A 144,179-nucleotide genomic window follows, 5' to 3' on the forward strand; every position below is an offset into this window, starting at 1 on the left:
CACTCTTCCTCCTGTGCTTTTTTGCCCACAAAAAATGACATTATAAAGTGTCATTGAGAGAGCGATTGGCCCAAATTTATTCATTCATTCATGCCAATGTTGACTTATGCGTCCTGTGAAAATACCATATTATGTTTATTTTTCATACCAGGGTGTTGAAGCACTTTAATTCCGTTCTGGGCTCATCATTTCCTGTAGATCAATTTATGACAGTAAAACATGCTGGGACAGGCAGTCTTTTGAGGAAGTTTGGTTACAGCCCGATCATGGGTATGCTTATTGGGGGGAGGGGGGGGGAGGGAAGAAAAAACCTCCTGCCACTCCCTAATTCAGTTGCACTTCTAACTCAAGTAAGTGCAATTACGCAATAGTAACTATAGAAGTGAAAGCTATTGAAGCAATACTGATCTGTTCCCATAGTATTTCTGGAAATTCCTTTTGCCACATTACCAATCTTCATTGTCATTCATTTACAATGTTCCTGCGTTAGCCATGCGTGAAAGGCACAAATCAGTATGCGGTGACTGCATTACACGAAGGCACAAACATCTTTCCCAACCAAAGGAGAGAAACTGTCGCCAGGAACAGACAACAGTTTCTCAGCAAGCTATCTGTGGCTTCCCATGTCCCAGCAGTTGGACAACAGGCACGAAGAGATCAGATTTGCGCCAGGAGAAGAGTCTGAGCATCTCATGGTGCCAGTGATGAAAGAAGATAAATCTAATAATTGCTTATTCATATCACACATTATCTGAGTCAAAGATGGGAGAAATATCTGTTTTGTGAGCATCCTATCCCAGTCAATTCACTCTGACAACTAGCAGTTTTAGCTCAACACAGTCCAGGTTGTTTTCCTGGACAAACCTCGTGAATTGCTGCTCAAAGCATGTTGGCCTTTACCTTCCTTCTACAGGCCGACCTTGACTTACAACATTTCATTTAGTGACATTCAAAGAGGTCACGTGATCCTCTTTTGCAACCTTTTGGCAAGCATAGTCAATGGGGAATCCAGATTCACTTAAAAATCAGTTACTAACTTACCAACTGCAGCAATTCACTTAAGAACTGTGGCAAGAAAGGCCGTAAAATGGGGCAAAACTCATTTAACAAACGTCTCACTTAGCAACAGAAACATTGGCCTCAATTGTGATAGTAAGTCGAGGACTACCTGTATTTTCCATTGCAGCTAAAGATAGGGGGATTGAAAGGGATAGTGGATGGGCAAGAAAATGCTGGGCCTCATGGTAGTTTCATTTAACCAGCTTAAGCCAGTGCCCCCCAAATATGGAAAATTCTCTTGTTCTCCTTTTTTCCCCCCTTTCTCTTCATCAATAGTATAAAGGACATTGTGCTCAAGGATTGGGTTCTGGCCATCATCTTCAAAAGATGCATCACATCTGTCCTTCTCCCGCAAGACAAAGCAAGCTTCATCTGTGTAAAGTGTAAGTTTGGGAAAATACAGCCAGCAACATTTAGGGAATTGGAAGCCAGAGCATTAACCTTACAGCTTACATGTCAACATGAATCCATTGTGAATAATAATGGTCAATACCATCCCCTGCCACAAGCAGGAGAAATGGTAAGCTTAAGTTTCATCACAGGACGAAAATGAAGGGTGTTGGCAACATGTTGCTGTCAAAAGCAAAACAATCACAAAGTAAACCATTCTCATCGCTGACCACCGGTTCCATCCTCTGAAGAAGATACATGAATGATCCACAAAATCAAACCAACTATCATTGAAGTTCTGCCACTTGATGCTAATGGAAATGATCCATCACCAATCATCAAACAGAAAATGAAGATTTGTGGTCAAACAGATCTTTAATCTCCACGTGTCTGCTGTCTTTTGGGTACCTAAAATCAAGACAGATTAAACATTGGATTTACTAATCACAGACCTTTCCTTCTCATTTACATAGGCAAAAATGGTACTGCAGGGCAAGATCTGCAGTGAATCAGGAGAGACTTCACGACTTTGGAAAGAGGATGAAGATTCTTGGGACCCCAGGTGATGTTCTCATCAATATTTACAAAGATCTGGCAAAAGAATGGAAACTTTTTCAAGTGAACTAGCTGTCAAGTGCATGCAACAGAGGCTTGGGTTTTCAAATAGCAATCTTCAAGGAAGAAGCTTTGAGGAACGCAATTCATCTAACTAAGGAGGGAAAGTAAGTCATTGGATAGGAGCGGACTAGCTTTGTCAGGAGGACTTTGAACTGAAACACAAAGGAGCAGGAGTGTTAAGGCTATTGATGAGTAACAAATTGGGAAATTTTGGATTAAATACAGCAGCACTAGTTTATCAAAGTAACAATGGAGGTACAGAGATAAAGAAAAAAGGGAAACTGGACATAGGGAGTCTAGTCTATGATCTTAAATGTCTATTCTTACAAATGTATGAGAAACAAGCAAAATGAGATGGATGTCATGAGACACAAAGGCAAGTATAATATAATAGGATTTACAGAAACATGGTGGGATCAATTTCAACAGTGCTGCACTGGACTTTAAAGGTACACATTATCTCAGAGGAGAGGGAGCACAAGAGAAGGATTGGTATAATAATGTTTTATATATAGAATGAGCTTACCTGTATAAATTCCAGCTGATCTGATGGTAGCATGAGTACTGTAAACTTCTGGGTTAGGATAAAAGGGCAAACTAAGGGATATTTTGCTATGAGGCTACTGTGTTTCATTCAATCAATTTATTAAACTAATAATAATCCTAAAAATAATGAACTGGCTGTGATAGGATATTCCAACTACCCAGACATTTGTTGAAAGACTAATTCTGCTACATATTAGATGACATATAGATTCTTGATTTGGGTTAGTGATAATTTTCAAAAAGTTAAGCAGGAAACTAGGAGATCTAATCCTCAAATCTTCGTTTTCACAGAAATTTGGTAAAGAACAATCAAACATAATCCATGGATTTTAGAAATGTTGATTTTAATAACCGAAGAGAAATTATAAGGGAAAGGTCATGGGAGGAACAGCAAAAGTGGTGTAGTCAGCTGGGGTTTCTTGAAAAGAAAACTAAAGATAGCTCAGCCTCAAACAACAGTGAAAGATCTGGGAGAGCAGCCATTATATCTCTGTCAATTATTTTTGAGGAGTTAGAGAACTGGAGATGTCCGAGAAGCCTGGAGCAAATGTTCTTTTCTTTAAGAAAATGGGGGGAGGGAGAGGATCCCAATAATTAACTATTACTGAGCCTAACTTCAACATGTGGTATGTTAGAACAAATAATAAAAGAGGCCACGTGTAAGCATCTTGGAGGCAATGATGCATTTGCTAAGATGCAACATGGCTTTCTCCAAAAAGGGTCATGGGAGATAAACCTTGTCTTTCATTCACAAGGTATCTATAGATGTAGAAAATGTTTGACTATAGTCTGCCTGAGTTTCACCAAAGCTTTTCATAGGGTTCATCTGACATCGTCACTGATAAGCTGTTACAGTGTGATTTGGATGGCAATACAGTCAGGTGTATCCACAACTGGCTATTTAATCGCATTCGAGTCAGCACCAATGGCTCTATGTTGAGGTGGAACACTAAATCAGTAGGATTCCTAAGTGCGATGTTATTCAACATTTTTATTAGTGGCATGGATGATAGGATTGATGAGCTGATTGTCAGATTTTCAGATGATAAAAAGTTTGGAGTTCTGGCCAACATCCAAAATGACAGAATGATATTGCAATCTAATCTGGAAAGGTTAGAAGAAAAGACAGGAACAAGATGTCTTTTTCCAGAGGGGGAAAATGTGAGATATTACATTTGGGGGGAGAGAGAGAAGAAAAGGTATGGAAAAAGATACAAAAGAGCAGATTCATGGTTTGGAAGTACTGCATTGGAGAAGGGCTTGGTTATGGTCATTGACCACTTACTCCAGTCAAATGTGACAGCTGCTAGAAGGGTTACAGCAGGAAAAGTGAAAATTCTTATTCTCCCTACTCTACAATGGTCAGGGCACCCCACAGACTCCCATCTCATTCTTCCCCAACTTCCAGAAGGCTAAAAAGGCCTTGGGGAGGAGTGGTTTTCTGCTGAATTGCCTAGGAGAGGGTTTTTTCACCAGGTAGGCGCAGCCATGGAATGTGTCTAGTCCATCCCACTTTTAGAGGGATTGGATGCCAGTGTTCACGTTTAAGGGCTCCATCCTGACCTATTTTCTTCTTTGCCAGCACTTTACCTATTTGTAAAACATGCAATAATATTTCCATTTAAATGCATATTTTATTAAAACCCCTCTTCCTTTACACACACGCACACACACACACACACACACACCACTTTAGTTTCTTGAGGCAAGAACTACATGAGATTATTTAATAAGCAGTGAGGTTTGTGAATATCAGGACATTCATTTAGAAGATGTGAATTCTGAGATTCACAAAGATCAAATTCCTCAAAGGTGCTTATTTTTCTTTCCCATTTCCAGTGCTCCAATTTTAAGACTTTCTTCTTACTTTCTAAAAAGACAGTTTGCCCCCATTATTTTAAACAATATATTGAGAAAGTGTTCTGCTGCAACAAATTTAAAAACTGAAAAGTAGCCACAGCAAAAAAGCAAATGTTCAAAATAATATTATGCAAAAAATTACTATCAAACAATTCTGATGAATTGTATTTTACTATTGCATTATTATCTTGACCGAGAAGTTAGAGTGGTCTCTATTGTTTCTCTCATAGCTTCACTTGATTTTCACAACATCCTTGTGAGTTGGGCAGGACTGAGAATTAGTACTGCCCTGTGTTTATGCAAGAAATGTAGGGAGAGATTTAAGACTGGGACTTTCCAGATCCTAGTTTGGCACTCTGATCACTTTACAACACTGGATGAACAGCAAAAGCGCAATAAGTAACTTTCTTCAGAATAATGAATTTTTCATTCACCATCATTTATATAATTACAGGTAGTTCTCAACTTTAACAATTGTGACCAGAATTTCCATTGCTAACCAAAGTGATTGTTAAGTGAATTGTGCCTGATTTCATGACCTTTCTGCTACAGTTGTTAAGCAAATTACTGCAGTCCCCCAAGGCAGTGTGCTAGGACCAACTCTTTTCATACTCTACATAAATGACCTCTGTGATCATATTAAGAGCAACTACATTCTCTTCACTGATGATGTAAAGCTATTCAACACCACCAGCAATACTGCTATCCTTCAAAAAGACCTCGTCTATGTATCAGAATGGTCAAACAAATGGCAGCTTCAAATCTTAATAAATAAATGCTTTGTCTTACATATTGGCAAAAAAAAATCAGAAAATAAAATACAAGCTGAATAATCAAGACCTTGTTGATGATCCAAACTCTTCCAAGGACCTTGGAATACTCATCTTTAATGATCTAGGTGCTAGAGCCCACTGTAACTACATAGCCAAAAAGGCATTAAGAATTGTTAACCTAATCTTACGTAGCTTTTTCTCTGGTAATATTACACTACTAACTAGAGCATACAAAACATTTGCTCGACCAATACTCGAATACAGCTCATCAGTCTGGAACCCACATTATGTATCTGATATTGATACAGTTGAGAAAGTCCAGAAATATTTCACAAGAAGAGTTCTCCACTCCTCTATTCATTGCAGAATACCTTATGCCACCAGACTCGAAATTCTAGACCTAGAAAATCTAGAACTACGCTGCCTTCAGTCCGATCTAAGGATAGTATATAAAATTATATATTGCAATGTTCTACCTGTCAATGAATACTTCAGTTTCAACCATAACAATACAAGAGCACACAATAGATACAAACTCAAGGTTAACCGCACCAAACTTGATTGCAGGAAATACAACTTCAGCAACAGAGTGGTCAATGCCTGGAATACTCTACCTGACTCTGTGGTTTCTTCCCCAAACCTCAAAAACTTTAACCTTAGACTGTCTACTGCTGACCTCACCCTTTTCCTAAGAGGTCTGTAGGGGGCGTGCATAAGCGCACCAACGTGCTTACCGTCCCTGTCCTATTGTTTCTTTTATTTTCCTTATATGTATCCATTTCATGTATTTATAACGATGTTTATACTTGTACCTGTTATCTTATAATCGCTTAACAAAATAAATAAAATAAAAAATACATACAAAGTTAAGTGAATCACACAGTCATTAAGTGAATCCAGCTTTCCCTATTGATTTTGTTTGTTGGAAGCCAGCTGGGAAGGTCACCAATGGCGATTATGTGACTCTGGAATGCTTCCAACGATCATAAATGCACGCCGATTGCATTGCTGCCAACTTATGTTTTGTATTTATTTAAATCTTTCACAGGCTATGCCTGCCAATCACACAATAGTGATTCTGGATTGCCTGCAAGAATTAGGACAACAGTTTTAAGCAATGACCCATGACATCCAAGGTAAGCAATAAAAAAGCCGCAACAGAGCTCACCTAACCTCCTGGCCTGAATGAAAACAGCAAGGTTTTTAGAGCTTTGCAAAAGGCTCATAAATTTGGGGTGGGGTGGGGAGTCCGGCCAGGATCCAACAAGATGAGAATGGTTGATAGAGGACCCTGGTGCATGCCTTCCCTGCTAGAACTGATGGGGCAGGCAGACACCAAGAGAGGCAATCAGAGTAACTATTTAAATAGTGTTTCGATTTCGAATTCATATTATTGCCCCTTACTCAAGTTTAAGGCTACCTGGCCTTCTGAGTAAATTCTAATTCACCCTTGTCATTTTAAATTTTATATAGTGTTTTTTTGTTTTGCTATTTTACACGTATATTTTACCTGCCCAGTGTCCCTCTGTGAAGCAGATGACAAATTGATACATAAATAAAAATTGTAGACTAAACTTTGTACATTTGCTGTGTCCTGCCAGGTGTCACAAAGGGAGGACAAGTAGTTTTATTCAGCATGAGGAATCGAAACGTTATATTTTTGTGCCTTCTGATAGAAGGCGGCATCCTGTGACTCCTGAACAACAACTATCTGTGAGCATCACTTCTGGACATCCTAAATTCAGTGCTCAAAGCTTCAACCTCCCTACCAATGTTATTGCTCCATTGTTCTTCTGAACGTTTCCGTATCTCATAGGGAACACAGGCTGTCTACCCGGTGTCACGAACAGGGTCTACTTTGCCATGAGGTGCTGCAATCCGGTTTGCACGATTGTGCTTCCCTATCTTGAAAGCAGGCCAGCAAAGCCGTGACACAAAAGAAGCAGGAATTGTGTGTCACAGCTTTGTAAAAATAGGTGGGCAGAGCAAACAGTGGCAAACAACCTTATCTCCCTTCATGTGGCGAGATTGTATTTGGTTTGTGGAGGTTGGGGGGGGAGCAATTGATTTGCTGCCTTTATATCAGCCAGAAGCAGAAGTGACCCAATTTCCCATGCTGCTGCTTTTGTCTTTTTTCTCCTAGAGTAGCACCTGGCTTGACTATTGCCGCATGTCTTTTAAAACAAGATGAAAAGGCTCAGTAGGTGGGAGGCTTATGAAGGAGAGTTTCAGATCCAGCTTCTAGCCAGGTTCATAGAGAAGCGGGCAGCAGTACTGAAATTGGTAGGAAGACAAACCCCTGCTCTCCTGCACTTTTCCATAAGAGTAAAAGTTGTATTTTTCTCTTTTGAGCACTTGTCATTACTTTTTCTTTCTTTTGCCAATGTATGCATTTTTGTGTTTTGTTCCTCTTTGGGGAGGGGGGGTGTTCCCTCTGTTATTATATTAAAAGCATTTTACAAAAAGACATAAGAGTGGTTGTAAGAATGATTCTTGCAATACAAGACAAAACAGAAAAAAAATAAGAAATATACATTGCTTTTGCTTTCTCTTTCCTCACCCATAAAACCATAATTTGATGTGCTTTACTGCAGTGTGTGAATCATGAAGCATGGACGTTTCGTCTTTTGATGATAGATCTGCATTTAGACCAGTAACTTAGCATTAAAAAAATGCAGTGGACGACATTAAAACTTGTTTTCAATGGATGGTTGAGAGTTACTTAGAGTCATCATATGAGCCAGGTGGCCATATACATCCTGTAAATAAAAATAAATAAATAAATATGTCCCTGCACGGAGGTAGAGCAATGGAAAAGGCTCTCTTGGGGGGCAGGGGGAATGGAATATCCAATTTCAGATTCAGCCTTGCCTTTGAGAGTTTTAGTGGGGAAAAGCTAAGTGGTGGGACAAGCTTTCTGCATCCTCACTTCCTTGCCCCATCAGCCTTCAGTCCAGCTGAAAAATACTTGCTTTGCAACATCTGTTGCTTTGTATGATGGGGATATTTTACACACTTCTCCTGTGGTTGTAGCTATCTCCTTCAACTGATAAGTCTGAATTTATTATCCCTGCTGCTGGCTCCACCTTCTGGCAAAACCTATACATAGAAAGCCTGAATTTGATCCATATTCAATTCTAAACAGTGAACAAATTCTGAAAAATAGGGAGGTTATTTTCTTGACTTGTTTGGCCACTCGCTTTGGCAAGATGGGCAGCAGTACTCTCTCTGCAAAGGTGACAGAACAACTATGGAAACCTGGAGCAGGTGCATTCCTATTTCAAGGCTGGGAAAAGAGTAGCTCAAAAGGAAAGATTTACACCTTGAGGCTCATTGAAAAGACAGACAGGTAGTTCGATTTCTCTGTTCTGCATCTGACTGAACTTAAATGTCTATGTAACATTATCTGCAACTTATCCAGCAGTTAGCTGTTATCTAACTGTAGTTTCTGAAGGTGGGGCTGAGTTTCTGGAAGATTTAAAGACTGCCCTGATAGTTACAATATGATGACATACAATATGATAATGTGTTGCAGAAAATTAGTACCCACCCATCTCCTAGAAGAATAAAAGGTTTTGAGAAATATTAATAGGGCAGAATATGCTATTTCCCTGGATGAGAAATGGAGAAACATGCTCTTGGAAAGCAGCCCCCAACTTTCTTAATATCGCTCGGCAGATGTCAGCACTTAAGAGATAAAGAGGTAGCTAGCTCTATTCATAAGGAAATTCCTCACCCAAGATCCAACAAAGATAGGATTAGCCCTTCCACAATAGGAATTGCCCAAAGCCCCTTCATTGCATACCCGCAGCAAACTTCAACCAAACTTAGCTCAAAGTCATAGGATTTGTATATGCCATGGGAGTCTGACAACAGCCAATAGTATACATGTTCTTGCACAGGAACAGGGAGCTCAAGTGCAAAGCCCAAGAGAAGGTATAAAAATGTCCCACTTTCAAGTCCATTTGGTCAACTACAGTGGTGGGATGCAAACCTTTTTACCGCCGGTTCTGTGGGCGCGTGCTTTGAGATGCACAGCATTAGTCAACAGAGAAATCAGTAGGGACGCACACAAATCATGTCCAATCAAACACCAAGTTACAAACAAAACTTTACTAGGGGTCCTTGGTGTTCTCTGAGCTTGCTTGTTTTCTTGCAGATGTTGCACTAACCAGTGCTAACAAGGAGTTCTGTTTGGTGCCAGTTTATATTCTGGTGTCTTGCCTATCTCTCTGTGTGTGGGAGGTCTTAGGGATTCTCTGGTTGGGCTGTTTACTGATGGCTCTTTGGCAGTTTCTTGATTGGGGTATTGCTTACTTGATTGTTGCTTTGCAGTTAACCTTGGAGTTGATCTGAGTGCTGATTACCGGTGGAGCGGTGCTGGAGTCCTTATCTCTTTTGGGCTGGTTGGTTGTTTCTTTTGCATAGTCTAGGTTAATGTCTGTTTGTCTGTGGATGGCTGATTTGTCAGAGTGCCAGACTTCTAGAAATTCCCTGGCATTTTTTGGACTTGGCCTGGTCTAGGATTGTCACATTTTCTCAAATGAAACTAAGTCTGTCTATATGTTGTGAAATTAAATAATTTTTGTCATATCTTCTGTCTGCCAGTTGGTAGTCATGGATCTGTTCCACCAGTCTTCGGTTTGTTTGTCCTACATAGTGGTTGTTGCAGTTCTTACATTGTATGCTGTTATTGATTCCTGTTTTTTCTTCTGGGGTTGCTGGGTCTTTTGGTTTATTTAAGGTGTTTTGAAGGGTTTTAGTTGACTTGTGTGCTACACTGATTCCATGTGGTTGTAGTAATCTGTTGGTTGGTATTCTTGATGTATGGCAGTGTAATTCTTTTTAGGGTTTGTGTTGGTTGTGCTGTATTGGGTTCAGTGGTCAGGGACTTCACTAATTAAAATATCCATTTACTCTTTCTCACAGGCATAAACCCATGCTCATCCACACTCATCTCCTTTCTTGACTAGGCTGCCAGGCACGAGAACGGGACAATTTGCAGCCAACTCGCCACACCCAACTCATCATATCCAACTCACGGTGGGACAAGGTGCCACAGACTATTAATTGTGGGACAATTTAACAATATATTTAAAAAAAAATTTCAAAATTTTTGTCATTCATATTTTATTCTGTCTTTCCTTTTGCATCCTTTCTTTAATGATTCTATTCCACCATTTCTTGTTAGTGTAACTCTTGTCCTGCAGCGAGTTGTCCTGTAGTGAGTTGGCTATCACAAGTTGGCTGTGGTGAATTGTCATAGACCCTCAAGGCACTAGTTAGAACAGGGGTGTCAAACTCAATTTCAGGGCTGCATCAGGATTGTGTTTGACCTCGGAGGGGCCGTGACCAGGGTGGGTTTGGCCAGCTCAATATCATTTGTGTTGGGGGCACCTGTGGAGGCCCGAGTGCTGTGCCAGCAAAAATGGGCTCCCAAGTTTCATTTTGGGCTATGATGGCATCCTGCAACCTTCCACCAACAAAAACGGAGCTCAGGAGGGTCGTGTGTGGCCCTCCCGAGCTCTGTTTTCGCTGGCAGAGGCATCACGGGCCAGTCTTTGCTGTTTCCAGGGTGGCACCACAGGCCAGATCTAAGCACCCCGTGGGCTAGATCTGGCCCGGGCCTTGAGTTTCACACCCCCTGAGCTAGAAGGATGGAAGCTTACCATGTCTGGATCCAAAGATAAGAAATGAATGGAATTCAGGACCCCCTTTATCCCTCAAAGTCTTTGCTTTGTTGAATTCATAAGATTAGTACTACTCTTGCTTTGTTAATTTATACCTTTGATAGCTGTTGATAAGAATGGAGTAGGGTTTCCATGCACTCAGGTATAACTTTTGTCTGGTCCAGGTGACATTTTTTTGTTTGCCTTCTTCCTTTCCTTATATAACTCCCTGGTAGATAAGTAGGAAACAAGATTTTAGATAAGACTTCTGGCTTTTGGTCCTCTCTGTTTATATCCTTGCTTCATCTTTCACTATGGCATCTTCAGCCTAGTCTCACATTAGAAGAGCTGTGGGCAAAGAGGAGAGGCTCAGCAAAGCGTTGTGGAATTTTCAGGTTTGGGAAAGTCCCAGCTTTCCTGGTTAATGTTGTGATTGTAGTTGCTGCAATCTTTACTTCTTACAAATTTTGATAATTCGGTCTGTAAAAGTTCCAGTTGTATACTGATTTTGAACTGGGATGGTGAACCATAAAGACGCACTGCATTGCCGCTGTGCTTGATCAAAGAAAAGGACAAGAGCCAAGCTCTCCATTTTACATTTTAAAAATACTGCTAAGCTCTGATTTTCTTTCGCCACTTTTAATCACACTGCGCCATTCCACTGCAGTATGGCACCATAAAATACTCTGCTGCTTCTGGAGCAAGTGCAGTGTAAAACATGAACGCTATACATAATGGTCTATGCTTTATGGGGATTTGCAGGCGTAGCAGAGAATTATTGCCTTCTCTAGACTTCAACAGCCTGTTTCATGATTTTTAAATGAACTCTCACCGAGAAGGCTGGTGTTGTTTTTCCCTTGATTCACCATGACTGTATATAGCTACAGTTTTTATCAACTCACCATATTATCCAATGAAACAGTGATGTGTCTTTATTGAACTATATGTCAATGGACTATGCAACATGTAGTAACATTTGCATAATTTATTCCAATTATGTTCTTTGTAATATGCAGAATTGGAACATGAAGCACAAACTGTGGTGAGAGAGAGGAAGAAAGCAAGGGAAACAAAAGAGAACAAAGATTTATAAGCAAAACTAAGAAACCAAATCTGTGGAGAGAGCAGCAAGCCTCCGCTCATTGATTTTCAGTGTTGTCAGATATAGGTTGGTTCATGAACAGTATTAGGATTTTTTAATGATAGTTATGTTGAATAAACCACAATGGTTGGCTTAGCAGAACTCATTAGGACCAAACCAAACAGTTTAAATTTGGGTTTAGCATGCTGAAATAGTTTCCAGTTAAGTATCGCTACAGACTGATGACAGTTGCCATTTCAGGTTAATAGGAGTTAATTCGATTATTTTTTTCTTTCTATAGACATTGTGTGCTCTGATTCTTCCATATCTCCTCTCATGTTCCTTTGCTCTAGTCATGGTAGGGATGCAAGGTTTTGAATTGCATAGGGTATATGAGATAAAGAGGGGGAAATCTATTTCATGAAGAATTCTCTATAACTTAAAAGCTTAACTATTTCTATTTAATTAGCTGCTGGGATACTAAAACACATATTCCTGATTTTTGAAATACTGAAATATTGCCAGTATGTCAGAAATTCCAACATTAAGCAAATATAGCTAAGGTGATTAAATTGCTCTGTAGTCAGTGTCCAATCTATCACTGATTTTAAGTATTTTAAGCCAACTCTGGGCATCTGTTCCTAACTTGGCACGTAAGCAGCAGCAAATGGAAAATTGCTAAATGCTCCCAACATACAATTCTTGGTGCTTTTAAGCAGCCTCTGCTGCTTGCTGAGCATTCACAATAAAGAGAAAGAGAGAGGGAGGGAGGGAGGGAGAGAGAAACAATAATTGATAAATAACTTGAAATGTCTCAAATGTTCGAATCTCCCCCGCCCTTATTTTTCAAATCAGTAAAGAAAAAAATAGATAACAATTCAATACATCCGCCTATCCCAATTTGGCAAATTCTAGATGTAATGGCACTACAAATCTCCTACTTCAGGTAAGTTAAACTCGCGTTGTCACGGCGTCATCATGGCAGCATCACATGACACATCACGACATTTCCCCCCTTCGCTAAACTGGGCATTGGTATGGTGAGCACGTGACTTATTTGACCCGTGGGCCACGAGTTGACAGTCCTGCCCTACTGCATTCCCATAACACAGTGCACCTCCTCATAGTCCATACACCCACCATCATGCAGCACAGCTTATGATTCCATACTGTAGGCCTGTGTTGCTGCCCCTATTATAATAGCCTGACCAACTAACCCTAAGGAGACCATCATTATTTGCTTTGCTTCCATTATATTTCAGTCAAACTCCTGGTCTTGAGCAGAAATAGTTATAGAGATACAATACCTAGAGGGATTCCTTTTTTATTGGACCTCTCTAGGACATGGATAGGTAAATATGAGTTACTTCCATGGTCAAAACCCCAAAGGTGCTTTTCCAAAAGTCAACTGGACTCTCTTTGGTTTTCCTTGAAAACATTTTGCTTCTCATCCAGGAAGATTCTTTAAGTCTTCTTGGATGAGAAGCAAAATGTTTTCAAGAAAAAGAAAAAAAACAAAAACAAAATCCAATTGCCTTTTGGAAGAGTACCTGTGACAACCATGACCTCCTGGATAACTGTGATGACCCAGGGCGTGGCACAAAGACATACAGTCACATAAGTAAGAAAAGTCCCTTTAATACCTCCAACTTTGCCCCCAATGTCCAGTTTCCTTCAGCTGGAGAAAAAACTCTCCCAAGAACAGTCTTTAAATGAAGGAAATTCAGTCCAAAAACAAAATACATATAAACTAAATAAAAATGCACACAAACCACGCTGCAGCAATTAACTGGACAGGGCAGGATAAGGAACTGCAGACTTCAAAGGCCAACAAAACACACACACAGTTGGGAAGATGCCAGGAACCCAGATAAGCCTCGACAATAAAAGATAACTCACAATTTGCTTCCCACGAGTTGCTGTGTGCAAACTCCCTTTTTAAACACATTGTTCCCAGCTGCAGCTAATGAAGTGAATCAGGGCCCTTTCCTCCCCCATAAGCCACGCAACTCAAATTGCTTCCTTGTCTGTTCCTCCTTGCATGCCCTAGGATGAAGAAGGGGTGGGCCTGGCTCTTCCTCTGAATTCCCTCTGCCTTGCTCTACCTCTCTCCTGCTCTGTCCAGCCGGACTTTACCCTTCCCCAATTTCTTCCACAGCCACCGGACTCAGATTCTGACAGGGGCATGACAATAACTGAGAATTTCCCTAGATATCCATGATCAAAAGTTTCATCACATGGCTTGCTGTGAGTAGTATTTAACCCTAAACATCACTGCCCCTGCTTTAAGGTAAATCAAACATTTTTGTTTAATTGACTAGGTTAATTCCTCTTTGAAGTGCTAGTAGCACGATAATCATCCCCCCCTCCCCATGATCCAGTTAATTATTTTGTGGGGACGGAGCTCCAAGGTTGTAATTGCCAACTTAGGACTTATGGACAATAAAATCCCAACACTTGTAAGGAATACTGGTTTAAGAAGATTTCTGAAGAAACACTCTCCCAATAATCTTAAAAGCCCAATGCATGCAGTGCATGTTTAAAACTCAATCTGTTGGCACACTTACACACATATCTAAAGTGTGACCTATGAAGAGTCAGATGAGGCATCTTTAGCAGAGACCACTCTATTTAGTACTTCATAGGGCTACACATTCTCGCCATTTCAATTTCCTACAATGTCTTAAGGCAGCATCACTCTTGGGGCATTTTGGGAGATTCAGAGTCGCCATTTGAATCAACTCATAGTGCCATTGCTCTCCAATGATCTTTTTAAGGGAGGCTTATTGAATGAGATTTCCTCCCAAGGAAAAACAGAGCTTTGTAACCTGAATCCTGTAGAAAGACAGATCTAGCTCAGATATAATGCTAAGAGATATTTTAACATGATTTGGGTTTTGCATAAAGAAAGACACTTAGAATGACAATTGATATTAGAAGAAAGTTAAGCAAGAGTTGAGAATTCTGAAGGTATTAGAAGCAAATCTCTTTTAAGGATGACAAAAATCTTTTCTCATTGCTACTTTGGAGTGGGAATGAGGAGGAACATAATATAAACACTTTGTTTTTTTAAAAAAACAATACTTCATTTTTAGGAAATAATCATATAGAAAGTACTTCTTTTAAAAATTCTACACTGAATACTTTCCTTTGAACATGCTAGTTACTTTGCTGATTATATCTATGCTTTAATATGCATCTATATCCAATGGTTTAACTGGGATGAAGATGTACCATTAAAAGCTAACTAAGCCATATCAATCCAGTATATAAACTGTATCAGTCCAGTGCCTCAAAAATTTCCAAAAAGTTTTCAATTTTTAAAAACCTTTTTAGTACCCAAAGAAGTTAAAGATATATTTCAGATATGTATACCTCTGTTCAAAATCTAATATTTTGGGAAACTTGATTGGCCTGGATAAATCCAGCCTGAACTGGAAATTGAAGAACACAACGTAAAACTGTATAAAGGCCAGAGTAGTTATTGTTTAAATGTTAATATCTTATAATGGTTGATATGAGCATAATTGTAAAACATCATTTTAAGACTGTAGTTATAAACACACTCATTGACAATGAGTCCCATTGAACAAGATAGTATTTAGTAAAAAAAAAAATGTGATAAAATTAGTTGCAAAGCAAGCTGAATGAGATTTCATTTTTACTAAAAGAAATATCTTTAAGTAGGAGCTTAACTTAAGAGTGTTAACAAAAGCATAAGGTACCCAGCATGGGATAAGAGAGAATTAGTCTGTTACCCTGTTAAAGCAAAATATGTGTTAGTATGTCACTGTGTTTCTACTGCCTATCTACCAAAATAGTCCAAGTATAAGCAGCAAAAAACAGAAACAATAAAGTAACACAAATAGAAGAACCTGAGAACATATATTTCTTATCCTTGACAATGTATTTGTGGTAGCAATCAGATTCCGATAAAATCCCTTTCTTATCTAGATTACAAGGGGTGTTACTAGCTAATGGAGGGCAACTACCTTATTTGTCTTGATTTGTCACATATCAGAGTTTAAATACGTAGCATTTTTGTTTAAATGCACACACACTCACACATGCAGTATAGCATTATGAACCATGTAACATAATGTTGGAAACAAAAATAATAAACAAGTCTGAAAAATTGGAGTGCATAAACAAAATAGTTCATAAAATTTGATCAAGTTGCTCAGAAATATTTGTTGCCCTCTTGTTAAAATAAAACAAATGTTGACAATAATCCATTGCTATAGATTTGTTGTATGTTTCTCCTTCTAATGACATATAATCATTTGTTTGGCTCAATCCACACTTTGCAGGCTTGAAAAACTCTATAGCTCTAAATACTGTATATTAATAAATCCCAAGGATTAGGAGACAACCAAGAAGGTCATACATAAATCCAGTTGTTTGCTTCTCCAAAATATGGTACTATCTGTAAATAGGATAAACTCAGACTATAATGTTCTACATAATTCCTGAATAGGATTTCCAACTCAAAGTGATTGCATTATTAAACTTTGAATATTTGTACTAATCTTATTTTAAGATCAAAAGAAACTGATTTTAGAATACCTTTCTATTGATAGAATGCCAATTTCATCAACCCCAGCTTAAACCCCCGTTTAAAATGGGTTACTGGCTAAGGAGCTACCATGGATTTATAACCAAACTTCTAACCTGTTTAGAACTTCTAAAGCAGTTGGAATGTGGGAATGACCTTGAGAGACAGGTGGGAGTGCCATAGACTGGACAACTGGGCATGTAAAAGATATCTCAATCCACAAAAGTAGGGAGGAAGTGGAAACATTTCAGAAAGAACATCTCTAGTTTTCCACTGAGTAAAAGGAAAAGATAGGGGAAAATAATAGCACTAGCACTTAGATTTATATACAGCTTCATGGTGCTTTACACCTTCTTTAAGTGGTCAGCATATTGCCCCAAACAATCTGGGTCCTCATTTTACCAACCTTGGAAGGATGGAAGGCTGAGTCAACCTTGAGCCGGTGCGGATCAAACTGCTGGCAGTCAGCAGAATTAACCTGCAATACTGCATTCTAATTACTGCGTCATCATGGCCACTTTCAGCCTTTTAGTCTTACAAGATTCTGTTAATCTAACCTTAAAGTTAGTGCTAATACTTTTGGTTGTGCTTTATGTCTAGACTATTTTGTAAGCCTAAGGGAAGTAGTGGTAATCCAGATGAAAATGACCATGCTTGGATTGAATGCTCTTTCATTGCTTTAAACTGCGCAAAAGTTTAAAGATCTTCATTTAACTGAGATAAAACCGCCCAGAGCTGTTGGATATGAGATGGGCAAAAAATACATTTTCTAAATAAATAAATAAAAATGAGGGACTAGGAATGCACAACACCTTGAAGAACAAGATGTAATACTGACCAGAATAATTGTTGTTTTAATGTTGATACTTTATAATGGTTGATGTGAACACAATTTTAAGATACTTAAAACAAAATAAAAAATTGAATGATAGTCTCAAAATCAGAGGAATAATTGACTCACTAAAAGTATTAACAAAATTACCAGAGATTAAAAACAAGAGTTGTAAAATTTTAGGCTTCTTAATTGATAGTTCTAGGAAGATATACATGAACAAATAGACATGCAACAAGGTATATTGGAGCAGGCATAGGCATGCTGTAGTGTCTATTTTAACTTAATCACATATTTTTGTGGGATCACACAGCTATTATTGCAAGCTTTGGAAAAAGATACTTTTCTTTAAGGAGATATTTGTAAATGCAGCATGGGCATCCACACCCGTTCTAAAGCATCTTTCAAATTTTGGATCCAAAATACAATACATTCCAAGTAAAATCCTTCCTTTAAAATGTGCATTAGACCAAATGTGGTGACGCCTTTAAAATAGCAAGTAGAAATTAGTTTGAAAAAGTTTCACAATATCCATTCAATAAAATGCAAAATAAAAAAATCACTGTATTTTTGTGCCAATCCACTGGGAAATCAAACATACAAAATGCCTCCCTTCATTTGCTTATTATACAGATTTCTATAAAATGAAATCCATCTTTGTAATTAACATATAATGTAAAATAAAATATAAAATAAAATAAATATATTCCAAATGGTTTCATAGTTTAATTGTAGTAATGATTTCTTGAAGTGAAAGTCATAAGTGGTGGTAAGATTTGGTCCTATAATAAAAACTGTCCGGCAATTTTATATTGTTGAAAATACCCTCTATCTTAGCATTTTTAATTAAAAAATAGAACTCTATAATTTAGAATAAAATTGAAAAAATTGTAGATACTTGCAGAATTTGCATACATCTGTCCTTTTTTGTATCCCACAGATATGTTATAATATTATGCTCTAGCACTGTAGAGGTTTTTTTAAGCTTTGAAAGGAGAACTGTGTAAGCTTGGGGCCTCCAAAATAGATTTTTTATTACATTGTTAAAAATAATGACACAAGGAAAGAAACAAAAGTTTTCTGTGATGCTGACCTTTAGACTCAAATATATTAAACATAATGGAGCTGTGCAACGTTTCCTTCAAAGAGGAAAAGGTGCTTGGAATTTCTGGGAGATACACGGTGAATTGAACATACCTTCAAGAGATTGGAGATAAAAACCTTGGCAATTTTTTTTTAAAAAAAGGTGAGTTGGCTGGTTTTGGGGGGGCCTTTCCAGACAAGGTGTGGACAAGAGATCACCCACATATACTTTGGATGGCTGCTCCTTGTGAAGAGACTCTAGGACAAGAGTCACCCGCAGATAGTGCCAGGAGATGAAAGAATCTGCCATTATGTTTGCAGAAACTTCTATAAAGGACACTAGGTTTGCTAACCTTGCTTTATAATCATTTTTGGCAATTGCTTATTTAACTTAAAGCTACTGGAGATGTTTAAAACAATATGTTTGAAAAGCCAGCTTGTGAGTCAGTCTTCATTCATGAAAAAAACCACAATAATTTTAGGAACTTAAAGAATTGAAAATAAATAGCAGAAAGTTAAATAAGATTTTTATCTAAAAAGTTATACATGAATTAAGGCTCCACACAAATTTGGAATTTACTATATGCTTTTGGAAATAATTGTATAAAATGAACAAGACGATGTTTATGGATTTGTCGATAGATAAGAGATGGGATATGGGATGAAGAGATTATTGGTTAAGAGGGTGTGAAGAGTTACAAAAATATACTTGTGATGAAGGTTCAATGTGACTACTTTTTCCTCTTTTTTCACTACATTCTTACATTTTTCTTTTTTCCTTCTATTTCTCCTTCTCTTTCGCACCTTTTGATTCTTTTTTCTATTTTTCTTTCTTTAGTTGTATTAGATTGTTTTTATATTTTTTTAAAAAAGATTTCAAAACAAAACAGGCTGAGTATTGTGACTCAGCAGCCTAAGATAAAAGTGAAGTCTTCAAGTCTAGTTCAGTTCTTGGTAAGTTCAGACAGTATTGAAATGGTTTTGCCTGCCAAGGAATGGGCATGAGTGCATCATTTGCCCCTTTTGGGATGTTTTACATTTCCCAATCTAGCCTACAGTCTTGGGATTCCCTGGTAGTTTCCTATCCTTATGTTCAGCAGGTTGAATTTGCTTAGTTTCTAAGTCCAGACAAACTCTGTCAGGTGTTGCCTTTTACTGAGTCTAGCAGTATAAACAGAGAGGGAACAAAAAAAACACACACCAAACAACCCCAGATGCCAGCATAGGCTAGTTGGATGTCTCAGTTGACTCAGGACATTACCACAAATCCCAGCTCAAAAATGTCTTCCTAACAATGCTTTAAGGATATCTCCACATGACACAGTTTTCCTCATCCTCACATTTCTGCAGAACAAACTGGTGCCCTACAGAGTGAACAGATGGCTATCACATTCTGATAGCACAAGCCCTGGGTTTAGCCAATCAGGGGGAATATTTTTCTCACCAGCAGGGAAATTTACCAATCACTACATTCTACCTTGCCTTGTGGGAAGTGTCACTTGGCCACCTCATTAACAAGGCTAATTAACGGTCTAACCCTTCCCATTGGCATACTTTGTGCCTCCTCATGGACAAGAGGGAAGCAAACTAAATGGGCAAGGGGTAAGGTCAAAGGACTTAGTAAAAAGACTAGGCAACTACAAATCAGAAAGAAAAGGAAGTCCTTTACCAACTTAAGTTGAAAAATCATAAAGCCATTTTATTATGTAGCTGGGTTTGCACAATGGTTTGTAGTTTTATTATAAAGATCTGTATGCTCTCTGATTTAGCAGACTCTAGGATGGGCACAATATTAAAAACAATAAAACAATAATAACATTTCTAGCACAACTCCCACATGTGCTATTGTACACAATTAAAAACCTTACTACCCAGGAAATGATAGTTTTCACTACTTTTCTGCAGGATAGCAAGGTAAGGGCTAATTAGACCTGAGGAGAGCAAACCCACAGGGAGGGTGTTGCTACAGTAAAGATCAGCCTCCAAGCTGACATGGCCCCTTTTCCATTGAGATCATGTGGGGCAATGTGGTGGAATGCATTCCCTCCCTCCTGGGAATATGTACTACACTTCACCACAGGTGAGATGTCTACCTCAAGAAAATGTTTATTGATTAGACTTGATTTGTATGGCCACCCATCTCAGAGCACAATTCTAGGCAGATGATAACAATATTACTTATCCCCAACAGTAAAGACCATAAAACTAAAAACAAAAACCCAGTAACCTCAGCCAACCAACTGGGATATTTCCCAACAAATCATCCATAGGCAGGTTCCCATCTCACTCCCCCATTGCCTGAGGGAACAGCCAAGTCCAGATGGCTTTTCAGAAGGCTAAAAGGTTGCAGGCCTACCATATTGCCTTGGGAAGGATGCTCCACAGATCAGGGATCCCTACAGAAAAGCCTTCATTTTGAAGGTAGCAGAGACTCAAGCCATGTATGGCTGTATTATTAATGAATGATTCTTGGAACTGGGTCTAGAAGCATATGGCAACTAGTTTAACTCTTACAAAATGGGAGTTCTGTTCTTACTCAGCTGAGCAAGTTACTATGTACTTTATTTTACTGAATGATCTAGGTTTCTATATGCCATAAACTAACCAATCATAACCTTGATCATAATATAATCATAACCTTAAACCCAAATTAACTATGAAGACTGGGGTTCCACAACACACTAAGCTAAAAAGTAGTTAACCAGTTCATTTGCATGAGCACAGCCTCTGCTTCTAAGAAAAAAGCAGTGCAAAACCACACAGACAACTGAAAGCTTCCCTAAATAGCCTCTTTATTCTGATTACTTCCAGCTGTGGATTATACTGTTATCAGACAATCTCAAATTTTCTAGCAGATGATAAGAAAAGATGAATTATAACATTTTACAAGGCTAACACATTTTATTATAAGGCATCAATCTTTTGTGAAGAATGATATTAAGATCAAATTCATCAGTTAAATATTACTTAAATGCTTCCTAGAAGAAAAAAAATTTGGGGACAAAGCTTTACATTTTAGTTAGATTAGTTAATGGTTAATTAAAAGAGCACAAATGAACAAATAGATATAATTTACAGACAAAATACACAGTTTTCCTCAATCTAATTTCCCAGACAGTAAAGCTGACATTTATCTCATGTTATGCCATTTGGCAAATCTAATCCAGTCAAGGATTAGGTTGATGAATTTAGTTATCAGATGCATCATTTGCGGGGCAGCTTCTTGTGCAACAAGGTCACATCGTGTAATAAGATTGGGTCTGGGTTAGGGACTTCTGTCCTCACTGTGAGTTGTGAGGGGTGCACAAAGGGAGGCTCAGCCAATCTCATTGTACACGTGTTGTACTCTGACAATAAAGGTAATAATCTGCTCTTGTCTTTGTTCTTTGGGGTCTTATATTGATTAATTGATTGTGTATGCGTGTGATATTTTAAATTGGGCAATTAGCACAACAATGTATTACATAATACATTTTGTTTGGGGTAAAGAGACAAAGGCTATAGCTCAGTAATGGCACATATGCTTCCCTGCAAAGGTCCTAGGCACCATCTCTGGCATCTTCAGACACCGCCTGAAATTCTAGAGAAGCAGTTGGTATAGACACTAATGAGTGAGAGGGCCCTACTAAAATCAGCAATCATCTAGATGTGAACATAAATATATAATTTCTTCATTCAAAACAGCATGATATAGCAATTGACATTTTCTGAGGGAAGAGTTGGACTAAAGCTCACAAATCTCATTCACTGAGTTGGTCACGTGATAATAAAACACACATTTCAGTGAGGGAGGCTGTTTTCATTGGTGACTCAGTGAAAGATGTAATTGCTTGAGCAAGCTGAACTGGAAATTATGGATTACTCAGTTTACCCAAGTTGTTTGAATTCACATGGGATCCTGAATTATAAACCAACCAATCATCAGGGTTGAGGTTGCATTCATGCTAGGCTAAAGAAAGTTTGCTTAAGGGTCAGTATGTGAATCCAACGTTGAACTTTACAAGTTTTTTTTTAAAAAAACTAGATAAGAAGGAACCACTGCATAAATGGGATGCAAGTGAGCTCTTCTTTCCTCCAAAGTGGGACTCCCCACCCAGGCCAATGGGCAGAGCCAGCTTTTCAGGCCCTTTTGGAAGGCTGGGAGGATGATGGCAGATCTGTCCTCAAAGAGCACAATGTTCCAGGGAGCAGGAACCACAGCCAAAAAGGCTCTTCTCCTGGACCATGCAGGCTGAAATTATTTGGCTGACAGGATCTGCAGCATGCCCCCCCTTTTCCATAGTGAGTGAGGCAAGCCAATCCCATTGGGGTGAGATGGGTTCCTAGTTTGAACCCATGCCATAAAGGGCTTTAAAGGGATAACCAGAACCTTGAATTGGCTTGAGAAGCAAACTGGCAACCAGTGCAGCTTGCACAACAATGGTGTTACATGGACCACCCTAAGGGCCCCTAGAAATGTCTGCATTGCTGCATTCTGTGCCAGCTGCAGCTTCCAAATACTCTTAAAGGCCAGCCCAAGGTAGCAGCCCATATTGCCAGATCAGATGGCAATCCCAAGTAGGCTAACTGTCCCACTGAATCATATTTTCAAGTAAACATTTTCAGCTCAGATAGATTTTACATCTACTGTAAAGGCTGATTTCCAATGCACTGCTCCATATACTTATTTCATGGTACATGTAAAAGATATGGGGGACCCAATGGGGGAGTACTACACTGGAGGTAGCCACTAGAGACTAGACCAATAGCAAACCTCACCTTGCTCCTGTGCTTCTTGCTTTTCTCCTGCCCATTTTGAATCTCATACCTTCATTATTTATTCCATTGTTTGTCATTTCATTACTTTCATACTGTTCTATTTACTCTTCATTTCTCATGTTTACTTTGTAAGCTGTCCGTTGGCAAGATGGGCAGAAAATAAATGTAACCAATAAATAATTTTTGCCACTCTATAAGCATGGGGTCATACTTTATTTCTTTTTCATATTTCCTTGAAGGTAGTGTCATATCTTCAAAGTTTTAACCATATTTCTTTGTACTTTGTTATCTACCCCTGCCTTTGTTTTCAGGGGTCCTTTACACCAGCACAGTCTTCTTGGTTCACCTTCAGAATACCCAAGCCTCAAAGAGAACTGCAGATAATTTACTTCTGCACCAGAATTCCAGAATTTAACATGACCAAAATGCTATTTTAGAACTGACGCTACATCTCACCTTTGCCTAGCTTATAACTTACCAAGATGGGGAACTTTTTCTGGGTGTATATGCATGCATGCATAGGAAGGAGTTCATCAACTATGTATTCTGCATTTTTTAAAAAGTTCAATATTCTGGAGAGGGGAAACAGAGATGTGAAAGATTTAGGGCCGGGGTCTTCAAACTTGACAGCTTTAAGACTTGTGGACTTCAACTCCCAGAATTCCTCCTCCAGTCATGTTAACTCAGGAATTCTGGGAGCTGAAGTTCACAAGTCTTGAACTTGCCAAGTTCGGAGATCCTTGATTTAGGAAATAGTTTCTGAACTATTCCTTTTTTAAAAGACAGCTCCTTTATGCAATCTTAGCTAAACTCATGAATCCTGGCAAGTTTAAGGGCAAATAACAGCATCCTTTACTGTTACAAACAGTAAGATACTGATATTACACTAATGGGATTATTTCAGTGTTAAGAAATTCGTGATAGAAGGATTGAACAATGAAATGCCAGCGACTTCCCAATACGTTGTGACTCACAACGTTATGACTCACTTCAGAGTAGGTCTCCTTTAAACATACAGGGAGGAAACAAACCTTGCAATTTTTGTTACAACTTCTGTTATATTTGGGGAGACCGAAAGAGTTAGCGGGGAGAAAGACTGAGATAGGGTGGGGGGGAGTCAGCGATGTAGATGTCAAATGACACCCCAACTACCATGACTGATCTGCCCGCACATTCTGGATGTCCTTGCCAGAAAATACCTAGGAGAAACGAGAGGTTAGTGCGGCAATTCCGTAACTTGTTCAGAAACGGAGGAAACAACGGCGTTCTGTTCAAAAAGGCTCCTTCCTGTCTTGGCACAGCCGGGGAGCGGGGCCTCTCTCTTCCCGTCTTGCGGCTGGCACGTTTTATTTTTATTTTTTAATGAGACGAACGAAGGTAATTCCAGGCAGGCGCCCGAGAAGCGATGACGGGAAGCATCCGGTGTGAAAACAATCTCTCCCCCAAACTTTTCCTGTGCTTTAAAATGATAAGCTGTCCCTCCAAGCATTTCTCCACCGCCTTCCCAACAGGGCTTTCTCTCTCTCTCAATCGTTTCAAGGTGAACTTGGGATGATAGCTGAAAGAAACGGAGGGAGCAAGGAACTGGGGGCGGGAGAGGAGCGGTGGGGGGGGACGCGAGAAACTAGCGCTGCTGAGCAGGCAGCCTCCTTTCGTGGCTGCCCCCATTGGCTGGAGGACGGAGCCGCCACCGCCAACGTCAAGGCGGCGCCCAGCTCCTTGCAAAGCTACTGCAGTGAGCGGAGATGCTGCCGCCGCCGCCGCCGCTGCTCCTGGGGTTGCCTCTTGCACTTGTAGCAGCGACGCCCGCCGCTCGACCTGAGGAAGTTACTGCGCGGCTGAGCCCGCGCGCGCCTTTTCTCCCCCCGGCTCGGCGGCTGCAGTGCTCCGCGAAGGACTAGCGCGGCTCCCCCTCAGCCTGGTGCTCCTGGCAAAAAGTGGTAGACGGGGGCCGAAATGGCTGCTTCTCTCCCCGGCTGGGGAGCAGTAGGCACCGCCACCCCCCTGGGGACAGCAGCAGTAGCAGCAGCAGGCAAGTCAATGCGGCAGGCTCCTCAGTGAGGGAGCAGCGCCGCGGCGGGAGGAGCGACCGACCGACCTCGCGCGTCCCGCCGCCGACTCCAGCTCGGCGGGCGAAGGTGCGAGCTGGGAAGCCGTCGCATCCCCCACCCTCACCCCCCTCTCTGTCCCTCTCTTCCGCCACCCCGGATGCCCGCTGCCGCCGCCGCGCCTGAAGCATGGGAGCGCTCACCAGCCGGCAGAACGCCGGAGTGGAAGAGGTGGATATCCCGTCCAATTCCCTCTACCGATATCCCCCGAAATCCGGTAAGTGCGCGGAGCGTTGGTGGCGGCGGGTAGGGGGAGAGAAATAAGCGAGGGGTTTGCGGGGAGTCCCGCATGGCAGGGCTGCGCGCGCTCCGACTCCGGCCGAAGGAATGGCGAGCGGCGGCGGCGGCGGCGGCGGCGGCTGCAACCCCGGAGCTCGGCGAGGGCTATAAGGCGAGCGTCGGGACCCTTCCTTTAAATCCCCCCCTCTCCCTCTTGCGCCTTTTCGCCGCCGTCCGGTCGTTCTCCCGCCAGTGGGGCTGCTCCCGTGACGGGGTTTTTTTCTCTGGCTACCGAGGAGTTTCCCGAGACTTTTGAGGGTCAGGAGAACGACCCTCCTTGCAGTGTCGCCTCTGGCTGCTTGGGAGGATGGTTATTTTCTTCTTCTTCTTCTTTTGCTTCCCGCCTCCTCTTTCTCCCCGTGCAAGGATTGCGGCGGCTTGGGTGGAAATAGTGACATTCGTGGCATCGCGCTTGAGGCTTTTTAAAAGCTGCTTTTCGTTCGGGCAACAACTGCTCTTTGGGAATTCTTGCTTGAAAAGGGACTGGACTCTCGCGCGGTCCTGAATCAACCTTCACACACACACCCCAATTAAGAAACCCATGGCAAATTCTTGTCTGTCCTGTGCCACTTGGCATGCCTGCCTCTTTAGTGGTATAGTGCGCTGATTGCATTCTAAAATATCCCATCAATCTTCCGATGTAACAGTTAGCCATCCACGCTGCTAATGAGATGAGCTCTGGTATTGATGGGAGGGGGAATTTAATTTCTAAAACTACAAATGCTGTGTATTGGATGCAGGCAAGACCATCAATATCCTTCTTCCTTTAATCCATCACCGACCGCATATATATATGTGTGTGTGTGTGTGTGTGTGTGTGTGTGTGTGTGTGTGTAAATATATGTATGTATGTATCTATCTATCTATCTATCTATCTATCTATCTATCTATCTATCTATCTATCTAAAAACTATAACTATAACTATATAACCTCTCTTCTCTCTCTCTCTCTTCTCTCTCTCTCTCTCTCTCTCTCTCTCTCTCTCTCTCTCTCTATATATATATATATATATATATATATATATATATATATATATAGGCATATTGTTTTCCAAAGGTGGAGCTTGTCTTCTTTACATAGTAAATATTACATAGTAAATATTACATAATACTAATAGTACTAATAGCAGTTTAAGAAAGCAAACCTGAATAAAGGCAACTGAAACATAATAAAGATCTGGTATACCTATTGTGCAATATCTAATACCTATTGTGCAATATCTAATAACAATTAGCTGGGTTAATTAAGGCAGAAGGATCTTTTCTGACCATTTACTGGTTAACCTTGGAAAAGTACTTTTTGTTAAATTTATTAGGCTACAGGAAAAAAATTATCAGGCTACAGGAAAAAATACTGGGGACCAGATGCAAAGAGATGTTGAGGTATGGATTAACAGCTGATATTATGTGTGCATCCTGCAGTGATGTATGGCATCCCTGTTTTCTTTAGCCTGTGGTCATCCTGGAAATGCATAGCAGAAGCGCCTATGGAAGCAAACAGGGAAAAGTGTCCACAGTATGTTAGCTTTGTAACATTCACATGGCTGACAGGAATAGATCTGTATGCCACAAAACAGAATATGAATTCTGTACTCTGTATTCCAAATTCATGAATTTTATGAATAGGATCAATCTTCTGCTCACTTAGTTAAAACAATTCCCATTGAGTTCATTGAGCCTTATTTTTATTATAGTATTTTAATGCTTTGCTTAATTAGCTGGGGATAATTTCAGTTCAATAAAATATGAAATAAAGTTTTCAACAAACTTGCTGTGAAACTACAGCAACCGGTACTTTAGTGTTGATAAACAGTTTGTAAAGAGATTTTTAGGAGCAATATATTTTCTATCTTTAGAACAGTACCTAAAATCCTATTTCTGTTTATTATACAGTATTTAATTACATGTTTTGAAGACTATTTCCCATCAGGATAGCATAATTCAAAACAAAAGGGAACTGGCAGAACATTCAAACCTTTTGCGACTAATCCCAAGAGGTCATTTTTTAGAATCAGGGTAGTTTCTTCTCTTGAAAATGCTTGTTTAATTGCTTTTTGCTCTTGTCTATAGATAGATATGTAAATCAATGAATGTTGTTTATTTATTTATTTATTAAATTTAGATGCAGCTCATCTTACTATCCAAAGTGAGTGGCTTACAATACAATAACAGCAATATAAAATCATTAAAAATTAACAGGGACTTAATAAAATTGGAAACCTTGCAATGCTATATGTATATGATATACTGTGTATGTATGTATGTATGTATGTATGTATATATGTATGTATATACGTATGTATGTATGTATACACAAACACACACACACACAAGATTGTAAGTCAATTTGAATTCAATATGCAATTGTATCCACCTAATTTCTTTATATTAACATGAAGTAGGGCTATGGGGGGGGGTGTCAAAAAAGTCAAGATGCTGGCTCCACCCTATAATTGAAAACTACTGTCTTTTTTGATCTCCTATTGCAGATATCCCCGTCTTGAAGGCTGTGATGTGTGTTACAAGGGCTGAGCAGACTAATGCTTACTGGAAAATATGGTTACAGTTTTCTTGCTTAGTGCAGTACAGGTAGTCCTTGACTTACAACAGTTCATTTAGCAACCATTCAATATTACAATGGCACTGAAAAAAATGACTTATGACTGTTTTTCACAGTTAGGATCTCTGCAGGACCCCCATGATCATGTGATCAAAATTTTGAGGCTTGGCAACTGATTCATATTTATGGCCGTTGCTGTGTCTGAAGGTCATGTGACCCCCTTTTGCGACCTTCTGACAAGCAAAGTCAACGGGGAAGCAAGATTCACTTAACAACTGGGTTACTGACTTTACAACTGCAGTGATTCACTTAACAACCAAGACAAAAATGGTCATAAAACGGGGCAAAACTCACTTAACAAATGTCTCAGCAACAGAAATCTTGGGCTCAATTGTGATCGTAAGTTGAGGACTATCTGTAGTAACTTTAGTTCAGCCTAGCCTAGAGTCTATTGGCTGACTTGGTTTCAATGAATTTGAAAAATACTAAATAGGAGGATACTGCTCTTATTATTAAAACATTCTAAAGCCCTTTTGGCTAATGTTCATCAGAAGTATATTTATGTCACAGAATAACTCGGAAGTCCCATGTACATGAAAGTAAAATCCTATATTTCCAAACTCTTTATATAAATTTTATTTATTTATAATTTTATTTATTTTATAATTTCAAATTGTATAGTCACCTACTGATGCATAGCTTTGGGTGATTAATGGGTTAAAAGCAAATAACATTTAAAACAAGGCCTTCAGAGCCATGGCAGGGGGAAAAACAAGAACACTTGAATATACTCACTCTTATTGGTGGCTACCCCTAATACAGGAATGTCCAACTTTGGCAACCTGTGCTGGCTGGGAAATTCTGGAAGTTGAGGTCCACTTAAAGTTGCCAAGGTTGGACACCACTGCATTAACATGCTCAGCTGATGCTTTTGGAAATAGCCAGGTCTTCAGCTCTCTCTTGCAGGCAGCCAAGAATGGGCTGTGTGAATTTGAGGGGAGCATGGTGTTTCACAGGGAAGCAGAACAATAGAGAACCTAGGCCCCATAAGATGTTGCTACTTAATAGATGGGATCTGTGGTATATCAGCTTAGTCTGATCTTACTGGATGGGCAGATACAATGGGAGATAGGCAGTCTTGCAAATATCTAGGCCCTGTGTCATTTATAGACGATAACCAGGACCTAGAATTGCACTGATAACTAATATAACTCATGTAGTAGCACAAGGACAGACTTGGCATGCTTTAATTATGCATACTGTTGCATTCTGGACCAGTTCTACCTTTTGAGTGGTCCTCAAGGACAGTTCCATGTAGTGTGCATTGTGGTACTGTAGTTGATATAAGTTATGACTGGTTGTGAATAGGGCCTCTCAATATAGGAAATCTAATTGGGTGAATCTCTGCAAAGACTTTTGGCCACAGTTACCCTCAAGTAGAAGCTGTGAGTACAATCCCCCCTCCCACACACATCACAATTGCACACTGGAACTGTCTAGGGAAATGCAATCTCATTCAAAGCTTATAAGTAGGTCTCCAGAACAAGTTGGTCCATGTACCTATAGCCACTTTGTCTTCTCATAATATATATGCTGGTCACTGAGGATTGGGTGAAGCTTTTATTAAGCAGATTGGAAACTAAAAGAAAAAGGGGGGAAAGCCTGTAGTGATTCCTCTGTTTCCCAAATTACTTACTAATTGCTCCCAAAGAACATTGCAAAGTCAACGCTAACATGAATTCAATTTCTGTACTGAAAATATGTGCCTGCCTTTTCAGCAGGCAGAACAGCTGGAATCAGTTTGTAGTATCTGCCTGGCTGTTAGCATTTAGCAACTTCTCTTCCTCCAACTGGGATAGAAGGTGCTTTCTGAGGGACTATAATCTTGAACAGATGATGCCCGCATTTCTTTTTTTAAAAAATCAGTAACCTACTCAAAGTCTTTCCATGCTGAAGTAACATAGCAAACAAGTGCCCTTGGATGGGGTTAATAATAGGAGTGACCTTTTGAATTTCTCTATTCTTGCATTTTCTGTGATTTTTTTTTATAATAAAAATACTTACCAGGATCCTAAAAGTTGCAAGGCAGTTTCATTCATGCATTGTGTAATTAATTAATTAATTAATTAATGCAAATTTAATTAATGCAACTGTGGGGATGATTGGTGGTTTGAGAATGGCCCCTCCACTTTTTTTTAGCTTTTTACCTTTGTTTTATTTTTTAACTTTGCTTTTAACAATATATCTTTTATATGGATGCATAGCTTCCAGAGTCACTCAAAAATCGCTTATAAGTTTTTAAGAAAAAAATTATTTATATGTACAAATAATGTTTTTAACTTTGTTTATTTTATATTTTTTAGCTTTTAAACTAATTGTATTTTATCCTTCTTATGCTGATCTATGCCCCATAATAAATATTTAATAAATAAATAAACCCTTGTACACAAATGCTTTTATCGCACAAGAGTGTGTTTGTGAATGGGGGTGGTGGTGGAATAAGGAAATACCTGCAGGATGCTGGGTGTGACATTTAAAACATAAATTTGATAATATTCCTGGCCAGAGATGTTACCTCTTTAAATTAAAAACGATGCAGTTTTTCAAAGAGGAGGGAAGTGGTAACAAACGAACGTAAGTAAACATAAACAAAATTTATGTTACTTTCAGTTGTTTTCTGTTGGCCCAAGGGAGGAGGCAATGGCAAATCATTTCTGCCAAGAATGTGTCAATGCAGTCACCGGAGGTCAAGAATGGCTTGAAGGCAAAACAAACAAACAAACCCTCATGTGCATCACAAAATTTAGGTTAATTGAACTATGGATGTGTTGTGTGAACATATTTTATATCTTTCCCTTCCCACTATTTTTGTGTTCTGGACTCTTCCTTTTTTATTTTAAAAGTGCACCCTTGACCTAAGAGATGGACAAGGAGGACAGATGGCTTGGGAGTTGATTGTGCAGAAATGAGCATCATGGCTAATCAGAGAACAAGGGATCTTCTGCTGATCCCTACGTCTAAATGAAGCCTTTCCCCTTTTGTTCAGATATTTCTCCTCACAAATGCTAAGCAGAAGCATAGTATACAGTATTTCTAATTTCAAAAGGCAAAAAGATTGGAAATATAAGTACTGCACAAGATGAAGCCAGGAGGGAGTAGATACACAGCAAAAAGCTTTATTCTTCAGTCTGGAAATAAAAATTGGGATTTTTTTTAACCTTTTAAATGTTTTTTTTAAATTCTAACTTTGCTTTTAACTCTGTGTCTTTGTGTGGTTGTATGGTTTCATTTTGTAAATGGCTTAGAATCACTCAGGCACGATGGGCAGCAAATAAATTTGATGAATAAATAAAACAAATAAAAAGCCCCTTTTTTATATCTTTATAAGCGATAGGGAAATATGTACAGGGTGCTGTGTGTGACATTCAAAACATAAACTTGATAATGTTCCTGCCCAGAGACCATTTTCTTGAATAACAGTTGTATGCCTTTATTTAATTACTCTTTCAAATACTACAACAGCTGCTAGTTATGCAAAACATTTAACACAATGGCAAAGTAAAAAGCCTCAAATCATATCTTGGGAAAAATCCGAAATAAAGACGTCAGTGTGTATGCAAGCAGAAATATCTTTGAAGTATGTGGGCCTGGAAAAAGACATCTGATCCTCCTTTGCTTTGCAAAGAATTGGGTAATGTCAGCTGTATCCTATCATGTGAGCCATGTTACATATTATGCCTAAGCATGAATGAGGAAAATGATGGGGAGCAGAAAAGGGGAGTTGGGGTGCTTGACCTTTTTCTTGATAGCTATGTCCTTGTCCCAAATCAGCTGATGATCTTTGTCAAAAAAAAAAAATCTTCTTTTCAGTCTTGCATCCTCTCTCCTCTTGGAAATGGGGTTTAATCAGTTAAAGGGACAATCTTCTACTATTACAGTCATGTAGATTCTGAATGTGTTGACAATTGTGCTGAAGTCACTGCTATGGGGGTGGGTGGGTTAAGAAATGGAGGAGGCACCATTAATTGGAAATACAGTACTTGGAAGTTAGGGAAATCCAGAAAACATTGGAATTTATCAGGGGTCTGCAGCTTCTTTCTGTCCCTTTCAGAGCTGTGAGCATCTTGGGCCAATCAGTGGTTTGTATGTGGTTCTATGTGGTCTTCATAGATGTCATGCTTTTCAATGTAGAGCCCTAAAGAGTATTTCCTTATGGATTGTTAGCAATGCTATTTCAGCTGTTTTGTTGATCTTGGAGTCCTATTAAAACCACCACCTTTGAGATGCAGGTCGTAGTCTTCCTAAAACAGGCACCTGTTAATTTGCAAAGGCGTGAAATTGTAGTCTTCAAGCAAGTCAGTTCATCAGGCAGGATGTTGCCACAGGACCCACCAATATAGTATCAATAGTTAAATGTAAAATAGAGCTCTCAATGGAGTTCATAAAATACAAATAAATTGTTTATATAGGAAGATTATGCAAAGCACAATTTGGTTCTAAGCTATTTAGATCTTCATAGATGGGAATCTACATTTAGCTTTTACCATATATGATGAGTCAACATTTTATTTGGATGGTTGTATAGTTGATTGCTACGATCCAAAATGCTACCACCTCACAGGGTTTGGGGCTTTAAACATTGCTGCTTTTGGAGTATCTAAAATGTCTGTAAGTGGATTGGACATGGACGTCTAACAGTATTAGCTTAATCCTGAAGTGTTAGAGACTTAACTGACAGGATGTGACAGATTTGCCATGTTAGAGGGCATAAGGGAGTCAGAGGAGGTAGGAGAGCTAAAATAGGATGGATGGCCACCCTAATAAGACAGTCGTGTTATTCTTGGCATTGCTATGGGGGCATTATGACTCATTCCTTTTTACTGCACTGATTTATAGGGCTCTGAGTTAAACTGGAGAAATCTAAATGACTTAGATAAATCTTACTGTTTTTGCTGACCCATGCATTTGCTAACTGCTCTGAGCATCCCGAATGGAGCTAACTATAAATCCAAATCAGTATGATGCTGGAATTATTAAGGCATAAAAGGCATTAATTTGTTCGCTCATTTGATCTTTAGTCCACATTTTTTTTAGTTCCTTGCAAACTCCTGTTGTTGATGACAGAAAAAAGAAAACTGCCTGTTATAACTGTCTTCATGCATAGTACTAAGATATTTGGTTCAGTTTTGGATGGAAACATTCATTGTGTGTAAACTAGCTAGATATTATGAGTGAAGTTCGTAATATTGTCATTATGATTTAGTTTAATTCATGAATCTTACCTATGTGAGCAGAATTATCTGTGCAGTGTTAACTTTTCTCCCCCTACCGCCTCCTCAAAGACCCCCCCAGAACAAAATTGAAAGAGACTTACAGGAGGTTACAGAGGAAGGAAAATTTGTCCTATCTGTTCCTTCAGTGCAAGAAATCCTTTGGATCTATCCCTTTACTTGAAATATGGTTGTCTTACAGTTCATACAATCAATAAATTAAAAAATAAAGCTTATTAATGTTGAACCATCTCCTATTTCTAAAAGCTCAACAATCTGTTCCCAGGGATTCAGGTCTTCTTGGAGTGCAAGTAGTCCTTGATTTAACAATCACTGCTTATCTACCGTTTATATTACAACAGACTTTCCCTCTGAGCTACTCATTTTTGGAAGTTATGACAACTGCCTCTCCTCCACATTCATGTGATTCCATGTTGGGAACCTGGCAGCCAGTTCACTTTTACAGCAATTTGCAGCATCCAGTGGCCCATTTTTGCTTGTTTTTAGTGTTTACTTCTGATTTCTGGCAAAAAAAAAATGTCTATTAGGAAAACCATTGGGCTAAAGGTGATTGAGCAGTGTAAATAAATTATGGTTTTATAGGATGTATGAACCAAAAGAGTGATTACTCACATCAGTTAGAAATCTGGAAAAAGGATCCTTATGGATTTATGATATAAAGAGAATAACTAATGAAACTGATAGGGGGATACATGTCCATTTTAAAAGGTTTATTCAGCATGTTAAGCCATAATAGTGTTTGTAGTTTTGTACATTCATTCATGCAAATTTATATGACTGCCCATCTTGCAGAAAACGACTTTAGGCAGTATAAACAATCTAGTAAAATAGTAAATACTACACCAGATATTTCTTGTTTCTAAACCTAGGTTAAAATGAGAAGTTTGTGATCCTATTCTACTTCTTAAAATAAGGTGGAGAGAAATGGGAAAGTTTCTTTATACTGATATAAAAGAATCTTCTTTGCCATACTCCAGGTTTCCTAAAATGACATATTCCATTTGTAGGAATATAATTCAAAATCACTATGTTACATTGAAATATAATTAAGTTATTTAATTGTAAAATTTCTTCCCCAAAATGTGTTGAGATATGTAGTAATTTTAAATCATACAATGTTACAACATCAGATCTCATAAGTTAAGAATCTTAGTTTTTGTCATACCAACACAAAAGATCGAAAAAATATTAACAGGCCAAAATCCACATATGGATTTTCCAAAATCGGATATTACAATTTTCAGTTTCACAATTTAAGCATATAACACTCTCTGTATAACTATTATTAATTTTCTTTTTAAAATTCCTTATAGAATTGAATTGTTTGTTTCTATTGAATGCTACATCTCTTAAGGAGACTAAAATTGCAAGTGGTTTGGTAGGTGTTGGAGGTATATGTACTGTATATTGTTAACATTGTGGCTAACTAATGTTCAACACACACACTGGGTCAAAATCTTTAAAGCAACATTGAGAATCAACTGATTTAAAGTATTGATCTCTATATAGCCCAAGTATTCAAATAAAAGTTTTTCTCTGCTGTTTTTAAACTTAATTTATTCCACAAAACCAATTTCTTACGTGATTCAAGATCAAAATGTATCTCCTTAGTAATAACCAAATATGTCTGGTAGTTTTAAAGTGAGAAATGGAGATTCTTCTTTAATACATGTGATCCTTAAAACCTGACAAGATTACAGAGACGTTTACACATGTACTTTCCAAATAGGCAATATTCACAACACGTGTCATTCCAAAAGAATATGCTGTATATATTAACATGAAATAACACCCAATGATATAATTGAAAATCTGGTAGGTTGAAACCACATCATTGTAAAGTAACCTTATTTTTGCCAAGGATACCCAAGGGATTTTAGCCTGCTGTCATTTTTTTCTCATTTTCTATGTTGTAAAGTACCTAACATTAGGATTCTTCTTTAAAATATTTATTTATTTAAGATATTTATATGGCGGCCAACTCACACAAATGAAAATTTTGGCAGGATACATATAAAATAAACATTCAAGCACAATGAAATTATAATAGCAAAAATTAATAGACATTTGGGGACTTTCAACCTCTACTACATCTTGTAAAATAGGTTCTACATCTTGTAAAATAGGATCTCATGTCATATGGGCCCCAGTGCCTGTGGAAGAACCAAGTCCTTAATGCTTTTCTAAGGTTACTTTCGTTGGGGCCAACTGTATGTCAAGGCAGGATCATTCCAGAGAACTTAATGGGAGTTACCTGCATTGGGCAGCTAGATTTTTCTCATGAAGGAGAATGGGTAAAGTCTTGTTAGTGAAGCATATGGAATCCTTAGTAATAGTATAGTATTTGTATGAGAAGAATGAAAGCTGTCCCCAGTAATGGGGCCTTTAAAAATCTACTGAAGTAGAATATGAAAGTCAGGGTCAACAAGTCAGTCAAGCACAACTCTGCAGCTCTAGCGTATTTTGCTGATGTAGATTTGCAGATCTAATTAGATTTGCAGATTGTATCATTTTAAATAACGTCATTAAACAAGATAGGATTGCATTTTATTAGAGAAGGAGAGTTGGCTAAAATACATTCTGGAAAGAAGGTTGTTTAGTATCTATGCTAAAAGAAGTAGGTTTGATGCTATGATTAAATACCAGATTAAGACAGATGATAAATTCTCAGTCTGCTCAATGACCATATTGAACTATTTGGCATCCTAAGATACAGAAAAATAGGTCTTCTTTAGCCCATTTTAAAACAGGAGGAGAAGTAGCAACTTCTTTTAAGTCTATATGCTTATTGTATCAAAGCGGTTATAGAAAAATGAATTATAATAAAAGATTGGCCATTATGCAGCTACCTACTACTAAGAAAAAATGTTCATAATCTGCTACCTTTAATTTCAATTTTAATGGAAATGCCCAGTTTCGGAAGTAGTCTAGTTATGCTACCAGCAATTTAATATTCCTACAACGTGTTGGTTATCCCTTGGCAAAATGCAAAGGTATTCCTTTTTCCAGATTGCAAGATTACTAAAAGTAGAAGAAAAAGACTTGTCATGGTGTAACTCAGGAGGCCTCATGTAAAAAATAACAATTTTGAAGAAATACTTTGGAATTTATAGTAGCATACCACCTTTGTATTATTATTGCTGGCAGATTATCAGCTAGAGGTGGCAAAGTTGATGCAAAAGAAAATCCTGCCTTAGAACTCACAGGTTCAAATCCTTCCAAAACAGGTCTCTGCCACTTCATCATGATATGCCTAACTGGCATTCAGCTGCAAATGACTCACAGCAGTTTTCTTCTCCAGATGACTAGAGAGTTTCTCCTATTATCCCTACAAATGTTCTTCTGACTCATCCCTTTGTCATAGGCTCTGGGCCATTTAAAAAGGGCTGCAAGGTAGCATTCTGTGGATGCAGTAAAGAAGAGCAGATAAATATTGATGTTGTCCTGTTTGAATTACCACAATGTAGGCTTGAACATAAGTCCTTATTTGTGTTCAGTTGGATTCATTCTTTGTCTTCCAGCAATGCTCTAGTCTAGGCATCTCCTCTTTCTCTTCATCTCCCACAGCTTCTAAATAAAATAAGGAGCTCTCTGGATTGGTGGGTAGAACCACCCAACAGAGCCTGAGGAAATTCCTCAAGTTCCTATTGAAATTGCATTAGATTCTTTATGGGACCGATCAATAGGTCTATTCTCTCTGCTGAAGATGGTGGTGTGGTGGTGGCACCAGACAACTCAATAGAAGTTAGAGAGTGTTTGTGATAAGGACCAGATTGTTATAGTCCCCCAACCTCAGATCACATTGCCTCTGCCTGAAAGAAAATTACATCTAAATAGCTGTGAAAGACTATAGACCAGGCCTTTGAAGGGAGAAGGAATGATTGAACAATTACATGAGAGATTAGTCAGTCTTGAGCAAGAAGACAGCTTGAACTCAGAATGACCCCAGTTTGATTTTGTTTGCTTCACATTGGGGTCAGTTTCTTGCAATAGTTAAGAAACTGGGAGATGTTGAGTTGTGGTCTCATCTTAGGCAAAAGGCCAGCTGCTAGGAAGGAGGCAATGGCAACCCAAAATTTTGACATGAAAACTGCAGGGATTAGTCCAGGCAGTCACCAGAAGCCAATAAACCTAACTCAAAAGAACAACAACAACAAAAGGTTGGAGTAGGGAGAAACTCTGAGAGACTTTCTAGATCTTGTTATTTTGTCCTTGTGATGGACTGTGATGGAAGTTGTAGCTTCCCAAGGAAGAGGGAGCACATTTCAAGGGGTGGGGTGGGGTAAGATGAGACTAGTAGTAAGATGGTAGAATCCCACACCTGGATAGGAGTCAGAGAAAGAGCTCGGATAGCCACTCCTAGATTCCCCCAATGTATATTTGATGGGATGAGAATTAGTAAAGGTTTAATTTAGCAAGATTCTGTCTATTGGTTGAAATCAAATAATGAATTGAAGTTTGGCTGGATTGTTCGTGGGCTGGGCCTGGAAATCCTACAGCAATAATGAGCATTCCTAGAATCCCTGCTGTGCCTGTTACTTGACTTGTCCTACCTCAAATGGCTAACAGTGGTCTTCATAGATGTCTTGACTGTCTCCAAGCATTCCCACCAGAAAGCAAACTGAAATCTTCTAGCACCATGAGACTGAGGAACTCTTTCATACACAATATAATACCATACTGTATTGTGTGTTGAGTTATAGCTCCTATTATTTTGAGAAATCATAATGATTGGCAGTGTGACCTGGAAATTATGTGAGTTGTAATCTAAATAAAGAGTGCTATATGATATTGAACACCCAACCCCAAATATTATATACTAGCTCTACAATTCAGTATAGTAAGATATAGTCACTACTATTTTAGATTGGCCTTTAAAAGAGATTCAAATTCATGATAAATATTTAATAACCTCCAAAAATAATGTAACTTTGAATACCAGATGATAGATGATGGGCCTTGAGGCCCAGCCAGTATTAAAAATAAAAAACTAAACCAAACTAGCATGACTTGATTCAGCAGGATTGCTCTTAGATTGAGGAAACCACTATATACACATCTCAAAAACAATGAAAATACAAGGTATGCAATTAGATTTTGCCTCATCCTGGATTTCCGAGATTTGCTAAAGAGAGGCAGGTCTGTAGAATGATGAATCTCTTGGAAAATATGATTTCTCACTTCAGTGGATTATCTGAACTACAAGCAACACATGGACCATTTTTTTCCTTGTTGATGAATAAATAGCATTTGGTTAATGCTGAGCACTGCTTGTCCGTTTCTCAACCCTCCACTTTCTTTGTATTTTTGTCCTAATCCTATTTTTAAAGCCAGGTAAACACTGGCAAGTCACTAGGCTGCTTCTCTCTGTGGGGCTCAACCCAGATTCTTCTACAAACTTTGCACCTTGTGGGAATTGGGCAGAATGCTAATACCCACAAAAATATCTCTGTAATTATATCCAGAAGGACTCTGCAAATTTCCCTATCTCCTACTGAGTCTCCCTTTCTCCTACTGACTACTCACACTTTTACTATCATTGTAGGCATACAAGATTTGTCCTTTGACTTCCGGTTTGGGCTTCTTTGGCGACGGACCGAAATCTGTGATCCTGCGCGGTTTTGATCCATGCTCGCCACTGGAGTGCCCCGAACCACCTGGATTCGGGGCTGAAGCCACCCCATAGAAGTGGTGAAGAAGGGGGAGACTGCCAGCAGGGTTGAGGAGAGCCACATCTCTCCACCTCGGCTGGCCATTACTCCCTTTCCCAAAGGCGGTTGCAGTGGTGGTCAGAAATGGCCACCTCAAAGAAGAACCCGACCAGACAAGATTGTGCAGGAGGAAGTTTAAAGGAGAAAGTTTGACTAACTGATTTGAACGGAGAAAACATCTATTTAAGGTACCTGGAACTTGAATTACAAAGACTAATACTATTTAAAGCGGCGAAAAAGAAAGGGAAAGGAAAAAGAATTGGCTTTTCTTTCTCTCACATTGACAGCTTTAATTGACTTTGAATGTTAAGAAGAAGAGATCTAAACAAGAAATTGATGTTAATCTACTTTGACATTAACAGGCTATTTTTAGCTGAAAATAAAGTGTCAAAGGGATAAAGACTCTTGGATAATTTAAAAATTTCAAAAAGAAAGAAAGCAGAGGGGGAAAAAAAGAGGGTGGAGTCTGGAAAAATGGAGGAGACCACCTGGAAGTAAAAAGAATTGATAGTGGAATCACAACAAGATTTGTAAAGGACAAATTGTAGCTGAAACTTTGTTACAAGATAACAAAGTCCCTGGGAAAGAGAAAGTGAGAAAAGAAGCAAGAAACAGCTTTGGATTATTGGGTGATTCCTGGAATTTTGGATGGTGGATCCTAATGAAACGAAATAAAATCAATTGGGGGTTGTTTAAAAATCTTTAAAATGGCATCACTCATTGAAGAGCTAAAAATGAGACTTAAAGAACAAAAAGAAGAAGCACAAGAGGGAACAGGATCTTTTGGCTTCATATTTCAATTTTTAGAAATGGAGATTTTGAACTATGGAAAACAACAAGAAATGCTGGCAGAACAAGAAGGGTGGGACAAAGAAGAAGCCATCTTCAATGACCAAGCAATTTTAAGCAGGGTAAAAAGGGAAAGGGGGGAAAGGGAGTTAAAAACTCAAGACTTGAAGCAACAATGAAAAAAAAAGAGTAATTTGAAAAGTAATTATAACATTAGGAAGAAGCAGAAGGGAGGATCACAGAAGGGAGAATCAGATAGAAAAGGGAACAAAAAGGGGAGGGAGAAGAAGAGGGGGAAGATGGAAAGGAAAATAAGCTATAAAGGACAGAAACAAGACATAGAGAAACAGGAAAAACATACAAGAATTAAAGATATAAGCCTATTTAAAAGACACAGAGACAATGGTTAAAAATTTAACCTAAAGAGAGGACTCTGCAAGGGTACATGAGATAGCATTGTTATACTAGAAATAGAAAAGAGTTAGAAAACATGATAGATGATTAAAGTGACAGATAAAATTGGCATTGATATGTAATGGAATATTTGTTAGTAATTAAATGAAACAAAGAGGGTAAGAGAATAAGGCTCTCAATGATTTTAAAAAAAGTATACAATTGAAAAGAAACATGAAAGATTTTTAATGAAATTAGTATCAGCTGACAGGATGAATTTGAATAAGAATAATAATTTTATTGACTACTGTTAATAACTACCAGCCTGAAGATGGAGAGTGGGACCTCGTCGAAACGTTGCCAAGACACTCTCAATCTTACACGGGAAAAGACCCGAACATACCAAGACCTGCATATATATTTTTATACGCACACACACATACACATACACACATTATTTTCTTTCAGGAACTTAGTGTGTATTTTTAAGGGAATGTACCAAGCAGAATTCGATTGCTAATAGTTATGTGTTATAAAATAGAGGTTAGAAAATGAATGGTATAACTGTAAAGGCATAATTTAAACTTTAAACAAGATTTGAATGGATAATAATTAAAAGATACAAAGGTCTAGTAATTACAGGGGGAAATTTGTTTTATGAGAAAAGAAAATATGAGATTGTAAACAGGACAGACAAAAGTATAAAACTATTGATTAGAAAGACACTGAAAATTAGAAAAAGATATGTAATTGAACTTAGAAAGGAATGAACTGATTAAAAATAAGAAAGGAAGGAAGGGAAGAACTATTGAGAAAACTGCAAAAATAGTTATAAGATATGGATTAGAGTACATAAGATGAATATGTAATTGAGTTTATGTCTGTATGGAGAAGTGATAACCCGGGAGCATGCTGTTCTCAAAAAAAGATGTTATTTGCATTTGTATGTTTTGTGAAAACCCAAATAAATCTCTATTAAAAAAAGATTTGTCCTTTTCATTCTATAATTTTTAATTGTTTCTAGTCATATTTTCCTCCTACCAATCTCTGACCTCAGAACTTGTAAACTTCTTCAGGGATTACATCTAGTGCAATAATTCCACTGTCTTTAATTAGGCTTTGCTCCTCTTGAGGCAGCTCTTTGTCAGACTTTTCCCAGTTCCCCCCACCCCAGCTCTTATGGGAGGTATCTCTTCTACAAGCCTCTCTTTCTAATAATATATGGACAATAATATTATCCAGGACAGAGACTTTTAGAAGTAAAAAAAAAATGCTACTGCTTCTCTCTGGTCAATGTCACTGGTGTGCTAATAGTACCACTAATTAGTAAGTAAAGTCTGTTTCTTTGGGAATCCAGAGCACTTTGCATCCTTTACCTTAGAGATAGTTGCAACTATCTATTACATTATCCAGGGTTGGCCCATTTGCAGAGAAACACAGAGCGGAAGAGGCAATGGTGCTCCAAACCAATTAACTTCAGCTCCCAGAGTCCTCTGCAGTGGCCATGTTGGTTCCATGCATCTGTCTGGAGCATGCTCAGACTTCGAAACACTGGCTTGAAGCTATTTACTGTATGCTATTCACTTTCTGAGACTTAAATCCACTTTTACCTACAGTCATATGCAATTCTGATTTTTTCAAACCATCTGTATTTATCTTCCTGTTTTCTCTCTGGGCCTCAGAGAGGTTACATACAATATTTCTAGGATGTTTTGTTTTGTTTTGGTTGCATTAAAGCAAATACATACTGTATGTTTCGTACAGAAGTAACACTTATATTTTACTTTTTTACAGCCTATAAGTATAGATTTGTCTATCTTTATTCTGAAGGAACAACTGAGGATTTCCTTGTATTTTATTAAATCCAGTCATTATGCAGTTATTAAAGGCAACTTGTCCTCTAACTTTATGTTTGATTTTAAACAAATTAAAAAGGAAGGGAAGCCTCTATTCTAACATCAAGAGATTTAGTTTGGTTCAGATGTTGTGACAATCCAGAGTTTGGATCAAGCAAACATTTGATTGTTCCCATGTGTGTCTTGCTGGCAAAGGGAATGGCTGAACAAACTGGAAAAAATGTTCTATATGTTACTATCTTTATGTTATATACAAACTGGATTCCTGGTTTTTCCCTTTCCTAATAAATTGCAATTTCAAGCTAAATGTTTTTTTCTGCCTCCAGTTCCTGTTGTTGGAGTGACAACCTAGGAATCCTTGGTCTGCAATGGACTGACATTCTAACCAGGAATTGCTTACTTGGGTTCTCTATAACAGCAGACCCAGTTTCTGGTCTCATACACAGACTGGATGGTGAGATGAAACTTGGGTGGGAAGAGCATTTAGAAAGTAAAAAAAATCAGGACAAAGGAACAACTGGAAAAGGGACTGAAAAGAACCACCAGCAATAGATACAATGTTAAGAGCAATAGTTATTTTTTAAAGAATCTCTGAACCACCAGAAATATTCTTATAAAATTTCTTCTGGGGGGAAATTGTTTATATATAGGTAGTCCTTGCTTAGAAATTGCCTTGTTTAGCAACCATTAGCACTTATGAAAGTGATAAAAAATAATTTAATGACCAATCCTTTCATTTATGACCTTCAAAGATCTGTAAAGGAAAGGAAAGGTGAAGTGAGATTATAAGCACAGTTGTGATTTCACATAGTGATCAGTTTGCTTAATGACTATAGTCGCTAAACAAGGATTACCTTACCTTGTAGCATCAGCATACAGACCAATTCATTCACACACACACACACACACAACACACACACACACACACAAACTTCCTGGAGCTAAGAGTGACTAGCCCAGGTCACCAAGTTAGTTTTTTGCCTAAGGTAAGTCTTGGTCTCCCAGTTTCTACCTTGATGTCTGAACCACTTACACCATTTGGTTCTCTTATTCTATAGCCATCATTATTGTCAGCCTTACCAAGTAGACCAGACAAAAAAAACCCACAAGACCAGATAAGCTAATTCTAATTTTAATGTAAAGGTACATTAACAAAATCTTGCAAGTCTGAAAGTACAAATTTGCCACCATCTCCTTTGAAGGCCAAGAAACTGAGGAAGGGCCACTTCTGAGCCTCTTGTTCCGCTCACTATCCAGCTACAGGATACGTCCTCTCTTATCTGATCATTCCCTGGGCAGGATTTCTTCACTCCATCTCTCAAGGTCTTTCACTCGTACCATAGATAGTATATATCTATTCCTTATATATCTATTCTCTATTTTAAAGGCCAGTTTCCATCAGTTTTCAGCTCTTACTGCTAGAGGGAGCTTTAGAGGTTACAAAATGGAGAGTGTCCTGGGCCTTCATTGGCCTCCTCTGCTGCTGCCCTCAGGAGAAGGCTACTCTGTCCCACACTGAAGGATGAAACCCTCCAGTGCAGTATTTCTGTATTTAGATAGAGAACATTAACTTGTCATTTGCCACAGACAGTTAAATGCTTCAAGCTGGCCCTACTCATGTTGTAAAAGCCATCAGAAAATGTGGATTGATTTTGTTGTTATTTGCTTGCTTTTAGTGAAGCAGCACTGGGTTCTGGCTGCTATAAAATTAAATAATGCAAAGTAAATACTGCAATATGCTAGTAATGTTTTGCAAATATTTGAGGAGGATAGGATCAGTGGTAATGCATAAGAGTAATGCTTTGGGAAACTTATTTAAAATGCATGGCTTTAATCTAGAGTTTGACAGATACCGTTTTATGATGTTTAGATTTTTGGAGAGAGACGCTTCCAGCTGTGCCATCATGGCCTTCAAGCTGAGTCAATGGCGGGGAGGTGGGGCAACAATTCCCCTGAGGAGTCTTAATCCTCTTCTTCTTGTCTTTTTCATCTGACACCTGCATGCATAAGATGCATTTCAATTGTGCCCATTCAGTTTGTATTAGATTCCAAGTGTCCAGCTGAATTCTACTCTGCTTCAGTGCATTTAGTCCCTTACAAAATATATTTTGATAGCACCTTCCATCTGTTTAGGTTCTCTTTCCCCTGCCTAATTTTGTCTAAGGTTGTGATGGACAATAAAATTTGCCATAGCAAAGCCAACTTTTCTTAGAAAAACCATTTGATGTTTGTGCTCTTACACCAGACAGTTTGAAACTGGTAGATTGAAAAAGGTCCTGTATTGAGAGTTTTAAATACAATTATGATGCTTATTCTATTTTTATCGCATATGTTTACCCAGATGTGACTAAATATTGCTGATAATAAAAAATGAAGAATTAAGAATTAACTAATTCTGTTGAAAACACCTAGCTATGAGCCTTGTTTTCTTATAAGCAGAAAGAATGGTGCTGAGCACATCTCCCAAGGAAGCATAACCATTCCATAGCTTGGGAACAACGAAGAAAAAGTTTCTCTATTCCTGGCAAATGGGACCTTGAAAAGGGAGAGCAGTCTTAAAGTCTAAACATTCAGGTCAAGATGGCGGTCTTTCAGTTAATCAGATCTCAAGCTGCTTAGCGCTGTAGAGGTAGGAGCCTATATCTTAATTTGTGCTTGGGAAACAATTGGCAACCAGTACTGGTTTTCTACAAGAAATTCTCTCAATACTTTGCACCAATTGGCAACTTGGCTGCCACATTTTGATTGGATGAAGCTTCTGAACATTCTCAAGATGGCGTGTTTAAATAAATTCTGCTGTGATCATGAGAATCCTCTTTAAAAGGTCTTTCTTCCCAACCTCAAGACCTCCCAAACTTTTACATAGACCTAAGCTGGGAAAGACTAATGAAGATCTTATTTATTTATTTTACAGCATGTGCTTGTCTTATCTCTTCCGCACAGCATTGTCTTGGAACAAAGAATTTCACGCTATACTTAAGCCTGATCTATTTTGGGGGGGAATAAGTAATATTTGATCTATTATGCCTTCCAATAAAAGGAATTGGTCTGGAACTAGTATACTGAAGCAAAGTATACTTGGGTGCACTGTGCCTTGGTGAAAGAACACACAACATTCCAATGAGCTTTGATCTCCATGGTTCTATGAAAAAAGACACAGTATAGATAACAATTACCAAGGGTCTATGTATGATCACAGTGGGCATGAGAAAGAGAAATAGAAAGGGAGGGAGAGGGAGGGAGAGTATATCTTGTAATCCAATAGAATGGAATGGATGAAAACACATATCTATTTTACGGTGCATACTTTTTTATTTTAACCTTTAGAGATCTTGTAATCTTTAAAAGGAGGAAAATTTTTTCTGCAAATAAATGATATCCAGGTGTCACATCATGCTGAGTTTATCATGCTGCACCTTTTTTTTTTTTATGGTCCCCTTTTATAATACTGTTTTGGATGCCAACTGGTAATTCCCTAGCCCTGGAAGATTTAATCTGCTAACAATTACATTTTAGGTTTTCTTCCTCTGTCCATAAGTTATAGCCCATCTGTTCCAAGGCTGGCATTTCAGAAGGAAGTCCAGCTTATAAATGGAAATGTTATGCTGTTGAAATGCTAAATGTCTCTCATCAGGCAGATCAAAATCTTATTAAACTGAAGCCCAGTTTTTAAGCAGCACTTAATATATTAACACCTCCAGCAGCCATTTTCCCCCCACTGGTGGTGGTGGGCAGTTTGAATATAACTTGTCCTTTAGTTTTTATGTAATTCTGAAGGGAAATCTCTCTTACAAATCCAAGGAAGTAGAAATCTATCTCTCAAGTCCCTGATACTTAAATGATTCATGCTGTACTGGAAGACAAAGACACCCAGGATGTTTTCTCTTTTAGCAAATATCAATGTTATAGATTCTTGACTGGCTCCAGTGAAGAAAGAATCGGGCTTGTTTTTAACACTGAAGATAGTTCAGGTTGCCCAGTAGTTTTTGCAACAGAACTCTGTTTATTCAAAGCCATTTCATGGCATTAATGTTATTGCTTCATTCATTCATTCACTCATTCCCATTTTCTCTTCTTTTGCTATTGGCCATATTGTCATTAGGGCAACAGCACAATGAATATTTTACACTGAAACACAACTTTTCAGCTTTTTCCCCCTTCCTTTCTGTTTTATGGTATAATATTCCCTTGAAAGTAATACACATTCCTTTTCTATTTTAAAACAACATCTAGTTATATAAATGGATTATAAAACTATAAAAAGATAAAATTATTTTTATAAATAAATATATAGGATAAGGCCAGTTTGGTCTAGTGGTTAAGGCACCAGGCTAGAAACTAGAAGACTGTGAGTTCTAGTTCCACCTTGGTCATGAAAGCCATCTGAGTAATTTTGGACTAATCACTCTCAGCCCAACTTGCCTCAGAGAGTGGGTTTTGGAGAAAATAGGAAGAGGAAGGTTATTGGGTGTGTTCACTACATTGAGTTATTTATAACAATAATAATAGCAGGATATGAATGAAGAAATAAATTGTGTCATGCGTGAACTCATTTGATATTGCTTAAGGAATAGTAAAAATATTTCATAGTTGAATGTCTATGGAGATTCTCAGTCATCCAGGTCTTGGTTGTCCCAAAGATGCTTTTTCAAGAGACAACTGGATTTTCTTGTTTTTCTTTGAAGGGGTGTTGCTTCTCGTCCAAGAAGCTTCAAGAGACAACTGATGTTGTGTTAATGTGCACTTTATTAAGTAAGTCTTTTCATGGAATTTCAGTTATTCAATTCCAGACTAGTTTAGGTTGTATTTATAGCATTATTCACCCCACTTTTTTTCTACAAGGACTGAACTGCTGGAGGTCCAATCCAGTGGCACTGACTCTTGAATATCAAATGACTGTTCACCACATGAGGGCAGTAAGATGTAGAGAGATTGCATCCTGTCTTTATCATTGACCTGTTCCTTGTTTTACAAGATTATCAATTGGAGGTCACTTCCTTCTGCCTTTTTCCCCCAGGCGCAAACAGATAGAGCAGGCATTTCTGGAAAGATGTAACTAGCTAGGTGCTAGGTTTTGCCTATACCTATAATGTATTTTCTAAATAAGTCTAATTTCTATTATGTTATAAAATCAGTTTCACTCATTAATCTTAGGAATGCTCACACACAAAATGTCCCAACCCACAGTAGGAATTATTGCATGTTGAATTCCATAAATTGATTGCATATTAAGAAAATGTACCAATATTTGTTGGTAACGTAAAATAACTCTGTTGCTTGTTGGTAGATATTCTAGACTTTTCAAACATCTGAAGCTTAATTTTTCTAAACTTGTTGGGTTTTGCAGAAAGAGGTCCTTGTGGGTTCAAATTAGTTTATTGACACAATTGTTTTATTAGCATTCTTTTAGCAGTTCATTCTACATGCTGGCATTCTAGATGATGGTGTGCATTATTATTTCAGGGGACCATATAACTTTTTTAGGCCAAGGTGTTCCTGAGGCAGCTTAATAGATATTAGTAGTGAGACAGTCCCTTAACTCAGGCTTACACAGTAAAACATACGCAAAAAAAGGATTATTGAGAAGAGGAAGAAAAAAACAAGTTCTAGTAGCGATTCTAGAGATGAAAAGAGTGGGATGAAAAGAGTACAGATTGCAGAATGACTGTTATCTTCTAGGTAGCACTTGAACAACAATCAGATCCAGGATAAAAACAGTCCCTGAAGGCCTTGGTCTGAACCCAATAAGATTTTTTATTGCAGAACCTTAATTTTGGACGGTGGCCAAAGGAGAAACAAGCTGGGTGAGATCCAAAATATAAAAGCCAATGCTGTGTTGTGAAACAGGTGGCTATTTCCCCTAGTCTGGCATCGTCTCATTTAACTGCCCCATAATGCTTCAAGCATTCAGGCAAATGCCTTTTCCCAAACCATGATTCTCGAAGTGGGGTTTTGTTAAAGGCTAAAACAGAGAGAGTTTTCACTTTGCTGGCCATGACTGAGTGTAGTTCTCCAGCACAGTTTCTGAGAGGATAGCTGCCTCCCAAGATTGGCAAGTGGAAATAAATATTGTGAGCAAAAGCAGGCCATAAATCTTCCTTGTATTTCCATGTAATGTTGCTTTATAATAACAGAAGCCTCGTTTTCCTCTGCTTGCAACTGTACCTTCTTTCCTACCATCACTCCTGCTGCTGCTTGGAAAGTGTAAATTCTGAGGATTACATACTGCCAATAACCACCTGCTGTATATTGGTCCAAAGGAAATCCAAACTCTGGAGAGGCAACAATTAAAGCATTAATTTCTTTTGAAAGGCATAAATGTGAAGCTCAGGCTCACTGCACATTATTTATAAAATATAAGGTTTTGATGTTGGCTCATTAGTTGCTTTTTTTCAAAAGTGTATATTTACCTTCCCAAGTGTGTTTATCTTGGGCATTTAGGAATATAATTAGTAGCTTGTTAAAATGCGAGGTCACCAGTGAACATATTAATTTCTTCTAGGCATTGTTAATATTATTCCACTTAGCTGTTTTGTTTTGTTGCCACAAATTCTTACTCACAGTGCTCCAACCAAGGTAAAACCAAATGGGAGTTGGGAATTAACCACTCTGTTGTTTTTCAACTGATTTTCTCCAAGCAAAATTTATTTCACTATAAAGCCCTTCATAGCAGAAACAAATGCTTAACTTAATGGAATGGTCCCTTTGTACTTTGACCAGTAGATATTACATAGCAGTATCAGAAGATTAATACAACAGAAGTTAGATAAATACAGCAGCTGTATTTATATTGTTCCAAAGTAAAGGAAATGCTGTGGATGACTTCCTGGATTGACATTGGTTCAAAATTGTAATCATGGTACTTTTGCCTAAGATTTAAGAGTTTCAGGTTATCTAGAAAAATAAAATTGCCAGATTTGGGAGATCATGTAAATGATGAGAAAATCACATATCCTGAAACTAAAGTAATTTGATTGCAGAAGAAGAATTTGAATGGTGAAGACTTTGTTAGGGATACTCCCTAGCAGAATCTGCATGGCAGTCAGGCAAAATATGTGAGATAAACGTTTTTGTAGCTTACACTCAGTAAAACAGATACACTGTGCTAGTTAAAGAGTTTATTCCAGTAAGAGTTTTAGCATAGTCAAACAGTCCATATATCATTCACTAGTTCAGTCCGTCCAGGGATTATACAGTTGCAAAGTCCAGTGTCGAAAAAGAGGTCAGTAAACTTATAAATATCAGTCCAGTAATATATCTCCTCGCAGTAGAGATATGAAGAAGTCAAACCTCCTTTCTTCCTTCAGCAGCAGGGAACACGCAGTTAGCAAAACCATCAATCAGGCAAACCAGCAATTGTCAGCAATCACCAGCAATTCAGCAGGTTCTCTTGCTCCCTCTTATGGCGGTTTACAACCGCACCCCAAATTACATGCTTTGCAGTTTAAAGTGACACACACTTAAACTTACTATCATAGTTTATATACATTATTTTACCCAAACTACGTTAGGTAAGCTTGTTATCCCTAACAGACTTAGTATATGACATTATGTTTTGAACTTTCACTACTTTGAGCAAAAAAATTTACACATGGGCTGAAGCTAAAGAACTCTTTTCTTCTCCTTTTCTTCTGTGGTATTAAGACAGTGAGGATGTATAGGTCGGTATGCCTGACTTGAAACTGCTTTTCATCAGAAAAACTACTGTACTGAGTTTGAATAAGGTGCTAGTAAGATTCCTACAAGGTTCCTGGGCTGAGCTTCCAATCTAGCCAGATAACCTAATGGATGCCCTACAGCAGTGGTGGCTAACCTTTTTGGGCTCCTGTGCCAAAAATTGTGCACATGCTTGCATGTACACACTCGTGTGCCAGCAAGCAGAAGGCAGTGCGTGCCCCTCATGCATGCGCGTGTTATCTCTACCCCCCACCCACCCCTGCCACCCCGTTACCTGCACTGTGCCTCACAGCTTATTTTTTTGCTGGTTTGAGGCCTTTTCAGCCTCCCAAAGGCTTGAGGAAGGCTTCTGCAGGCTTTGCAGGCTGAAAACTAGCGCCGTTTTGTCACTTCCGGTATTTTCGGAAAAACAGGAAGTGATGAAACAGGGCTAGATTTCAGACTACAAAGCTTGTAGAAGCCTGCAGAAGCCTTTCTCAAGCCTTTGGGAGGCCGAAAAAGGCTTCCACCCATCCGAAAATCAACTGTAAGGCATATGCATGCCCCGTGAGGTAAGTTTCCTTGCAGCTCGCGTGCCGGCACAAATGGCTCTGTGTGCCACCTGTGGCACACGTGCCATAGATTTGCCATCATGGCCCTACAGCATTGTACATAAACAATGCAGCATGAGCTAACTGAAAAACAATTACAATTCTGGAACTGGCTGCATAGATAGATTAGGCACCAGTGTAGAAAAGTATCCTGTGTGTACTGTTAATCTTGAAAATTTCCATGCAAAATTCTATGGTTAAAATATGTGTACACACACACACACACACACACACACACACACACACAAAATCAAAGGGATGAATGTCTCTTAAGTGAGCAAAATGATTTGTAATTATTTTGAGAAAATATAATTACTGACATCTTTATGATACTATGCTCCCTAAATATTAATAGATGAAATGATGTTGCTATTTAAACACAGTCCTGTTCCTTTCCCCCTCCACCTTCAGTGTTTCAGGTGAAAACAGTGTTCTGAATAATTCTATTTCCTTTCGTATACACTGGTCCAAAATGTTGTACCTATTTTGTCTTTGTTGAGATCTGAAGGAATTCACAATGTATTTCTAGGCAGCAATTTCTCTCTCCATCTTTCTTGTGCATCTGTTTCCCTATAAATTATGCACATGGAAAAAGCAGCAGACATCAATAATTGATTGCAGAATAGTAGAAAACACTAGCAACATTTCTGTGTTTAAGATATCTGGTGTTTTTCTTACTTGGGAAATGTTAAAATAACTCTTCTTTTAAATGTTTATTTTGTTTATGTATCATATTTGTATAGTTGCCTATTTGAAATGAAAGAAATGTTATTCTACTTTCCTGGATTGTCTACAATTTAGGGAATGGAGGAGATGTATTAATATCAATATTTGTATATAATAAATCAGACCTGTGAATTATTTTAAATAAATATAATCCCCTTCTGAAATGTACAGTTATGTGAAACACATTTTTTTTATGGTGAGGAGAGGTTAAAAGGATTTTTATATATTCCAATAGATTGATACAAAGGATCCAGCTGTGAACATTGACTAGATTGGCTCAATACATGTGGAAATCTACACAAAATTGTGAAAATTAAAGAGTTATTTGGGATAGTACAAGAAAGCATGCTTCTAAATTAAGGGCAATGTACTAATGATACACTATAATAAAGATATTAGATGCTGCTATTTTGTCTGTTTGTTTCTTTATTCATTATGATTATTGATAACCTGTTTTTTTCAGGTTAATAGTGCAACCCTTATAATGTGTAAACAGTTTTAGTAAAGTTATAATAAACCACCATCAGTTGGTTTAACTAGAAGTGGGAAAGATGGTACTAAATAGTTGATGAATCTTCCTGCAGGGAAATGGCTGATGGTTGGAGGAAAGGAAGAATCTGCTTGGAATAGATTTCTGGGATGATTCTGGCTTGTCTTCCTCCCTCTCTTTTCCCAAGCAATTCTTTTCTGGAAATAAAAATTATGGGGAAAAAATGGAGCATTATTTATTTATGTAGTCAATTGGTCCCTAGCACAATCACTTGAGTCTTTATACTGCCAATGCAGCAGTCCGATCCCTTTATAGAATCTTATGAAATAACAGGGAGATACCACAATAAAAGCCTCACCTGGAAACATCCTCAAACCTTGTTTTAGGGGAAGTATTTCCATTCTATATGGTGCTAGCAAATTGAAATCATTATTTCTCAGAAACTGGCTCACATCTCTACATCTTGTATAACCATAATCGCGGGGATGCTGGCAAATGTAACAGGCTTTCCTTTAGCAGTTTTACAGTGAAAAGCAGAAGGCAAATTTACTAAATGAAATAAAATGGGGTGCCCTTGTTTCTTGTTTTAATTTTTACAGATTATACTATGCCGTGCAAAGAGAATACTAGAGTAATCATTGTGCACTTCTATAACCTGTGAATCCTTGCCAGGTGAAGGACAGAAACTGAGCCAAGAGAGCACATTGAATTAATGGAGCAGTTTTTAATAATGACCTTCAGTCCGCTCAATTCACTCAGCCAGAAAATAGCTTGTGTGTGTGTGTGTGTGTGTGTTATGTCCATATATTTCTTTTCCAATGAAGTACGGTATATAACTTCAGAATTGCTTGGTTAGTGAAAATGCTACTGTGGCAGAGGTGTAAGGTTGTGCCCTCTATTTTCCTCAGCTGAAATAAAGGATAAAAAATCCTGGTCACTTCCTATCTAAGTAGTAATAAAATCCAATTTTGCTACTGTATGCTTCCGAACTGAGACACACAGGTAATCAAGGCCTACCTCCTACTGAGTTGACATATTCCATCACCACAGGCCTGCCTATCATTAAAATTATATTACTAAAGGTGTGATGTTCTTACTATTAGATCCTTTGATTAGAATATATTTGTGATAGACCAGGTAAGACATTTGAGGAATATACACTGGTAAACATGTACACACACATTTGTTAATTTTTCTTAAAGAATCGTATTCTTTCATATAACAATAAATTGTATGCGTTGCCTTTGTAATTGGAAGGAATTAATATTGTGATTTTTATTTGGCCTGCAAGGACATATACATATTAGTTTACACTTAATATTATTTTAAAACAATATGTTAGCTTAAGTTAATATGGCAAGATTTCTTGCCATATTTAAGATATGTTTTCATTTTAAAATAATATTATTTTGGCTTCTGGTGTGAGATATGGCTGACTGAACACGTCTCAGGAAATGAGCAGAGACAATGACCGCTGTGAAGAATGACAAAGTGAAGATAGACTGGTCTTTTAAATTTCTCCAGAGAAGGAAAAATTGGGAGATCACCCACAAGTGCTCTGAATAGCAGCTCTTAGTGAGGAGACCATAAAACAGCCATCTCCTGTGGGATTGGGTGTCAGCAACCAAGGAAAATTACATCTTTGCTCACTGCAGTAGCAAAGCTTTAATAAGGACTCTAAGCCAGCCAAACACGCTTTCTAATAATGTTCAGGAAACTCAGTTTAATCATTTTATGGATATACAGTGAAGAGACAGTTTGGTCTAGTGGTTAAGGCTAGAAACTAGGAGTTAGTGAGTTTTAAACCTGTGTTAGGCATGAAAACTGGCTGGGTGACTTTGGGCCAGTTAGTCCCTCAGCTAAATCTACCTCACAAATTTTTTGTTGTGGGGAAAATTAAATTATATTTGGAAATGTCTAAAATGGAACTAAAGCCATATTAGGAACTGAAGCTTGCTGAAGGTTCAGATGGATACTAGAGGGAACCAACAGACCAGGCAGAAAAGCTATAACTTTTTCTTATCTTATAGAAGTTTTTGAAAACTGGACTGAGGTATTAATAATATCTCAGAAGGATTAAGATTTCAGAGGATAAACTTTTACAAAATGATGAGGAAAAATTTAAAACATGTTTGCATGACATATAGTTTGAAGACGCAGAAGACAATGAAGTTGAGATTACCAAAATGGGATTTCAAAAAACAAATCAAGAAAAGGTCTTGACAAGGCCTCTTTAAAAAGCTTTGAAAACTACTCTTGAATGCCAAAGATTGGAATGATTTAAAGGTCAAGATTGTGAAGAAAAAAATGGAAGGGATATAAAGTTGGACTATTTGATCAGGATAAACTGTTTGTTTGATATTTCTGGCATCTCCTAATGGACGTTTTGTTGAACTGGGATTGAAAAGATGGTGATTTCTGGATTGCAAATAGATAAAAACTTTAGACTACTGCAAGAGTAGTTCTTTTATTTTTAATTTTTAAAGAGTGTATTAACTTATGCTTGGCATTAGTCATCATGAAAAATCTTACTTTGATAAACGAAATTTCTAAGTAAAGCTTGAAACTTGAACTTTTTTTAAACCAGATATATTAAATCAACCATATTTAATTTTTGGGAAAGATTTTAAAACTACATCACCAAAAGGAATACAGCATATCTCCCTTTCATTGCATTTATTAATTCAGGCATTTCAAACAAAATCTTCACCAGTTTAGAAAAGGCAAAATAAGTGGTTTAGAATGTACTTTATATGAAAAGTTTTAAAGAGCTCATAACAAATTCTTTTTGTACATGTTTAGTGAGTTGTAATGGGTTAGAACAGGGGTGTTAAACTTGATTTCACTGAGGGCTGCATCAGGATTGTGTTTGACTTTGGGGGTGGGGGGACATGGCCAGAGTGGGCATGGCCAGCTTGATGTCAGTTGTTGAGGTCCCATTTTCAGCCATGACGTCCTCCTGCAGCTTTCTGCCAACAGAAACGGAGCTCAGGGGGGGGCCACAAACGCCCCCCCCCGTTCCGTTTTCACTGACAGAAGGCTGCAGGAGGCTGTCATGGCTAAAAAAGCCTGGGAGGGCTGCGTGTGACCCTCCCAAGCTTTGTTTTTGCTGGCAGAGACACCGTGGACTGGTCCTTTGCTGTTTCCAGGGTGGCCCCATGGCTCAGATCTGAGCACCCTACAGACTGAATCTGGCCTGTGGGTCTTGAGTTTGACACCCCTGGCTTAGAACAATGGTCTCCAACCTTTCCAGCTCCATGGACCAGCAGCAGCAGCAGGGAAAGGGAGAGGGGATGGTTTCACATGCATGCTTGCGTAAATGGAGCTTTGCACGTTCATGGACCCGCCTGCTGCTTGTGCTGCCTGGTTTCCCAATGGGCCGCAGCCCAGTACCAGGCTGTGGACTGGAGTTTGGGGATATATGCTGACGGTTCCTAAAATACCCCCAGATAATCCATTGCTGCTACAGGGTGAGAAGGGTAAATTTTAAAAGACTTGCTTCAGTGTAATCTATAAAAGACATAGATAATGATATAGTAGTTCAGATAAAAGAAAAATGGCAATGACTATTCTGTGCAAAATACCTTTCCTGTATGTAACTGATATTTCTCTGTTTTTAAATATGCAAATTAAAAGACATTTTACTATGATACGGTGGCTTTTAAAAATTCATTTTACCTTGGTATTCCTAGAAAGTTGAAACTAAATTCTAAATAAATATCAAATTGCCAAAGTTGAACATGTGTCACGTCCCTGGATGAACTTCAGTCCCCTTGTGTAAAGCCCCTTGCTGCGTTCATCAGGGCCTTAGAAGTGAAGTGAAGCAGCTTGTGATTTCCAGCAGGACTTTTTCTTAATAATCTCCTTGGGACAATGTATGATACAGAAATTTCAATGGTATTTAGGGAGAAAGCAAGTCTAAGAATTAAGCATCTCAGAAGGCAAATATTTGCATAACATTTGCATATTTACCCAAGGCTAGCTTATGTTGTGTATACACACACACAGATGTACACATAAACATGGCTAGTATCTTCTGCAGTTCTTCAAGGTTATCAGAAAGTTTCATGAAAAGAGAACCCATTTTTGTGTGAGAAGACTGATCTAATGGCAGGATTTCCACCCCCCCACCCGCCCTTTTCAAGGCAAACAATTGTCTTCAAATAAATTTAGCACAGTTTTGAAGTGAATCCCAGCCTGGGAGTGGCTATACAATCATTTGCTGAGATGTCCCTTCTGACCATCAACTGTTAACCTGAACAACAAAGCTGAACCCTGGCGCTGAAAGAAGAAGCTCTTATGAATATTGTCTTACAGTCTCTAAGCTCTCTCTCAATTTTTAAGCAAACCTGACTGCAATAGGAGAGAGAGAGAGAGAGAGAGAGAGAGAGAGAGAGACGTACCTGAGGGAGGCTCTGCTGGATTCACATTGTCATGCGAAATTCAAAAGTAGGCAGCACAGCACTGGGGGAGAGATAACCCCTTTTATTGTTGGGTGCCTGTTTTACAAGAAACAGGAACTCTGTATGAAAAGCAAAGGATTTTATAGAAATTTGAAGTGGGAAATCCTAAGGATCTCATTTGTTGGAAGCTTTTGAAGAAATTAAGCAGGTCCTGCTCCTTCAACATGAGGTTATTGCTGTTAGTCAAAACAACCCTTTCAGGAGAGCAGCAGAACTGGAGAAGTCCAGGGTTACGTTGGTGGAATCTTAAGATAGTCAGAGGAGTATCCTTGATTGAGGATGGACCATTGGTTCCATTATGTTGCAATTACTTCGCGAAGGCTTCGGTTAGGTCATACTGTGAGGTAGTGAGGAGGTTTCTATTTTGTTTAGATGGGACTACAGTAGACTGTCTGGGGGGTCAGTTTGGGTTTGATAGAATTAGATAAAGACAGGAGCTGGATTTAACCTGGTCATGTCCAAAAGACAGGGAGGAAAACGGGTGCAGCCTCTGTTTTATACGTTACATTTATTTTCTCCACCAGACACATTTCTGCTGAAAGATCCAAGCACTACAGGAAGAATGTAGCCCCGAAAGTAATAATTATGTGCCAAAAATTCACACCCAGCAGTCCAAGACAAATGTCTAGCAGTCCAAGACACATGTACGTAAGTGGAGGGGAGAGAGTGGCCTGTTTACTAGGCAGTTGGGAGAGGAGGCAGTACCTACCCTTGACATGAAGTACTGCTAACTGTCTATTCAATAACATCCCTTCTGCTGGTTAAGAACAGAAAATACAGCTTTTGACATGAAGCAAGAGGAAGATGGATGCAAAGTGCCCTTTTGCTGGGCTGGAAGTGGAAGGAGGATAATGTCATGTATCTGTGTCCCTGGGAAATGGCTATAGGATGTCTTTAAGCCAGGTCACCTGGGACATGCAGGTAATCTCACTGGTTAAATGGGGGAAAGAAGAAACACGCTACTTCACATATAGATACAACATGGTACTTTACACAGAAGAAAATACCAGGGCCCCTCAAAGGGCACTGTTGAACAGAATTGCAGAAACCATGATCTGTAGGCTTTCTGTACCTTATGGTGGTGGCGCAGTGGTTAGAATGCAGTACTGCAGGCTACTTCTGCTGCCTGCTGGCTGCCTGCAATTTGGCAGTTCAAATTTCACCAGGCTCAAGGTTGACTCAGCCTTCTGTCCTTCTGAAGTGGCTCAAATGAGGGGCCAGATTGTTGGTGGCAATATGCTGATTCTGTAAACCGCTTAGAGAGGGCTGTAAAAGCACTGTGAATAGCATCCAAATACTATTGCTATTTTCATTCGAAAATATGAGTTTTCAAGTTTGGAAACTGGCAGGAAATTTTTATCATTGTAGAGACAGCAAGCCCTCCAAAAAGGTGACCGAAAATTGAAATTTTTCCTTTTGCCTCATTATCCTTTTGGCTTCCGTCTTTGGGCAGGATGTTTCTGAAATATTTGTCCACAATTCTAAAGGCCAGCTGTGTGTGAAATTAAACCCTTTATTTTTATGAGCTATTCTACACTCCACTGATTTGCTTTTGGCCATGCTTGATTCTCTGAAGTGCTTTTTTTTTGTCCTATAAAGCACTACCTTCCCTTTTCTACTTGATTCTGACAGACTTGTGCTCTCTCTTTCAGGAAGCTACTTTGCCAGTCACTTCATCATGGGAGGTGAGAAGTTTGACTCCACACACCCTGAAGGCTACCTCTTTGGGGAGAACAGTGACCTCAACTTTCTTGGGAACAGACCTGTACCGGTAAGAAAAGCTCTGGCTTGTCCGTGTGTGTGTGTGTGTGTGTGTGTGTGTGTGTGTGTGTGTACACATACGCGGTTGGTTTGGAGTTGTGAAACAGCCACTTAAAGTTTGAAACTGATTGTTCCAATCTTACTGGAAATGTTTTGATCTTTTTCTGCATACATCAAAAGGGTTCTGAATTTAAACTGACCCCCTTTCAAGCTTAAAACAAGGTTGTTTCTGTCTCAGAACATATCCGGAATGGCTTTAACATCTTGTTTGAAGCTCTGTTTGTTTCAGATTGGGAAACTTTTTACAATCCTGGAATGCACTATTCCTTTTTGTTAACAGAAAAATGGAAGGATTTAAAGATGTGCAACTGCTGATAGAAAGTTAATGTGTACAGGTAGTCCTCAACATACAACTGTTTCTTTAGTGACTGTTCAAAGTTACAAGAACACTGAAAAAAGTGACTTATGACCGTATTTCACACTTACGACCGTCGCAGCATCCCCGTGGTCACATGATCAAAATTCAGATGCTTGGCAACAGGATCATATTCATGATGGTTGCAGTGTTTTGAGGTCATGTGATCCCATTTTGCAACTTTCTGAAAGCAGAGTCAATGAGGAAAATAGATTCACTTAACAACTGAGTTACTAACAATAGCTGTAATGAGTAACTTAACAACTATGGCAAGAAAAGTCATAAAATGTGGCAAAACTCACTTAAATGTCTCACTTAGCAACATAAATTTGGGGCTCAATTGTGGTCGTAAGTTGAGGCCCGTTGGCCTATTGTGAGGAATGAGTGTTTTGTCAAAAGAAGTTAAAATAGCTGTGTATAAGAGTCTGCTTCTGCTTATTTGTTACATGTAGTTGATAATTAAAGTATGACGGAATCTAAAAGAATGCTGAATGCAGTCAAAATGGATTACTTTGGATATGTATGTGATAAACCAAGAAAAGATAGGCTCAATGAATGGATGCTGAATGATTATAAAGTGAATACACAAGAGAGCAACCAGTATGAAAGAAATATAATGAGATGGTCATATAGAATGTACAAAGAGAATTTGACTACAAAATATGTATGAAAGAAGAATGAAAGGGGATTGCAAAGAGAGGGGAGACTGAGAAAATTGTGAATGGATGAATCAGAGGAGGAAACTCATAACCACAAAACTTTAGAGCCTCCATGATTGTATAGAATCTGAGTGCCTTTACTTATCCAGTTAAGGCTAATTAGAATAGTGGTTAAGGCAGATTGTGAGTTCTAGGCCCACATTAGACATGAAGTTATGTGGGTGACCTTGGACCAAATTCCTTTTCTCAACCTTAGGAAGTAGGCAATGGCAAAACCATTTCCGAAAAGCCTCGCTAATACAAATTCAAGGACCTGTCCAGGCAGTCGCCAGAAGTCAAAAACCAACTTGAAGCCAACACACATCCCTGCGCTCACAAAAGAGGTGCTAAGCAATTCGATACTGCCTGTATCACACAATTATAAACTCCTCAGTTTAAACACAGAGAGTTCTCACTTAGCAATCACAATCTGGACAAACAACTTGGTTGTTAAGGAAAGCAATCACTACGTGAAACCGCAAAGATGCTTATGATCTTACTTCAGTCTTTCTTTGTTTTACAGACTAGCAAAGTTTGTGAATGTAATGATTAGATACAAGTTGATTTTTCTATCACGATCGTAACTGTGAACAATTATTAACAAAGCAGTCTCTAAATGTGGATCACCTGTACATAGATATATCTCCCCTCCTTGCCTTTTAAGAGAAGTCAGATATTTTAATATAGAGCATTCCAGAGAAACTCCCCCACCCCCTTATCCTTGTCTTCCATCATTCCTTTGTAGCTTATCTGCGTCTGGATTTGTTGGTTTAAAGAAGGAAAGTCCCAGACTCCAACCCCAAGTAAAAGTTCACTTGATTGCCTGTTAGCTAAGCAAAGCATTAGACGTCAGGCCCTGCTACAGACCTCTGGGGTGTGTGTGAGATGTTGATTATGGACGGAAGGGCTTTTTCTCCTCCTCCTTCTCTGCTGCATTCAGAACAGTATCCTTGGGGGCTGGAATAAAGAACACAAGTTGAGTTTCTGCAGACTCCTGAAGCGTTTCTGCGTGTGATGGATGTGTATGTAAGGAGCTTTTCTATTCAGTAATAAGAAAAAGGAAAAAATAATAATTCAGTGCCCAAAGAAGCTGAGGGTATATAGAAGGAAGAAAATACAATGGCATCATGCAGTCAAACATAAAGTATGCTGGACCCGCTTTGATGTCTCTGATCATGGTCAACATCGATATCAGAGAAAGAGCAATGACATATTTTCATGGTTGTCCATTACCTTCATCATTCTTCTTAGATGATAAAGCATTTTATGAGGAGTTTATTCAAAGCTCCCTGACATGCTCAAGGCTTTATAACTCCCTGTTTTTAAAGTCCGCTTTGCTTCTGGTGTGAGGAATTGGGGCACCTGCTTTAAAAGCCTATTGTAGCAGTAATTCATAATGCTTTTCTATAGCACTTTCATGTTCAATGTGTTTTATATAATCCAGCTCCCTCAAAACAACCTATCAATATGCCCTGCATTGCAGAAGGAGGAAACTCAAGCTGACAGGGCGTGATTTGTGAGGGTTACCTTGTGAGACCATAAAAGAGGCAGCCAGGATCCATAAGATGGCCAGCTCTCACTCCCCTGCAGGATTGGAGCTGACAATTACAGGCACCTTGCTTGATTTTCCAGTTTCAGACTCTGGTGAATCTTGATGAAGTAGTTCAGTAGGATTGCTAGTGGATCAGGGACAGGATTAGGAGGAAATGAATACAAGCTTAATTGTCATTCCATAGACAGCCCTCATTATAATCTTCTATAGTCTGAAAGATCCAAGAACCAGAACTCATAAGAATTTGAGATTGATTGCAGCCTGATGTGAATTAGATTCTTGGAAAGATCGATTTCACCACATGCATATTAGAGCCTTATGATATTCAGGGATTGGTTGATTGAGTAGAGGGAATATTTGAAACCTCTTTGAGAGGACTGGATGATGTCCACAGCCCTGAAGTGACCTTGAACTTTATGGTAGCTGTGATCTGGTCACAATTACTCTATTTGAAGAGATGCTTCTGATGATGGCCGAGCAACTACAGGAACATTTAGAGAAAGTATCCCAAATAACCCAGTGTTTCTCAATTGATGCCATGCAGAAGCCATCTATCTAGCAAGATGAAGGCATACCTGCCAACTAGAGCAGAATGAGAGGGAAGGTTTCAGCCTACTTGGAAGAGACTGCAATATTTTGGATTCTGAGAAAGAAAAAAGCTGATTCTTAAAATGCTTGTCCTTGTGAGGAATAAGATGAAAATGACTGATTAGTCAGCAGAGAAGACCCAACATACACGAAGCTCCTTGTATTAGCATTAAGCATTGACCATATAAGCATTAGCTAGGCAGATTAGGTATCTCGGGCTTTTTAATAACTTAGTCTGCCTGGATGCTTTTCCTGCCCTTCTTTAGCTAAAACTTCACTTCTACAGCACTTTAAAAGTTTCTTTTCATTTCTGCCCTAGGAACTCTGTTGAATTTTTTTTTGAACAAAAGACAGCTATGACTTTGCTTGTCAGAAGGCCATAAAAGGTGATCAAAGGATCCTGGGGTACTGCAACCACCTTGAATATGAGTCAGTTTCCAAGCATCTGAATTTTGAACACCTGACCATGGTGATACTGCAATGGTCATAAGTGTGAAAAACAGTGATCACTTTTTTCAGTGTCGTTGTAACTTTGAATGGTCACTAAAAAAACTGTTGTAAGTCAAGCACTACCTGTAAATGCATCTGTATTCCATAAAGGAAGACATAGTTCCAGGGTAAAAACAAGAAAATAATATCTTTTCCGGACCCATTCTAAAAGTGATTTTCATGTAAATTAATAAAAATAATCAAGTAGGATTATACTGTAAACATGTATACATTTGTTTTTCAAAATTTCTTACACCTTTAAACCGCATTTCACATTGAGAGCAAATAATAGCAATAGCACTTAGTCTTATATGCCACTTTATCGTGCTTTTACAGCCCTCTCTAAGTGGTTTACAGAGTCAGCATATTGCCTCTAACAATTTTACTCACCTCAGAAGGTTGGAAGGCTGAGTCAACCTTGAGCCTGGTGGGATTTGAACCGCCAAATTGTAGGCAGCCGGCAGTCATAATACTTGGTTTTCATCAGCCAAAGACTAAAATAATCATGCCAGCTTACTTGGTGCAGCTAGACTTTACTTCAGATACTTCTTGATGGCTATCACGTTCTGCTGCTGTCTGCAAAATCTGCTTGCTTCATCTTTTCCTCTTTATTAATCAAGCTCCCTCCAGCGGTCTTATCACATTAGTGTGGAAAAGGTGGCGGGGGGGGGGGAGTCAGAGCTTGGGAGCTATAAAACATTCCCTTCTATTTGGCTGAGGCTGTGGCATTGCCCAAATGAAGTAGGTGAATTAATAATGCCTGGAGCAGATGGCTGAGCCCGTAGGCTGGAAAGCTGATGGTCTCGGAGCACTTCTCCTAGAAGCTCTCTGGATGTCTTCAACCCATATTCAGAAAATAACTGCTTTTAAAACAAAAACTAAGACACTCTTCATTCTGCAGGGGAAATGGAAATTATCCTTAATGCTGCTATCTCTGTATTGGGAAAAATGTTAATAAGCAAGTCTTAAAAAATAAAGCTGGCAAACATCAGAGCATCCCTTGTTCTTTGGCTCACTGGCCATGCTGTGTGCCTTTTATTCACATTTCTTTTTCCCTTTCCCCTTTTAAGATTCTGGCACATTGAATGTCCAGTATCCAGCAGAATACAGAAGATTCATTTTTATATATCAGAACAAGGGCCACAAAAGCACCACACATGTTGGTTCTTAGTCAAGAGAGCAATGACTTCTTCTTTAGTTTTCAAAGAGACAGAGGGAAATTGGATGCTGGTTTCCTGCCTAAACACCATGGCTTGTTTATATTCTGAGGGTCCCCTATTTATTCTGTAATTGGGCATTTCCTTCAAGAAAGGTGTTTGAAGTTCCTTCCCTGGTGAGGAAGCAGCCCCCTCTATGGGGCCTTAGTTCTTCAGCATGGAGTGATTCATTTACAGTAATTATAACTTAGGAAAATCTTTGAAAAGTTTCTCTGTGAGCCTAAATGGCCAACACTAGCTGTGTTAAAATTGTGAATGTGTTCTCATTTTTTTTTAACCTGTGCAAATGTTTCATAGTGTAAAAAAATGGTTGATTTTTGTCAGCTGGACAGAATATTAGGGAATGATGGAGCTGTATGAGTAGAATCCATGTTAGATCATCACCTGAGCAGATCTTTCTAATCTGGAAGCCTTTTTCTCACGGTGAAAATGCCAGCCTAAAAACAGGGTAGGCAGACAACAACTTTCCCTGACTTTTGCTCTGCCCCTCTGGCATTTGAAGGGATCAGTGCTGTGGTTGACCATAGGGGGCCAGGGGGCATGGCTGACTGGGTGGATATAGCCAGCTAGGTGGGCGTGGCCAGCCTGATGCCACTCCCCAAACTACTGGCATGTTTCCTCTTTGCATTGGTAGACCAGGTCAAAGGTACATTGGCCTGATCTTTCCTCTTCGTACCAGATAGATCAGGCCGAAGTTTCACTGGCCTGATCTTTCCTCTTTGCATTGGGTAGACTGGTCTGAAGTGACATGAGTAGACTGGGCCAAACGATGTGGGTAGACCGGGATGGCCCACGGGCCTTGAGTTTGACACCTGTAAGAGTTAAGGTACCAGGTTAGAAAATGAGAGACTGTGAGTTCTAGCCCTGCCTTAAGTATGAAGTCAGTTGAGTGACCTTGGACCAGCCTCCATCAGCCCTAGGAAGGAGACAAATGCAAACCATTTGGAAAATCTTGCCAAGAAACATGCAGGCAGATACTAGGAATCAACAATGACTTGAAGGAATGCAGGCGCATGTGTGCATGCACACACACACACACACACACAGACACCATACTTCCTAACCCTAGCTCTTTACTGGTAATTATTTTGTCATTCATTGAGCACAGCCCACAAAGTAAAGTAAGAGTGTGAATGAGGAGGTGTAATTTATTTCCTTTTGCATGGAGTGAGGGAATTGAGATATAGAGAAATGAGTTTTTTCTTCTTGTCTGTAAGTCAAGATCATCAGATTTTGATGCTGTGGAAAGCAGGAACGGTGGAACCACACAGTAATAGCAACTCAAAGCAAAGAAATGGAAAAAATTTACAATTGTCATTGATGGGAAGAATAGCTACTATAAAAATAAATATTTTGCCAAAATTACTATCTTTATTTCAAACAATACCAATAAAACTGGAAAAATATTTTGAAGACTTAAATAAAATAATATTAAAATATATTTGGCAAGGGAAAAAAGCAAGGATAAGTTTGAAAATGTTGCAAAACTCTAAAAATAGGGGTGGTTTTAGGCTACCAGATTGGGAATTAACAGATTACAGATAATCAGAGTTGGAAAAGACCTTGTAGGTCATCTAGTCCAGGGGTCCCCAACCACCGGTCCCCGGACCGGTACCGGTCCGTGGAACAATTTCTACCGGGCCACCGGTTTGCTGGGCGCCGCCATCTTGTTTTGATGAAAAAGTGCTTCTGGTGAGCTTTTCCGGGTAGAAAGCGGCGTTTGGGTGCTGAAAGAATCCTCATGCCTTAGTTTCATCGGGGCGGCTTCGAACAAAACTAAGGCGCGAGGATTCTTTCAGCACTCATGGCAAGGCGAGCCGAGCGACCATTCCGAAGCCGTCGCGAAGCCCATCGAAACAGGTACAAAGGAGGAGTTGAAGGTGGCGGGGAGAAGCGGGGGACGGCTGGCTGGCTGGCCGGTCGCTCGGCTCGCCTTGCCATGCGTGCTGATGCCGGTACCGGGCCGCGGCACAAAAAAGGTTGGGGACCACTGATCTAGTCGAACCCGCTGCCCAAGCAGGAGACTCTACACCATTTCTGACAGATGGGAGTCCAATATCTTCTTGAAAGTCTCAAGTGATGGCGCTCCCACCACTTCCGAGGGCAAGCTGTTCCATTGGTTGATTGTGCTCACTGTCAGAAAGTTTCTCCTTATTTCCAGGTTAAATCTCTCCTTGTTCAGTTTCCATCCATTATTCCTTCTCTGGCCTACAGGTGCTTTAGAAAATAGCTTGACCCCTTCCTCCCTGTGGCAGCCCCTCAAATATTGAAAGACCTCTATCATGTCTCCCCTGGTCCTTCTCTTTACTAGACTAGACTAGCCAAGCCCAGTTCCTGCAACCGTTTGTTGTATGTTTTAGCCTCCAGTCCCCTAATCATCCTGGTTGCTCTTCTCTGTACTTTTTCTAGAGTCTCAACATCTTTTTTATAATGTGGTGAGCAAAACTGGATGCAGTACTCTAGGTGTGGTTTTACTAAAGCTTTATAGAGTGGTATTAGTACTTCCCTTGATCTTGATTGTATCCCTCTGTTAATACAACTTAGGATTGCATTAGCTTTTTTGGCTGCTGCTGCACCTGCTGGCTCATATTTAGCTGGTTGTCCACTGAGACTCCAAGATCCCTCTCACAGTTACTGCTATTGAGCCTGGCTTCACCCAGTCTGTATGTGTACTTTTGGTTTTTCTTGCCTAAATATAGGACTTTACTTTTCTCTACATTGAATTTCATTTTGTTAGATACGGCCCAGTGTTCTAGTCTGTCAAGATCCATCTGGATCTTGAGCCTATCTTCTTGGGTGTTAGCTATTCCTGCCAGCTTAGTATCATCTGCAAATTTGGTAAGTTCCCCTTCTATTCCCTCGTCTAAGTCGTTAATGAAGATATTGAAGAATACTGGGCCAAAGACGGAACCTCGTGGCACTCCACTGCTTACTTCCCTCCATGTAGATTTAGATCCATTAAGGACTACTTGCTGAGTACGGTTTGCCAGCTAGTTGCGAATTCATCTAGTGGTGGTACTATCTATTCCAGTTTTTTCTAGCTTACTAAGAAGTAGGTTGTGGTCTACTTTGTCGAATGCTTTGCTGAAATCTAAATGTATTATGTCCACAGTATTTTGCTGGTCTACTAATTTAGCCACTGTGTTGAAGAATGAAATAAGATTGGTTTGGCATGATCTGTTCTTAACAAACACGTGTTGATTGCTAGTTATTACTTCACTTGTTTCTAGATGTTGGCAGATCTGTTTTTTTATTATCTTTTCCAGTATCTTCCCAGGTATTGATGTTAGGTTGATTGGTCTATAGTTTCCTGGGTCTGTTTTTTTTCCTTTTTTGATGATGGGAACCACATCAGCTCTTTTCCAGTCCTCTGGTAGTTTCCCGGTGCTCCAGGATTTTTGAAAGATATGGTGCAGTCATTCTGATATGACCTCTGCCAGCTCCTTTAAAACACTGGGATGTAATCCATCAGGCCCCGGTGATTTGTTTTCATCAAGATCGGACAGGTGTTCTCTTACTATTTTTTTTTTTGCTTATTTTAACTTTTGTTTCTGGTCTGTCTTTTACAGTTATGTTTTTGGTGGGTTGAGCTATAGTTTCTTTTTGCGTGAAGACAGATGCAAAGAATGAGTTAAGCAGTTCTGCTTTCTCTCTGTTGCCTGTTACTTCCTTTCCATCTTCTCGCTTTAGTGGGCAACTGTTTCCTTGATTTTTTTTCTTGTTATTTATATGTTGGAAGAAACTTTTTAAATTATCTTTGACTTTTGTTGCAAGTCTTTGTTCATTCTGAGCCTTTGCTATCCTGACTTCGTTTTTGCAGATTCTGGCTATCTGCTGATATTCTGCCTTAGTTGTATGTCCTTCTTTCCATTTTTGTACTTGTCCTTTTTTCCTTTCAATTTGCCAGAGAGATCTTTGTGCAGCCATGCTGGTTTCTTCTTGGATTTCTTATTTTTCTTTCTCAGTGATATTGTGCTGGTCTGGGCTTCTATGGTCATACTTTTTAGAGTTTCCCAAGATTCTTGAGTTGTTTTCCCCTTTAGGATTTTCATCCATGGAATCTTTCCCAAGTTCTGTCTGAGTTTATTGAAATCACCTCTTTTAAAATCCAAGACTCTGGTGTCATTATGTTCTGTTGCTTGTGTTTGTGTTATGTTGAATTCTTGTATGACATGGTCACTCTCACCCAAGGTTCCTGCAGTTTCAACTCCCTCTATCACTTCTCTGTTTGTAAGAATTAAGTCTAGTATGGCTGTCCCTCTAGTTTCACCCTCTACCTTTTGGACAACAAAGTTGTCAGCTAGGTTGGTTAGGAACTTATTTGATTTCTCACTTGGTGCAGAATTAGTTTTCCAATTGATATCAAGATAATTGAAGTCTCCCATTACTATTGTTGTGTGTTTCCTGCATATGTTTGTTAGTTGGCTGGCAAAAAGGACATCTATTTTTTCTGCATGATTGGGTGGCCTATAATATACACCTACGGCCATGTCATTCTTTTTTTCTTTTATATTGACCCATATGCATTCTATGAGGTTTTCATCTTTGATTTCATGCATTTCTGTAGCAATATAGCGGTCCTTTACACACAGTGCAACTCCACCTCCTCTTTTATGGGGTCTGTTTTTTTTGAATAGTTTGTATCCTTCTACCAGTATGTTCCAGTCATGGGTTTAATCCCACCAAGTTTCTGTCATTCCAACTATATCATATTTACCTTCATGTAAATATCATATTCACCCTGTTTGTTCTCCAGACTTTGTGCATTTGTATATAGGCACTTGAGATCTTTATGTCTGACACTGTGTTTACTGTCTCCATAACCTGTGTTGTGCCTGGAATTGTATTGCCAGGCCTTGATACTCACTTGGGTGAAGGAATGGATTTGTTTGAGGAACAAAAGACTATTGGCCTTGGAGGGACATGATCTCGAACTAGGTTGGCATACTTTTTATGGTATGAAAAAAACAAAATAGATAGCTATTTTCAAAAACACTATATTAAAAATGCATTATTATTAGTATGGGAGAAAATCAAAGAACAGCATTACTAGAAGATACCGGTCTGGCTCTCCACAATGGATTTATCCAAATGTTATTGATACAGAAAATTTTATATTTTAAATGAAAAAGGGGAACTGAAAACTAGGCAGGAAATGAGTGATCAAGGGACTGAGATAACACAATGGTCATATGTGCAGATACAATCTAGATATGAGAAAGATGTTAAAATGTATGGTTTATATAAAGAATTAACAGAAATATATCAGATATTAACAGGAACAGATGAAAAACTAATAAAGAAAATATACAGCTACTTGTTAAGCATTAAAATGGAGGATGAACAAGTAAAAGAGTCAATGATAGTATGGGCTAAAAATGTTGGGTATCCGACTGAGTTAGATAAATGGCAGAAACTATGGGATAGAAACTATAAATTAACAATGACTACTGCATATAAAGAAAATCTTTATAAAATGTTTTATAGATGGCACATTTCACCCTCAGGATTAGCAAAGATGTTTAAGGATAAATCTGTAAAATGTTGGAAATGCCAGCAGACACCTAGTACATACTATCATACGTGGTGAACATGCCAAAAAGCAAAAAAATATTGGACTAAAATCCATACATGGCTGGAAAAAATGACAAAACAGCACATTGAGTTGAAACCAGAGACATTTTTGTTGGGCATTTTACTGGGCAAATATAATAAAGGGAATACATATCTGATTTTACATGTATTGGCTGCAGCTAGAATAATATTTGCACGACAGTGGAAAAGTGAAGAGAGCCCAACAGATGAAAAGGTGATTAAAAAAAATACTAGTATGCGCAGAAATGGATAGGCTAACACTCACAATTAAGGAAAAGGAAGAGACTGAATATTTTTTGACTTGGGACTTATTTTATCAATGCATAGCAGACAAAAACAGGAGCTAGAAACAGGGAAATAGATGAAGGGATCAGTGATATAAGGAAGGTATGTCAATTGATATAATAATAACAAGAACAACAATAATAATACAACTGATAGTAATGTAAGGAATATTTTTGTAAACACTTCAATTATTATTTCCTAAAATGATTTGTACCCAGACAACACACTGTTCTATTGAAATTGGAATTTTTGGATGTTATAAAATCTTTTTAAAAATAAACAAATAAATGCAAACTAATGACAATTCAAAAGAGCCTTCCTGTTTAGTTCTGTCCTTTCAAGAGGTGTGGATCTACACTCCTCAAGAGTTCCATGGTGTTTGAGCCAGGTGATAGCTATTCTCACTGGCAACAACCCCTGTTCATAGAAAAGTTTACTTCAGAAATATTGAAGGCCCTTGCCTTGCAGGCATTTCAAAACAGGTCAAAGCAGCATTCCCCCCTCAGGGGTTTGGTGAATAGTGCCTTTGATGTTACCAGGTAGAGTTTTTTATTTATTTTTTATATTATTATTTCCTGCCTAGAGTCCGTTAGGACTGGGGTGGGCTATAAATATAGAACAATGAAATGAATATAATTTCTGAATGTAGCCTGATTTATTTCCTCGCTATTTCATTTAGTCCTGCACAGCTTAATTTACAGGAAACCAGAATAGGCTTACTCTATTCAAAGGCACATGGAAACACATTTAGGCAAAAGGAGGAAAGGAACAGAATAGCTTCTCTGAAATACAGCTTAATTTTATCTTTCTGTGGTACTTGACTGGTCCTACAATACATGGCCTGTATATATTTCTTCTCCATTGAGAGAGATCATATCTTTGTCTGATTTCAGTTCCCATAGGGAGATGGGCTAATTCCTTTTATTTGCTGATCTAGACAAGATACCTGCTAATTTGTCTTTTTTATGAGTACTAGAAAAAGTGCAGCAGTTTCTAAAGGGCATAATGGAGCCTTTGGGACCAATAAGGAATAACCAAGTACTATCTTCCCTTCTCTCAAGCTGGAGCTGTAGATATCCCATTCAGAGTGCCTTTCTTCTGCTTGTATTGGTACTTTAAAAAAATATCCTAGAACCATGAAAACAACATAGCATTGCAAAATATTAACAGTCCTGTTCTATTTTTCAAAAGGATTCTGCAGCTTTTATGAGCCAATGATTTGAAGGATGGTTTGAATTTAAGCTGAAGAAAAAAAATTGGTTCAGAAGTAAATGTTTAAACAATAGTAGAGTATTTAATGGCCACTAACGATTGCTGTATTATGCTAAGCCATGGTTGGCTTAACCATAATTTTTGGAATAAACTAGAGTTAGTTAATTTGGACAAACTCCGGGAGACAATGGAGGACAGGAGAACCCAGTGTGCTATGATCCATGGGGTTGCGAAGAGTCTGACATGACTTAGAGACTGAACAATAAAAACAATTGGTTAGATTCACACATGACATAAAAGAGCTGAATTCAATCATTGCTCTGAGTCAAAATCAAGCAAGTTTAGCGCAGAGCTGAAGAACTTTTTTAAAAAAATTTTTTTATCAAAATAACAGTTAAACATGAAATAATATAAAGTAAGATTAAAGAAAAAAGAATGATGATAAGTAAAAAAAGGAAAAAAGTGTGAAAGGGGGATATAAAGAGAAGAAAGAAAAGAAACTTATCTGGACCAATTCTCCCATACCTATTTTACAAGCTAAATGGTTTCTGATTACTATTCATGAGCTGATGGGATTGGTAGTCAAAACTTCTAGAAAGGTTCAGTTTGGAAAAAGGCTGCTGAAATGTTGGGGCTTTATGTACGTATAATTTATCTTATGTGAATCAGAATTTAACTTATTAGCTTTGTTTCTTGAATTATTTCTGATTTCTTCATGGCCTAAATTGGATCACAACAAGAATGACTTTGGATGCAGCTTAATACAATCTTTGTAAACTTTGACTTTCTTTTTTTACTTAGAGTAAGCCGCTTGAAGATACCTTTTCAAATCTTATCTATCCAACCTGGTATTACAGACTACAGCATCAAAATCTGAGGTCTAGCATTGAAGTATTTTAGTCATAGTTATGTGCCTTTTTATAGAATTGTAATAAATCCACCATTGCCCTTGCTGTCAAAATGCTTTTGAGCAGTACAGTATTTGAAGATCAGTATCATTCTGTAAGTGTTCCTTTGACACAAGAAAATGTAAAGTGGTATCTCATGGTCTCCTTATGATCTACCAAAGTAGGGACAGGTACTAACAGTAGAGTTCCTAGGAAATTGGGATAGAGTTTTGGTCTGCTTTGATTTGGAACAAGATATACAATTTTGTCGATACCAATTTTGTTTGGCATTCCTTATACCATTGAGTCCAACTTCCTGGTCTGTGTGCAAAATAAAATTAAAGTACCTTCAAATGATGACTGACTATTGGAGCACCTGCAAGGAAGAAGAATCCACCTTTTCAGCAAAAGAGTAGCTTAAAGATCTCTTAATTCTATCACTGTCACTTCAATTACATATGACTTGCCCTTATCAAGTACAAACCAAATCAGTAACAATTTGTAAGTCTCTTAGAGGTTTCTCTATTTCTGCTAATCTCCATTGCTACTCATGCTGTTGCTCACGCCTAAGAGTATCTTATTTTTTTATTTGTTAAAAATCACTTGCTACTGTTAGACTGTTTTGCAATAATTAAATTGGACAGTTTATGCATAATGCTATTACTGCATGAGTGGGAATGGTTGGAAACAGAAGCTCTAAGGAAAAGCTTCTAATTAAATTTACAAGGAATTTTTAACCAGGGGCTTATTTCTGAGAAAACATTAAAGAAGATAGTTTAAGCCTTGGAGACACCTGATAATGTGCTTTTATATTAAGTGCTATAAGTAGGCAGAAAAGGGGTGCTTCAACTTTACTACAGAGCTTTACATGGAAGCAACTTTAACATTCTTCTGAGCAGGCAAGTTTAAAGTGTGAAACAGTAATGGTGGTCGGCACCCTAAAATAGTTTTAAAATCATTTAAGTGGCCAGCCTCCCCAGTATTTTATCTTCATGCTTGAACACTGAAATCATCTGAGATTCCAACCTTGCTTAGTTTTAAGATTGAGGGTTTTTTTTTAATGGCATAGGATCTCTTCTTCAGCAGGGGGTTGGACTAGAACAGGGGTTGCCAACCTTTTGGACCTCAGGAACCATCAAACTCATAATTTTAAATCCTGCGGATCAGAGCCCCTGGGAAAATCCCCTAAAAAGTCTGCAGGAAAATTCCCCACCCCATTTTCGATCGATCATTCTTTATTTGGGATCACAGGATACCATCTCCAGCTCCGTTCTCAGGGGGACACAGAGAGAGAGAGAGAGAGACTTTTGACTTCATGAAAGGAAAGCAGCAGAAGCAGCAGAAGTCTTTCTTTTTCTCTCCCAAATTCTACCAGAAATGAGTCTTTGTGAGACTTGTCGTGCAGGTGCAGCCTCTTGGAGCAGGCTGCCTTGCAGGGTCCCAAAGACCCAAGAGTTTGGGTGAAAGAAACAAAGCCTTTTGCTGCTTTCCTTGCATGCAGCCAAAAGCAGAAGAAGAAAGAAGTGAAAAGAAACAGCCCGGTGGCCAGGCTAGGCGCATGAGGCAAGTGGGGCAAGTTCCCCCCTCTGCCCTTTCCCCCGTCCCCTCACTACCTCATGTTGTTCGCAATGGAAGCGATGCAAGCCTTGTGTTCCTGCAGGCCATGTGGGCAGTGCAGCCTTGTGTTCCCGCGCAGCCTGGATTAATTGCTTTGGGGGTGACAATTCTCTGAGGACCATCAAAATTTTCTCATGGACCACCAGTGGTCCCTGGCCCACTGGTTGGCGACCACTAGATTAGAAGACTTCCAAGGTCCCTCCCAATTGTGTTATTCTGTTATTCTTATTTGGGGATGTTGCATAAGCCACTTATGTGGGTTGCAGGGATTGTGTTGTTGATACCTGCCATAAAGTGAGGAGGCAGACAAATAAGAGCACAAATGACTAATGAAAGGTACCAACCAAGAATGAAGGTTCAGAGAAAAGCTCCACAGTGACTCTGTCCCAATGGGCATTTTGTTCTCTATCCCAAAATTCTTGTGGGCTTCCAGAATTACTTTTGCATCACCCCAGTGTATCATCCCATGGCACTGCCCTTTCCCCATCCTCTTTGGAATACAATATAAGTACAAGTGTTACCAAGCATGTGCCTTGTGAAATTGGAACAAATTGAAATGAGTGTGTCAAACTCCAATAAAAGAAGCTTGGAAGAAATCATGCGAACAATTGTTAAATTGCTATTATTTTTGGTATGAGGATTTATAGTATAGATTAGCCAGTAAAGAAAATTGGGAAGATTAAAGGTATTAAATCCTGGGTTTAAAAGCATATTCTTTCTGCAGGGTTTGGTACAAATGTGTCTCCATTAGCTTTGGTGAAGTTATGTACCTCTTGGTTTATTTTAATTGGAGCCAGTTCTCATTGATGCTTTTTTTCTTCAGTCTGGCTCCAATTAACATAAGTTATCCTGCACTATTATTATTGAATTCTAAGATGGGTTCTGCACTTTTACAGTGTCTGTCTGTCTCTTCGATTTGTATTATAACTTCTACTATGGATGTGGCTTCAAAGTTATTTTTTACACCCCTTCCCTTTGTTTTCTCCTTTGATCTGATTGAACAGAAGTAGGGAGCGAGAGTTGCAGTGATCTTTCTGGCATGCTGTAGCTACTTGGTTGTTAATAATCACAGCACTTATTTTTAAAACTACAATTGTACATTTGTCAAACTTGCAGAGGGAAATCAGCAACTTGGGGGAAATGAACCTTGGGGCTTTTAGATTTGGATTAAGTCCAAATGATCTCCATGCAACACAATATAGATTTTGCAACAACTGCACTTAGTGAATTTAAGAAACTTGAATTGAACATGAGTGGATCCCTTGACTTTCTAAAACACTTCTACATTTGTATTGGATCTTATCCTGGTTAGATTGTCTTTTAAAATAGACCTGTAGGGTTTTTAAAATTTTTTTTATTTATTTTTAAAATATTTTTCAGATGCAGAGGTTGGTGGCATATATTAATGAATCTATTGCAGTATCTGTAGTGTGATCCTACATAAGTCATATGACTGAAAGGCAGATTGTAATCACTTTTGACTTCCTACTTTTCCTGCTGCTCTATACTATAAACCCTGATACCAAAAATAATATAACAGATACTGCAATGGATTTGTTGAAATGTACCGTCAGACCCACTATAGTAACTGTTGTATTTGAACAATAATTATACCTCAGAAATGAAAGCAGCTGTTAGATAATCGTGTCCTAGTTTAGTAATTATACCTATTACCTTCTCTGTGTTGGGTTAAAGCCTTTTAGTGTGTTACCACTTGGAGGCACTAAAACACTTGACATGAGGAGTAGCAACTATTTACCCTGGCTATTTTTTTTTCGAAACAATTGTAATTGAAAGTTTTAACAGCAATAAGAATCAATACACACTAAAATAGAACAGAGATAGTGGAGAGAGATAAAAAAGAAAAAGCTAAAAGTGGCGTAAGAAAAAAAAAGAAAAAAAAGGAAGACGTAAAGGATATAAAGATAAAAAGGCCTTTGATATTCTTCACAGCAGTTATAAAAACAATTATATTTTAACCTTTCTTCAAAGTTGTATTATATCTTCTTTCTAAAAATAATATAGTCTTCCTGTCTAATCATCAAAACCATAAATCACAAATCATTTTTTCATTTTTACAGGAAAAGTCTATAAGAGGCTTCCAGTCTTCAATAAATGTGGGTATTGTCCTTTCTCTAATCAAAGAAGTCAGTTTGTCCATATCCTAATCTCTTTAAGAATTGGTAAATGCCAGATTAGTTTCTTGGCAAGCTGACAGTAACATTCAGCTTCTTGCTCGTGTAAGATAAGTGTTAGTCACATAACATAATATAGCTATGGATGGGAATGCCAGTTAGAATTTAATAAGACCTTGTAACTCAAGGAGAAATCCAATTCTGAATTACTAGCCCCATTTTACAATGCTTTTTCTCTGCCTGATGAGTAACTGCAATGCTTGGAAAATACAGTTTTCACTATGTTTAAAAACATCTCACTGTGCTCTATATGTAAAATGTGATTGCAGAAAACATGCTCCTTTATTTCTAGAAAGACTTTCTTAAGGCTACCATATCTGAATTGCAGAAATGCAGAATGACCACTAGAGATGGCTGTGGAGTAAAAAAAAATCCCACTAACTTGTTGCTGCCATCTAGTGATTCTTCTGGATTTCTGTGGCTTTTTTCTTCCAAATCTTGTAGAACCCTAGCTTGTATGACTTTTGATTTTCTAGAAGAATAAATACATTTACTAAATAAAGGCATTTATAAAATACTTCGACCCCTTTGGAGTCTAAGCAATTTATAATGTATATAATAAAATGTAGCAATAATAAAACAATATGTAGAAATTATATGTAACTTATATAATAAGAAGAATAATCCTAATAATAAAATAATAGAAAATAGAACCCCATAGAACAGTACTAAAAGCTAAAAATAAACTTACATTCCAGAAGATGGAATAATACCCCCCCCCTGTGTGTGTGTGTGTGTGTGTTTATATAAAGATAGAGTATGACGGTACTGTGGGGCAAGATGCAGGTAGTCAGGAGGTGGGGGAACACACCTTGCAGCCCACATTAAAATTTCATGAGTAAGTGTTCCTTTCCTTGCTGTAGAAAGAGAACAGAACAAGCCACAAACATGATAAGAAAGGGTGATGGATAAAAGGCAGATATTCTGAATTTTGACTTAGTGTGGGTAAATTCAGTTGAAAAATCAGAAGGTTTTATCCACTCACATGACTAAAGTCACCACATCCCTCTGTCTCCACAATCTTGATTCTGCGTAGTTTGCTTGCTTCCTTTCCTTCCAAGCAAACTATATACCTGGAAAAAAAAAAATCTGCTTTCTTTCTTGTTACAAGATACTGCAGGTGACCTGCTCTAAGCAGAAATCACTTTCTTTTTTGGAGTACAACTCTGGAGTACAGCTAGTTAAATAGGGAGTTCTAAGACAGCCAGCAAAGAATTATCACAGGATACACTGCCAGATACTGATCTAAATTAACATTTGCTGGATCAGCAAGCTAAAAATACTTCCTCTCACTCTGCTGGGCACTTTAAACTATTATAAGAGCAATTGTCGAGGGGCTGGTGGGGGGAATATAAGAACATAAAGGGTTTGCTGGCAGCTTGCCCTTTCTCTTTACAAGGTGCTGATGTAGTTTGTGTTGTTACTTTCAGTTACAGGCTGTAGTCGAAGCATCCTGGACAGACATGCATGTGCCCACAAATGGGGATGGAGATCACCAAGGCTGCTCTAATGTGCCCCAAAATGTATGCCTGCAAAGTCACAGAGAATATGAAGAAAACAATAAGTCTCATCTAAAAATAAGTCTACTACCTGTTTTTTACCACTCCATCTTGAAAGACATGTTTTAGAGGCATGGTCTAGAGCTTTCAAAGAAATAAATGCTTCCTTACTTTCATAGCTCATCTGCTGCTGATAATTACCAGTTGTCCTCGACTTACAACAGTTCATTTACTGACCATTCAAAGTTACAGCAGCACTGAACAAAATGACTTATAACCATTTTTCACAGTTACAACCTTTGCGGCATCCCCATGTGATCAAAATTCAGAGGCTTGGCAAGCGGTCCATATTTATGACGGTCGCGATATCCCAGGGTCATGTGATCACCTTTTGCAACCTTCTGACAAGCAAAGTCAATGGGGGGAGGAGCCAGATTCACTTAACAACTGAGTTACCAACTTAATAACCTCAGTGAGTCACTTAACAATTGTGGCAAGAAATGTTGTAGAATGGGGCAGAACTCACTTAATAAATGTCTCACTTGACAAAAGTAATTTAGGGCTCAGTTGTGGTCGTAAGTCAAGAACTGCCTGTATTCTGATATTAAAGCTAGGTTTGAACCTTTGCTCTTAATTTGTCTCCTGCCTCCATTTTATCTTGACTCCTCCTAAATCTCTACAGAGTGACCACCATCTTGATTTACATGACTCTGTAGCTCTTATTAGGGAAAGGAAATCTCTCCTGCCCCTCTTCCCTTCCGTGCTTTCTTCTTTAAGAGGGACCAGGTATACCCAGCAGTCCCAACTGGAACTACAGTGCAAGTCATTGTGCACACTGTCAGCCCCTGCTCCAGGATCCTTAGCAACAACCAGAGAAAATACTGCACTGAGAGGTGCTTCATGGAAAAGCACAATTTTGTAAAGCTTTGGGTCACTCTCGGCTTTTGGATGCATAAAAAGGTGATGAGGCCAGTATAGGAATTCCGTTCAATTTACATGTACTTGTGACTAGATTTAATTCTCATTTCAATCCAGGCTTAACTTTATAATTATACTGTTCAGAAGTATTTAAAAAAAAATAAAATTCAATAGCAACGTTTGGAAATCTCTTGAAAGTCACATCAAAAGCTTTGGGTGCTGTGAATGATTCAGGGAGAACCCAGTGGTAAATCTGTGCTTTAAGATCTTTGGACTGGGAGATGGCATGCGTATTCATGGATGTAAATGCATACCGACAGATATGTACATGCACACTCAAGCAACTTGGTGTGTGTAAAGGTTTGGCCTTATCTTACACATAGTGCATTTCTATTATGGAACCTTGATCTGAGTTTCAAGTCAGAATGCTTCATATAGTTGCAGAAGAAGGGCTGTTACTGACTTCAGCACCCTTCGCAATATGTTGTCATCTTTGTTTTGTTGATAATAAGTCAAAGGACAGGTTGGAGAAAAGGCATCCCAGAAAGAGTACTTCAAAGAACAGTTCATTTGGAAAGTCTCTTCCAACTGTGTTATGCTGTTATTCTGAGTATAGAGGACTGGAAATATATTTCTGTGGCAACATCACCTTGTAAAGTGGTAAAGGGGTAGAGTTGACCCAGAGCAATGCTTATTGCTGGGGAAGGTGTGTGTGTTGCAATAAAGTATTGTGTACAGATTTGCTATGCTATATTGTGTCAATCAAACAGAATAGATCTAAGGACCTTTAACATCTTCTAGTCCAACCCCCTTCTCAAGCAGGAGATCCTAAACCATTTCAGATAGGTGGCTGTCCAGTCTCTTCTTAAAAACCTCCAGTTATGAAGCATCTATAACTTCTGGAAGCCAGCTGTTCCACTGGTTAATTGTCCTCACTGTTAGGAAGTTTCTCCTTAACTCCAGGTTGCTTCTCTCCTTGATCAGTTTCCATCCATTGTTTCTTGTCCTGCCCTCTGGTGCTTTGGAAAGTAAGTTGACCCATTCCCCCTCTTTGTGGCAGCCTCTCAAATACTAAAATACTGCTAGCATGTCCCTCCTAGTCCTTCTTTTCTCTAGATTGGCCAAATCCAAATCCTGCAACTGTTCTTCATATGTTTTAGTCTCCAGGCCTTTAATCATCTTAGTTGCTCTTCCCTGCACTTTTTCCAAAGTCTCAACATTTGTGTGTGTGTGTGTGTGTGTGTGTGTGTGTGTGTGTGATGTGGTGGCCAAAAGTGGATGCAGTATTCCAGGTGTGGCCTTATTAAGACTTTATAAAGTGGTACTAATACTTCACATGATTTTGATTCTATGCTTCTATTTATACAACCAAGGTTTGTGTTTGTGTCTAGTCCTTGGAAAACAACCCTCACAGGTAAAAGTTACATTGTGATGGTATATTTTTGTCATTTTATCTGATCCTGCATGCTGAATTGCAGAATTCAGGAAAAAAGCCCAAGGCTAATTGAGCTTTGGGCCATAATGCAGTACATATTGAGATCTTTTGGGAGGTCTCATCTGTCATTCACTCTCAAAAGACAGTAACATATGTCTAAGCTACACAAGTAGTCCTCAACCTATGGCCACAATTGAGCCCAAAATTTCTGTTACTAAGTGAGACATTTGTTAAGTGAACTTCACCCCATTTTGTGATCTTCCTTGCCATAGTTGTTAAATTAGTAACACGATTGTTACATGAATCTGGCTTCCCCTTTTATTTTGCTTGTCAGAAGGTTGCAAAAAGTGATCTCATGACCGTGGAATACTGCAACCGTCATAAAAATGAATCTCTTGTCAAGTGTCCAAATTTTGATCACATGACCATAAAGATGCTGCAATGGTCATAAGAGTCAAAAATGGTCATAAGTCACTGTTGTAAGTTGAGGACTACCTGTAATGCTTAGGCATGAAGATTCATTTATTCACTGCAGTTCAAGTCTCATAGTCTGACTTATATTCCAACATCTAAACCTTGCATTTCCTCTTGTGTTCTGTTTAGTTTCCATATGCAGCACCTCCTCCCCAGGAGCCAGTGAAAACTTTAAGGAGCCTGATCAACATCCGTAAAGACACACTGCGTTTAGTCAAGTAAGTCGGTGGTTTCAGAACAGGGATTTGTTCTGCACTTTGAACCTTTAACTCAATCAAAGCAGGGGAAAAAAAATACCCCAACAAAGAGAACTGCCTAGCATTAAGATGACTTAGTGAATGGGACTTCCTGTGGCTTAAGGCTTTTTGAAGGGAACTTGTTTGCTTGAATGGGCTTGCCTAGGAGCCGCGGAAGAGAATACAAAGTTACAGGGGTGTGATGGGATAGCTACAGATTTGCTACTCTCCAGTCCAGCCTTTCTCAGCCTTGTTTTTTTCCAGATGTAAATCCCATAATTCCAAGCCACCTTGCTTGTGCTAGCTGGGAATTCAAAGAATTATCACCTCAGCACTTCTCAAAGGCCCAAGTTGGAAAAGCTAATCCAGGTCAACATTGGCTTTCCAAGGATTTTATCTCCCCAGCTCAGCTTTCTTAAAGCCTGGGTGGAATCACAAGGAAATAACCTGGGACTTTCTCCAGGAAAAGCAGAACATACACTGGCAAAGATTACTTGGCCTAATTAACTTGAAACTTTGATATATGTATAAATTTAAATATATTGCTGGACCAAATTCCCTTGCCTAGTACAATAGCATGGCTGGTGTACAGTATATGGCATGTCCTTTTAGCTATTTCTCTGGAACAATGCTGCTTCTCCTCTATTTAGATGACATGGGGCTGGGGTTGTTGTTTTTTACTTTCCAAATTTGGGTTAAGAAAAAAAACAACATAGAATTATAGGACCAGAAAGGACCTTGGAGGTTTTTTAGTCCAACTGCTGCGTAAGGCTGGGGACTTTATACCATTTCAGACAAATAGTTATCCACTCTTTTTTGAAAATCTCCTGTGATGGATCATCCATACTTCTGTGATACAAGCTATTTCACTGACCAATTGTTCTCACTATCCAGAGGGAGTTTCCGGTTGGATCTCCCTCTGATAAGGTTCCACCCATTGCCCCTTGTCCTGCCCTCAGGTGTTTTGGAGAATAAATCGACTCCTCTTCCCTGTTACAACCCTTCAACTAAATGGCTATCATATCACCTCTAAGCTTTCTCTTTGTTAGGATAAGAATTCCTAGTTTCCCTTACATGTTCATTGTATGATTTAGCCTCCAGACCCTCTTGTCATTTTTGTTGCTCTTCTCTGCATTCTTTCTAGGGCCTCAGCATCTTTTTTGTATTGGGGTGACCAGAACTGGATGAAGTATTCCAAGCAAGGCCTTATTAGTGCAACATAGAGCAGTACTATCACTTCTTGTGATCTTCGTGCTAACCTCTGTTGATGCTATCTAGGATTGCATTGGCTTTTTTGCCAGCTGCAGCACACTGCATACTTAAGTAGTGGTCCACTAGGACACCTAGGACACAGTTACTACCGTTGAGCCAAGTATTGCCTATTTTGTACCTGTGTATTTGGTTTTTCCTGCCTAAGGGCAGTATCTTACTTTTCTCACTACTGAATTGCATCTAGATGGATAGGACCCAATGCTCAAACCTGTCAAGATCCTTCTGATTCTTGAGTCAACTGGTCATTTATGAAAATGTTGAAGAGCCAAATACAGAACTTTGAGGTACCCCATTGCATGCTTCCTTCCATCAGACGTAGTTCCATTGAAGACTTTACGTTGAGTGCAGTTGGTGAACCAACTGTAAATCCATCTGCTGGTAATACTGTCTGTCCCACATTGTTCTATCTAAGGACCAGACTATGGTCTACTTTATCATATGCCTTAGTGAGGCCTAAGTATACTATATCCACAGCATTTCCTTGGTCCACTAATTTAGTCACTTTATCAAAGAAAACAATAAGGTTTGTTTGACATGATCTGCTTTTAACAAACCCATGCTGGCTTCTAGTAATCACCTTATTTATTTCTAGTTCATTCTTATCCTGCTTATCCACTGCTTGATTGTCTTTTCCAATATTTTCTCAGGTGTTGATGTCAAGCAGATTGGTCTATAGTTTCCTGAATCCACTTTCCCTTCCTTTTGAAATATTGTAACCACATCTTTTGCAGCCCTCTGGCAGTTTCCCAGGAGTCTGAATTTGCTCAGTTGCCTATGCCTGCATTATGGTGAATTCTAGTGTGACATGGTCGCTTTCCCCCAAAGTTCCTACAACTCTATTCCCTCAACCACTTCATCCTTACTTATAAGAATTAACTGCAATGTAGCTGACCCTCTAATTCCCTCCTCCACTTTTGGATGACAAAATTATCAGCTAGACATCTGAGGAACCTCCTTGAACTCGCTACTGTAGACAGAGTGGGATTCTACTGCTTTAGACCGATTTGGGGGAACCAGATGTTAAATTTACATCTGGTTCACCAAACCAGTAGTTGAACCAACCAGCTTGCCCCTCCCTCCTCTTCCCACCCAGGAATCCACGAAGCCCATTTTGGATGCATGTAAGTGCAGGGTCCATGTGGAGGCTCTGGGAGGGCAAAAAACGGTTCGAAACGGAAATACGGAAATCTGGAAATGGGCCTGTTTCCAGCTTCCGGAGGCCGGAGGAGGCTGTTTTCGCCCTCCAGAGGCCTGAGAGAAGCCTCCAGATCCTGGGGAAGGTGAAAAACGGCCAAACCAGAAGTTCCAGAAGTTCTGGCTTCTAGAGGCCCTCCAAAGCCCAGGGGAGGCCGTTTTCACCCTCTCAGAGGCCCAAGGAAAGCCTTCGGACCCTGGGAAAGGCAAAAAAATGGCCACGTCCACCCAGAAATCAGGTAGCGAACTGGTTGAAGGGTTTTTTTAATCCCACCCCTGGCTGTAGAGTTTATTTCCCAGTTGATCACAAGATAGTTAAAGTCCCCCATTTCTACAGTGGTATATTTCCTGCACATCTCAACCATACTTAGCCAACTGTAGTATATACCCATAGCAATGTCATTTCTTTTTCCTTCCATATTCCCTTAAATACTTTCAAGAAGGCTTTCATCCATGGTATTGTGTATTTTTGTAGAAATAGAGTAATTCTTTATTATATTTCAACAGACAACAGCATCTTTGCAGCTTAGATGCAATTACATCAATAGCACAGAACACAAATATGTCAGCAGATGCAAGCTTTTCTCTGACATATATTTATGTGAACCAGTTCTTGTCCTCTTCTGATTGCACTTGTGATTTAAACATTGAAGCTTCCTAGTTCTCATAAGACATGAAAATCAATGAGCAGAAATCCCCATTTTTGTGGATTTCTTTAATTGGGAGGTCTAGCTATTCAATCTCATAGGCCAGCTGCTAATTGACAGTGTCATGTGCTTTAAGACTCTTGAAAGCTGGGTGGTATTTTTTGAACGACTTCAAAAAGTAAAGTGAGATTTAGCTCTGAATAACTACATGTACAGATGTTGCCTGTTGGAAGCAGTCCATCCGCTCTTGTGCAGCAGGGCGTATCCGTGTGTAGCTCCTCAAGATTAACACGGAGATTAAATGTGAACAATTCTGGGGAAGAATTTCTGCGAGTGTTGTGTAAAATGATTTGATCAGCTTCTTGTCTCTTTTTGGTCTTTATCTTTCCCGTCTGGCTTTCAGGATAACTACAGGTGACAGTAGGATTTAAATAAAGTGAAATTCATTTTTGTTGCTAGGCTGGGATTAGAGGGGAATCAGTGCTAAGAGTGTAGATCTGTGTGGAGGAGGGGAGAACTTCCTTAGTGGTCAATGGTCCTCACTTCAGTCCTGAGAACTAAGTTGTTGGATTCTGGATGGCATAACAGCAATTATGAGCAGGTCTCAGTATAAGATATTTTTCTACCAAGTTAATATCCCTTGATTTTAATTGCTAACTGCTGTCTAGAACCGCCTGCCCCCCCCCCAATCTAGAACTTGCATATGGTTCTACATGCAAGTGCATTCAGAAATGAAGTGTGTTTGAAGTATGGTTTAAAACAGGCATCCTTGCAATGGAGGCGATTTATATAATGTTTCTCTGTAAATGCACTGCCGCTGTATTCCTTTGGGTTACTCTGTTTTTGCAAAGGTAACAAGTCTGTTTGTCTCCAGAGAATCCAAACAATCGGCAAAGATGTAAAACATGCAAACGAGGCCTTCATTGGTACTTGTTGTTTTCATCCAGCAATTCAGCAGTGTCAGTTTTCATTAAATCGGGTGGATAATCTTCAACTGTCACTTTCTCGGCAACGACCTGGAAGAATTTTATTATGCTAATGGACTAGCTTTCTGATTTCATATTCTTGTCCTTTATCTCTTCTGTTCTCATACTCAGGAGTCAGTGATTCTGGACAAAAGCTGTAATAACGTGGGCCTTGAATGTTTTTGTGGATTTGGTTTAGCACTTACAATGTTATTTTGTTCCCTTATAATCATTGGTGGCAATGTGAAAAGTCTGGCTGCAGGTAGTTCAGTCTTCATGGGAAATGACCAATGTGTTGATGTTCCTCACTCCTACCCACCCCAGTCATAGTGGAGCCCAGCAAGGGAGGAGAACACATAATGTTGCCCTTAAGAGAAGAAAGAAAAAATTGGGAAACTCCTGGCAGATAATAGGTAATCCTAGATAATCCTGGCATTCTCTCATATTGATAAACAGCAGGTTAATGAGTATATAATAAAGATAAAATAAAAATATTTGGATTATTTCTTGAGAAGAACTATTGAAAAAGTGGAAGAGGGATGCATACAGTACTTTGCCAGAAGACAGGGGGGCATGAAAACTGGCTGGTGACTTTGGGCCAATCATTCTCTCTCAGCCCAATCCATCTGACAAAATTGTAGTTGTGGGGGAAAGAGGAAAAGGAAGGAGTGTTAGGAGCAAGGAGTGTTTGCCACCTTGAATTATTTAAAAAATCAATAAAGGTGGGATAATAAATAAAAAATTGTAGCCAATAGGTATAAATATTAGCTGAAGTAAGCAATATAGTGACATATTTTTCTACCGAATCTCAGCATTGTGATTTCAACACATACTTTCAAAAGTATGGAAACACCATATAGGAATATTAAAGGCCTCCTTATATTTGCAACAATCACAGGTTTTTATTATGAAGCTTCTTAGTTCGACTAGGAGATGCTGAAGCTTGAACTCCCTGTACATTCTGCATACAAAATAATAGGCTCTGCAGCTAATCTATGAGCTCACTGTCAGAGAGCAGCTCTTAAACTACCACTAGATATTTCTTCTGAAATAAAAAAAGGACAAATCCTGGAATGTATAGGGGGAAAAATACCTACAAAAGCTTTGGATATAGAAACTCTTGGTGTACAGGTGAAACTCAAAACATTAGAATATCATGCAAAAGTTCATTTATTTCAGTAATGCAACTTAAAAGGTGAAACTAATATATGAGATAGACTCATTACATGCAAAGCAAGATAGTTTCAAGCTGTGATTTGTCATAATTGTGATGATTATGGCTTACAGCTCATGAAAACCCCAAACCACAATCTCAGAAAATTAGAATATTACATGCAATCAATAAAAAAAGGATTGTACATAGAACAATATCGGACCTATGAAAAGTATAAGCATGCATATGTACTCAGTACTTGGTTTGGGCCCCTTTTGCAGCAATTACTGCCTCAATGCAGCATGGCATGGAAGCGATCAGCCTGTGGTACTGCTGAGGTGTTATGGAAGACCAGGATGCTTCAATAGCGGCCTTCAGCTCTTCTAAATTGTTTGGTCTCATGTCTCTCATCCTTCTCTTGGCAATGTCCCATAGATTCTCTGTGGGGTTCAGGTCAGGAGAGTTTGCTGGCCAATCAAGCACAGTAATCCCACGGTCATTGAACCAGATTTTGGTGTTTTTGGCAGTGTGAGCAGGTGCCAAGTCCTGCTGGAAAATGAAGTCAGCATCCCCATAAAGCTTGTCTGTGGAAGGAAGCATGAAGTGCTCCAAAATCTCCTGATAGACAGCTGCGTTGACCCTGGACTTAATGAAGCACAGTGAACCAACACCAGCAGATGATATGGCTCCCCAAATCAACAGAGACTGTGGAAACTTCACACTGGACTTCAACCATCTTGCAGTGTGTGCCTCTCCATTCTTCCTCCAGACTCTGGGTCCTTGATTTCCAAATGAGATGCAAAAGTTGCTCTCATCAGAAAAGAGGACTTTGGACCACTGAGCAACAGACCAGGTCTGTTTTTCTTTAGCCCAGGTAAGACGCTTCTGACATTGTTTGTTGTTCAGGAGCGGCTTGACAAGAGGAATACGACATTTGAAGCCCATGTCCAGGATCTGTCTGTGTGTGATGGCTCTTGATGCACTGACTCCAGCCTCAGTCCACTCTTTGTGAAAGTCCCCAACACTTTTGAATGGCCTTTTCCTGACAATCCTCTCCAGGCTGCGGTCATCCCTGCTGCTTGTGCACCTTTTTCTTCCACACTTTCCCCTTCCACATTACTTTCTATTAATGTGCTTTGATACAGCACTTTGGGAACATCCAACTTCGTTTGCAATTACTTTTTGAGGCCTTCCCTCCTTATGGAGGGTGTCAATTATGATTTTCTGCACAACTGTCAGGTCAGCAGTCTTTCCCATGATTGTGATTCCTACTGAACCAGACTAAGAGACCATTTAAAGGCTCAGGAACCCTTTGCAGGTGTTATGGCTTAATTAGCTGATTAGAGTGGGACACTTTGAGCCTAGAATATTGAACCTTTTCACAATATTCTAATTTTCTGAGATTGTGGATTTGGGGTTTTCATGAGCTGTAAGCCATAATCATCACAATTATGACAAATCACAGCTTGAACTATCTTGCATGTAATGAGTCTATCTCATATATTAGTTCCACCTTTTAAGTTGCATTACTGAAATATATGAACTTTTGCATGATATTCTAATTTTTCAAGTTTTACCTGTAGTCACCCAAAACCTGTGTCAATCCTGCATTCAAGAACCCTTTACTCTAAGTATGTCCCAGTGAAGATAGTGAGATAGTAGTTCAAGAAAAGGCAATACCATTTCTTATGGTTATGGTCTAGAGCAGCACCCCCCCAACCTTTTGAGCTCCAGGGACCAGTTCCATGGAGAGAGGTTGTTCCATGGACCAGAAGGTGCATGGTTTCAAGTGTTGCCTGCATCCTGCAAATGCGACTTTGTTTGTTTGGATGGCCCGGTTTCTGGCATGCTGTGGATCAATGTTGGCTCATGGACCAGAGGTTGGGGATCCCTGGTCTAGAACCAGGGTTAAGATATTTTAATGACATGGAACCTGTAGCTGTAGTTAGGGAAAATTGGCTAGATTTTAATGAACTTCAGTCTCTTACGAGACCTCATCAAGTTCTCATGGAACCTCAGCATATTGCCCCCAACAATTTGGGTTCTCATTTTACCCACCTCGGAAGGATGGAGGGCTGAGTCAACCTTGAGCCAGTCAGGCTCATACTCCTGGCAGTGAGCTGAATTAGCCTGCAATACTGCATTCTAACATGCACAATCATACTGTAGCACAGTCATACCGTTGCAACTTCCAACCTGACACCTTTCAGATTTATTGGGATGACTACTCCCAGAAACCCCCAAATTACTCCTTAAAAAGTTGGATCTCCAGCATTTGTACAAAATGTATGGTTACTTTGTTCTGCTCTTTTAGATGCACAGAGGAAGTGAAGACTCCAGGCGAAGAAGTCAGCAAAGCAAAAGTCCAATACAACGTGGAATTCACATTCGATACAGATGCACGGGTGGCCATAACCATTTATTATCAAGCCACTGAAGAATTTCAGAATGGAGTGGTGAGGTAAATCAAAGGAGATCTGGGAAAAGGGATCATCTCATAATTGCTGTCATTGTTCATTGTTAGGAGGAAAAGTGGACAGGGCTGTCTGTTCAGGGAACTGCAGATTTGTAACCAAGATATACCCATACAAATTGCTCAGATGACCTCTGCTGTTTTATATCCAGTAAGTAGAGGACTAGAACAGGGGTCCCCAACCACCGGTCTCTGGACCGGTACTGGTCCGTGGATCATTTTTTACCGGGCCGCAAAGCTTGGGCGCCGCCATCTTGTTTCGACGGCGCTTCCAGGTTTTCGGTTGCTCCCGGGTTTTCGGTTGGAAAGTGCTTCCGGGTTTTCAGTTGGAAAGCGGCATTTGGGTGCTCACACTTTAGTTTCATCGAGGCGGGGGTGGCCAATGGCGGTGGAGTCTCGCGTTACTCAGGTACCGGTCCGTGGAAGAATAAATAATCGTGAAACCGGTCCCTGGTTCAAAAAAGGTTGGGGGCCACTGGACTAGCATATCTATTGTAGGAATGCAGGTAACTCCACAGCTAATTGCCTCCTAGCATCAAGTTGTAGGAAAGGTGCGGCTATAGAGAGGGCCAGGTTTAAATTTCATTGGATATAAGAAAGCACTTGATAGAGGGCAATTAGCTGCTTCAAGCAGCTTCCTCCTAAGTATGCAGTAGAGTTCGATCACGCCTGTTGAGTCCACTGTCTAGGTAGTTCTCCATCAAATTCAGCTCATGTATGTATGATAAGAAGCCTGCTCCTATTAACTTCCATTTTGGTGTGTGAGATTTGAAAAGAGTATCTTACATGCGATCACAACATCAATTTCCTTTTGGCCATATTTATAGGGAGAGTCTTAAGTTCAGAAATTGTGCTGAATGAATGGAGTTTGAAAAAAATGTAAAAATTGACAGCAGAATGGATAGACACTATCCTCTTAAACCTACGCGCTGCCTAAATGCATGGAAGTCCTTGTCTTTTATCCCTTAGAATAATGTTCCCTTAGAGTTCTGAGAAGTGAGTTCTCTCTATCCTGCTGATCATCATTGGGGGGGAAAAAGAGCCTTGCTTTAATATAACATGAAATTATAGGTGTCGATGGAATCTGCCACTCTATGAAGCTTCCCACTTCCAATCGCAATGATGGCATTCTCTTGTAAAGGAATTGTGTTTTTCTCAGCACTGAAATACTGCAGATTGAGTAAAAGTGAAAATGATATTATTTTCCAAGATCACTCTTTTGAGAAACACATTTTAACTCATGACGAACAGCTGTACATTAGGTAAAATTAATCCATGTGCCCAGAATCAGACTATAGAAGGTTTTAAAATTTCCCAATATGTTTTGGATATATGGTATAAAGTAAAGCAGCTCTATAATATCTTAAATCAACAATTATGTATAAAAAGATTAGAATTAACTTTACCCAATCTGAATGGCAAGTGTGTGTTTGCTTGTTGGTATCTGTGCACATGCATATACATACATGTAATATGCACACCACACATATCATAAAGAAAAATGAAAATAATTTCAGAAGAAAAACAATACTGTTAAGGACAGTCCTCCCCGTGAAAATACTGAATTTTCAGATACTGAAAATTACAATGTAGAAAATAAAGGCAGTGATAGTAAACACAATCCAATGTATAGCAATCAAAATATTCTACCGTTGGTAGTTAATTACCACTTGCACACAGCTGGCTTTGTCTAACAAAGCCTGGGGCATTAACGCTGTGTTCCAGCATTGGGTGAAGAAATGAGATAAGGACCCATTAAAGAAGGAAGCTAGGAAGCCAGCCTCAAAAGGACTTCACGTTTAGTTTTATCCTTTTAAAAAGAAATCCTGCAAAAATTAAATCAATTTATCTCTCACTTTTGTTTCTATTCTGTGTTGTTACTTCTAGTAGAATTAAGGGCTTTAGCCAAGGGACTTGGTGCCACTCTCCCTGGATCTTTGATAGGGAACTGGGCACAAAATTCACACAAGTGACTCCCATGGACAGCTAAGATGAGTACATGGAGAAAGGGGAGACAGGCATCAGGCTCAGAAATAGGGAAGATTATACAGCTGACGGTACTGCTTATTGTCTTATCTCTTTGGAGAGTTGGAATGCTGGAGAAGAAATCAGCTAAGCAGAGGTTAATGGCCTTATTTGAAAAGGTGATCTCCAAGGTGCTTGCAACAAATATGTGCCTGAATTGTACTTTCAAACTTTCCTGCCTTGTGTTGTGGCAGAATTTAGCCTAAAATGGGCTTTTGAGGGCCATATGCACCCTGAATTGGTTTGTGATACATGATCACTGCAGATTCTAAAAACAGTACTATTGTGGAAGTGTTCCTGAGAGTCAGCTTACACTGAAATATGCTGATGTTACAAAAATGCAAAGGGGGGGAGGGGGGGCTCCTAATCAATCAGCATAGTTGGAAAACAAACGAGGCTTGCAGGTTGGATGGCCCTGAAAATAAGACCTCAGATGACTATTTTTCATTTGAGAAATTTATATTTTAATAAACACTATAGCAGCAAATTAAAAGAGGAGTAACACAAAAATGAAAATGTGATATTGATATCATGCCTGAAAGAAGAGCTCTTTTCTGGGTGATATCTGCATTAATTATATTAGTTTATGATAGCCAGTTCGGTGGAGTGGTTAAAAGTGCTGGTTAGAAGTTACGAGACAGAGTTCTAGTCTCGTCTTAGGCCCAGAAGACAGCTGGCCAGCCAGCAAGAAAAATTGGCAAGCTACTCCTGAAAAATGTTGCTAAGAAAATTCCAGAGACTTGTTTTTGTAACCACCAAGAATCAAGATTAACTGAAAGGCCAGTAACAACATTAATTGTTTAGGGATGAATTTTTTACACATCTTTCAAGGTCTTAGGGATTCTTCACAGCAGCATTGCAATTAAAATGATAAAACAACTGTATCAATAAAATATATTACAGGCAAGCAAAAATGATATATAACTTTATTGCTAGAACAAGACAATTTTTGAGTCAATCTAAAGGTGGCTTTAAGTGCCACCAGAAGATAATGTTCGATATCTTGGAAGACTCTCTGTAGATTGGGAAGATAAGAGCATTGTGTGAGGTTGTTCACTCTGGATTATCCACTTTTTTCTTATAGTTATATCCCTAAGGAGAGCAGTTTACACTCCGAGACTGTTCATTATAAGCGAGGTGTATGCCAGCAGTTCTGTTTGCCTTCCCACAGTATTGATCCCTCAGAATGGGCTGAAGAAGAGGTAAGGAAGAAGCATGCTTCAAAGAAATTGATAGTAAGAAATTACCTTTTTGAGCAATTATCCTATTAGATTCATATTTCCTCAGGGCCTGTGCATGCTTCACGAAATAGAGATCTTTATCTGGGAACAGAATCTACTGTATTACACTAATGGAGTAACACATGTATGTTTGTCTTTTTAAAAAGCAGAGTGTTTCCAGGTATTTCTTTCTAAATGAGTATTTCCCAGGGTGCCTGCATTTATAGTATTGCACACCTGTGGTAATCCTTGCTGGGCACATGAGTGGATTACTATAATTCTAGTGATGTTACCTGTATTTTACTTTCTAAGATCACTTGCCTTTTTACCTCAGGCCTCTCATTTTTTGCAGCTGAGCTTTGATCTGGACCGTGAAATTTATCCCATGGTGGTTCTTGCAGTGGTAGATGAGGGAGATGGTAAGGATGCTCTTAAGGATCATATTCATGGTTCATTTATTTGGTATATAGTGTGCTTTTCTGTTCAAAGAAATGGTGAAAAGCAAGAGGTTTTTTTTTTTTAATTAAAATTGAAAATTTAATCCCTGAGCAAAAGCCTGCTAAAGAAGATACAACTTTACACATTGTCTTAATTTTGGGAGATGTTGGACAATGGATGTATTTCCTATGATGTATTTCATTGCCTGGGAGCAGAGTCTTTTATTCCAGAACTTTCTGCGCATTCCTTGTGTTCTGGGGTTGCTCCATCCATTAATCTGCCTGATGCAACATATGAGATCTCTTGTGCAACCCCTGGAATGGAAATCATTTTGGATTTTTAAATTTATCTCAATTTGTGATAGTTGCGTCTGATATTCAGTGGAATTTTTAAAGAACAGGCATGACAGAATTTCTGTATTTTCTCCAGGCTAGCATATTAGCTCTTGCATTTTGCATCAATTGCACTTCTAGGCATTCTCCAAAGAAAGCCCCACGTACAGTAGATTGCAATAATCAAAACAGGAGTCAATCAAAGCATGTAATAGCATTGCTGAATCTCTGGCTTAAGAAAGATTGTGCTAGTACACTAATTTTGACTCTGCAAATGTGCTTCCTGCCATAGACATCACCTACAAATCCAAGTGAAGATCAAGAAGTTCTCGCAAAATGTGAACCTACTCTGTCAGAGGGCTTGCATTCCTATCTGAACTAGGGTGTATCTCAATTTCTTATTCAGTTTCATACTTTACCAATAATACCTCCATTTTGTTTGGATTTAATTTTAGGATGTTCTCCTTCACCAGCCTGTTACTGAACTGAACCAGCTACCAATTGCTTACTTGGAGCTTGCTGGAAGGAGCAAGTGAACTAAGTGTCAAATTATTAAATTTATTAAACTTAAAGGCTGTCCCTCTCACCGATAAAATGCATGCTAGTGACACCCATTTATACAGCTGCAGATGACTTCTTCCAGTGGTTTCATGTAGTTGTTGAATAGGATGTGTTTGAGATTGGATCCTGTAAGATGTTGCCATCCTATCAATCAAAGTACAAGACAATAAAACCTCAGCATCACTTTCTAGACTTAGAAAGGCTGGAACCACTGTAGAGCCCAATCTTCTCTGAAAGTTCAGAAAGAACACCATGGTCAATGTATCAAAAATTGGTTACAGATTCAGGAGAATTAATGGGATTAGTCTTCTCAGCCAGTTTCAAGTACAGCCCTTTCATTAAAAGGTGAACAAAGCAATCTCAGTATCATATCCCCACTGAAAGCTAAATTGGAATGGGTGCAAATAATCAGCATCCTCCAGATGGTGATCGCATCTCAACAGGAAGCTGAATTGACATGTTTTGCAAGTTGCCACTGTACCTTCTAAAAATTGCTGCCGATTAAATTAATTCTGTGTCCTGTTGAATATCATTAATAACTGAAACCCTTAGAAAGCATCTGCAATGAACCATATATGTATATTTAATTACCCTGGTTATAATTGTGGTCAATTAAGTGTACTGCTATTAAGAACAACCACAGGGGAGGAAATGTACAGTCTGCATCAATTTCTGGAAAAATTATGTATCATCCTGAACCTCAATTTTGACCTTGTCTTGCAGAGCATATGGGTCACTGTCATGTATTGCTGGCAACTTTTGAGAAGGTAAACCTTCTGTTCTTGCTGATCCAATGTGCAAAATGCATGAACCTAAATTTCCATGTTGAATGTATGCAGGTTGAACCAATGTAATAAATGAAATAAAATATATAGTACAAGGTTAACAATATATAATGAAGAAGAAGGGGAAGATAGCGAAACTACAGGGGTCTTTTTTGAGCAATGATAGTTTTGTAGAATAATGCTGGGAGAGTAAAAAATGGTCTGAGTTCAAAGGAGAGTGATTGTTAAATTTCAGAGGAAAAAAAGCAGGCATGATATGAATAGGAGACATTTTCTTTGTGGGCTATAATTGTGTTTTAGGGAGTGAGTTCTGTTTCATCACACCTATCCTCTAGAATTTCTTTTGATGGACTGTGATGTTGAAGACCATCTGAACATTTGTATTTCTTCCTCTCAGCATGCGGACGGCGGCTTTTGTGTGAAACCCCTCAAACAAAAGCAAGTGGTGAGTGTGCGGCTGGTGGGATCAGGTTCTCAGCTTTCCCGCACATACTAGTTCCTGCTACTTTTTAGGGAAAGCTTCTTGTGCAATGGCAAGGAATTTGATGGTCATCCAGCCCATTTCCAACAGTATTGGTTGCAAAGAGCTTTTAACCAACCAGTGGATAAAAAGTAAGGTGGTCACCAATTCACTGTAAGCATTTTCCTCCTGTTATTGAAAAGTGCCCATTCAGTTCAAATAATGCAGTTTTTCACTGGGAAAAATAAAACAGAAAGAAGAAAGTTGTTTCTGCAGTCTTTCTTTCTGGAGTTTCATATCCCCTTTTGACCCCTTACTTTCCCACGTAATTTCAGTGTTGGTGCTTTTTCTAGGTGGATGGAGTGAGCTATCTCCTTCAGGAAATTTATGGGATAGAAAACAAATATAACACACAGGATTCAAAGGTGAGAACTAGAGATAAAGGTGGAGAATAATGTACATGTTGTACGCAATCTCAACCAGATTGTCTGGAAATGTGTATGTTAAAAACCTCCCTCCCTCCTTCCTCCCTTCCTCCTTCCCGAATTGAATTCACTGTGGACATCTGTTTGTAAGGACATGCATACCAGCAAGCTTTTCTAATTCAGGTGGCAGAGGATGAGGTGAGTGACAATAGTGCAGAGTGTGTAGTCTGCCTCTCCGACGTCCGAGACACCTTGATCTTACCCTGCCGCCATCTCTGTCTCTGCAACACTTGTGCCGACACCTTGCGCTATCAAGCTAACAATTGTCCCATCTGCAGATTGCGTAAGTCCTGCTCTTTTTAAAAATTTTGAGATTGAGTATTCTCTGGAAGATCCTATGTTTGTTTGACCCTCTCACTTCGAGAAATGAACTATTTGTCTACACCCAGGATAGGCTAAGATTATTTAATTTTTAACAACCATCAGAAGAGAAAGGATAGTGATCATATTTTACTTGTATTTTAGTGGTCAACGTCATCTATTATCTTGGTTGGTTTTTCACAGAAATTTGCAGCAGAATTTGAAATGTGTTTTATTTCTTTCTCCATCCCTCTCCCATGTCTTCCTCACAGCATTTCGAGCCTTGCTACAGATCAGAGCCATGAGAAAAAAAGTAGGACCCCTCTCTCCCACCAACTTCAACCCTATCATTGCATCCCAGACATCAGATTCAGAGGAACATTCAGTGAGTATTGGTGGATTGATTGTTCAGATGCTGAGATGGTACTTCTGGGCTGTTCATTCTTTTTGGGAGAAGAGTTGAGCCCCATGAGGATTTTTTTTTTCACTCCCACCTTTTCTGTAGAAGAGTTATCCAGAAAGAAATGCCATTGACAAATGAAGTTGTAATGAATTTAGAGCTGGAAGTGGCAAGCCCAGATCTTACCTAAAGAGACTGAAAAACTCTGAAGACAAGCAAGAACCAATTCATGCAGTATTTATTGTGAGCTGCTTGTGTTTGAGAAGAAGGACCATATTTGAATGGATTTTTCTGTATTTCCAGTCCATGTCCGTTGCATGTGTAAAAGTGCAAAAAAAAAAAAGAGAGAACAGATGTAGATACCTTCATTGTGCAAAATGAGAACCAGTTGCACAACTATACCATATTACCAAACTAATTATACCAAACTGAGAGAGACATTACAGTCATAGTAAATTTCAGAGGTATAGTATTTTTCATGACCACAGAAGAAAAAAAATGTTTGTTTAAACATTTTAACTTGTACTAGTGCCACAGAAGAAAGAAGCCAAAAAAAATTCCTCCTTGGGATTTTTTTATAAACAGTGAAAAGGCAAAATATATTTTCTAAAAATAAATATGAAAAAAATTACCTCCAGGTTGCTCAGGTTGCGTAACAGTCATTCCCCAAGCAGAATCAAGCAAGTAAACATGATGCGCCAGAAGCGGGAACCCAGGAGCTAGAGAACTTGCTGGCATCTTGGCAGATGAGATGATTACGGCAGTTGCTAGTGCCATATTTTAATGTGCATCCAGACTGAAGCACAGATCTAGTATGAAGTTTAGGAGAGAACCAGAATATCTCAATAACTAAGTCGTGATATTCAAAGCCGGTAAGGTGTTTTGAACTATAATGCTTCAACCTGCACAGGGAAGACCATATTGTTCAGTATTTGTCTTTAAACAAATGTGCACTTAGAAAACTTGATGCCGGGAAAGAGAATTTTAGCCTAATCTTACTTTTTGGAGAATTCATAGAACATTTTTCCTCCCATTTCTACAGAAGTGGCATGTATCATCTGTAGAAATATGAGTTAAGAATTTCTCTGCAGGAGTAAGCTAAGTCTTTATTTTTATGACAAAAGTATAGAAGAGTGGGACCGCGAAGGTCTTTTTTATTTATGTTCAGAAAGACTGTTCTTTGTGTGCCCTTGTTATGCTTCAAGATTGTTTATCATTTTTCAGATCATAAAAGCACCATGATTTTCTTTACCAGCTAAAACATTTCAAGCTGAGAAATCCAAATTACTTGGCTTAGAATAAAGAGTTTAACCTATTGGCAAATATTAATTAATTATTACATACCATGACCAAGGCATAGTCTAAAAACAAGACAGCAAAAAAGATAACAATTGCAAATCAATTCAGTAAAGCTAGCTCAAGCCCCAGTAATCAGTAATAATACCTTAAAACAAACTCTTGGGATAGGGGTGTGTGTGTGTGTGTGTGTGTGTGTGTGTACATATTCCAGATATTGACAAAAACTCTCAGATAAAAAAAAAAGAATAATTAAAACTAAAGCCTGTAGTAACCTAGTAATGCAGAACAAAGATCTTTAACTTCCCTTTAAAAGCAATTTGATTTCCATAGATTTGAAGGGAACTCTGTTCCAGAGTGATCCTGGTCTCTCTTTGTATTTTGTGTACTCTTTGAGAGTTGTTGGAGCTTTCTGTTCTGTCTTGAGCTTCCTGGTAACAGTTCCTGCTGTTTTAAGAATAACCTCTCTCTCTCTCTCATACCCTTCTCCATTCCTCCAGTCTTCAGAAAACATCCCTCCTGGCTATGAGGTGGTCTCCTTGCTGGAAGCCCTTAATGGGCCTCTCACTCCATCCCCAGCCGCTCTTCCTGTCCGTGTGCTCGGGGACAGCCATGTGTCAGCCATGCTACCTACATATGGCAGTGACAGCCACTTGCCTCCCATTAGGTCACTGCCTTCCCTTGAACGCTTATCAGATTGTGGCAATCAAGGACATAAATTAAAGAAGAGCCTGTCCAAGTAAGTGACCTCCCGCCATCTCCCTCTTGCACAACAGTAGATGAGCTGCAGGCAGTAAAACCTTATGGCTGATATCCTATTAAGTCTATTGTCTCTAATACAATCCTTTGGTCAACAATCTTTTCAGATTGACATGATTTTTGCTTGGTGTCACTCATACAATTATTTAATTATTATTGCAATTTTAAAAATGGCCAGGTTCTCATTGGAGAACGTAGATCTCATGAATGTCTAGGTATTTCCATTTCAGTTTTCTTAAAGAAATAATAATTAAAAAAATGGTGAGAACCCATGAACGTCATTGAGTATTGTCATAGGCGCAATTATTATTCACAGGTGCCTGTGAAACCTGTACTGACCACTAGATTTCTTAATGACCTACAAAGTCCCTTCCAACTCTGTAATTCTGTAAATTAATGTATCTAGCTAGCTCTCAATGGCCACTGGAGTCTTCTGTAGCATTTTTGGAGACCCCTCATTTCATCATTCTAATGTTTGTGTTTTCTACAAAGGAGTCAATTTTAGATTGTGTGTTTTCACCAGGTCAATCTCACAGAATTCCTCAGTGTTACACGAAGAAGAAGATAAGGCTTGTAGTGAGTCTGAAGTCAGGATTTCCCAAAGGAAGTCTCCCTGTCCTCATGGAGAGGTGAATGTTTTAAAATTCCTGTTTTTTTTTAAATATTACATGAGCCTGCTGCTTACTTTTTTCTTCCAACAGACATACAGTATAGAATACACATTAGGGAAAGGAACATTTTACCCTTTGCATACTGTATATAGGAGTTAAATCCATCAGCATTTGCAGGCATTTTAGTGAATTTAGACTTGGTAAAGAATCAGAGGTGTTTGCAAATATCTACCTTGAAAGAGAACTGAACTTTACAAGCTCTGGAATTCCTCTCACCTTAGTTAAAATTGCTTTGCCAGATAGAAAAGTGTTGAGTAAAACCTTTGTTGGTTAGGGGTAATGAGGACTTACTATCTGAAAGTGATAGGACTTCCGTTACCCAAAGGGGTGTCCACAGGAAGTATCACATAGCACCCCTTTTAAAATTGTCTACTCTATTGAAATGGATTTGGGTTAGAGCAGGGGTGTCAATCTTGTGTCGTCACGGTGGCATCATGTGACATATCAGGACTCCCCCCCTTCGCTAAACCGGGTGTGGGCGGGACCAGCACATAATATATCTGGCCTGTGGGCTGCAAGTTTGACACCCCTGGGTTAGAGTGTAACATTTTCTAAGACGGATCTTGAAAAGGTTACATTTTCCAATGCTTGAGTTGGTTTGTGAAAATGATTCAAGACCTTCCAAATTTTCTTCTTATTCTCACATCTTTCTTAATTTAAGTCTATCTTGGGGGAATCTACCCATTTCCCCTAGCCTTAATGCCCTTCAGAATTCTCAGTAACGGCCATGTTGGCTGGCAAGTTCTGGAAGAGAAAACCATATATAATGAAAGTGTCCTAGTTGTGTAAGCTAATATAGTGGTCAGACTGAGTGACTGAGTCTGATCCTGTTTCTAATAGTTACTCCATAATAATTTTTCATTATAAATTATGGTTTCCCTGTTTTTCAGGATTGTGGTGTGACACCTGAAAGTGAAAATCTCACCCTATCCTCCTCAGGAGCAATAGATCCATCTTCATGCACAGGAACACCTCTTTCTTCTACCATTTCTTCTCCAGAAGGTATAGTAGAAACGGTGTTTCTAATCTCTTTTCTGTCCTCCATTTTAATGTAAGTTGAATTTTGTGCCTTTGGCTCAGTGTTGATTTTTGGAGACTGCCTTACTCGTCCTTGCAGTTTTCTTTACAAGATTTTTAGAAACACCTAAAGGACCTGCCTCACATCCACCCTATAACCTAGTTCCAAATAAATGATTTTACACATGTGCTGCCTATATGTCCCGTACTCCAGGATATTATGTTCATTAATTGATGAAAAACTATGCCATTGCATTTGTGAAGAAGTTTGCTGGTTCATAGAATCATCACCTCATCTGTAGGTTTCAAGCTGGACAAACTTTTTAATGAACTGTCCAGAGACAGTTCAGTAGAAGCTAGATATACTATTTGATCTTATTAACTATATTCTGAGCCCAGCAGCACAAGAAATGTAATTGTTCAGAGTAAAACTGCCACTGAAACTTGGGCACTCATAAACACTTCTGGCTGATTGGTTTTTTGTTAAAGTGCATCCCACCATTCCAGCAAATGATGCTCAAGATTACATAGCAAGATGCAAATACTATTGTAGCAGTGGTCGGACACAAGGGTGGCTCCTCTAACATCTCTCTCTTAACTCTGCCTTGTCTGCCACCTCCCTTCTTCCCTTAGATCCTGTTAGTAGCAGTCTGGCTCAGTCAGTCATGTCTATGGCCTCCTCCCAAAGTCAGCACTCCGAAATCAGCACAGATACCATGTCTTCCATGTCAGGTTCCTATGTAGCCCCCGGCACTGAAGAAGAGGGAGACATGACGGCATCCCCTGCTGTTGTCAGTGAGGTACCTTCAGAAGGAGATGTAAGTAGATCAAACTCCAGACCAGTCAAGGGATGAGCAGCAACAGAATCTGCGATAAAGGGGGATGAGAAAAGTAGCTCCTGATTTGAGGCAAGCAAACTTATTCAGGCAAATTACTTCATATAATAATTGTCACTTTTAAAAGAAATCCCGACCTAGTGGTTTTTTTAAAAAAATAGTACATGTTTTGAATGCAACTTTGAGTGGACACATTTAATATTCAAGAAAGTTGCCAAGAAGGTGTCTGTAGCCACCCTGACATTGTCCTGGGAACAGCAGGAACTGATCCCTGGAAAATATTCTCCATATCTTTTCAAATGCCTCCTTTTCATTTCAGGGAGGAAGTAAAGAAGCAAATTAGCATTTCAGAAAGACAAACAATGTTTGGTTGTGTTTGGGTTAGTGGACGTGATTTGGCAGGTGATATTTTGTCCTTATAATAGGATATTTGCCCATCAACCTTTTTCAGTTCTCTCTTCTCTTTTCTTAGTCAACCCCTGTTGAGTCTCCTGATGAAAATTTTGTCAGTGTCTCAGCAGAGGAACGAGATGCAGAGGTAAAGTTCTGTATGTGAAAGCTTGTTTTAACAGGGAAAGTGAAGTCTGTCTCTGAGTCATAGTTTCTATTTGTATGCAAAATCTTTTTTAACCATATACTACAAGGAAAAACACAAAACAAGTGGAAACCACAGGGCAAAGTAAAACAGTAAAGCCCAAAAAGGTAGATTAGATAGCTGGGAATCATTCTTAGGATCAGGAGCCAGAGGTCTAATGGTATTCTAGGTTAAAGCAATGATGAAATGGGAGTCATTCACAGAACAACAAGATGCAGGAAATACTCTGGATCAATAACAGAGCAGTTATTGCTCTATTATATAGCATCCCCCCAGAGATCCAGGTGGCCCCTGCTAGTTTTTTTTGTTAGCACTAAAGATTTGGCTGTTCCCCCAAGATTTGGTCTGGGAAATTGTGAACTCTGCTGGCTAGTTAGTTGTACCGTAATTATTCTGGGAAATGATTTTTACCATCTTTCGATATTTGGATCGCTGAAGTACGTTTTTTGTTTTTAATTTTTATATGATGCTCAGAGTTGTAGGATGGGCAGCCATATAAATTGTGTAGATAAATTAGGAAGCAAGCAAGCAAACAAACAATCTAGTCTGGAGAAACTCAATATACTTAAACTGAATTACTATGGGTAGAATGGTTAGCTGAGCCTATTATAGAAATATAGAAAACTGAAGGCAGAAAAAGACCTAGTGGTCCATCAAGTCTGTATAATTTCTTGTGTGTGGGTGTTTTATTGAACTGTTCCTTTTGGCCTAATCTAAATTACTGCAATGGACTTATAAAAATTTACCTTGTGCTTTGTGGTGGGGGAAAAGCGGGGGGACTATCTATAGGCCAGCATTCAGATCTGTGTGTCAACTCATAAAATATTTCTGTGGTCCTTTAGAGTTACCAACAGAAAGGGAAGGGGAAGCAGTGGGTGTAATCTATAAATGTTTTCAAAGATAGTTTCTAGGCGACCGAGGTTTCTGTCGTGCAAAATTCTAGTTGGAGAGTATGATTGATGACTCTTGGCTATGGATGTGTCCCATTGGAGAATATGAATTATGATACACTCAGGGGGTGGGGAAAAAACAGGGTCAAGGGTGACAATGAATTATGTGTCTCAGAGTCATCTACACCCAGGCAGCGCCGGCATGTTTACCCCTAATAAATCTTTTTAAAATTTGAAACTCCGGCAAGAGACTCATGATTTAAATGGGGGTAACTACCGGAGCCCTGACACTGTGATTTAAAACATAATTTGGAATTGTACATCCAACTCAGAAGATGTCAGTTCTATATGCTTTTTAGAGCAAGCCCTTGCAAAAGGATTAGCCAGGTTTATAGCTTCTCCAATCACCTTTGGAGGACAGAATGCTGTGAGAATATTAATATCATCCTAACCACATAATGAGTCATTGATTTGTATATTCATACTTTATCTTTTTTTTTTTTTTGGCAGGGGAATGATGTCATGGAAGAAGAGGATGCCTCTCCCACACAGGAAGATGGTAACACAGAATACAGCATTGCTTCATGCCCCATGTTGGTTCTCTTTTATAACTAGCAGAGCCAGGGTTCATCATGAACAAAGGAAAGAGCAGAGCTGAGACACAAGCTTTGGCACAAGCTCAGTTTTGCTAACAGAATTGCTATACTTCCAAGCGAAAGGCCTTTCTTAAATGAGCAGGTAGAAGAAATTTGAAAACATGGAAAATTTAAAGAGTTCTGCCAGTTCTCTTTGTTTATTTTCAGGAAAAATGGGCAGAAACAACTGGCAATAGATCAGCAAATTATTTTTGACTCCAATTGTTTGAAAGTTACAAGGGTTGGAATAATATCCCCATTCAACATTTCATTGCTGAAAAAAAAATGCTTGGAGAGTATTTTATTAGTTTTAGAACCAAGTTCCTGAACATAATGCTCAGAGTTCTGCAATTCTGACTATATGTCCACTTGAATTAAAAAGAAATTGTATCTGGCTGGCAAGACATTCTATTAAAATGAAAACCTGTAATCCTGAAACATATCACTGATTTTAATATTTATTATTTCACAGTGGTATGTAATTTTCATTCCCTAAGTTCCCAATTAAAAAATAAATTAAAAGGCAGTTCATCCCCTGGGAAACCAAGGAATTTGATATTTTAACATATTTATGTTCACTTGACATTGAGTGATTTCATGTATTCCATAGTTAAAATTTAGAGATATGGTCATATCAGGGGCTAAAAGTCAATGAATTGGTCTCATTAAAGAGAGAAAGACGCAGGATTTTCTTCAGCTGAGTTTCCCTTTTCCAGGGAGCAAATTGATGGTGTTACAAAGTCTCAGCTTGTTCTTTTGTAATTAAATGACTAAATCCCCAGATTTTCTTGAGACTACCTAAAAGTTGGGAAAGTTATTATTGCTGTTAACATTATTAAAAATAATTTTGTGTTTCCTTTTGAGGCAATCCCCTCTACATGTTTCAGCTTTGGTTTCATTCTGCAGTCTAAATTAGATCTGAGTATTAGCCAGAAACACTTTTAGGTTATCTAAATTCTTATGAAGGTAAATCATATTAAAATAAACACTATGGTTGATTAGATCACTTTTCATTGTCAGCAGAGTCAGAAATGCTTCACGTTGATGAATGTTATCGGGCAGTATACAAATGGGAATTCCCCCTTTTATTTTTTAAGCATAGATTTTGTTTTATTTTTAAAATTTGTCCAAACCTTGTAACGGTGAACTGATGCATTCAATAGATCCTTATCATGATCTTTATTTTTCTCTTGGCATCTTGCCCAGAATAATGAAACCCATAGCTTTGGGGAAAATGCTGTGATTTTTCAGAGCCGTTTGAACAAAACCTATTGGAGAAGGGATTGTATCCTATCTGGCTCTACCATCTTGTCACAACAAAATCAAATTTCTACTGTTTTTTGATTGTTCAGAATATTTCATAGATGCCAGCCAGAGACAACTTAAACCACAAAATAGGTACTTTCCTTGAACTTTCTCTGTGGCACTATGACTGGTTTATTTGATACCTTTACGTACAAGATCAAATCTCTCCCTATGTGCCATTTATATTTCCATATTGGCAAGGATAGCCTTGAAACAGGAAGTGAAAATGGAGGTGGTGGAGGAAACCAGCCACAATAGCTTTTGGCCGCTGCATCCCCATCTCTTATTGTCCACTCTCTACCTTAGTCCCCCTTGACCTGAGGTCTTCCAGATATGTAGAGACTTCAGTCCTCAGAATTCCCAACTAGTGGAGACTGTAATTGGGAATTTGGGGATTTGAAATTTCAACAAACCTGGAGGTAGCAGGTTGGAGAAGGCTGCTCCATCTTTTTGGCCACTGTTGAGGTTTTCTTCATTTCTGAAGTGTGTGATGTTTTCTGCTACCTTAAAGAGAAGCAGAATTAAACCAAGCCTCACCCCCTCTCTAACTGCATTAACTCCCTTGCAGGCCAAAGGACAGGCGCATACCTAGGTATGGAGTGTGACAATAACAATGACATTGGCAACGCAAGCGTGAAAGTTCTGGACAATAAGGTGTGCTCTGAGGCCCGCTTACCTGGTGAGTGGCTGTCCGCTGAACATGAACTTTGAAGGGAGGCGGGAGGACAGTTTCGTATATATCCCTCCTCTGCTTTAAAACCCGCCACCACCTGAGAGCTGTCAGCCATTGATCACAGTATAGACCTATTTAGAGTCCTACAGTGTAGGGAAATGGATAGGAAGGAGAATGCTATTTTGTGTGGCATCTTCCTGATACTTAAAACCACTCTCTCTTGTCTCCCTCTCCTGCCCACCTCTGCTTACGTCACTCTAGATCATAGAGATAAAGGTCAGATTTCCTAAATATAAAGCAAATTTCTAAGGTGGCTTTCTTCAGTGAATGCTGATAATTGCGGTTTCAGTACCTTCTAGGAAACTGCTTAGAATACCTTAATCCTCCAGTCTCTAATCTTTGCAGACTGTGGGAGCCAGGTTTAACCTAAACCGCATCGTTGGTGGTATCCTTTTTTACTTCCTGCTGTTTGCCTTCCTACATTTCTTTTCCCCTTGCCCTGCTTCCCTCCCCCCTCACTCTTTTCACAATCATCCCTCTCTCTTAAACTTCTTTAAATCCAAGAAAATAAAAAGGGTGATACTAGCAGCACAGCTGGTTTTGGATTGGGCTATAAACTAACCAATCTCAGTTTGCCTGGCACTTTCACACAGTTATAGTTTTCAGAGTACTTTGAAGGGAAGCCACAAATTTGGAAGCAATTTAAGTGTGTCGTTTGAAGATGATTGCACCCATTTGCTGTAAGAAATAGGTTGGGTAGTTAGATCTGAGCCCAAGCTTGATCAAAGTCAAGATTCTTCTGAGCAAGGGTTAACGACTAAAGGTTAATATCTAAGAAGCAACATCTAGCAAGATGTATAGAAATAAAAGACAAACTCTTCTACAGGCAGATAGTTCCAGTAGGTAGAAAAGGAACTTCTTGAGTAGTAGATTCTAGTAGATCTAGTTCAGCTTTCCCATCCTGGAATCCTTTGGAACCAATTTCAGCTCCCGCAGTCCCCAGACCATAACCATGCCAGCTAGGAAATTATAGTTGAACACATCTGAAGGGAAATCCATTTGATAGCGTCTATTTCATTCAGTCAATGAAATGACCAATTCTTAATTTCCTAGCATAATAAGAACTGATTACTGCCACCTCTCCAGCTTATTTTACATCTGCTAGAAGTCCTTAGATTTCTTTTTATCCTTCCACATAGGAAGCTCAGTAATGACAGATAATGAACAAGCATGAGCATAATTTCCTCAGAGACATGTTTGGTATCCTTTGGTGAAGCCCCAATATCACAACCCCAACTTTAGTTGGTTACTAATTCTGGGTATGATTTGTTTCTTCTTTTCCCTCTTTCATTGATCTTTCCCCCCCGCCCCCCACTGGATTTCATCAGTGTGAAAGTTCATGTTCACTCTGTGCCAACACAGTACCAGTTTTTGTTTTTCCTTAGCCCATGCTCCCATCCCATCATTTTCTCTATGTTGTTGAATGGTTATAAACTTTACTGACTGTCCTTTTATGGGTCTGGAAGAAACTGAAATGTGGATGTGTTAACAACGCCACTGTCAAGGACTGGTTAGATTTTTTTTTCTTTCTTTAAAAAAAAACATTTGTGATTTTTAACTCTGCATTCATTACTTCTTTAGATTTCAATTAGATAAATATACCTCACTTTCTTTGGTGTGTACCTCACATTTTAAAAACAGAGGTGCACCAGACCCTTTCCATCAGGTCAGTAAAATTGCCATCATTTCAAAAACCATGGCAACCTACTCCTTGCTTATTTCACCTTCCCCAAAGTTTCAAGGCTGCCTCTTTCTTGGTTGGCATAATAATTCAATGTGGTTGAAAGGAGAGCTTTCCTCATCCTTGATTTCCTTACATAGCTATGAGCAAACTAAATCTCTTTTCCTATTGTCATCTTGTCTCTCTTCCTAATTTATTCCATTTGGGGAACTTTGTGGATAATCCAGACTTTGCTGTGCCAACTACATATGTGCCTGCTGATAAGAGACCTGCAACAATAGTAACAATACCATCTTTCTACTAGAGAGGGAATCATTTAAACACAGGCACATGCAAGGTCATTTCAATTTCAAGATGAAAACAAGATGTTCTCTGGAATATTACCTCTATAGGTATGTTAATTACATACCTGCATACATAACCACACATTCCTTCTCTCCCCCGCTCTCGCTCTCACATACGCAAAAGTACAGAACTGGGTAAATCCTAACCAAATGTCATGGTATCTAACAAAATGAAATTCAATGTAGAGAAAAGTAAAGTCCTACATTTAGGCAAGAAAAAACAAAAGTACACATATAGACTGGGTGAAACCAGGCTCAATAGCAGTAACTGTGAGAGGGATCTTGGAGTCTTAGTGGACAACCAGCTAAATATGAGCCAGCAGTGTACAGCAGCAGCCAAAAAAGCTAATGCAATCCTAAATTGTATTAACAGAGGGATACAGTCAAGATCAAGGGAAGTACTAATACCACTCTATAAAGCCTTAGTAAAACCACACCTAGAGTACTGCATCCAGTTTTGCTCACCACAGTATAAAAAGATGTTGAGACTCTAGAAAAAGTACAGAGAAGAGCAACCCGGATGATTAGGGGACTGGAGACTAAAACATATGAAGAACGGTTACAGGAACTGGGCATGGCTAGTCTAGTAAAGAGAAGGACCAGGGGAGACATGATAGCAGTCTTCCAATATTTGAGGGGTTGCCACAGGGAGGATGAAGGGGTCAAGCTATTTTCTAAAGCACCCGAAGGCCAGGCAAGGAATAATGGAACGAAACTGAACAAGGAGAGGTTTAACCTGGAAATAAGGAGAAACTTTCTGATAGTGAAAACAATTAACCAATGGAACAGCTTGCCCTCGGAAGTTGTGGGAGCACCATCACTTGAGACTTTCAAGAAGAGATTGGACTGCCATCTTTCAGAAATGGTGTAGGGTCTCCCGCTTGGGCGGGAGGTTGGACTACATGACTTACAAGGTCCCTTCCAACTCTGATTATCTGTTATCTAAATACAATTTAATATGAACTCATGACCTTTCCAGTTGTAATCTTTTAAAATGGTTGTAATCCTGCTTGATTTGCACAGATAGTTGAGCAGCTTAATATCAGATATTAATTAGCAGTAGTATAGTATTTGGCTTTTCAAAGACTGCCTCCGTACCAAATTTACTGGAAAACAGGTGGGAAAAAATGCTTATTACAGTTTTTCTAAAGGTCTCGAGGAGGCCAGAAGAAATCTGGAAGCTAAAGGGAAAAGTGCATTTTATTCTGTGCTTCTTTTCCTTTTTATTCAATAAGAGCACCAGATGAGATACTCTCCATTCTAGCTCCCCAAGATGAGAAGTATATACTAGATGTACTACTCTGAAATACTTAACCATTTGAAATGCTTAACCATGGCCTACTAAAAGAAAGGGTGAAAAACAGTGATTAGTAAGCTCATAAGTCTGTTTCACAAAATGTGGCACTGGGTCCATGCCAAGCTTGCCAGCCAGCACACTGAACAAATAAGGATGGAGAGCAACAGCTTGTCTCTTTGTTTTGAGCCAGCTGATTAAAAAAGCAATTGTGCTTTCAACTGGAGGAAAAGAGAATTCTTGAATATGAGCAAACCTTCAAAACAGCATTTTAGAAAATCCTATCTTTGCCAAAATTTAAATTAAAATCGTTATCTAATTGCAGGTAATTCTTGACTTACGACCAAAATTGAGCCCAGAATTTATGTTGCTAAGTGAGAAATTTGTTAAGTGACTTTTGTCCCACTTTACCAGTTTTCCTACCACATTTGTTAAGTGAATCACTGTAGTTGTTAAATTAGTAACACTTTTGTTAAGCGAATCCGGTTTCCTCTTTGACATTCCTTGTCAGAAGTTCACAAAACATGTTCACATGATCCCAGGACACTGCAACCGTCATAAATATTATCCCATTGTCAAGCATTTTAATGTAAATCATGTGGCCATGGAGATGCTGCAATGGTCATAAGTGTGAAAAATAGTCATAAGTCACTTTTTTCAGTGCCATTGTAATAGTCACTAAATGAACCATTGTAAATTGAGGACTACCTGTATTTCATTACTTCAGTCTACAATTTTAGATAAATATTCTTAACACTGAATGTCAGGGCTGTTTCTCTTCCCCCCCCCCCCCACACACACACACAAAAGCCAAAAACAAGATGGCTGACAATGGTCAGAAAGGCCAAACGAGAGTCTCTGGGTGTTCTCTGAGACAGTGGGAGTATTAGGAGAAATCATTTGGTGGGCATCAACTTTTTATTCATTTTCCCCATGCTCTCTGCCTTGTGGGTAACCAAATGAATATATTGAGTGCTTGTTTCCATCAAATACTATGGACCCCTTCTTTCCTCAGAGATGCCTAGAAATGAGAAAGAGATTGGAGGGATTTTCTGAAGAACATGCAATAGAATTTCCTTATTCCTTTCCACAGTTGACCTTAGTCAGAGCTTAAAATAGGACCTTAACTTGGGAACTGTAGTGGATAAGAATCATGTCCATCTCTTATAGTGCCCAGGCTGTATATGTAGGCACTTGAAAAGTTTCTTCTGCAGTATCACCTGAAGTATTTATGGTGATTCAAAAGAAGGGAGGCTCTGACCTTGGGACCTTGTGGAATAAATTTAATAACTACTCTTCTGCCACAAGAAGCGGCTTCAGTTTTTCTGGCTTGCATACCTTTGGGTGGCTTTGCTGCTTGCAAGATTCTTCTGCTGATCCCTTCCCCTCACTGTTTGTGTATGGAGCCAAACATTCTGCCACCTCTGCCGCCTGCTGACTAATTCTTGAATCTTTGAGCAAAGCCATGCTGCTTCTCCACAGCTGCTCGAGAAACAACATGGTCTTGCCTCGGTGTCACGGAAGTTGCACTCAAGCAGAACTTAGAATGGCTTTCTGATCTGCTGTGCAGAGATGCATGTGGCTTTAAGCCCTTTAGCATGTGGAGTTTGAAGATGGTTGGGCTGGCAAAGCAGAGGTTCTGAAGTTGTCCTTGAGTTTCCCTCACACTCCATTTTCTTCACTCCAAAGTTTGAACTCCTATTCCAGTTAGCATCTTCTGGGTAAACTTCACGCCTTGGCTTATGGGTCTTTTAGTCTCTTCTCTCTCTCTCTTTTTTAAGAGCAGATACAGGTAAGTGCTACTTATCCACATTCCAAGTAGAATGGTGGAGATAGGAAGGCCCACTTAGAAAGAAGATGGATGGGAAGAAAAGAACCACTTCTGTCTCCGGTATACATATTATAGAAATGTACATGTTATACAAAATACATAAGCATATGCTACAGTGAGTGGAAGTTTCTATATATCTATAAAGTCTACAAGACCTATTTAATTCTCAGGTTCCCCATCTTTGAATATCTAAATAAAAAAATAGCAAGAAGAGGATCCTTAATGGCAATTTGCAAAGTGATTTTTATTGAAAGTGAAATGTTTTAGTGCCACAAGTAGTCGCCAATCCAGCAGTTTTAATTAAACAAGGATGAATGAATGCTGTATTCATGTACTAATTAACTATCTGGTCATTTCAAGCTATAACTTCGCTTTCCTGAGTCATTATCCCCCAACCACAAGTATAAGAACCTTGTGGGATTTTGCACTGATCTCTGAGATGTAACATGTTCAGAAGCCTATTCACATGATGCCTTATTAAGGTATATTACTTGCTTTTGTATTTCTAAAGCAAGTCTGTGTTTTATAATAATGATAAAGAGACACTCTAGTCATTACTTCATAGTAAATGGAATGGGCTTTTATTTCCTCTGTATTTTTTAAAAATAAAATCTGAACACAAATATGCTGTGACAAATGGACAATAAAGCAGATTGGATATACAGTATATTGATTGGTACATTCCCAAGTTAGAATATTATCACCCCAGAGTCCTCATGCAAACATTCTTTAAAAGTTATTCTGGGGGTCATAAATGTAATATTCTCTTTCCCTCTCTTTTCTTGACACCCCACCCCCCAGCCCCATTGCATTTATGTGGTCTGTCTTTTCTCTGGTTTACCATTTGCTTTTGGTCTTTCTTTTTTTACTGAACAGGTGCAGCTCCAGAATCCTGTCCTATAAACATTGAGGAATAGGTATGAGATACATAAAGTCCTTTGTTGCTCACACCTGGAAAACATACAATTCTCATTCTGCAATATAGGGTTCTTTCTTTCCAAGGTCAAGCAGTTCCTTTTATCACTTGGATATAAATATGCCTAGAGGACTCTCATTGTCTTCAATGGTGTAAAGAACATAGGAAAAGGAATATAGGAACCACTGCTGTTTGAGCTCATAGCCATGATTCAAAAGCCAGTAAAACAGGGTTAGTTAAGGTCTCAGTCAAATTTCTAACTATACTAGCTTTAGACATCAATCTACTTTAGATCCTTATGATAGATTCCTTTTCTGTAAGGAAAACAAGCCATCACAGAACCCACAGAACTGGGAAAATACATCTCAGCTGTGCAGGGAAACCATTTTTCAGTACAATCCTGACTTTATTTTATTCAGAAGTTTACTGCTGTCTGCCCAAAAGAGCTGGCTCAGCAAACTGCACATTTTGCAAATAAAAAGAAGTGCAGACTGAAGATAGAGACCTATCCATGTAAGTAAGATGGCAGATGAAAATATAAACCTTTTATCAAAGAGTTCACTATTACAGCTTTTCCCAAAGATAAAAGGGACATTTAGAAGATCTGCCTGGTGGATTGTTCAGCCACTTGGAATGAGAAGGAGGACAATGGAATCAAAATTGACCAAAGGGAAGGTGATTATGTCATTATGTTTTTATTCATCTAAAACATGGGTAGATTGAAAGGATCATTAGAATTAATCCATAATGTGCACTAAAGGACTTTTTTTCTGGCTATGTCAAGAATTTACCGGATAGAATGCATTGGAAGAGAGATGGCTAAAAAACATGCAAGCAAATAGGAATCTGGAGACTTTGAGATTGGGAATATATAGCACTGACGGTCAAAAAAAGGCATTCTGCAGGCCTTTCCCCTGCCCCCGGTGGGTTTTTGGGTGTGTGTGTGTGATAAAATGGTGGGAACACACAGGAGTATAAAATACTGAATACAGTAATACTGAATACAGTAATACTGAAAGTACCATCAGACAGTAATCTTTTTGCACTGATAATTTACTGGATGGAAAAAAATATACCCAACAAAAACAGCATTACAGAAAATTGAATTTGGAAAAATAAGACCCGGATGAGATTTGTCACAAATCCAGTCTATATACATTCTAGATTAGGAATGGGCAAAGAAGTAGCAGTATAGCTATGCATTATTTTTAGGATTAGGTGCTTCTTACCTCTGGATAAAGCAGCTCAGAAAAAGCAGTGGACTTCTACAAGAATTATAGAAGACATCAAATTGACTAAACATGGTTTGGCCAGGTTCCTTTATACATTTTTTATGTGTTCTTACCTGGCTCTCATCAGTGTAATGTGATTTAGTTTTTAATTCTCAGAATTTGATAGTTGCATATTACTTGAGTGTAGTACGGTATCTATTTAGTTGAGTACTTCTTGACAACTCCTTTTAAGCATTTTTTTTCCTAGAAGGTTTTGTTGGTATTCATCTCCTTATCCTCAATCTTCCTTGTCATGATTAATTGCCAGGAATCCATATAATTTATAATTCTTATAAGTAGTGTTGCTGGTATATAGGTGTATTTTCCAAGGTATATTCTTCAATTGAAAGGATGTTTATGTACTTACATCAGAGATCAAAATTTAAAAAAAGAAAATTTAAATCCATGGTTGAATGTAATGGCCATATCTTTATGCTGTAATAAACTGAAAAGTGTTTGAGACTGAAAACATTTTTGCAGAAGTGTCTTATTATTACATGAAGAAATATAGAAATGCAGGATATTTTTCTCTAACTTTTGGGGATAAAAATTGAACACCTCAAACATAAACAAACACACCCAGAAGACAACCTTAGTTGCTTCTTGTATTCAGCGATTCATATCTTGCAGTGTGTAATCCTGGATTTTAGTCAAATCAAATGGTGTAAACATTTTTTATATACTATGTCAGTAGCAAAATAGCTGTCACAAGGTTAACAGCAGTCATTTTTGTACTTGAAATATCTCAGGTTCATGTTCTTGCAGAAAATGTTAGCTGTTTTATTATCAAATTCTCAAGTCTTGTCTATCTGCTATTGTGTAAATTGGTATAAAGGCTATATAGTTGCTGTTGTGCTTTTTTAATTGTTGGGGTATTCAGCAAGCTCACGTTTCCCCATCTGGTGTCATCTCAATATATAGAGATACAGCTCCCCACATTTCAAGCCAGTATCCTGGTAATCCTTGGTGGAAATGCTAGAAGTTGTGATTCCATCTAGAGAAAGATTTCTTTCCAACTTAAAGGGCTAAGTTAGTGAGTCTTATCCAGGATCTCCAAAAGTATTCCTCTTCTCCATAGCAGAAGCAAAGTTCTGCCTCTTAGGAATGGTTGCAGCAAATGAGATTTAACCAGAATAGGGCTAAATACACTTTTATCCCTATTTTGATTAGAAACACTGCGTACGGGATATATGGGCATGAATATTTGCAAGCCCTTTGTCTTCTTTGGAATAATAGTAGCTTCCACTTTCACATCTAATGACTCTTCAGTATTAGTTAAGTAAACTGTATAAGCCATAGCAAAGTTCCTACAACCAGCTATTTTACGTGGGCATACTTGTTCAATATGTCTTGGTAAACATGACCAAGTGGAAGCTTGAAAGCATGTTAGGCTGTTTAGCCTTCTTTTTTAAAATGGAAGATTAGCAGTTGGTCTGACAATATTTCCAGGGTTAGCAAAATATTAATACGCCTTTTAAAAAGCATTTGATTTAATAGAATGTTTTGTAAAAATGCCAACGTAAGAAAGGGAATGTAGAATCCTAGGAAAGCCTAAATAAAGTTATATGAGCTGTGTAATATTTTACAGAGTGATACTAATCTTACTAGTAATACTGAATACTGATACCTGTTGAGATTTAAGGTGCAAATATGAATATTGCCTCCTCTGGAATGCTGATATGCTATTTCTGAACTTGGCTGAGTTCATATCCACAATATTGTCCACTGTTTTCTTTGTCATAGATCTTCCAACATCAGCTGACAACTCTCCGAACCACGGCCAAATGCTGAGACACCCCTTCTCTGATAATGTTGATCTGGAGTTTGCTGGAGATATGGAGTGTGTGTTGGGACCTCTGTGTCCTCAATACCACAAAGAAAAAATAATGATACTAAACACCTCGACACAATAACATAAAGAAGAGCAGCAAAGCCATGGGTAAAAACTTCCTCAAGTACTGCAGATCATATGACACCTATTTTTAAAAGATACATAATGCTAAGCATTCACAAATCACTAACTCAGTGGTTTCTGGTGTTAAAATGAACTTGCGGAGAAGGTGGATGAATGAGCTTGAGATGTATTTGGTGACTGGTACCTCCATAAATTCTCTCTCCCTTTCCTATTTTTATCTTGCCAACTCAACCCACTTTGTAATCATTGTTTCCTTTTATGCTCTTGATTTAAAACTCGTTTGGGATTGTCATAACACTGGGTTCCTTCTGCTAGCTATGAATGAATGCCAGGTTATCTTTTAAGTTCTTAGCATGTACATACTGAATGTGTATTGTGAAAACGTAATGTCTGCGGAAACAAATTCACACCTCCAAACCTATGCATTGGCAGAGAACTGTGTCTTCTCCACCCAGAATGATAAAATACATTTGATATCACCTAATGCCTGCTGACTTGAGAAGAAATGTAATGACCTACCTTTTTATCTATTCCAGTTTCATCCTGTAGCCTTTTAGTTACCCTTCAAACATGCTCTGTTAGCTGTTCTGAGCTACATCTAAGGGGTTAATGCCAAAGATCTAATATCAGTTATAGATTACTCAAGATCTGGGCTGAATTGTGGGATGTAACACACAAAGGCAATGCTGTTTCAGGGGAATTAACACGCCTAGTACCAACAATACTTTGGTAAAGAAATAAGTGGTGTCTAGCAGCTCTCTCCATGTGGACAGATAAGTTGTGTAGCTAGCTCTAATTGAAACTTTTCAATGGGGAGATTTCTCTGTGTGAAAATTCAGACAGATGCCCCTCCACTTGAGCAAAAGGAAATGAACTAACTGTATGTGAAAGTGTGGCTGAGGAAAACATAAAGAACTGGCATAAAATAGCAATTTGTTGAAAGATATATTAAATGCATTATTTGTATGGTGATGTCACTTGAATTACATGCATGTTGTTAAAAGTCTGTTTATATGGGTAAAAATCCTTTAAAGATGTCTTTCATTATGCATTTGTTAATTATCATGTTAACATATTTCCCTTGATGACGAGTATATGAAAATCATACCAAAGCAGCAATGTGATTTCTTTTACACTGAAAAACAATTATTTGCTTGCTCATGTAAGGATCGTGCTGCAATTCTCTTTCCTCCCTCCCCAATATATTATGGTACTAGCAATCTGGTGAATCTCCAGTATCTTGAGGCCGACCATTTTTGAATATATTAAAACTAATGGAAGTTTTACAGTTTTTGAGATGCAATCTCTACTGGACTACTGAAACTATGGACATAAATGGCATTCAAGCAATTTTTGAAGATATGGCAGGAACAAAACTACTAACTGTAGATGTTTAGGGTTTTTTTTTCTTTTTTCTTTATCTGTCCTTGGCTGCCATCCCATTGGAGATTAACCATAAAATAACCATAACACCCTACAGTTGAATAACCTAGTTCCATTAATAATTCAACGAGAAGGATTCATTTATAATTTCCATAGGAGTAATGGTGGTGGACTGCTTCATTTTTACCTTGAATCCTTGCTTCTAGATCTTCGTTAATAAGCTATAGTAACTTAAAATTCTTCACAGAGACATAGAGTTATTTTCCAGGAGAGACTTTCTGGATGATGATCTTGTGTAGTCTTCAAGGGAAGAAGACAAAGTGCACCTCGTCACATTCTGCATCATTCCTCATCCTCTTTTCAAGGTTAAAAATGCAAATCTGCTCAGGTACTATCATAACTTACTTTGTGTAGTCACGTAAGAACACATGTGCACATTGCTACATAGGCAGCATTTCCACTGCATCCTTGGATGACTTAATGAGAAATACCTACCAAGTTTAAATACATATTAATTAAACAATAAAAAAGGAAAACATGGTAAAAGGAAACAAAAGCAAAACTACTCAGCTCTTATTTTGACTAAATCTTCTGTAACGAAGAAATGTTTCAAAAGCCATTGGGAAAAACAGAATAAAGTGACAGGGTTGAGGTTTGAGAGCAAAAGAAACATGGTCAGGAAGAACCTGTTTATTTTTGAATAAGAAAATTAATTCAACGTCAGATGGATTTTATCCTTGGATACCAAAAGAACTAGTTGACAGTGCTGCATAATCTCTGGAAAACCTTGGAGATCAGGTAATGTGCGATGCAGAGAAGAATAAATCTTTCCCTCTTCAAAAAAGAGAAGAAGGATTCAGAGGAACTAGAGGTCAATCTAATATCAGTATCTAAGAAGATTCTACAACAGATTGTAAAGTGATTGATCTAGTGATTACCTTGTTTTCAAAATGCTTACAGAAGCCAGTTTGGATTTGTCAAGAAGTCTAACCTAGCTACAGGATGAAAATGCCACAGATATAATTCAGTATTCTTTATTTCAGCAAAGAAATTTTTGCTGAATTGCAAAGAAAAAGTACCCCATGACATTCTAATCGCCAACTGGTTACTTGTGGATTTAATTGTATAATAATCAAACAGTTGATTTTAAAATCATATTTAAGAGTATCCATCGATAATTCTGCATCAAATCAAATGAATTTTTGTAAATGACTGAAATGAAAAGTGGAAATTTGATTAGAATCCTTTATTAGCCAAATGTGATTGGACACACAATGCTTCTCGGATTTACTGACAACACCTTCAAAGCTAGAAATAAACTTAGAGCAATCTTGACAGGTTACAGAAATTGATCAAAAATAATAGATAATAATAAAAAGAATAATGGATCAAAATAATAGAATGAAATTTAATATATAAATGCAAAGTTGTACAGGAAACAAATCAATTGTATAGGTATAGAATGAATATCTAACTGGATATTGGTTAGAAATATTTTGATATAGTTGCCACAAATTTTAATCAGCAGGTGGCACTGCTGCAAAAAAGGCAAAATAAAATTTGGATTTTATGTAAGTATAAGTATCAAATTGCAGGTAGTAATTGTTCCATTTTATTATAGTGAGATCTGATCTTGACTATCAATTCCAGCTCTTGATACCAAACATTAAAAATGTTTAAAATAAAATGCAATAAGTTCAGAGAAAGCAGTGAGAACAATGGGGAAGTTGCAAATGAAAACTTGGGAAGAGGAACTGAGAATGATTGACCTTGAGAACAGAAAACTAGGAGGAAAAGAGCATCTTCAAAGGCCTCAAAGGATGACCCAGAGAAGAAGATCAAGTTCTGTTCTTTATCCTTTTAGAATACAGGACATGTAATTATGTACTTAAGGAAGGTTTCAATTGAATGTTAGGAAAAGCTTGAAAGAAATGGTGGATTCCCCTTTACTGCATGTGTAAAATGAATGTCAAGAATCCCTGCACTGAGCAGGAGTTGGATTTGATGGCTAAATGGCTCCTCCTAGTACTTTAACTCTATGAACAATATTAATAATATTTTGAAAGTCCAACAACAGCAGCAACAAACTAGCATAAAACCTTTTAATTATGCTCAGCTTGAACGAGCTTGAAGGGCATTCAGAATAGTGTCCCTTGAAGTGACTAAGTGGATCTGGAGGCTTCACATGGTTTGGTGCAGCTGGTGAACACGCATAAAAGTATTTTGTCCTATGAGCATGACTTCATCCAACTGTTCTCATTCTTCATTTAGAAAACTAGAAAACTGCATTTCCTCAAGCTTACCTCACCTGTTACGTAGTATGCCTGTAAAATATTCATATATTGAGACAATGCCTGAGGACAAATGTTGATAGGGATCACAGGATTGGCTTAGGCGATATGTACATACTTCATTCTGTTCTCACCAATACTCTTGAAATGTGTGTGTTGCTAATGTTCCAGGCAACTCTCTATAAAGACTGTGATAATGGTAATCGAATGGCTGGGAAAGATATGGCCCAGCGAGGCCATTCTAAAATGTAGCTTTCTCTTGTAGCCTTTTTCTCTCAGGGACGAAGGCCATATTTCATGCACTCCTCCTAGCCAGGTTTTGTTTTTGTGAAAACAGAAATTGCCAGACGCAGAAATTGGGTCCATCTGAAATATGTTAATGAGCAAATAGTGGGAGCAGATAAGCGAGTGGAACCTCACTCAGGACTGCGGTTATATTTGACTCTGGGCAATGAAGGGTGAAGCCCTCTGGATACACTTGTGTGCACCTCAGTGACAATGATGCAATATGTATTTAGGGTTGCATGACTCTTTCAAAGAGTGAATAAAACTGTTTACAATGGAAAGAAAGCTATTGAGTGGAATAGTCTTGTTTTTAGGAGGGGGCAAGGAAAGTGTGTTACCTTCACATTTTTCAGTGCTTTATTTCTCACAGCTGCTCTTACAGCTTTGAAAAGACTCAAAGGTTTAAAGATTAATGTTAATCAGGTGTATGTTGGGCTCAGGGTATTCTCTACTGCTTCCTGTGTCATGTTTGAAACTCACTGCTCTTTCTAGCCACACTTATTTCATGCACCGAACATTCTCAAAGAAATGAAAAGTTCCGATAGCTATGGCAAGGCTTGTACTTGGAAAGGAAATCCTGTACATTGATAATACAGTATTTCAGGAAATCATAGTTCAAAAAGCTCAAACATTAAGGTTTGTCAGGATCTCCGAATTAGAAAGTTCTAAAAAAAAAAAAAGAATCCAACAGACATATAGGTTACGATTCAGACCCAGAACAAACCACCATATCCTGAAAGTTCTGCCAAACTACTTTGGGTTGATCACAGTTCACCAGAAACAAAAGCTATTTTTCAAAGCACCTGAAGGCAGGACAAGATGCAAAGGATGGAAACCAATCAAGAAGTGAAGCAACCTAAAAATAAGGAGGAATTTCTGGACAGTATAGAACCATTAATCAGTTGGAACAGCTTGCCTCCAGAAGTTTTAATGTTCCAACACTGGAAGTTTTTAAGAACAGATTGGACAGCCATTTGTCTGAAATGGTGTAGGGTGCCTGCCTCAGGAGGGGTTGGACTAGAAGATCTCCAAGGTCCCTTCCAATTCTTATTCTGTTATTCTTTACAATGGCTAGAAGATGAGGGAAGCATGACATGTTGGTCAGGGATTTAAGATGTGATAGTGCATCAGAGGTTAAATTAGAGCTGTCTGTGTCTTCAGTGGAGTTGTTCCTAGGTCTACTGTGCAACTCATGTTCATATCATGTCAGTTATGACTTTGGATAACAGTAAAAAGTGGCATTGTCTTCAAGGAAATAACGGGAAGTCCTTGAATTATGACCACAATTGAGCCCAAAATTTATGTTGCTAAGTGAAACATTTGTTAAGTGAGTTTTGACCCATTTTATGAATTTTCTTGCCACATTTGTTAAGTGAATCACTGCAGTTGATAAATTAGTAAAACGTTATGTGAATCTGGTTTTCCCATGCTTGTCGCAAAAAGTGAGCACATGATCCGGGATACTGCAACTGTCTAAATATGAGTTAGTTGGCAACATCTGAATTTTGATCACGTGACCATGGGGAATGCTGCAGTGGTCACATGGAAAAAGTCATGCCACTTTTTTTAGTGCCATTGTAACTGAATGGTCACTAAATGACCTGTTGTAAATCGAGGACTACCTGTAGTCCTCGGTAATACACCATATAGTATCGAAGTGTAGGAACCGGTAGTTTCAGCAGAATGAAAATAGCCCTTTTTAAGGAGAAGTAGCTTTCTTATATCTTTATTTTGTAAATCAAATTGCAAATATGGAAGTATCCATAATGACACCTGTTAACATAATTATTTAGGAGTTTATTTATAATAAGGTTTGAAAACCAGAAGAGGGCAGGCAAGAGTTAAATGTTGCTAGTCCAAAGAAAGCTGTGGGACTTATACAAAAGGCCCCAGAGACAAAAACAAGCCTTTTAAAGATAAAAGATTGTGGGAGGGAAGAAATTCTGTGATTTATTCAACAACTTGCATTCAAAATGGTACACACTTTCTGCATTTTCAAAATGAAAAGTTCCTTGTTGCTGGCACAGTTGCATACGGACATTCAAATGCAAGAGAGAAGTACTGTATTGAGCCCTTTTTCCAATATCCACTGGAGTCTTCTTTTTTAATGAAGATTTGGGGAGGCACTGTAATATAGCTTCATATAGGGAACTATTTGGGGGAATTAATGCAAATTATTTACACAATTCATAAAGCTATAATAAAAATAGTAAAAGTATTTCCTTCAGAATCAGAATATTGCCCTAAGAGAAAAAGCACTAACATTTGCTCTGAAATTTTACGACAAAGTTCCTTCAGAAGGAAAATTGCACAGAATTAGGACAGCAGCAAGGAAGGTACGTTTTAAATAGAAATGATCTTCTTCTCCATAATCTGTGGAATTTAAAGAGACTGTTCTTATTAACAGAAAGCTGTCTAGGGAATCAAATATGAAGGGACAAGTTCAAAACTATGGTCATGTGGAGATCTAAAGGTTAAGAAAACAAACTTGAACCAAATACTTGCCATGTTCTCTTAGAATTTCAGTCTAGAGAAAGCAATATATGTGGAAGAGAATTTATGCATCCTTAGACATATGATTATTTCTAAAAAGATATCACAGAGAAATAAATATGCTATTTCATGTGGATGATGATGACGTTTAAAGACTAGTTGGGCCAGATTTAGTAGTTTCCAAACCATAGGATATTGTGAGTTTTTAAAAGCCTTAATTTTTCTCCCAACAGTACTTTGTATTTTTAATTGCTTTCTACCCACCCCAGATGAATTAATCAGTTAATTTTACAAATATATTAAAAACTATGTGTTGCAATAATTGTCAGTCTCTAACAGAAGTAGTCCATTTTAATTGTCTCTAAACAGCATGAAATATTCAGGTGGTACTTTGCAAAGAATTGAATTTTTCTTTCCATGTTCTCAAGAAACTTTCCCCCCATTATACAGGTTTATTTACAATATTTTAGAAGTGGGAATGTTTTTAACCCCGCCAGATTTTGCTAAATTACAATTCCCAGAAGTCTCTGCCAGCATTGTAAAAGATGAAGGAAGCTTGAGATAATACATGATACATTACTTTGGTAGCCACATTCTGTCCACCATGGTTTCTTTAAAACAATTCTATGCCATTTTTCTATTTTCTTAGTTTCTTCATGCAGCCTTACAATCTAAAAAACATGACACAGAAGGAAAAATGAACAGGGAAAAAGTGGAAAGAATTGGCATCACTTCCTAATAATAATCCTCAATTATAATGATCTTTGTACAGTATTTAACTGGGTACAGTTCAGTGACATGAGCTGTTCTTTTAGCCAGGCCAATGAAATCTCCCTGTTCCTCATTCCCTCTCCTGTTGCAGTTGGGGCTAATAGAGAGAAAAACCATATGATATGGTCATTCCCATCTAGTTTCCCCTGCAAGTATAATGCTAAGTTTTAAAAGGATCACCTCTTACGTTAAACCAGGAAGACCAAAGTCTGAAAACTTGTAACATGAAAGAAAATGAAGGTAATGGTGATGATACTGACTTCATGATACTTTCTTGACCAAAAAGGAAGCCAAAACATGCAGCCTTCCAGATGAGTGGATCTACAGTTCCCAACTCCCCCGTTCAACATTAGCCAAGAGAGGGGAGATATAGTCCAGCAAAATCTTGAGGCTTCACTGATATGCCTACGTGTTGCATCATAAAGTCCTCCCGAAGAATGCAAAATACAAAAGAGGTGACAGCAATGTTTTAATCTCAAGTGAATCTTTCCCTGACCTAAAATAATATAAACCAGGGGTGTTCAACCTTGCTTGCTGGGAAGTTCTGGGAGTTGAAGTACACAAGTCTTAAAGTTGCCAAGGTTGGACACTACTACTGATGTAAACTTCAAGGAAGGAAGGAAGCCAACATAAATTTTGCTCTCGTTTTATGAATAACCATAATTCTGAAAATAAGCAGTTTCAATTGCATATTAGAAGCAGTGCAGCTTAAAGATTTATCTATTTTTATACGCAATATAGAGAGCAACACTAACACTACCACAACATTAAAAGTACATTTTTTCTTTTTCCTTACTTCTATGCAACCCTACTTCTGTCCGCAAATTGAGCTGTGCCTTATTAATTCAAAAGACAATAGAATTATCCGCATCTCTGTTTTCTTGTCATTTTAAAAAGCCTAACCTACTATTAAAAAGAATGAGATAGCTACTGCAAAAGCTAAATTTTTAAGGAGCACAAAGAGGGAAACAGTGAGGATATCTGAATGAACAGATCTTTGTATCCTTTTTGAGCCAATCTCCTTAAGTGGCCTGAAGGGCACTAAGCCCATACCAGTACTGAAGTAAAATTCAAGTGCCAATCATTGCCTTTATATATGAAATGAAAAGAAGATTCATCCGGCCTGAATCTCAAGCCACGAATGCCTTAGCACAAGACAGGTTCTAACTGGGTGGCAGTTGAGAGAGTAGCTCAGCCTTCCAGGATGCTGAATCCTCTCAAAAGCTTTAACGCCCCAAATTTTCCGTTCAGTCTGGCCCATGAAAGATGAAGTTCACCGTTTCTTACAACAAAGACCTGAGTACACATAATTTTTACTTTGAGATGGGGAAGGCAGAAGGGTGAGCATTCTTTCACTCACATTTTATACCGTTTTGAGGAGTGACCAAATGGCAGGGCTGCAACCTTTACTGGCTGAGCTGGGCCAGGTTCCAAAACCACTAACTGCCAAAGAGGGTCATTGTCTGAAGTTTTTATAAGCTGGATGGTATGCAAATGTCAGGAGTAGTGCAGAGAAGTTACATCAGTGCAGGAGGGTGTCTTTGTGTTAGCAGAACTCCTACCAGAAAGAAGCCTCCCAATGCTTTGTAATTCTGATTTTTGGATTAATTTCTTATATTTCCTCCAAGAACTCAATGAATTTTCATTGGTATTATTTGTGAAATAGGTTTGAGAAAGAACATCTAGGAATTTGACTGTGGGCCACCCTGCCTTTTGTTTGAATCACAACTATACTATAGTACCCTAATTCATATTTTGGTCATCAGAAGGTTTTGCTAAGGTGCAAGCCAGAAATTGGAAGACCTTGAGGCCTCCTTAAGGCCTGCTTTAGGCATGAAAACCAGCTGGGTGGTTTTGGGCTAGACCGTCTCACTCTCAGTCCAACCCTCCTCACAGGGCTGTTGTGGGGGAAAATAGGAAGAGAAAGGTGTATTACGTATATATGCCACCTTACACTAAGAAAAAACGAAGGTGAGATAAAAACCTAATAATAAGAAGTGGTCCTTGTTTTCATTATTTTGTTACCCAGAGGGACTGCTTTTATTTCTCCATTTTCCATCCTTATCCCTGATAGTTTTCAAAGAATGCAAAAAAGGTGACTGATTAACAGAAGTGCCTGGATCCCACTAGTCAGATTTCATGATGTCACCAATGTCTCTTTCTTCACAAAAAGGCTTTTCACCATCAAAAATTCATCAGAGCAACGAATAACCAGGAAAAGGTAGGTTCATTCTTCCATTTGTAGCGCAATGTCTTGTGCAGGAATGTATTTTGCAAATGCATTTGTATCAAAGGAAGCCTGTGTGACTAAATGAGAACTGAGGGATAGGAAAAGCAAAAGAGTGTTGTAGAAGCAGTGCTGCAAAGGCTGCTCCAGCAGAGAACTTTCTTCCTTGGCTGGTGAAGTTGGAAGAATAAAATGGCTGACTGCAGTTTCTTGAAGAACGTGATAAATATTGAATATCCTTCCCAATTAGGCTTTTTTTCAAGGGAGAGAAAGGGGGTGGGGAGAGACACAAAGAAGATGTTTTTCTACCCCTGGCGCTTAATTAAAAAGGGGGAAAGATGCTGCAATCTTTCTGATTGAGGGTCTGTCGTGTCTGTCTCCCCCAACCAATTCTACCTGAGCTCTGGTTTCACCTCTCCCCCTCCCCACTGATCAGGTTACACAGAAAGGTCAGGGAAGCAGTTTCAGGCCCAACTCAGTTTCAGGCTAGTAGGAGAAAGGAGGCTGGCGTAGTCCTCCCTCCCCGTGCCTCTGCCCCAGCGCATGAGTGCCCCTTTTCTGCATGAGGTCTAGGCATGGGACCAATTTGGTCCCTGAAGTCTTTAGCCTCATGAAAAAAGCTAACTGTTGAAGCAGCTGTGGCAAGAGTTCAAGAGCAGGAATGTCCCTTTGCCCCTCAATGTCCTCTCCCCTTCCTGCAGTGCCTCTTCTGGAAAAGACAACTTCAAGGCAGAGGCACCGTCTAGTAGATCCTGATGGTGGTGGTGATGATGAAGATGATGATGATGATTTAAATAAATCAACAAGCAAATGAAAGCGAGAAGTCCGTGCCTGAGGTGGCTGGGCAAAGCAACTCGGGGTTGCCAAGTTTTGAAAGGAAGGAGCAGGCGCTTTAAATGGTTCCCTTTCTTTTCAAGGCATGGATCTTTCTGGTTGCTGGGCTGTTTGTTGTTGGCAGACGGGCCCCTTCACCACCGCCACCCAAAGAATAATGGGCATCTGGGAGCCATTTCAAGTGGACTTTAATTTGTCTTAATGAAACTCACAGCAGTAAAGCGCCAAGCGCCCCCGCGGCGTAGTTACCACATACCAATCGCTCGCCTTCGGTAAGCGAACTCGCGCCTCTGCCTTGCCGGGCCCGCCCAAACTGGGAAGAGCCGTTCGCGTGTTATAGCGTAGCATGTGCGGCACCAGGAAAACTCCGGTCTCTGGGTCCGAGTTTTCGTGGGTTAGCCCTCTCGCCCCCGCCCTCAACTAAAAATTAACTAGCAGTTTAATTTTTTTTTTTTAAACAATCAAACCACCACCGGGAAAGGGAAGATTGATGGAGGATAAAAAGTTGGTGCACAGTCGTAGAACTGAGTAGGAAAAACGGGAAGGGGGGGGGGGGGCTGTCAATGATTGCGCTCTCCATGGAGACCCGAGGACCAATGAGAAGGGCAGAAGCTGTTTATAGAGGCGGAGCGTCTCCATGGCATCCAGAGAAGCCTTCTGGAGCAGCTACTTATTGACAGTCATTCTGTTGCTTACAAATCACAGTACCTTTGGGATAAAAGGGCTCTGGCAGCCTTAATAATTTATCCGACGGGAGAACAGTAGAAACCCCCCTCTCCCCCTCCCCTTTTTCTTCGTTACCCCACCGAAGAGCCCCCGTTTAGCTGTAAACCTTTTGGCAGCGGTGGGGTTTCTTCATAGGAGCAGGTAAGATGACGGGATTATTTATTCATTAGGCTGGCTAAGAAGAGGGACGTTTAGGTTTCTTACCTCCCATTATACGGGGGAAAGCCTTCTTTCTCCTTCCCATCAAATGGTGATCGTGGGTTCCCTGAATCAATTGCCATAGAGCAAAACCTTCATTTCAAGGGAGTGGAGGAGACATTATCTAAGGTAACGATCTTGGCCATGTCTTTGGGATCGGGTTTCTATGTATTTAACACGAAGGTGTTTGGCATAGTTTTCCTTTCTTAGTTCTGGATACTGTACACCTAAATACAAGTATTTATCACTGTTATATGTGGTTGATTTTCCCAGTTTATGGTATGATGGTAACCTATATCAGCACCCCCTTATAATTGCCCAGAAAATTTATAAGAATGTACGCCAACTAAGATGATCCAGTTTGTTTAAATTGTCTAACTTCGTGTCAAAAGTGGAAATAATTTTCAGACTGGTCAACCAAGGCTGAGGTTGATCGCATAATGTGATAATGTGAGGTACTTTCAGCAACAAAAAAAACCCTTCCCCATTTGTACTGAATGTGTATGCCCAGGATAGGATTGGCAGTTTTAACCATTGTGAAAAAAAATACAACCAGTACTTATTAGTTTGGATGATGGAAGATATGATCATTCAGTTATTAGTAGTATTGTAGTGCAGTCCAGGTCATATCTACTTAGAAATAGATATAACTGCATTTAATAGGGCTTTTCCCAGGTAAGTGTGTGTGTGTGTGTGTAAGATAGATAGATAGATAGATAGATAGATAGATAGATAGATAGATAGAGAAATAGAGATAGATGTATGTATGTATATGTATAAATTATCATATCTCTGTCTTTTTTCAAAGACAATTCACAGGAAAAAAAATTAAATGAAAAACAAATGTTGATTTATATCACTCATTTATATCACTATTTTAGTAAAGGTTAGAAGGTGCCAATTTTGGAATGCCTATCATTTCTGAAATTAAAATTGTTACAACTCAGAAATAAATATCAGGGATCATCATTTCAGTGGTATGTTTCTTTCTGTGTTGTGATGATATTTCAGTAGGAATAAAGCTATTCAAACTCTTGGCAGTTCTGAAAAATACCTTGCCACAAATGGGATTGGGTGATTTCCACCCAATTTATCACCTGGCCTATATAAAGCAAGATACTATAGTTGAGAAGGCTGATCTGATCTGATTTGATTTGATTTGAGAGGTGTGACTCCATTCTCTAGGGTTACATCCAGGATATAGTTGGCTCCTGTGCTTTTTGGTGTTTGGCTGGGAAGCAACTTGCTCAAGTATGCATCTGTGTGCTGCCTGGTGGTTAGGGACCTTGAACGTCTTCATGTTATTGTTTCAGGATTGTTCCCTTACCCATCCTCCCCGTTCTTTTCCCATCCCCCCCCTTCCTGCTCTCCCACAATTCCTGAATGTTGGACCTGCCTATTTTGGCTTCCACTGGCATGACTGACGGCTGGCTAAATATGCAGTCAGAGGAAGAAAAAAATCAGGACAACAGCGTGATGGATTCAGGCAACCTGGACGACAGCTTGACCAGTCTACAGTGGCTCCAGGAATTCTCCATCATCAATGCAAACATGGGCAAGTCATCTTCTTCCCTATGCAGCACAGATCCTCATGGTTATCACAAAATACCTGGCTCGGCTGCACCATGTTCTCCCCTTGCTGGTGATCCAGCTTGCATGGGAATGCCCCATACCCCTGGCAAGCCAATTTCCTCTTCCACATCCAGGACTGCACATCTACAAGGCCAGCCACTAGAAAACATAGATTACAAGACCAACCCTCATGTGAAACCTCCTTACTCTTATGCTACCCTCATCTGTATGGCAATGGAAGCGAGCAAGAAAACAAAAATCACCCTCTCAGACATCTATAAATGGATTACTGATAATTTTTGCTATTTCCGGCATGCTGACCCAACATGGCAGGTAGGTGACTAGGAAAATCCCTGTTTTGGCAACTGTCTATTGAGTAAGGAACCTATTTATATATGGGAAGTTACCTGCGTGCTTCAATAGTTTTCAATTAATGACTAGCTTTCCACTCAAAATGCATGCAGCAGCAGTAATGCCTTATTATAATTGTTCTGACAATTTGTCTAAGACTTTCAGTGTGATTCCTTTGCATGCTAGATAAATCAGGTTAACATTTTATGGTGCTTAAGAGCAACTTCTAAAATTACATGTCCAGGGACTTCAGAAACAATTGTGGTAGATCCACAAACAGTTTTTAGCATTTTTAAATTATAGAGTTAGCCTTTTACTTTTTGGGTCAAGTTTCCTCAAAAAGTAACAAACTTCCCTTTTCCAATTTTGCCATTTTATATGAGAACCATGCTGCTAAGTTTTCTGGCTGTAGGACATTCTTCTGAGAGAAGGATAGATTTGTTGACAACCCACCATAACATTTGAAAGCAACCAATGGCACTTAGTGTTCATGCTGAACCTTTCTTTGCTTCCTTCTCCCTTGAGTACAATTACTGTTGCTCGGTGTGTTTCCTATTGAAGTGTTTTGCTTGGAGTAAGCACTTAGTAGCACAAGAGATTGTTGTAAATGAGAAAACAGAACAATGTAAACAGCCATGTTCTTCCTTTAAAGGTAGTAGTTATCTATTATCTTCCCCACTGAATGATAAACACTGGATTATTCAGAGGCTAATTGTTGTAGTTAGAGAAAACAGACAATCACAATCAGAATGCCAGTATAAAAAATATGTTCAAGTACATCCTTTCCCAAGTTGTGTACATATGTTGAACTTGCAATTCCCATAATCCACAACCTACCTGGGAAGGGGGTTGTAGACTATATACAGAATATATGAGGAAAGTGTGTAAGAGAAAATGATGAGGGATAAATAGAAAAATAAAAATGGAAACATGAAATATAGTGGACAAGACAAAAGTTAAGTAGTTTAAGTATGGTTTATTTTAAAAAAATTACAAAGGGGTGAGGAATCAGATAGTGATTCTCACAGTGGTCAGACCTATTTATTGTATAGACGAATATGTCTTAGACTCCGTCTACCTATTGGGGTACAAAAAATGTGGGCCATCACCCTTCCTTCTATGAGATAGGAGGCAAACCAAGATTATTTTCAAACTTTAAACACTTCAGTTCTGATTCCCCTTCTGTTGGAATGCATCCAAAATATGTTGTGCAAAGACTGGAGTAGGCCTTAAGCCAATGGAGCAGTTCTTGGGGACCTTGAGGGTTTCTTAACCAACTGTCTTCGATTAGTAGACAAAGTACAGTTTACTGGAATCATTCTACATATTGCACCATAAACTATTATTTATAACCGTGTTGGTTGGGTTTATAGAATACACTGAACCCCACACATACACATTATGACTTAGAACAATACATCAACTAATCAAAGATACTGTGCATCTAAAAATTGCTTGGAGGCTATTACCTCTCTGTTACATACTGGATGCCTCTAACTCATTCTGTCAGAAATATAGATCCAAAAGATAAGAGAACTATCTACAGGAAAAGAGGCCAGTTGATTTTTTTCCAGGGGTATTTATATTTTTTTAGGAAGGGTTATTGAACCATCATGTTAACTAAAATGCTTTTAGAATGTTTAGGCTTTTGAATGCTGATATTACATTGGCCCCAAAAGAAGGCTGTTAGCTTTGCCATTAACATACTGCTTTATCTTGAAATATCTCAAACCCCCCATAAGAACCTGGAAATGGCAATCCATATTCAGTCCATATTCAGCTTCTAGTGTTCAATTTCTATACTCCAGATTTTGGTTTGTCATAAACAGGAAAAAACAGGTTAATGCTATTGTAGTCAAAAAAAATTTAAAGCAATCATCCTTTGCCGGTTATGGAGTGGGATGGAACAGGCGAAAGGAAATAATACATTAACTGGTAACCTGACCTAAGGAAGATTCTTTTTCACCCCCACCCCGCTTCCTTTAATCCATTGGAGAGGGAAGATCAAAAGCTCTGGCTATATCAGTTATATACAAGGCAAAGAGCTGGATGCCATCTGGTGTTCCACAGGACTGAAGATGAAGAAAGATGTGAAAGAATTAGCAATAAGCATGTCAGAAAAGATACTGGGGAAAAAAGAAGGGAACAGAAACATGGGTTATTTTATTTGACACAAGAACAGCCCAAAATGGTTTGCTTCCTGAAGCAGAAAACAAGATGGCACCCTCCCTCATTCCATGTAGAAGCCAACTGAACTTACAGTTGAATCTTATGTCAGTACTGGTCATAGCCACTTCCATCAAAGAGTCAGTAGTTAGGAGTGCCCAGAAGGAACAGATAGGAATCTGCCATATATTTTTTGAATCTCCAATTACTACCATAGCTGTCATACCTAATCCTATACTTGGCACTATAGGATTTATTAAAATATACTTGAGCCAAATGAATAGGAAAACCAGAAAATACCAAGTAAGGGGTGATCACCAAGTCTTTTCTAATGCACTTATTCAATTTTGGCTGAGTGCTATATAAGGAGGAATGGTACATCTCATGATGTTTATTTGTAATTTCAATGCTTATTTCAAGCATCACATTAAATTAACTGTTTGTTGAATAAGTCATTATGGATTTACACATTACTTTAAGACATAATTCATAAACCTGAGCCGCTAAGTTCATACAATGCACAGCAAAGCCAAACAAATGATAATATAATTTAGATTGGTATATATGATTTCTGCCTGTGATTTGCCTACATTTCCCAGTAGAAGATGGATACTTAAAAGCCAACATAATACAAACAAAAATATTTTTACACCATCCCCAATTAAGCTCAATCAAAAGAAAATGTGTTTCGTTCAGGCATTCTTGTATCTGATTTCCCTTGTATTTATAAAATTACAGATTAGGTGGTAAGGTTGAATCTCAGAAATAAAATCCTATTGAAGCATAGCAGACAATCTCAGAGAAAAACCCTAACATTTTCTCTTTTTGTAACTGATTACCGTAGTAGTAAGTCAGTTGCTGGATATTATAGTGAAGATACCAAAGATGAGTAATACAATTCATTACCTGTTCAAAGATACCAACACACCACTTGAAATTATCTCCAACCCACTCATAGATGTTGAAATTCAACCCGATTTCTGAAATGCTAACAATTGACTCTGGCCAGTCTTTATTCCATGGTTGCCTCTAAGCTGCCAATAATGATCTCATTGTAATGCATTGAATAATTCCTACCTTGATCACAAAGTAACTATTTCATATATGCACTTGTTTTCCTTCATGTTATGATTCCCCACTATGGAAGTAGGGTGTAGAAATTACTCACATGTCAGTAAATTGTTCTTATTCGGTGATATTACTGGGATATGTGTTCCTAAGTTTGTTTTTGAAGATAAATCTATGATAATTTCTTTGTTTTATCTATCTACTTATACAGGAATGTCATGTCTTGGGCTGGTTGACATTACTTCAGACCTATTGAGAGGATGCATTTCTTTGAGAAAGTTTTAAAAAGAACTTTTTAAAAGTTTTAAAAAGAACTTTCTGCTCATTCATCTCTATGTCCCTCTATATCCTGATATGGCCATAAGCAGCTTCTTACAACTGTCAATTATTCATATATACAAATATATGTATTTATATAATTCTAGATACACTGTTCTCCCAACAAAATATATCATTATCAAATTAATCTCTTAATTAGAGGGGTTCTTACATCAAGAAATGGCCCTGTGATGACCCAGGGCATGGCACAAAAGCAACACAGTCAAATAAGCAAGAAGTGTCCTTTTAATACCTCCAACTTTGCCCCCAGTGTCCAGGTTAGTTTCGGCTGGAGAAAAAACTCACCCAAGAACAGTCTTTAAGTGGAGGAAATTCAGTCCAAAAACAAAGTACACACAAACTGTAAATAAAAATCCATACAAACCACGCTGCAGTAATTAACTCGACAGGGCAGGAGAAGAAATTGCAGACTTGAAAGCCCAGAAAAACATACACAGTTGGGAAGATGCCAGGAATCCAGATAAGCTTCAACAATACCAGATAATTTACAATTTGCTCCCAACAACTTTGCTGTGTGCAGCCTCCCTTTTTAAACATTGTGTTCCCAGCTACAGCTAATGAAGGGAGTCGGGGCCCTTTCATCCCCCGTAAGACACGCAACTTACGTTGCTCCCTTCTCCATTCCTCCCTGTGTGGCTTAGAATGAAGAGGGGGTTGGCCTGCATCTTCCTCTGAATTTCTTCTGTCTTGCTCTACCTCTCCCCTGCTCTACCCAGCCAGACTTTGCCCTTCCCCAGTTTCTTCCACAGCCAACGAGCCACCCTCTCCCACCAAATCAGACTCTGACAGGGGCATGACAGGCTCTCCAGATGATGTTGGCTCCCCTCCATGTTGGATTCCCTTTGGTCTCAAAGTCTAGAATGTACCAGTTCCCCAATGCTTGTCCTAAATTGAACCTAAATTAAATTAAATCTGAACAGATTCAATATACCTTTAAGTGATAAAATTTTAATCTGATGAAATTTCTGGAGTAACATTATTTGGTTTTTCAGTAATTTGTTGGAAAACCATCATAAATACTATGGATAATGCATTTTGGGGGTTAAAAGAAATCTGGTATATTCTTGGAGAAGTCTTTTTATAATATTATAGTTTTCAGTATTGAAAGTAACACTTGCATGTAACATAATAAGTATTATTAATCAGTTTTAGCTTTGTTATATGTTGCCCATAGAATAAAATAGAATAGAACAGAACAGAACAGAATAGCTTTATTGGCCAAGTGTGATTGGACACACAAGGAATTTGACTTGGTGTAAATACTCTCAGTATACATAAAAGAAAAGATGCATTCGTTAAGAATCAAGAATCATAACATACAACACTCATTTTTAGCATGTTACTTGGTTGTGTAAAGTAGATAGATAGATAGATAAATGCGTTTAAAATTTAAAAATAAATATATGTAGAGAACTGGAAATCAACCTATAAAATACCCATGAACTTGGCAGAATGGAATCATAATAATACAATATTAATACATTATTATTATTATTATTATTATTATTATTATTATTATTATTATTATTATTATTATTATTATTACATAATAATAATAATCATGATACAAACATCACCTAAAGCACCCACAGTGATGTATGTGACTAAATGAAGAACTCAAGATTTTTGTTCATGGCTGACACAAGTTTTCAGAATCAAAATTTATATTCTGTTTACAGAACAACTACAAGCAGAGTATGGATAAAGAGTGCAAAAGCTAAAAATTAATGAACATGAAGTACAGTACCAGGTTTCTGAGCATATTGCCAGATGTTTAAATCTCCTAGCTCCCCATGAGATTCTTACAGAACAGAGAGATGCTGTTTTTTTTTAGAATAAACAAAGTAAGTGAACGCTAATATTTGCAGAGAGAGAAAGGAAAGAAACGCTTGATCATATGGGTATGTGCAACCTGTTAGATTAGACACCTGTTTCTCTCTTTTTCCTTTCTTTCTGATAACATTCAGTGTCTCTTTGCAAAGATGCAGGTGGTTTTGGCTGATAGTTGCAGGGAAAATTATAAAAATGCTAATTAGCTGTGGCACAAGCAGCTGTGAACGGCCCAGCAGATTTGAAATGACTCTAAGACAGGGGAAGGGAGTATTCACTGACCCTTGTAAGATTTCATTATACAACAAATTCTAACTCATCCGAGATCAGTTTGTTTGCAAGAATCTCTCTCTCTCTCTTTCCCCCACCTTCCCTCCACTGGTGTCCACATTCTCACCCGTCTCACTAACTCCCATTCCTGTAAATACAGACTCAAGTCAAAATGTCAGGCCTCCCATCAGCAAGGGGGGAGGGGGAAGATGGAAGGAGATTCCTGTGGGAGTCAGTTGTATGTTTTGGAAAAGAGCCAAGATACCCAGGGAATTCAGCCTGGAGGAATAGGTTTTTATTTAGCCCTCCAGGCATTCAAGTCCCGCTTTTGCTCTTTGGCAATAAGGATTATGGATGAATAAGCATAAAGATATCTAGGCAACATTTAAAAAAAAATCCACACACAATCCTTCACCATATCCAATCTCTTAACACCCTCCTGGCTTTATGTACCGAAAGACCAAGTTATTTACTGGATAACTGAATTTCTTTGGGGATTGGGCTCCACCACTCTGGACACATTCTTTCTTTTGTAAAATTAGAAATGTCTCTTTTGAGGACTGGTGTCTCTTTATTGATGTTCTTGATCATTATGATTTTGCATATGAACGCGAGCACCATTTTGTGCAAAGCTCAAGGAAATGATCAGATGGTCTTTGGATGCCTGAGGTAGAACTGAGGGGTGCAGATACAATTCAATAGGCAAGCAAGTGGGTATAGTAAGTGTCCTTTATGTGGACCCAACTGTATCTGTCCTGTATTAAAGTAAATCCAACAATACATTGTTGTTATATGAAGGGCCACAGCACATTAAAATAGCCCAGACGTATTTTGGGGTGGGGCAGAATCGGATAATGCTGGCTTTCTGGCTATCATGGAATGGTAATGGATATTTAGCTAGTCTTTCTACCATACTCTCTAGTGCTGTGAAGGCAAGGAAGTTGCTTTTTTCCAAACTGAAGGTATGGAATGAAGGTTATGTTTTCCATTCCATTGTAAATTGCTGTGGTTATGCACACCTAAAATCAATGAAACAAGAACTATGAATTCATCAGTAACTCTTGAAAACAGACAGCCCTTGCTTACTCACACTGGGCACTAATCTAAGATTTGTTTTGACTAAAGTTACATTTTCTCTCTGGCAATTTACAGCATCTTCTAGGATCTCCCACACATCATTGTGCCAAACAATGTAACAACTGCAAGGACAGACATTCACTTCAACCACCCTTGGGTGATGCTATGAAGATACTTTATGGAACTAGTGAGGAAATCACCTTTATGTGATTTTTTTTAAATGACTCCACCTTAGGTGATAAAACAAACCACGTGTTACAGCAAAGCTGGTCTTGAAATTGATTGACTGAATGACTCGTTTAATCATAGCACGCAGCATGTTTAATCATAGCCTGTTTCTCATCAAAATAGAGAAGAAGTACATGACAGTACATATTAGCCACCAGAGAAACCACTCCTCAGAATAAAGGAAGCCTGCTTGTTTTCCCCACAAATTTCTCGTTCTTTCTGGCAGCCACATTCTCACATATATTGAGAGGTTAGACGGAGAACCACACACAAAACCTCCAGAGACACAAAAGCAAAGAGCCCACTATACAAAAATAAGGAGAAAACACCTCTCACACACAGACTGGCAGACTAGTTCTTTACTGCTGCTGGGAAGTAGAGAAGCATCCGTATTTTGGCAGAAGAGAAGAGAAGGGAACAAAGCAAGAATTGGCCAGGCGAATCAGAAACATTTTACTTCTCTGCCAGATTGGCACTGGCTTATTCAACAAATCATGGTTTAGTTTTATTTTTGCATGCAATTTTAGGGTCCATTAGAGGGAAAAAAATCTCATTGATGGTTTATTTTCCTTAAATTACAAGACATAAACAACCTTAATTAAAATAATAATAATAATACTGGCTGCGGTTCCTATCTCTGTACACTAAATCATTTCTTACTTTTTAGTAAGGAATGAAATATGGGGGAAATTTTTTTTAAAAAACACTTCTTTTCAATAGAGTACAGAAACATACAACAACCATGTAATTATATTTAGAAAATATGAATGCAGGCGTGAGTTATTTAGCTGAAATTTATACATTTGCCAGTATGAAAAATAAGAATACTAGTGTCATTCTAATATTAGCAATACAAGGTTGAGAAGGTGACGTCCTCCTTATGTTTTATAATTCAGTAATTGTCTCAAGTCATTAATTTGAATTTCAAAATTTGTTTAGTTGCTTAATCTTTTTAAACAATTTATAATTTAGGAAGAGTGGTTTTTAAAGTTCTGGAGAATTAGAGACATTAGTGAACTGCAGTTTGAAGTTTCTTGTAACAGTTAAAACAGATATAAACTTATAATTCAGGTGGAAAACATCTTTTTCCCATAGTTCATTATTAACTTGCATTTTAAGAGACTCAGTCTGGAAAATCCGTCCTATGTGTATAATCCAAAGTAGATAAAGACTGGATACCCATATTCTGTTTAACTTTTCTTTTGTTTAACCCTAAAAACAGTTGCTAGTGATATAAAATATTTTTATAAGACTTCTAGAAATTTAAATTACAGAAAAGCAAAGTCCACCAAAAACCAATTCCTCAGAGAGATAACATCTCAGGCAGATAGAGGGCTATTTAGCCTCTGATTCAATACTAGACTATCTGCCTAAGATGTTTTAATTTCAGCTCCTGCAATATGCAAGAGATTGTACTCAACGGCTAAATAGCCTTTACCGTAGTTCATCTGCAGGGCATCCACTAAAAACATGATATAAATTTAACCCATTCATTAAAATATATGTGTTTAATCTTAAAGACAATGATTTTCAGATCCTTATAGTTTGGTATGTGTAACATACTTGTTAACTGATGGACAAGCTCTGTTTTAGCTTGTAGACCATTTCAGTGTTCCACCTTTCTTTTGGAGCAGAACATAGTAGTAATTCTAAAGGGTCTATTTATTCAACTGCATTCATTTCAATGGAGAGATTTGCCCTACAAATGTAGCACCCTTTCCAGAGCAACTCATATTAAGTTTTGCCTTTTAAATTTCAGAATTCCATTAGGCACAACCTGTCCTTGAATAAGTGCTTCATCAAGGTACCACGAGAGAAAGATGAACCAGGAAAAGGTGGTTTCTGGAAGATTGATCCTCAGTATGCAGACAGACTGATGAATGGAGCTTTCAAAAAACGCAGGATGCCCCCTGTACAGATACATCCAGCCTTCTCCGGAAGAATCCAACAGGATGCAAGTTCCAGTTCTTCAGCTCACCAATCGGCAACCTCTTGGAAAAACAGCAGCATTCTGAAGATCAATGTAGAGTCCCAGCAGCTGCTCAAAGAATTTGAAGAAGTGACCAGTGACCAGAACTGGAACCCAGCAGATGGGAAAATGAGCCATAAACGCAAGCAGCCGCTGCCAAAACGAATGTATAAGGCAGCCCGCTTCTCCAGCTCCCCTATGCTTACTCAGGAAGAACAGACAGAGCTTGGCTCTCTCAAAGGCGATTTTGACTGGGAGGCTATCTTTGATACCACCTTAAATGGTGATTTCTCTACCTTTGAGGATCTGGAAATTACTCCTCCAATCAGTCCGATAACCAGGGATGTAGACTTGACAGTGCATGGAAGACATATTGATTGCCCCCAGGAGTGGTGCCCAGCTGGGCAAGATTACGTGCTCACAGAATCTAACCAGAGTAGCTTGGACTTTGATGAAACATTTATTGCCACTTCTTTTCTTCAGCATCCCTGGGATGAAGGGAGAAATGATTACCTCTCAAATTCTGTCAACATGGATCCACTATTTGAACTCAATGACCCTTCTTTGCAAACAGAAATGAATGACTGGAGCAATGCTGGGTGTCTTTAATGAAAGACAGTTCCCTGATTGGAAGGTTCAAGATTAACCAACTCTAAGAACAAGATGGTCCCAGAGCTGCAGGACTTGACACAAGGAAGAATCCATGAACAAATGAGACAGCTTTAGCATTGGGACCCACTGTCTCACTGAAAAGTTAGGGTGGGGGAAAAAGAAGATCTGGATAATTGGGGCTGGATGTATCTAAAAGTAACACATTTGATATGGGGAACACTATACCCCATCAGATAACAAATAATAATAATACAGTGTCTATTTGTGTTCTTTTAAAGAAATACAGGTTTTTTTTTTCCTATTTGGGGCTAGAGGGAAATGAAAAGGGGATAATTTCTTTGTGGGAGAAGGGAGGACATTTGAAGAGGTTGGAAGAGCAGGCCTTTTCTAATTATCATTAGGGTATATAAGATCACTGACTATTGCCTCATCCTTCTTTCTTTCCTTTCTTGGGTAAGTGTGCTTGTTTTTCCCAGGGAGGATCTCTAGCTAAAACATGGGACAATCTAGCAGGCAAGTAAAATTTCTCTGTTCAAGGAGTTGCAACCACCTGTCTACCACACTAGATCAATTTAGATTTTAAAACTTATATGTTTTGAAATAAATCAATAAGTCAAGTTGTTTCAAGCTTTTAAAACAGAAGCTATTATCTATCTATAGACCTGTAATGGAAGTTATATTTTTAGCTACAGAGGGCACAATCAGTAGAGTATTGGGTTGGGGAGGGGAGGGGAGGGAGGACTATTTGTAATAATGGAAATTCAGATTGAAGTGTATCAAATGCTTGTTATTCAGAGGGGAATATAATACATAAGTGGGAACATCTGCCACTAGATTTTTTTTTAAAAAAATCTATACATGGGACCTGATTTACTCTAGATGTTCCTTTTTACTTATTTTTGTATCTAAAATACTTCTTGACTGACTCTGTACGCTGTAATAACCTAGACATAAAAGTCAAAGTAGGTAAACCTTCTGATGTTAAAGTTTATTTAAAAAACATTACACCTTTTTATAAGTAGAAGCTTACGAAGGGATTTGTGGCATGCTTCAACAACTCAGTCATCAGCTCAGTTGGCTGATTATGTAGGGCTCTATTTTCTTGTCTTTTGGTCAACCAACAGAATTGCTAAAACATTTCTCTGCTTTAAGTTATGCCTTGTCTTATGTGACTCACCAACTAGTGGCAATGTAGAACCGATTGATGTAAGCAAACCAAAACTACTCATAATTGTCGTGTTATTTTGCATTTCTACACTAAAGCAGAACACTGCAGACCATTATACATACAGCAGAAAATACTAAAGAACAACTTAAAACTTCACTCTGATGAGTTACTTTTGCTTTTGATCTAAAACTGAACTTTCTTGTCATCTAACTAGGCATTTTTAGCCTAGAATCAGCTGTCATAATAGCCTTTGAATGTATTTAAATAAAGTAAAATTAGGACATTTAGGGTAGTTATGAAAATATGTTAAAAAAATAATAGCCTTATTAGAGACACCACAATGGTATTTTATAGATGTTAACTTTTAAAGGAGCTCTTCAGTGGATCCATTCAGGTTAAGGCTCAGTGTCCAAATAGAATTTACAGTACTGAAAAATTCTGCACCATTTTTTCTTGCCTACATTTCTTTAAAGCTGTTAACCTAAGTGCTACAAAATGCATTTTGAAATATTTATATTCTCGTACACTTAGTTTCTCCTAACAAACTTCTGGTGTGGAAAGTGTCACATCCTCAGGGCAGAAGTGATGGTGCTACATTACAGCAAATACAATGATTTGTGCGTGATTAAAAACTCTCTTCTGATCAAATCTATACAGAGAAAACAAAAACACGTACCCCTTAGATTATGTGAATGAAAGAGCTCAATTTAAATATTTTGCATGCTCTTAATTTTAGAAATTACCCACATCATGGATTCATGTATTATCTTCAGCAGAAACAGAGAATCTAAATTTAGAGGTTTGTGCGATGCCACAAATATTAATGCACTACAAAAGTCTTTAACAATTATTCTCACAGTGATCCCACTCTCAGTCTTTCTCTCTCTCTCTCATTCTCTCTCGAGATTTCAAGGCCTTTCCAAATCACTGGAGAGTAAGCGTGATTGAGGCATGCACAATAAATGTGCATGTGATTTTGGTTTGGTTTGCACTGCCTACACCATTTCTCCTGAGGCTTCTGATAATGCAACATGAAAATCAATAGTTTGTATTTAGAGGAAATGCAGTATTTTCCTTGATCTGAACTGAGCAGTCCAGAAGAAAATGGATGACCAACCGGCAGTTTCTAGACTGCATCCATCCTCAAAGATTATTTGATGTACTCTCCAAGAGTCTGCAGGTTTTTGTGGCCTGCAGTTCTGGGCAACACCAAATTAGGTTTCTATTTAAAGGAAATAAAGTACAACTCATGGTTCTTCTGGGACAACTTTGAGGCATATGGAAAAAGCTTGGAAATATTCCCTGAAATAAGCTTATATATGGAAGTGATAGTGTAAGGGAAAAAGTTATAGTACTACTTTTCTTAACCCTATCCAGCATTAAATTTATTATTTGGAACTTCAGTAGCTGACTTTTCAAGACCATTTGGTCATTAAGGATTATGGCAGTTTTAAGAACCTGGCTGTACCTATTCTAAAATATATTGCTTCCACAGGACTAAGGAGCTGAAAAAGTACAGTCTCTGGAAGATGAAGTACATTCTTATTATTTCATAACAGATGGGAGACTGCTGGTAATAATGGTGTTGGTAAAAACAATTATGCTTCCTGGCATTGAATAAGATTCAGCCTACAAATCTATTTGTTATGGAGAAATTGTAGGATATTTTAGCGTCAGAGGTATCCCCATTATTAGGGCAGGGAGAACTGATCTGGAATTCAAGCTATTATTTTCAGGTTCTAACCCCCTTCTTTCTTAATCAAAATGTAGTCGGCTTACTGGTAATAAAAATATTGGATTTTTTTTTAATTTAGGGAAGGGAGAACATGTGAATGAGAAAGAAGTTTTTCTGTTGGAAACAATATGAGCAGTCTTAACCATATCAGAAGATACATGGACATGCTTTTTTTAAATTAAAAAACCTCTATTGCTGGAAAACCTCTATTTTTAGTAACTAACATAGTATTTAAAAGTAATGTGAAAATGGAATTTATGTGCAAAATGGACCATCTGTACAGCATCAGTTTTGAAACAATCGAAAACTAATATGTCACATTTAAAATTACGAATATTGTAATTCCATGAATTCAGATTTGAAATGGGTTCAATAATAATTGTGAGTTATACAGATTTTAGTCTTTTAAAATCCTGTTGGTTTAACTATGCTTTTCTATTGAGGTTGGTTAAGTTAATACACATTGGATCTGGCTTGATCCAGCCCAATTTTTTCTTTTTATCATAGGATATGGCACTTCAAAATGTAGGCCCACCCATGACCACACAAAGCAAATAATCTGAAAAGTAGCTTACCTTTCCTTTACCAATAATTGCATAGAAATGTAGTTTAGCAGTATGTTTAAAGCTACAACTTTATGTACATTTGCTGTCTTTATATTCAAATTAATTGGAGCTTTGCTATTGATTTCTATAGATTATATACAATGACTCCAACCTAATTTAGAAGCCTGTGACAATTGTATATTTTAATTTAAATATTCTAATTAGGTAATCAAACTATTGTTTATTTTGTAAATTTAGAATCCTGAATTTGTTCCAGCTCTTTTCAGCAGAAGCAGATACCAGTGAAACTGGTCTGTGTTTCTGGATTCTGTGGCTGAAAACTCTCCTTCCATTCTCCCTTTTTGAAAGTAATAGTAATAATAAACATAAGTTCAGCATTTTGGCCACTAGCTGCTGTCAAGATGAAGTGAAGTACTATGGAGCAAAGCTATTGGAACAAGTTGAGAGCTCTCTCTGAACAATATAGTATAATATAGTACAACTAATATAGTACAACTGTAAAGCCTCTGTTCAGCCTCTTTAATTCCCAATCAAGGAACTCTAAAAGTTATATCTCAGTGAATGGCAGGAAACCTGTCAATTGCATTTCTGCACCTGACAGAACTACAGTTCCACGAGAACTCTAATAGGATACTGAAGAGCGAAAACGAGGATTCTATGCAGGGGGCTTTTATGCTGTAAACATACTGTTTTCAATAGCAAGTTACACATTGCATTGCATCCAGGATTTCACATTGCAATGGCTACCGTGCTTTCATTTTAGGCTTTGGGTTCACAGGTTTACTACTAAGTTCTGTCAATACTAGTGGGTGTAATATAGCCTGACTGAACTTGAGTCTGGTTTCAAATCTGTCTCACTTTGTAGACTTAGTTATTTTTTCAGTCATCGCTGACTTTGTGAAATTGCTCCAGGAGTGGGTGGAACTATCAAATCTGGAGAAGTGCATTGCATATCCTTCAAGACCATGGAAATGTAACTGGCAATGAAATCATACCATTGCTGGATATCAAACCAGACATGAGGGAGATGGAGCGTTGGGTTGGTTTTGCTTTTTCTTAACATATTTTTTTTTTCTGTTCCATTTTAATGGCTTGGATTGGGGTTTGTTTCCTACTCATGTTGAAAAACGGCAACAATACGTGTGCAATTTAACTGTGGAAAGCTGTTTGCTATTTAAAAAAAATAAAAACAAAACATTGGTACACTTTGTTTCTTGCTCTATAATATATTAAAAGTCATTCGTTGGTCTCAGCAGTGCTCTGCGAGGATAGTCAAAAGCAACTATGCAGAGCAAAATACAGCATTTCCACTGGCAACATGGAGGCCATCAGATTATACTAGGCCACTTATGGCCATTATGCATCATTACACAGAAACAATCTCATTAGCAGAAGTATATCTGATGCAATGATGTCCATTTTATATGGGATCCGAGATACTTGTTTGCTCCTGAAGTTTGTTTCAGCCTGAAACTTAAAGTTGTTCTTAGTTCTGGAGTAGTTGAAAGATTCTTCGTTGAGTCAGTAAAGTTGAAATAGCCCTCTGAGGCTATTCAGCTCATGATAAAAGTATATAGCCAAAGCAATCTGATCTGACAATGTAGAGTAAGATCTGATGTAGAGTAAGATCCCTGTGGATTACACAAGGCTGTTCCAGGTCGCACGAGGCCTTCATTCTTGAATTGGCTTTGGAGAATACTCTTCCACAGCTTCTGCAGCTTCCAAAAACCACAAAGCAGCATGCCTTGTTCTTGTGTGAGTTTCAGAGGCTCCAGAGACATCAAAAGTACACCCCATTCTCTTACTACCTCTATAGCCTTCAAAAATCGCATGAGAACAAGGCATGCTTTCAAGAATAGTTGTTGGAGGGTGTTGGTGAACCCCAAAACGTCATGGCATGTCACCTTTGATACACATGATAGGTTTACCATCAGGGCACAAAATCATCCTTCCTTAATGTGAGTGTATTCAAAGGGGCTGAGGAAGACAATTGAGAACCAGATTTCAAATGACAATATTGTTTTAAAATTATAATTGAAAAATACAACAATGCACATTTAAAATCTCAATGTAGAAGCATGACAAGACAGAAATTTTTTTTTAAAACTGGTAAAAATCACTGCAAATAAGGCATTTTTCACATGTGAAAAATTGAACTGACAACTTCAGGATGTATGGAGTTCTCAAGAGGGAATCAGTCATTAAAAAGGTTAATTTTATAGATGGCTTGAGAAGGAGTGGAAAACTTGCTTCATACAAAAGCTTTATAGATTTTTCTACAAGCCAGTCAAATTCATATGGAAGCAAGCAGTTCCAAGCCATTTAATTCTTTAAAGGTCCTAACTAGCATCCTGAGCAAAGTTTGGGAGTGAGCAAAACTTTGGAGTGAGCCAATACATTTAGAATAAGAATATGCTCTGATTTTCACATGCCAATCAAAACTCTCTGTGGTAACTAAAGATTTTCAGAATATGACTTATGATATGTCAACGAAGAATGGATTTGAACCAGCCTTTACTTCATATACCTATCCCTACCAGCTCATCTATTTAACAAGACTATTCCACAGCTAGTTACACCATCCTCTACACATGGGTTTAATGTTTTCAATTGGAATAGTTCTTATTATCCTTCAAAAAGTAAGATTCTGTCATTGTTTGCCTTGTAGAGCATAACTAGCAAAGCAATATGCACTAATATTTGTCTAAAATCAGTTCAATTGCACACATTAGGGCACCGTGAAACCCCCTGTAACTTATATAGAACCACAAAATGGAGCAGAAGACTAAACCTGAAAGTTTTATATGTAGTGCAAAACTAAAACTCATGAAATATATCTAGGAAACATGATTAGAAATATAAGCATAGCCTTAGAAAATTTACCATATTGTATTTTAAAAACAAAACTTCAGCTTTCATTGCATTTTTGATAAGCTTAAGGTTTTCCAAGTAGGCTGAATAGATGGAGAAATCTCTTATTTCTTCCACCCCCTATTTCTTATCTCTCTTACTTCATAGTAGCTCCATTTTCTTTTCTTTTTTTGTTTTTTACATACAGTTTTATTAAGAATCTTGATTACAAAAGTAAAAACAAAAACAAATTAAAGTTAGAGAAAGAGAATAAAAAAGAATAAAAAGTGCAGAGAAAGAGAAATATAAAGAATATAAAGAGAAGAATGAATATAATAAAAAGAAAACAAACATATAAAGAAGTGGCTTTCAATCTTCTTCAGAACAAGCATAAACAAACTTGGTGGCTCTTCTCCCTTTACATGGTTACAAATAGGTATCTCTTCAATCACATATCCCATCCCTTATCTTATCCCATCACAAATTCATCAAATATCAACTATTCAACAACTAGTGTCAGCAAAAAGTTCATAAACAGTTGCCCAAACTTTGCAAAAAGTTATTTAACTCTGATCAAATAAACTAACTTTGTATATCTTCCTTTTACTTCTAACAGTCTTAATTTTTAAGTATTATCATAGGATTTGATTTCTTTTCAATTCTTCTTTATCCCATCATATAGATTTCTTCAAGGGTTTAACAGGCCTCTTTTTTAAATCCAGTGGGAAACATTTTCCAGGTCATTCATGACAAATATCATTTGTCATTTCCCTTTTATTTTTTAAAACTTTAGTCAGTTTCTTTTGCCTATCCGGTTGTTAGTGTTTGGGGATAAACCCCCGAGCTGAGTGCACAGCAGCAGTCAAGCCAGGCAGCCAAATGAGAGTGAGGCTGGGCCCAGGAGTATACACACACTTGAGACAAATACACTGTTTGTGGTTTAAATAGGTATTTAATTCATACAGAGATTAAGAATAGTCATTCAGTCCATATGTCAGTATCCAGTTTATCTATCCAGTTATCAAGTCTTTTAAACAGTAAATACAATGTCTTTATCTGCTTGTATTCTTCTCCTTAAGATACCTTTCTCTCAAGTACAATGCTGAATCCTCAGCTCACCAAACAAACAGTCCTTGTGTTCAGGTGAAATGGTATCTGGCACAGTAGCCTCCAAAAGTAAGCAGATAGACGTTCCAACAACAGTAGGCAGCAGACCAGGAACAGTAACCAGGTGCATGCAGAAGCCGGACTCAAACAGTTGCATCCAGAAGCCGGGCTCAGACAGTTGCATCCAGAAGCCGGGGATATTACGTTTCCCCTCCTACCTTTATGGCTGCCTGCAACCGCACCCACAATGACATTGCAGTTTCTTGCTTAAAGCTGCAAAACACTTAATCCTAGGATTACATATTTATTCAACCCAAACCAGTTGGAGTATCCATATACCCAACACCGGTAAAGCATCCTCATTCAAATGAGGTCTGTTCTCTTGGTCTGTTGTTTGTAGTTTAAACTTATCTACTTTCTGTGTCTTGTCAGAAATAAAAGTTGCTCAACATCTGCCTCTGAGCCAAAGAAAGCATCTCACTCAGCATCCTTTGCCTTTGGGACAAGGAAATAAGAAACTCAGGGAAACACCAAGTGGCAGAATGGTGCAAAGGAAAGGTGCCAGAGTCAAAGAGCCATACACACTTGCCAGCTGTGGGTAGGTGGCCAGTCAATTTAAAAAGCGGCCACCACACCCAAATATGCTTTGCATCATGAGGAATATGAACACTATACTCCATCTGCTGGAATGAGTCCATCTCCATTGGGGGTTATTTGCTCTCAGCTCTCACATTTGCACTATCATTCAACCAAGCCACAAGGGGGGCAGAGTAGGCCCACCTGTGCAAAGATCGTGCTCCCAGGCTCTTCTTTCTCGGTGGCATCTGCTGGAGTTAGGCAGGGGTAGGATTCAAATTTTTTAACAACCAGTTCTGTGGGCGTGGCTTAGTTGGTAGGCATGGCTTGGTGGTCATGTGACTGGCTGGGCGTGGCCAATTCAATATCACTCACATCGAGGCACGCATCTACTTGCCTGGCCTCTCATGACTATGAGGATGCTGCAACAGTTGTAAGCGTGAAAAATTGTCATAAGTCACTTTTTTCAGTGCCATTGTAACTTTGAATGGTCACTCCACACAAGCAAAGTATCAGCAAAGGAGGGAAAAAAAAACTCCAGACGTTCCTGAGACAGGAAGTCTAGTCCTGCCAAGAATGTAATAAGGGTTAATGGAGTGGCAGTTTCTGTAAGCAACACCAGAATGTTTCCTGCCTGCCTTTCTTACAGGATTAGGCCAGTAATTTCTTCTAACAACCGGTTCTCTGAACTGCTTAGAATGTTAACAACCGGTTCTACCAAATAGGTGCGAACCTGTAGAATCCCACCCCTGGAGTTAGGTTTAAGTATAGATACCTACACTTCAGTGGTGAGATTCAAAATGTTTTACTACTGGTTCTGTGGGCGTGGCTTGGTGGGCATGGCTTGGTGGGTGTGGCAGGGGAAGGGTACTGCAAAATCCCATTCCCTCCCCACCCTACTAACCTGTTTTCCAGCTCTGTTCTCCTGTACAGGGCAACAAAAGAAGACCCAGATGATCATCTGGGACTTGGGAGGCAAAGAATAGATTGGAGCGGGGCCAGTCAGAGGTGGCATTTGTCAGTTCTCCAAACTACTCAAAATTTCCACTACCGATTCTCCAGAACTGGTCATGACCTGCTGAATACCACCTGAGCTACACTTGCTTGATTCCTTTTCCCTCCTCAGTGCTTCTCCTTCCTGATTACAATCCTGTCAATTATCCAGTAATTATTTCACATAAATTATGCTGGAAGTCCTTCCATTACTGTAATTAAATAAAGCTAGGGAGATTCCAGCTCACAACATTTAGCATAACTGGAACAAATGACCTCCGTGGCTTCTTTCCACTGGTATATTTTCTAAAGAGAGGAACTGGACAGAAGCAGGACTGGATGAAAAGGGGTTAGTTTTTCCAAAAACATACCAGTTACATCCAGGCAATTTATTTCTGCAGAGGAAAACACCTGCTTTTTCTGCAATGTACAGAGATGGGTGTAAAGGACAAGGAACTGGGTACCCATATGAATGGAGCACTAGAGCAAGACTACAAACAAGATGCTAATAAATGAAGCCACCTGAGTTTAATTATGATCAAAAGCAATTGGTTTTTGGAACTGG

At 38.6% G+C, this 144,179-nt stretch overlaps 2 protein-coding genes and 1 long non-coding RNA gene across 12 annotated transcripts; all 3 read left to right on the forward strand.

Moving 5' to 3' along the window:
• Nucleotides 1-1,835: 1,835 nt before the first annotated feature.
• On the forward strand, nt 1,836-7,622 carry LOC148126999 (uncharacterized). The gene is made up of 3 exons (XR_015741447.1): nt 1,836-2,011; nt 6,295-6,382; nt 6,848-7,622. It is a non-coding gene; the product is annotated as an uncharacterized LOC148126999 (long non-coding RNA).
• Nucleotides 7,623-24,066: 16,444 nt separating this feature from the next.
• RNF157 (ring finger protein 157) lies at nt 24,067-116,173 on the forward strand. 6 transcript variants are annotated; one of them, XM_087924805.1, is made up of 20 exons: nt 24,067-24,439; nt 57,810-57,928; nt 79,124-79,212; nt 86,776-86,922; nt 90,044-90,161; nt 90,532-90,598; nt 92,234-92,277; nt 92,693-92,740; nt 93,109-93,180; nt 93,364-93,523; nt 93,813-93,925; nt 95,737-95,975; nt 96,519-96,624; nt 97,557-97,668; nt 98,317-98,501; nt 98,992-99,057; nt 100,515-100,563; nt 102,513-102,623; nt 108,704-108,744; nt 111,758-116,173. In XM_087924805.1, exons 2-19 carry the CDS (start codon nt 57,836-57,838, stop codon nt 108,742-108,744), a joined length of 1,860 nt encoding a protein of 619 aa, XP_087780931.1. In that variant the 5' UTR covers nt 24,067-24,439; nt 57,810-57,835; the 3' UTR covers nt 111,758-116,173. The 6 variants fall into 6 exon arrangements, with proteins under 6 accessions (XP_087780931.1, XP_087780928.1, XP_087780927.1 ...); XM_087924802.1 differs by lacking the exon at nt 24,067-24,439 and adding an exon at nt 24,885-25,549 and having other exon boundaries at nt 98,416-98,501; XM_087924799.1 differs by lacking the exon at nt 24,067-24,439 and adding an exon at nt 24,889-25,549.
• A 5,090-nt stretch (nt 116,174-121,263) lies between these two features.
• FOXJ1 (forkhead box J1) lies at nt 121,264-139,291 on the forward strand. Of its 5 annotated transcripts, XM_087924821.1 has the most exons (4): nt 121,264-121,373; nt 122,297-122,485; nt 124,451-125,042; nt 133,798-139,291. In XM_087924821.1, exons 3-4 carry the CDS (start codon nt 124,521-124,523, stop codon nt 134,614-134,616), a joined length of 1,341 nt encoding a protein of 446 aa, XP_087780947.1. In that variant the 5' UTR covers nt 121,264-121,373; nt 122,297-122,485; nt 124,451-124,520; the 3' UTR covers nt 134,617-139,291. The 5 variants fall into 5 exon arrangements, with proteins under 5 accessions (XP_087780947.1, XP_087780948.1, XP_087780944.1 ...); XM_087924822.1 differs by lacking the exon at nt 122,297-122,485; XM_087924818.1 differs by lacking the exons at nt 121,264-121,373; nt 122,297-122,485 and adding an exon at nt 122,917-123,080.
• Nucleotides 139,292-144,179: the final 4,888 nt, after the last annotated feature.

This window comes from Pseudonaja textilis, chromosome 2, assembly GCF_049901715.1.
Source record: "Pseudonaja textilis isolate UNSWEBS1 chromosome 2, rPseTex1.2, whole genome shotgun sequence".
Lineage (NCBI taxonomy): Eukaryota > Metazoa > Chordata > Lepidosauria > Squamata > Elapidae > Pseudonaja > Pseudonaja textilis.

Excerpts from the sequence above, each read along its gene's own strand:
- FOXJ1 (XM_087924821.1), top strand. The coding sequence starts at position 124,521 with ATGTTGGACCTGCCTATTTTGGCTTCCACTGGCATGACTGACGGCTGG. Across the intron at positions 125,043-133,797 it reads ATGCTGACCCAACATGGCAG|AATTCCATTAGGCACAACCT; the intron begins GTAGGTGACTAG and ends TTTAAATTTCAG.
- RNF157 (XM_087924799.1), top strand. The coding sequence starts at position 25,462 with ATGGGAGCGCTCACCAGCCGGCAGAACGCCGGAGTGGAAGAGGTGGAT. Across the intron at positions 25,550-57,809 it reads CCGATATCCCCCGAAATCCG|GAAGCTACTTTGCCAGTCAC; the intron begins GTAAGTGCGCGG and ends TCTCTCTTTCAG. Across the intron at positions 93,926-95,736 it reads CAGATTCAGAGGAACATTCA|TCTTCAGAAAACATCCCTCC; the intron begins GTGAGTATTGGT and ends CCATTCCTCCAG.